This window comes from Hibiscus syriacus, unplaced genomic scaffold, assembly GCF_006381635.1.
Source record: "Hibiscus syriacus cultivar Baekdansim isolate YM2019G1 unplaced genomic scaffold, ASM638163v2 tig00110332_pilon, whole genome shotgun sequence".
NCBI lineage: Eukaryota > Viridiplantae > Streptophyta > Magnoliopsida > Malvales > Malvaceae > Hibiscus > Hibiscus syriacus.
The window spans coordinates 8,109,172-8,218,935 of record NW_024062688.1 but is presented as its reverse complement, the minus strand read 5'-3'; the positions used below and the strand labels follow the sequence as shown (position 1 = coordinate 8,218,935).

The 109,764-nt window shown below is 34.9% G+C and overlaps 7 protein-coding genes and 1 pseudogene across 15 annotated transcripts; 5 read left to right on the top strand and 3 right to left on the bottom strand.

Annotated features, from left to right (window-relative positions):
- The first annotated feature begins 1,297 nt into the window (after window positions 1-1,297).
- On the top strand, window positions 1,298-19,499 carry LOC120119693 (ABC transporter C family member 2-like). Of its 2 annotated transcripts, XM_039139501.1 has the most exons (28): window positions 1,298-1,380; window positions 1,970-2,386; window positions 3,147-3,325; window positions 3,471-3,510; window positions 3,698-3,854; window positions 4,312-4,426; window positions 4,512-4,592; window positions 4,950-4,974; window positions 5,599-5,655; window positions 6,215-6,280; window positions 6,368-6,442; window positions 7,030-7,137; window positions 7,593-7,727; window positions 7,905-8,011; window positions 8,111-8,204; window positions 8,979-9,146; window positions 9,393-9,533; window positions 9,877-10,077; window positions 10,354-10,452; window positions 10,554-10,706; window positions 12,324-12,706; window positions 14,032-14,212; window positions 14,427-14,750; window positions 14,964-15,720; window positions 16,030-16,151; window positions 18,392-18,637; window positions 18,777-19,203; window positions 19,307-19,404. In XM_039139501.1, the coding sequence occupies exons 2-28, from the start codon at window positions 2,054-2,056 to the stop codon at window positions 19,402-19,404; spliced, it is 4,872 nt and encodes a 1,623-aa protein (XP_038995432.1). In that variant the 5' UTR covers window positions 1,298-1,380; window positions 1,970-2,053. The 2 variants fall into 2 exon arrangements, with proteins under 2 accessions (XP_038995432.1, XP_038995433.1); XM_039139502.1 differs by lacking the exon at window positions 1,298-1,380 and having other exon boundaries at window positions 2,054-2,386; window positions 19,307-19,499.
- A 1,876-nt stretch (window positions 19,500-21,375) lies between these two features.
- LOC120119692 (cation-chloride cotransporter 1-like) lies at window positions 21,376-42,617 on the top strand. Of its 2 annotated transcripts, XM_039139500.1 has the most exons (14): window positions 21,376-21,691; window positions 21,774-21,923; window positions 22,088-22,166; window positions 22,729-22,820; window positions 23,845-23,959; window positions 24,168-24,268; window positions 24,425-24,486; window positions 24,643-24,867; window positions 25,116-25,230; window positions 25,875-26,069; window positions 26,196-26,596; window positions 26,730-26,891; window positions 27,023-28,153; window positions 42,549-42,617. In XM_039139500.1, exons 1-13 carry the CDS (start codon window positions 21,534-21,536, stop codon window positions 28,111-28,113), a joined length of 2,946 nt encoding a protein of 981 aa, XP_038995431.1. In that variant the 5' UTR covers window positions 21,376-21,533; the 3' UTR covers window positions 28,114-28,153; window positions 42,549-42,617. The 2 variants fall into 2 exon arrangements, with proteins under 2 accessions (XP_038995431.1, XP_038995430.1); XM_039139499.1 differs by lacking the exon at window positions 42,549-42,617 and having other exon boundaries at window positions 27,023-28,402.
- A 3,361-nt stretch (window positions 42,618-45,978) lies between these two features.
- On the bottom strand, window positions 45,979-48,120 carry LOC120120086 (KH domain-containing protein At1g09660/At1g09670-like). Its single transcript, XM_039139827.1, has 5 exons — window positions 47,857-48,120; window positions 47,526-47,660; window positions 47,347-47,451; window positions 46,517-46,660; window positions 45,979-46,435 (listed from the first exon to the last, which is right to left on the bottom strand). Exons 1-5 carry the CDS (start codon window positions 48,118-48,120, stop codon window positions 46,289-46,291), a joined length of 795 nt encoding a protein of 264 aa, XP_038995758.1. The 3' UTR covers window positions 45,979-46,288.
- A 1,591-nt stretch (window positions 48,121-49,711) lies between these two features.
- On the top strand, window positions 49,712-55,633 carry LOC120120085 (annotated as a pseudogene).
- A 678-nt stretch (window positions 55,634-56,311) lies between these two features.
- LOC120119691 (ATP phosphoribosyltransferase 2, chloroplastic-like) lies at window positions 56,312-61,200 on the top strand. Of its 2 annotated transcripts, XR_005515856.1 has the most exons (12): window positions 56,312-56,625; window positions 56,886-56,945; window positions 57,046-57,159; window positions 57,499-57,564; window positions 57,650-57,757; window positions 57,897-57,980; window positions 58,268-58,369; window positions 58,503-58,616; window positions 58,707-58,787; window positions 58,931-59,050; window positions 60,074-60,329; window positions 61,188-61,200. XR_005515856.1 is itself a non-coding variant. In XM_039139498.1 (11 exons), exons 1-11 carry the CDS (start codon window positions 56,380-56,382, stop codon window positions 60,167-60,169), a joined length of 1,191 nt encoding a protein of 396 aa, XP_038995429.1. In that variant the 5' UTR covers window positions 56,312-56,379; the 3' UTR covers window positions 60,170-60,381. The 2 variants fall into 2 exon arrangements, 1 of the variants encoding a protein (XP_038995429.1); XM_039139498.1 differs by lacking the exon at window positions 61,188-61,200 and having other exon boundaries at window positions 60,074-60,381.
- LOC120119690 lies at window positions 61,158-68,259 on the bottom strand. Of its 3 annotated transcripts, none has more exons than XM_039139496.1 (10): window positions 66,888-68,259; window positions 66,841-66,857; window positions 65,062-66,699; window positions 64,898-64,978; window positions 64,069-64,221; window positions 63,796-63,959; window positions 63,023-63,170; window positions 62,777-62,899; window positions 61,810-61,897; window positions 61,158-61,494 (listed from the first exon to the last, which is right to left on the bottom strand). In XM_039139496.1, exons 1-10 carry the CDS (start codon window positions 68,128-68,130, stop codon window positions 61,292-61,294), a joined length of 3,858 nt encoding a protein of 1,285 aa, XP_038995427.1. In that variant the 5' UTR covers window positions 68,131-68,259; the 3' UTR covers window positions 61,158-61,291. The 3 variants fall into 3 exon arrangements, with proteins under 3 accessions (XP_038995427.1, XP_038995428.1, XP_038995426.1); XM_039139497.1 differs by having other exon boundaries at window positions 66,841-67,807; window positions 67,850-68,259; XM_039139495.1 differs by having other exon boundaries at window positions 66,841-68,259.
- A 14,459-nt stretch (window positions 68,260-82,718) lies between these two features.
- LOC120119688 (protein CHROMATIN REMODELING 4-like) lies at window positions 82,719-97,886 on the top strand. 4 transcript variants are annotated; one of them, XM_039139492.1, is made up of 12 exons: window positions 82,719-83,252; window positions 83,435-83,515; window positions 84,330-84,663; window positions 85,294-85,395; window positions 85,513-86,352; window positions 89,297-89,398; window positions 89,489-92,236; window positions 93,042-93,199; window positions 93,904-94,018; window positions 94,228-94,310; window positions 94,727-95,357; window positions 95,455-97,886. In XM_039139492.1, the coding sequence occupies exons 3-12, from the start codon at window positions 84,454-84,456 to the stop codon at window positions 97,504-97,506; spliced, it is 7,041 nt and encodes a 2,346-aa protein (XP_038995423.1). In that variant the 5' UTR covers window positions 82,719-83,252; window positions 83,435-83,515; window positions 84,330-84,453; the 3' UTR covers window positions 97,507-97,886. The 4 variants fall into 4 exon arrangements, with proteins under 4 accessions (XP_038995423.1, XP_038995424.1, XP_038995422.1 ...); XM_039139494.1 differs by lacking the exon at window positions 83,435-83,515 and having other exon boundaries at window positions 82,741-83,252; window positions 84,354-84,663; window positions 89,489-89,519; window positions 89,598-92,236; window positions 94,225-94,310; XM_039139493.1 differs by lacking the exon at window positions 83,435-83,515 and having other exon boundaries at window positions 82,719-82,940; window positions 84,354-84,663.
- A 7,929-nt stretch (window positions 97,887-105,815) lies between these two features.
- On the bottom strand, window positions 105,816-106,382 carry LOC120120084 (VQ motif-containing protein 22-like). Its single transcript, XM_039139826.1, has one exon. The coding sequence runs from the start codon at window positions 106,380-106,382 to the stop codon at window positions 105,816-105,818; it is 567 nt and encodes a 188-aa protein (XP_038995757.1).
- Window positions 106,383-109,764: the final 3,382 nt, after the last annotated feature.

Genomic DNA, 109,764 nt, shown 5'->3' with positions numbered 1-109,764 from the left:
ACTTAGCCATTAATTATATACATTGTTTTGATATTTTTAACGATGTTATGCACCAAAGGCTTCGAAACCAATTTTAAAATTCTGAATTTGAACTTTGAGTTTATGATGACATACATTTGATAAAAAAATAAGATTGAAATTAATATTATTAACTTTATAAATCTAGGATTCAAGTAGATGTGTTTACCGGATATAAACATTGTTAATTAATTAAGAAAAATCGTTAAAATCGAATTTATAAATACTCTAAAATGACTCTAAATTCATTCCTAATCACCACAAAGTCATTATGCATATTAAATAAGCATGTTCACCTTATCATTCAAGTTTTGAACTCATAAAAACACCATAAACCACTAACATAAAATTATAATAACGGTGATCATACACATTTGATCGATTGATCAAATTATTTATCTTTATTTCTTTAGGCCGTGACTTCTAAACTTAATAAAAATATTTTTATTATTTTTCATAAAATCTCTCATTCTCCTCCCCTCTAAATAAAATTAAAATTAGATCTAAAATTTATTAAACGAGCTATTATCATAATTGTCCACCGTAAATACACTAAAATTCAGATCATTATAGAATGAGATTTGATTTAACTTAAAAGTAGGACCGCTTTGTTTCAAACTAAAACTAGTTAAATATTAGCTTACAAATTAAGCAGCTTGCATACTTGGTAGTTGGCATGGCTCATGTTTAAATCTTATAATTTAACTATTTATTTTATTTAATTAATATAGTTTTTAAATTTAATTTTTTAATATTCAACTAGAAATTTATTAATTAGAATAAATCTAAAGTTAATATAATTTAATTATAATAAAATTTCCTGTAATAAATAATTTTACACAATATATTTTAATGAAAGATGGACATATAATTATACGTTCAAAGTAAAATTATAAAATTATAAAAAAATAAATTTATAAAATTTTAAAGAATAAGAATAATTTATTAATATAAAATATAAAAAGATTTTAAAAAATTTAAGAAAGACAAATGTCTTTACCAATCCTCTTCCCATCTTATCCCTAATTTTAACCTTCTTAAATGATGACAACTTTAATGATTACAAAGTTATTTTGGAGGGAAATAAATTTTGTGTGTGGGGGGGGGGGGAATACTTCACCTTTTAATTTTATAATAGAATAAAATAAACGTCGTAAGCGCTGACGCGATAAATGAGTTCTCTTTTTTCCAACATTTGGATTAAAAAAATAGTTTTTATTTAAATATAACAGGAGATAATGACTTATTTAGCAGCGACGTTGTTGTTTTCTCCTTCCAAAGTTGATAGTGAATCCAATTCTCTTATTTTCTCCTCTCAGTTGCCATTGAAAAAGTGAGCGAGAAAAAGAAATAGCAAAAGGGGTATGTGCTTCGGAATCTTTCCGTAAAACTTGTAAGATATTTTTTGTTGGAAACCAATTTTTTTTTTGTTCGCTTTAGAAAATACTACCTGACAATATTGACTTATTAATGCTTTTCTTAGACTCTCTATCTATTTCTATGTCAATCTTGCTTTTCGATCCAACAATCTTGCGTTCTTTTTTTCGCCCTGGAACCTTGAATCAAAGGTATAATTCTCACACGCTTCATTTTTTTTAAATAAATAAATAAATTGGTTTGGGTTCGTTTTATTTCTTTCATTTCTTGTTGATTTTTGTGTGTGTTTTGGTCGCCCTTTTCACTGCTTTGAGTTTTATGTCGAAATACCTTTTTAAGTCTTTTCCTGCTACAGAAAGGAACTAGATTTATTTCAACTTGTTGCTGGGCGCTTGTTTTTTGTTTGGACGCTGATAAAAAAAAACACTGCAAAAGGCGGATGGCTTATGTTTGATTGTCAACGCCATTGAAGTTTAGCAATGAGCAAATAAAAAGGATGAACAATGTTCTTCGCGCTTTGTGTTTTGGTTTTGCTTATTGATTTGGCGCTAAATTTGCTTTAATTCGTTTGCAGGCAAGCGATGAGTAATATATAAGTGGGTGGATGTTTTTGTGCTTTCAAGTGAAGAGAATTGTGTAAAGCAGCAACAAGAAAGTAATGGCTTTTGAGCCATTGGTTTGGTTCTGTAGACCTGTGGCTGATGGGGTATGGAAAAGGGCTGTGTCTAATGCCTTTGGTGCATACACACCCTGTGCAACTGATTCTCTGGTTATCACCCTATCTCATATGGCGTTATTGGGTCTTTGTGTTTATCGAATATGGCTCATCAGGAGAGATCTCAAAGCTCAGCGCTTCTGTCTGAGATCCAAATATTATAATTATATGCTTGGTCTGCTGGCTCTTTATGCTACTGCTGAGCCTCTGTTCAGGTTGATCATCGGGATTTCATTTCTAAATTTGGACGGACAGCCTGGTCTTGCTCCATTTGAGGTAGGATTTCACCCTATATTGCCTGATAATCTCCTTATTTGTTTTTGTAGGCTTTTCTGCTAATTTGGATTTGTTAATATTTTGTTGTACTTTACCCTTTGGATGACTAGTTTGAATTTAATCTGAATTAGCTTCTAGTTTTATCCAAAATTTGGTTATATATTTGTGTAAATGCTTTTGTTCCTATTTGAGGATGGAGTGAAATGACAGCCATTGAGTTGCATTTCATTAGCCTGCAATATTTTGTCCATTAAGGGAGGAAATTCCAGAAAGTAGGGTTGCAAATATGATGCGAGATATTCTTTACAGCCTTACTGGAACCAGCATTAAACACATTGATGGCAGTTTCTTGTACTTTATATTTTATTGTATAGTTTCTTCCAAGCTGGCTGCTCTATCTCACTATCAGTTTTTCCTGGTTGGAGATATTTTCAGTAGTTGAATACTTGTGGTGGATTATGATGTTTCCTATGCTTGAGTGCTGCTTTGTGGCAACTGGAATTGCTATGTTATATGTTATGTATATACATGCTGGAAGATGCATGTGCCATGGTCAACATTTTTCATTGACTATTTACATGAATCTTTCCAGATCCTAGTGCCATTCTTTATTTTTCTTAAGTTAGGTTGCAATTTTATGAGCCTGCAATCACAATTAGTTTAAGAAGGATCTGTCAATCTCTCTGTTATGGTATTTAATTTAGTCCTTTTGGCTAATGTTAATCATATCTGAAGCCTTTTGTTTTAATTCTTTGTGCAGATTGCTTCTTTGATTGTGGAAGCTCTCACATGGTGTTCTATTTTTGTCATGATTGTTGTGGAAACTAAAGTCTATATTTGTGAATTTCGATGGTTTGTCAGATTTGGCCTCCTTTATACTTTGATAGGGGATGCAGTGATGCTCAATCTCATTCTTTCTGTAAGGGAGTTCTACAACAGGTATGTTTCTCTTGGTTGGTAAAGTTGCCTTCGTTTTGAAAATGGAACTATTCGTTATCTTTAACCTCCTTACTATGTTAAAATTTGCATATTTGATGAACAAACACAGTTTGTGACGGTTCATATTTCTGTTATACTTGTGCAGCTCCATGCTGTATCTATACTCAAGTGAGGTCCTATGTCAGGTGTGTTATCTTGCCTTTTTCTTTTTCTATCTCAAAAGGCTATTGTTAGGCCAATGATGAGTTTGCCTCAAAAGACTGAGTACATTCATGACATGGCCAGTGTTGTAATTAATACATTGCATAAAGTTTACACTTACCTTTCCCTTTCTGATTGCACACTAAAAGATAGGTTTCTTTTCTTGTATAGGTTTTATTTGGGATACTCTTACTGGTGTATGTTCCTGATTTGGATCCATACCCTGGTTATACCCCAATGCGGGCCGAACTTGTGGATGATGCTGGATATGAAGAACTTCCCGGAGGAGAGGAAATATGTCCTGAGAGGCATGTTAATATATTTTCCAGTATGTATATCTTTCTGTACTTATCTTTGATACCCAGTAGAGTCATGAATTAACAATATATGTTGACTAAGATGTAGATCCTTATTCTAAAGAGAACGACAATATTCTAACTCCTTATATTTTTTATGCCTAGTATGTTGCCGTGGTTGGTCCAGATATAACATTTCAGCTGGTATTGCACAGTCATCATGAGTAATTTTAGCTTTTGATTTGCAATAATTTTACATATTTTATTGCAATGGAATATTATATTCTCATTGCTTTCTAACTATGAATTTACCCCAATGGAATAATGGATATAAGGATTAAAATTTAACCATGTGTTTCCTTTCTGTTTCTTCTTAGCCCTAATCTTGTCATGATGCAAATGTTAACCATAGATATCTCTTGTGGGTCAGAATAAATATGTACTTGGGATTCACTTTTGATTCTCTTGTATTCATTTCCCTTTTGCTAGAAATATTTTTTTCGTGGATGAGCCCCCTTATGGAGCAAGGCTATAAAAGGCCTATCACAGAGAAGGAAGTCTGGAAGTTAGATACTTGGGATCGAACTGAAACACTAAACAACAAGTATGTGCGGGTATTTTAATTATATTTTGGTTCTTGAAATTTTCTGCATTGCGATGATGTATGATATCCGTGTCTGACTTTGTAGGTTTCAGAAATGCTGGGCTGAGGAATCAAGAAGGCCTAAACCATGGCTCTTAAGAGCATTGAATAGCAGCCTTGGAGGAAGGTAGTGAAATATAGCCTTAGTTATGCCTCTTTTCATATTTGGCTGTATGACTAAAGATAGTTTGCGCCTTTCTTTTTCATATTATTGCATTAGTTATTTGAAGGGATAAACAAAATAAGTAACCAGATAAATGACAATGAAAATGATGGTCCCATTGTTTCTAGTGGAGGTTGACTTGTATTGTATAAGGAGACACTCAAATCTAAAAGGTAGTGACAATCTTGAGCTCTAGCCCTTTAGCATGTATTTGGATGAGAATGGTATTCTTCTAGTGAAATAGTTAATGCTAGATATAGCTCATGAAAAGTTAATCACTATCTTCATCTTTATCTAATTCATCCCCTTCTTGGTCTTTAGGTTTTGGTGGGGAGGCTTCTGGAAGGTAATAACCTATGTTCCTGAAAAATTCTGATGCCTTTTATTTATGGAAATTTTACTATCAAGTTATAATTTTTTTTTAATTTTTTCTGAGAATTTTAAATTACATCTGGAAAGAGTTGGCTTTGGTCCTTCAAGCTTCTGCATGTACATTTACATCAAAGAGGCTTGTCTATTTTGAAAGCCATATCATTTTGTTTCATAGCATCCTTAAAATGTAATCTAAAATGTTTTATCTTAGAATAATGGAAAAGAATCTGATCAGATTTCCTCATTTCACATTTTCCACCTTTCTACCATGAGGCTGGGCCCAATAGTCATGTACTCCACTGTAATTTGATGTAGTGACCTGCAGGCTGTGTTAACCGAAGTCCTACCTATCAGGAGGATTCTCGCTCAAAGAGTTTGCATAGGAAAATAATGTCTGTTAATTATAGAACTTTTGGCGGCTTTGGAAAGTTTTTTTTTCTCCAGTAGTTTAGAGTTTAGACTGGTCACCTTTTTTTAAACGTCTTCATTTTCTTATCTATGAAAGGTTTCTCAATTGATAAATTGCTATTTTCTGGTGCAATTGATCTACCTCGAATATTTGTCCCTTAAACTTGCTGACTGTTCTTTAAATATGCAGATTTTTAACGATCTTTCACAATTTGTGGGGCCGCTCATATTGAACCGCCTGTTAGAGGTTTGCTCCTTGTTTCTATTCTAAAATATTTGTTTGCGATTGAGTTCTTTTTTAGTGTATGGAATTGCTCAAGTTCTCATTCATTTAATAGTGAAAACTCTCCTTAGCCTCTATTGCCAAATGTTTAAAAGAAAAATCGGTGTAATATCTTATGTCTTTTACTGGGTTTCTGAATTGATCTAATGTTGGGCAGTACTGTTATATTTATATTATGTTCTCAATGGTAGTATTCTTTCTAAGTACATTAAAATTTTTACTAACTTATGATGGAGACCATGTTCAGGCACAAAGGCAAAATGAAACCTTTCACTAAAATATCTTTGGTTTTGTTGTTATTGGTGAAGTAACATGTGAAGTACATATCTGCAGTTGACTCATGCATGTCAAGTTTAGTTATAAGAACTTTGCACAATGGTCCTGTATCTTTGTAGTTATCTACTTTCGTTATTGTGTTTTTACTTTATCAGGTCCTGTATCTTTGTAGTTATCTACTTTCGTTATTGTGTTTTTACTTTATCACCAAGTTTTGTCACTTATTTCTTAAATTAACTTCCTGCAGTCCATGCAACGAGGTGATCCAGCTTGGATCGGTTACATCTATGCTTTCTCAATTTTTGTTGGAGTGGTATAAATTTAATCCTTTGAATGGAGGTTTTAGTTTCTTTCTTAATGAAAATGTGCATATAATTTGATTGTTGAAAACTTGATCCAGGCCCTTGGGGTGTTATGTGAAGCTCAATATTTTCAGAATGTCATGCGTGTTGGATTTCGGCTGAGATCTACTTTGGTAAACTTGTTTTTTTTTAATCTGGAAACAATTTATTTCATTCAGTTTTGCTGTTTTTCTGGAGTATTGACAAGCTTATTTTTTTTCTGTTCTTTTATTTTCTTCATCTGTTGAAGGCTGGCTGAGAGCGTGAGAGTGCCTTTTATCTCATTAACAATGACGTTACATACTCAAAACTTTTAATTTTTCATTATCTAGTTTATTTTGGCTTGGTGTTAGCTTCCTACATTTGAAGTTTGTCTTTTCTGGAAGAACTGTTTCTCTGGAAGAATAATGGTTTCACATTCTCAGTACTTGTCTGAATGCATGTTAAGTTATTGATTAGTTGACATCACTAGTTATAGATCATTTGGCTTAAATTATTTGTTACAAGTGTAAATATTTCTGAGGCTTGAACTGCATATTACTTGGTGTAATTGTAAGCTCCGAGCACTTCTACCTCTAGCTTTTTATTTAACTATCATTTTTTTGTAACAACTAGACGACTCATATTTATTAGAGGCTTGTATGGATTTTTTTATTCTATTTGCATAATTGTTTCTTTGCTTCACCATTTCCTGATTATACTCTTTTTTCTTCTTCTGAAGATTGCTGCCGTGTTCCGTAAATCTCTTAGGCTTACTCATGAGGGGCGTAAAAAGTTTGCTTCTGGGAAAATAACCAACTTGATGACAACAGATGCTGAAGCACTTCAGGCATGACCATTTAATACTTTATCTTAATTTGTGTGTAACATTTTTTATGGCTAGTATTGCTGAAACTAATTTGGGTTTCTATGGTGTTGAATGGGACTCTATACAGTCCACTGTTTCTATTTTGGTGTAAGAAATGTCGTATCTTCTTTTATTTATTTATTATTTTTATGGGGTGGGGGCAAGGGGTTTTGCCTCTGCTCTTAACCTGAATAATGTCCTTGAAGATGGTAGTAAATGTTCAAGTGTTTAATCTTCTAAGCATGTTGTATAACTAGTTTTCCCTGTTTTAAGTTTATATCATGACTTTGGATCGTGAAGTTCACAATGAATTTCCTTTAAAGCATGTTGTTATTTTTGGAGGAGAAACAACCAAACTCTGCTTCTTAAAACAAACCAGTGCATTTTACAAAATTTCAGCTCTTTCTAACGAAATATTTATCTTATTCTTTTTGCAGCAAATATGTCAATCACTCCACACTTTGTGGTCAGCTCCATTTCGTATTATTTTTGCAATGGTCTTTCTTTATCAGCAATTAGGTGTTGCTTCACTTCTTGGAGCATTAATGCTAGTCCTTCTGTTTCCCGTGCAAGTATGTGATTTTGCTCTGTTTTTTCCCATATTCTTTCTTTAAGATGAATAGCGGATACTACACTTCTAATTCCTTGAATAAAGAGAATTATGTGGTGTTAAACTTATAGAGCACACATTTCATTTTATTGTCTTTGTTTTCTTTATTGTCTTACATTATTTGACATTTTGCAAACAGACAGTAGTTATAAGCAGAATGCAAAAGTTGTCAAAGGAAGGTTTGCAACGTACAGATAAGAGAATAGGCCTCATGAATGAAATATTGGCTGCAATGGACACTGTAAAGTATGATTTGTTTCTAGAAAACTGTTTATTTTTCATTGTCTTTCTAGAGCTTTTGAGTACTTTTTGTTACGATTTTGAATTTATGCTGTAATGTCTCAGATGTTATGCTTGGGAGAACAGTTTCCAGTCTAAAGTCCAAAGTGTCCGGGATGATGAGTTGTCATGGTTCCGCAAAGCATCCCTGCTTGGAGCGGTAGTCCCCTGATCTATGCTTTTTTGTTCTCTTTATTTCTGTTTATGCATGTCTTAATTTTGTCATGACAAAAAAAAATACCAGCTCAATTTTTTTTTGTAAAATTTGAAAGAAAAATATGTTAAATTGCTAATTCAGCTACCATAGTCTGTATCTCTGTTGCATGCAACACCAAGCACCCATCTTAAAAGTAACATCACCTGTAGAATTTTAGTGAATGAAAATTTCATTTGCTTTTTTATTCAGCAAAACACAACCTTTAAATAGGTTGCGTGTTACATAAACTAGAATCTTTTTAAACTAATAGGTTTTTTATTTCCTAAGACTCATATCTATAAGGACTCTTTATCTCCAAGGAAAGAGAGTCCTAATTATAATAAATCTGATCCTAAAATCTAGAATCCTTAAACTACTAGGTTCTTTGAAATGAAATGGATGTTAATCTCCACATGCTTGGTTTTTCATGATGTCTTGGATATTTAGCAATACTTATGGTAGATAGGCTGGCACTATCATTTTCTAATCCTAAGAAAAAAATTATTCCAGAACCTTTTGATTATTCAAGAGAGTTACAGGATACAAACTAGATTGTTTTTGCTTCTACTTTTGTGAGTAAGTTCTGCATCCAGAATGCTTTTCATGGGTAATCAATTTGATTGATTTTGATTTTTGATCTAGTTGTAGACATTGATATGGATATAGCCATATAGGTGTTTCTGGTAGGTTCATTTCAACAGATATTTTTATTCTTTTTATTCTATCTCTTGTTTGCAGTGTAATGGCTTTATACTGAATAGCATTCCAGTTGTGGTGACTGTGATTTCATTTGGCATGTTTACTTTGCTTGGAGGTGATTTGACACCTGCTAGGGCATTCACATCTCTCTCTCTCTTTGCTGTGCTTCGGTTCCCCTTATTCATGCTTCCCAATATTATTACTCAGGTGATCTTCTTTTCCTCTTTCAGGTATTTGGGCTAGACCATTTTATAAGGTGGCATTTTAACTGGCATTTTGGGTAGTAGATTCTAGATAGGTCATATGATTGTGTTTCTCTGCCCTTTGAAGGGCTTATTTTCTGTTTGGATCTGTTACTTTACATGAGTGGTATATTCCTATGGTACATAGAAAGGTGGAATGTACTAAAACTTGTAGTGTGTTTTTTTGGATTCTAATGCTGTGGTTTGACAGGTAGTAAATGCAAATGTATCACTAAAACGTCTGGAGGAGCTTTTCTTGACCGAAGAGAGAGTTCTTTTGCCAAATCCTCCTCTTGATCCTGAACTACCAGCAATCCAAATAAAAGATGGGTTTTTTTCATGGGATTCAAAGGTCTAATCTTTAAAATTGACACTTTTAACTTTTTCATTTTTAGTCTGTAATTTACATGAATGTATATTGCACATATGTTTAAGTTGACCTATATAATTGTTTCTTATTCTGTAATTTTAATAAGGATAATCACATCAAGCAACATAAATTCATGACTCTTAATATGATTGTTAAAAATATCTTTTTACCTGTTGATTTCTTCTTCTTAGATGAAATGAACCCTTGATTCTGTGTGAACTATCCTGAAGAGGCAAAAGCTTTATACTTTTATGTCATTCTGGGACCAAAAAATGCTCTCTTTCTTTTGTCTTTTACAATATAAAATTCCTGGTTATTGTTTCAGGCAGAGAGGCCCACATTGTCTAATATTAATTTAGATATCCCAGTTGGTAGCCTGGTTGCAGTAGTTGGTAGTACTGGTGAAGGGAAGACTTCGCTTGTATCCGCAATGCTGGGGGAGCTTGCTCCAACGTCTGATGCTAGTGTTGTTATCAGAGGAACAGTCGCTTATGTTCCTCAAGTTTCATGGATTTTCAATGCAACTGTAAGTTTTGTCTTGCTTATCTTGTTTTTATGTTTGCTTGTGCTTTTTGATATGTAGTCTGATTTGTTTAGTTACTGGCAATCAGTTTTGACACTAGTTATTTTTTTTTCTTTTCGAGATAAGGAATATTAGTATATTTATCTCCTTGAAGATGATTAAGATGGCTTGTCTTGTGATCTTCAATTTACTAGCTTAATAAGCTGAAAAGTCTATACCCTTCAAACAAGTTTAATTGTTTTCATATTAGTTATTGATCTTAGGAGTTTATACTTGCAGGTACGCGGTAACATATTGTTTGGATCTTCTTTTGATTCAGCAAGATATGAGAAGGCAATAGATGTTACTTCATTGCAGCATGACCTTGAGTTATTGCCTGTAAGCATTTCACAAAGTTGTAACATGATGTTGTGAATAGGCTGAAATCTCTCATCTATGCAACACTTTTTGATCTCATGGTTTGTCTATATTTATGTTAGGGTGGTGATCTAACTGAGATTGGTGAAAGAGGTGTTAATATTAGTGGGGGGCAGAAGCAAAGGGTTTCCATGGCTAGGGCTGTATATTCTAATTCCGATGTGTACATTTTTGATGACCCCTTGAGTGCTCTGGATGCACACGTGGCTCGGCAGGTAAATGTTTCGGTATAGCAGTTAGTTGTTTTTTATTAACTCCTTAGTTTTCCCTTCCGTTTTTGCTGAGCAGAATTATGTTTTATCAACGTGTAAAGAAAACTGGTCTTTATTGATCTTAAATGGGATATTTCCCCTGATAGAGCACAATACAGTGTTACAATGGCATTCTTGATGCGTGCCTAGGCGCAAGGCGATAATTTGTTTCTTTTGTCTGCTTGCTTGTGGGTTACATCTGAGCCACACAAAACAGTCCTTAACATCAGAAAGTGTACCAAGAGTCCGAAAGAGAAATAATAAAAGGGAAAAAAGGAAAAGGAGGAGTTATTTTCTTCAGATCTTCAACTCTAGAGTTGAAGCTAAGCCTTTCCATTGATCAAACATACCCACCACATGAAATTAGAACATGGAGGAAGCAAACATACCCAAATTAGGACAGAACATACCCAACATATGAAAGTAGAACAGAACCAAGATGGTGACCAAGGATTGGAAAATTAATACAAGGTTTTTTGGTTTTTAGAGGCTGATAGTTTGTTTTTTTTCTTAATGTGATTTTATAGAAGATGAAACACTATCTTGGGGGGCTTACATCACCATTAAAAACTAAAATAAGGAAGATAAGGCTTTTAATATAAAGCTTACAAAACCTCTTATCTTAGGTACAATTATTTTTCTTTTTACATTATATTTCCCTAACATAAGGAATTTTGTTTATATGGATCTATTATTATATTTTTAATTAAATAATTAATTATTTATTGTGCAAGTTTATTAAATATTTTTTTTTAAATTAATTTAATATGGAGATGATATGGAGGAAACAAATTTAGCATGGGAAAATGATTACATATGATGTCATATATCCTTTTGAGATTATTATATAGCTAGCTTTGTCTATTTACAATGTATATGCTTCCTAATAAAATGCGATGTTATATGTTTTTTGATTGGAAAGTTAAAGGTAATTAATGTAATGGAGAACTTTTGTTGAACTATTATATGATTTAATGGTCTATTTTATTAAGTTGTATATGCAGATTAGTAAAATAAATTTTTAATTTCAAAAAGTGCACATCACTTCAATAAGGTGCACGCCTGCGCCTTGCGCATAGGCTCTAAGACCCCTATCGCTTTAGTGCACCTTGCACCATTTTTTTACATTGGCATAATAGTCAAAGAATCCATGTGGTTTTGTTCCTTGTTATTGCATGTTTTAACTTTTTTAGCCTTGGCCCCTGCTTTTAGTTTTTTACATTTTGAAACTTTTAAAAATCAAGAACTAAACCTTATCCCAATACCGATGACATGTACTTAACATATTTTCGCACCTAATAGGACACGTAATGCTATTCTTATTAAACTAGGCAAAGTCACGCCTGGCGCATACATGCTCATTTAAAATCTGATCTATGTATATGATCTTCAAAACTTAATTTTGAAGAGTTAGCGTTCCTTAATTTTATCTATATTTTTTAATTTTAATTTATTTCATATCCTACCTGTTATTCCTTTAAAATTTATCCCTCTTGTTTTATCTTCAGAAGTTTGATAATGTTAGTATGCTTTCTGTTTTGATGTGGTAATGATCTGATTTCTGCTACCGATAATTTTCAGGTTTTTGATAAATGCGTAAAGGGAGAATTGAGAGGCAAAACAAGAGTTCTCGTAACGAACCAGCTTCACTTCCTTTCACAGGTTGATAGAATTATTCTGGTTCATGAAGGAATGGTGAAAGAGGAAGGAACTTTTGAGTACCTCAGTAATAATGGTTTGCTGTTCCAAAAGCTAATGGAGAATGCAGGAAAAATGGAAGAGTATGCAGAGGAAAATGAAAACAGTGATGTAGTTGACCAGGACGACTCTAAACCTGTTGTTAATGGAGTAGCAAATGACATGCCCAAAAGTGCAAGCCAAGCAAATAAAAAAGAAGGCAAATCTGTTCTCATTAAGCAGGAAGAACGGGAAACAGGAGTTGTTAGCTGGAATGTTTTAGTGAGGTAGGATATTAAATATTTTAATTTTTACTTCTTTTCCCCACATTGCATTATTACATTTATATACAGCTATTACCATATCTTTAGATTCGCCAAATTCTGTGATAACTAGCTACTCAAGTCTACTTAAATTGATAGATAGATGTTTGAACCAAAAAAGAGGACCGGTAGTTGTAAGCTAACTAGAAAAACTTAGTTTTCTTCGAACAGCATCTTTGCCATTATTCAATATGTAGAATTCTTGTAACCTTCTCAATCGCTAATTTTGACACCATTTTTATGCTTAGGAGGAAGGTGACATATTCTCATATCTTAATGCAACTAACTTAAAAGTTTCATCCGGTCTTTCTCACTGCAGCACACTTAAAAAATTTCCTGTCTTTTACTGATAGATTTGCTAATGAGGATTCACTGAGTAGATTATGGTTTGCTTATGTTAACTAAATGTGGTTTAGTAAGTGGCAAACAATCCATTGTGTGTGATTAGGAAGGGAGGAAAGGAATTAGGAATCTCTGCTGCGATGTATTCTTTTTTTGATAGAAAGGGCCTCATTAAAATCCTCCTTCAATCCCTCCATGTTATGAGAGTAACATGAAGGAACAACGAAGGAGGAAAGGAGAGCCAAGAAAACTTTTATTCACAAGAACCAGATTACAAGATTGAACAAACTCCTACACTTCCAACAGAAGAACATAAAACTTAACACAAAACATCCAACAAAACAGGGAGGAACAATTCCTGTTAAACAACACCACAATAACCAAAATCACCCTATCCCATCTTTAGCAAGTTTATCAGCTTCCCAGTTTGCCGCCCTTGAAATATGCCTAAAAATAATATCCTTTCCAATCAAAAGCGAAACTATATCCTTCACCAAGGATAGATGCAAAGGAGGGGTTAAACCCGGATTCTGAATCCACTTCAGAATTTCTAATTTTGTGGGATGATTTTATGACTAACTCTTTGATTTGGAGATTCATTCCTAGGGCAGTGATGTGGTCAGTATGGAAGTGTAGAAATGAGATTATCTTTCAGAAAAGAAAGCTGGATTTGGTCAGATTATCTTTCATTGTTAGATTTAGAGTGGCTTCCTGGTTTAGTGCTCATTTCAAGGATGTGGGTATTCATCTAGATTCTCTAGTAGGTGATTTGAAAATTGCTGATTCGATTGGTAGATCAGGAAAGGTTTGCTCTCAACCTGCTTGCTGGGTTCCTCCACCGGAGGGGTTTCTAAAGTTAAATGCTGCGATGTATTCTTAATTATTTTTTTCCACTTTTGTTTAAAAAGGAAAAAGAATCTCAATGATTTATCACTATTTTTGTCCAGGTACAAGAATGCATTGGGAGGTTTTTGGGTGGTAATGGTGCTCTTTATGTGTTACATCTTAACAGAAGTCTTACGAGTTTCAAGCAGCACATGGCTGAGTTCTTGGACAGATCAAAGTACAACAAAAACACATGGACCGGGTTATTACAATTTGGTCTATTCAATTCTATCGCTTGGTCAGGTATGGGTTTATTTGATTCATATCGACTTTACGTTTCGATGCATAAGTTCTTCTTACACATCTCTGACATTTTATTTATTTAGTTTTACTCTCAGGAAGAGTTACCATTCCAATAAATAATAGTGTTCTGCTTTCTTAAAAATTAGTAATGCCTTGCAGGGACTAGTTTTACTTGTCATATTTTATCTTCATTTTCTTCCTCATCTGGTTTCAGGTCTCGGTGACATTGGTTAATTCGTATTGGTTAATCATATCGAGTCTTTATGCAGCCAGAAGGTTGCATGATGCCATGCTTAATTCCATTCTTAGAGCTCCAATGACCTTCTTCCACACCAACCCACTTGGTCGAATTATTAACAGATTTGCAAAGGATTTAGGTGACATTGATCGAAATGTTGCTCCATTCGTCAATATGTTTTTGGGTCAAGTCTCGCAGCTCCTTTCTACTTTTGTCTTGATAGGCATTGTGAGCACTATGTCTTTGTGGTCCATAATGCCACTCTTGGTTCTGTTTTATGCAGCTTATTTATACTACCAGGTAAACGAACTTTGACCTCATCTTCTATTTTTCTGATTTATTGTGTTCTTTTTTCTAACCCTGAAATCTATAAATTCTCGTCATCTAGAAAGTGCCTAACTTTTTCCAGTTCTTATTTTTAGAAGTCAGTAAATTTAGCATATGGAGGTCTCTGCAGCTGGATATTCCTGTTTGTATGTTTCTCACATGATCGTTTTTTTTTAAATTCCACAGAGTACAGCGCGTGAAGTGAAGCGCTTAGATTCTATAACTAGATCACCTGTATATGCACAATTTGGAGAAGCATTGAACGGTCTGTCAACTATTCGTGCATATAAAGCTTATGATCGCATGGCTGACATAAATGGAAAATCCATGGACAATAATATCAGATTCACTCTTGTTAACATGAGTTCAAATCGTTGGCTTGCAATCCGTTTGGAAACTTTGGGAGGACTCATGATTTGGTTTACGGCAACCTTTGCTGTCATGCAAAATGGAAGGGCAGTGAACCAGCAGGAATATGCATCTACTATGGGTCTACTTTTGAGTTATGCACTAAACATTACAAGTTTATTGACCGCAGTACTCAGGCTTGCCAGTTTGGCTGAAAATAGTTTAAATTCAGTCGAGCGTGTTGGTACATATATAGAGTTGCCTTCAGAAGCCCCACTTATTATTGAGAGTAACCGCCCCCCTCCTGCATGGCCTTCATCTGGTTCTATAAAGTTTGAGGATGTTGTTCTTCGTTACAGACCTGATCTTCCTCCTGTCCTGCATGGGTTGTCTTTTACAATTTCTCCTAGTGATAAGGTAGGCATTGTTGGAAGGACAGGGGCTGGAAAATCGAGCATGCTAAATGCATTGTTTAGAATTGTAGAGCTGGAAAGAGGGAGGATCTTGATTGATGGTTGTGATATTGCTAAGTTCGGACTGATGGACCTACGTAAAGTACTTGGCATTATACCACAATCACCAGTTCTTTTCTCAGGTACACCACATCAGCAATCTAGATTATAATTTACATATTAGCTTAGGTGAATTTTTTTCCGGGCATCTACCATGATTTGACGTAAGATCTTTTTATCTATTGTAGTAGCTTTATTATAAGTTTTCTTTCCCCTAATATCTACTAACTTATATTGTCGAGATAATCGTGACATATACCACATCTGTACGCTTACATTTCTTCTTCTTACTTGATGGTTCTTTGGTTTTCTGCTTCTTATTTCATATTTCGTATTGTTTTTCCGATTAAAGTATACAATATTTATGATCTTTTTGTTTTTATTTGGGATAGGAACTGTGAGATTTAATCTTGATCCGTTCAATGAACACAATGATGCTGACCTATGGGAGGCTTTAGAGAGAGCACACCTGAAAGATGTCATTCGGAGGAATTCCCTTGGTCTATATGCTGAGGTATTTATGATTCCCCCTGTAACACCCTCAACTCATATCCGACCCGGATACGAGTCCAGGATGTCACATTGGCTAAACAAAACAATACTAAAAAAAACCCGATAAAACATTTGAACTTATTTTATTAAAATACCATAATATACATATATTAATACAAGTTTATCAAAACACTCAGATCATACACAACTTAACCCTTTAGTTACATGCCAACATCCATTTCCATAACAAAATGACCTACTGATTAAGTTGCTTCTGATCTGATAGTTGCAGGAATAATGTTGTCCAGCTGCTTAACCTCGATCGTCTACTTTATCGGATCCTACGTGTGAAACACTTACACGTTAAGTCATCGACTTAGTGAGACAATATAATAATATCAATAAATATAAAGGAATTGTTAAAATGAGATGGGTTGCAATGATAAGATGTATGTAAACAACACAATAACTAGAATCATGTTTCTTACACATATACTTATTAAATTCACATTTATAAGTTCATCTTATTAAATTCATTAGCCCATGGTACCATATTGAGAACCTAAGGTATGTGAGTATTGTGAGGTTGTGCACTATGTTGTCACCACAGCTCGTATAATTGCACCGAAGTGTCACGTAGAATTGCATCGGAGTGCCGCGTAGAATTGTACTATAGTGCCATATAATAATGTCCATAATGATCGTATATCATTCCTTAAGAATCATATACATATACTAGGGATCAAGTATGTGTCTCACAAGACTTTACACATGTTTCAAAGAATATATATATATCCCGAAGGACCGCGTAGACCCTTTACCCTTGGCATGCTAACTATACCTATAGTTCTCATCTACATAACATGGGCTTTCACAATTCACATAATTTGTATCACGTAGACATTATTTTCATACCTTTATCACATAGCTCATACACTTTTTTCTTGCATATTCATGTCACATAATACATATAGTATGAATTCATGTCATGTATCATAATATGAAATGCGATCATGTATTAAAATATTAAATCTAGACTTATCACAAATCTAGAACTAAATAGAATACATATTCATGTTATGCATATGCATTCACTTAGATTTCTTTGTCTTTCCCTCTATCAATCCTACTTGTCGATTGTTCCAGAACTCGTTTAAGCTCGATATCTACATAGTAATTCATTGATACTTATCAATATATTAATTAATACATTCTAAACTATCATTTTTTAGGCTAAAAGAAAAGTCATTTTCATCTTTTAATGGAGGTATGCATCGATGCACTACACTATGCATCGATGCATAAATCCTATTCGATGTTTGTATTTAATGGGGTGCATCAATGCACTCCTTATGCATCGATGCATCGATGACATTCGATGTTTTCTTTTAAATTTTAGCATGAAAATATCTTCTTAGTGTACTTAACACTTTATATTTCCCTTTCTTTTTATATCCTTAACTTGCATACTCTTACTTAAACTAATTATTATCAATTCCATACTTTTAAAACTTAAAAAATCCAATTCTCCATGTAGAGTTTAAGAATCTAACACAAATTCCAACATGTTCTAATTTGAATTCTAACACTTCATACCTCTTAGTTAGTTTTATGACAAGTCAAATCCCACATCTAATTCTTATTAGGAACTCTAATCCAAGATTTCACTTTTCTATTTCCTTTCTTTGATTTTTCATATTCTCCTCATCTTATGGTTTTAAGATAATCTAAGCTTTCCTTAAGCTTAGTTATCAACTAAGGATCAATAAGCAACCTTAAATTCATCAAGAATTTGGTCACAAGAAAACTCACCTTTAGCTTGGCTTCACGGCAGAGAAGGAGAAGGAAGAAGAAAGAAATATCCAGAACCTTGTTTCTCTCATTAGCTTTCCACGTGGTTTATTAAATATCCTTAAGAAACATTTAATTATTTCCTTGTCAAAAGACTCATTTGCCCCTTTAGTTCCCCATGCTTTGCTAATTGATCCTACACCAAATATTTCAATCAATTCCTTCAACTTTCAATTTATCAACTTTGATCACTAAATTTTAAAACTTCACAATTTAATCACTAACCCCGGTATGGGGATGTTACACCCCCCCTTCCCCAATGGAGTTTGTTTTGTCAATTTCGTAAACAATTTCATCCAATGCTTGGAAAAGAGAAATGATCAGTTGGTCATCTTTTGAAGCGTCCTAGGATGCTGAATTCAGTATAGTTCTTCAATGATAATTATTGCTGTTATCATGTGCTTTGTCCAGGTTTCAGAGGCTGGGGAAAACTTTAGTGTCGGGCAGAGGCAATTGCTAAGTCTTGCACGTGCATTATTGAGGAGATCAAAGATACTTGTTCTTGATGAAGCAACTGCAGCTGTCGATGTCAGAACCGATGCCCTTATTCAGAAAACTATTCGGGAAGAATTCAAATCATGTACCATGCTTATCATTGCTCACAGGCTCAATACAATCATAGACTGTGATCGTATTCTTCTGCTTGATTCTGGCAGGGTATGTACACAATTCTCGTGCTTGATTTACTCTTATTGCAAGCTTAGCTATGAAAAGTGTAATTTATTCATCATTAGTATACCCTAATGCTTCCGCTTTGCATTTGGTTGATGCATCGATGCTCTTATTTTGATACCAGGTGCTGGAATATGATTCACCGGAGGAACTATTGTCAAATGAAGGCAGTGCTTTCTCTAAGATGGTTCAAAGTACTGGGGCTGCTAATGCCCAATACTTGCGGAGTCTAGCACTCGGAGGGGAAGGAGAGGAAAGGTTGGGCAGAGAAGAGAACAAGCAGTTGGATACACAGAGAAAATGGCTGGCATCTTCTCGTTGGGCTGCTGCTGCCCAGTTTGCACTTGCTGTTAGCCTCACTTCATCGCAGAATGACCTTACTCGCTTGGAAATCGAAGATGAAGATAGTATCCTCAAGAAAACAAGGGATGCTGTCATAACTCTGCAGGGAGTTCTGGAAGGGAAGCATGATAAAACAATCGAAGAGTCGCTAGATCAGCATCAAATATCTAAAGATGGATGGTGGTCAACCCTTTACAAAATGGTAGAAGGTACAAAAACAAATATTCCATCTATTGCTTTACAATGACCATCGTAAGTTGTTTTGGTTTGTTCCTTGAACCATCTTACAAGTTTCTGCTTTTCTTCTTACAGGTCTTGCTATAATGAGCAGATTGGCAAGGAGCAGGCACCATCAATCAGATTACGGTTTCGACAATAGATCTATTGACTGGGATCACATTGATACGTAGAGTTCAATTTGGATTCATAACTGGATATTGCTTCTCAAAGTTGTCCAAAGTTTTCATAAAGGATTGTTAACCCTACTTGTAACTTTTGAGCTTGCGCACAAAGTTTCCAACCCCATAAAAAGAATTCAGTTTTTCTTTTCCCAGATGTTCAGAGTTCATATCATCTCTTTATTAATAGTGTAAACTGCATCCGTGATCACATAATTGTTGATGGATTCTTTTTTTAACTATTGATATTTCAGTTTTATCAATTAGACTATTTAACTATTAACGTATTGTTAATTAAGTTATCACGAATTGACATAATACTAAAATAATATAATTACATACCTAGTTCTCATTATTTATATATTTTGTTAATTTAATTTATGTGTTACCATTTGATTTGAGGGTATTTTCTTAATTCTAATTTATTCAGTCTAATAAGTTTTTCATTCAATTAGGTAGTCAAAATTGAAAGATTAATGATAAAAATAGTTAAGTAAAGTCTGATTGATAAAACTAAAAGATCAATAGTCAAAATATAATTTGTCCAAATTTAAGTGGTCATGTATGTAATTTACCCTTGCTAATAAACTCAATCAGTTTCCTTGAAAAATATACAAACTCCATTGTTTGCTCAATCTAGATCTCTAAAGGTTTTTTCGTTCAAATTTTTTTATGTTATTACAAAAAAAATTAACAATTTAAAATTTTTAATACAAACTTCGAGCCAAAATTATTTATATTTAAAATAAATTTTAAATTTATCTAAAATCACAAAAAAAAAATTAACAATTTAAAATTTTTAATACCAAACTTCATTACGAGCCATTGTTGGTCACCCCTACTGCTAGCATTGCCATCGATCAATCACCCAACCATCGTTGTGGTCATTGTTCGTCAAATCCAAAAATCAATCTTTACACTCAAGCCTGCAACTAGTTGCGTCGAACTTCTTCATCGATGCTAATAATTTGTCAAACTATAATTTCATATGAGTTTCTTAAATTCTCAAACAATACTTGAAGTTAATTTTAAGTGTTTAAATATTTTTTTCGCTTAAAGTAAATGTTTAATGTTTTCGATATTACTCTTTAAGTGCATACATCGTCATGCTCACTAATTTTTTTTATTTGACATGTGTCATGTTTATAAATTTTAAAATTTTTTATTTAAAAAAAACTAAACTTTTTCTGAAATTATAAAAAACCCTTCAAAATATAAAAAATTCTTAATTTCATCTCATTTCCATTGTCGGCCGCTGCCAACCGACTGATACTCCAACGATGAGCGATCACACGAACATTCACTAATCGAACCCTCATGTTTCACACAATGATTACAGTAAAAAATGGACAATTACATAGGTGACGACTCTGATTAGATGATTCCAACAAAAGATCATAATTCATTCTACTGTATATTGAAATCTGATGAGAAGTGGCTAATAGTAAAGGAAAATGATTAAGGAACATCAAAGAAAATCGATGTAGGTAAAAGAGTTTAAAGCTAGGGTTTTGATAGCTTTGGGGATTTTTAGATTTAATAAAATTTTGATTTTTTTTAAATAAATTATACTTTTAAGATTTTTATTTTAAAATTAAAATTTTAAAATTATGCAAATATGACACGCATTAAATAACAATAGAATTTAACTATTGTAGTAGACCAAACATTAAAAGAATAACATGTAAATGTTAAATATATACTCTATGAACGATTTTTTTTTAAATACCTTAAATTAAAAAATATATATATATATAATTAAACCGTAAGAATTTTGAACAAAAAAACGTGGGTGGCGGGGGGGGGGGGGAACATGAACGATTACGGTAAGAATTGACGTAGAAAACATGAAGAATTGAAGGCATAAATATTTTAGCTCGACTTTAAAAGACTTGAAAAATGAAGTTTCGTCTTCATTTCCAGTCATAGTTTGTTTCTTCAGCCACATTTAAATAATTTTTTCATAGAAAAAGTAAAAACGCCTCCATCCCCATCCCCTTAACACAAATATAATCACAGATCTGCTGCTGCAGCAGCATTGCTCCTAGTTTATATCTTTTCATAGTTGCCCATTTCACTTTTGGATCTCTCAATAAAACGAATTAGATCTACAATATACACTCCCAAATTGAAATCCAAAAATGGACAACGGAGATCTAGAAGGTGGCGGCGGAGACTTGCCCTTTCATGGAAAAGGCGGCCGCAGATATAGCCCGGTGGGACCTCACGATCGCGCGGTTCTCGAGATGTCCTCCATGGATCCTGGATCTTCCTCCTCCGACCCCAAATCTTCTGTCAAGTAATTCCCCCTTCTCTTTCTCTTTTCCCGAGAGTGTTTTTCCTTCTTTAATCATATTCGATAATCATCTATATATTGACAGGAAAAATAATGTAGGAACGCTAGGGAACTTGGATTCAGATGGAATTGAAGGTTCGAATCCGGAAAATGGTGGAGCCAATGGTCTCTACCGTGAAAATAAATTGGAATTGTTTGGTTTTGAATCTCTTGTGAGTATTCTTGGTCTCAAAAGGTAGGTTTTCATTAGTGCTTGCTTTCTCATTTTTCGCTCAATGATTGGATGATGCTTGCTTCATTACTAATGGATAATTTTCGATTGCTGGAGAAGTTTACAATTTACATTACACCCGAATTTTTGAACTTATGATTATTGTCTGTTTTTGACTTGTTTTCCAGTATGACAGGAGAGCAAATTCCTGCAGTCTCCAGCCCTAGAGATGGTGGAGATGTTTCCATTACCAGCGGTCAACCAAAGGTAAGCGCTCCTTTTGCTTTACCATGATTGATTACGGTTATACTGCTCTTCTTTTTTGGCATTGTGTTTCATCAACTTCAATGTTGTTTTGTTGAGTGAAAGAATATAAGCTATAAGACATGGATAAAATAAGGGATATATTGAAAAATATGGTTTAGTATGCTATTACCCTGTTATTAGTTTTTGAGTTTTTCTGATTCATAGTATGATGAAAGAACGATAAGGTACTAATTTAATATCCTTCCTGCTAGGCATATATGTGAATCTTGTCCAAATTCAAAATATAGTTAATGGAGTATTTAAAAAATTCATTTATGTAGGATGTTGAAGCTAGGAACTGGTGCCCACGTTTAATTTCCTTGAATTTCTGTCAATTATGTTTGTCTCAGTTGAAATGCTAGCAATTATTGATAAATTTTGTCTATGTGCAACAGCTTTATGAAATACTATGCAACGTATCAGATTATTTTTTGTTTCCTTGTCCTCTTTCTTAACTAAACATAAGAAACTGTACTTTTCATCCTACTCATGCTGTTCCATGTTCTGTGCATATATCATGCAGCCTTCTGATGTGAAAATGGGTACAATGATGGGGGTCTTTGTCCCATGCCTGCAAAGTATTTTGGGTATTATCTACTATATCCGTTTTTCTTGGTAAGTCTTATCTCTTTCGATGTTTATTTTTTGATTTCTGCACCTATTATTATGTCTTATCATGTATGTTTGTCATGGGCTAGAACCCTCATATTGCCTCAGGAACAAGGCACAAAAGAGAAAAAGAAAGAACTAGCCTAAGTAATGTAAAGCACAATTTTGTTTATGTGCAAATCTTTTTATTGTGTGTTTGTATGTACATATATATGTGTATACACTTATAGTAAACTTTATGTATATAAACCTTAAGAGGTACACTAAACTCAAAAGTATGGTCTAGTTTATCTACAAAACATTCTATTTTTTATTGGTCAATATGCATGATTTCCTTATTGCAGGGGCGGAGTTATACAATTTATTTTGAGGTGTCAAATTTAAAAAAAAATATTTTGAGGTGTTAACAAATTTATTTTGGGGTGTCAAATTTAAAAAAAAAATATTTTAAAGTGTTAATTTGTAAATTTCAAAAATATGACACCCTCACATGTAGCTGGCTCTGCCAGTGCCTTATGGCCCGTGTCTTTTTTTGAATACTCAAATATTGAGAAGTATAGAGTTTGATACTATCCTTTTCTTACTAAGATATTAAAAAGAACTTGATTAGGCGGGCTTTTTCCATTCCTATTGCCTTAAAAAAGGCCCACCAGACGTGCCTGTTCAAATGGGCCTCATCCAAAAGGATATGGAGCACTTTTATTCTCTAATGCTAAGACACAAGGTGCAGGCATGCCAAAATGCACACCTTGACAACACTGATGCGCAAAACTGTATGTACTAAAGTAAATTGAATGCATGCTTTGTTTCGAATAGATGGTGCTGGTTTAAAATTTTAAGCTGAGCTTCTTTTGCAAGAAAATGAATTTCACAAAACATTGTCGTGTTATTTTTTATTAATGCTGTAAGAAAAGTGTTTCAGTAGAGGAAAAAAGTATATTCTTATTTTATGCCCTTGAACTGGAACAATAAAGTAAAATAGTTAGATTTGATCATTTTTGTTGCTAAGGTTCATTTATGTGAATTGCAGGATTGTTGGCATGGGCGGCATTGGCGAGTCACTTCTGCTGGTATCACTTTGTGGTCTGTGTACTTTCTTGACAGGAATATCATTGAGTGCTATTGCAACCAATGGTGCTATGAAGGTATACATTCTTTATAATTATATATATCCTTGACAGTCATTTTAAGTTCTCATGCGACTCATATTTAAGAGATTGTGATGTCTTAAGCCAATAATCTACTATGGAGTTGGATTCTATTGTTGAATGTTGTGTTGCCTTGTTTTTGGAGATTTCTTTCACTATATAATTGGGTGGTGAATTTAGTGATTTTCTTGTTTATTACTGCTAGGGTGGTGGTCCATATTATCTCATTGGTCGTGCCCTTGGTCCTGAGGTTGGAGTTAGCATTGGATTATGTTTCTTTCTTGGCAATGCAGTTGCGGGAGCTCTGTGAGTGTATCTTCTTGTCCTTTTCTTTTTTATGACTATTTTCTGCATAGCTCACAGTGAATTCTGGTACCTTGATAGCATAATGTGTTATGTATTTAACAACAGCCAACTCATGCTAATACTAGTATCTTCTTGTGCTTCTGGTTTTGGTTATAGTTATGTTTTGGGAGCTGTAGAAACCTTTCTAAAAGCTCTTCCTTCTGCTGGAATTTTTACCGGTATGGATTGATTACTATCAACAGCACAATTGCTGGTAACTTTGTTCTTTACCACACACAGTGGTTCTTGGTAGCAATTGTCATGATATAGATTTAAATCCGTTGAAAAGAATTTTGTACCAATTCATTTCTAATATTCTCTTGCTTGTAATGTAGAGACCACTACAAAGGTCAATGGCACGGTGTCGGAACCTATACAAATTATAAGTACACATGACTTGCAAATTTATGGGATTGTTGTGACTATTATACTTTGCTTTATTGTGTTTGGTGGGGTGAAAATGATCAACACGGTTGCCCCTGCTTTCCTTATACCCGTTTTATTCTCAATATTTTGCATATTCATCGGGATTTTTACGGCAAGAAAGGATGATCCTGCATGTAAGTGTTTTCTCTCTCTCTCCCTCCTCCCTCTTTCCCTCTCATTTTGCCACAGAAAACTTGTAAAGTTGGTACGGTATGTCTGAACATAACAGTGTCATATTGGTTGTTGCAAGTCATATGCCATTGCTCAGAATCAATCTGAATTTTCTCCTTTGTTGCATGTGCATGTTTTCCTTGTCATTTTCTGTCCTTTACCTTGATTTATGTGGATATGTGAAACATTTTGCTTTTGATGTTTGATACAGCTGGAGTTACGGGCTTGACTTTAGAAAGCTTTAAAGATAACTGGAGTTCAGATTATCAGAATACAAACAATGCTGGTATCCCTGATGCTGAAGGAGATGTGCACTGGAACTTCCAGTAAGAATCTCTAAGGCTCCTAGCATTGTAATTATTATAGTTTAAAGTGCTTGCATTATGATAGTTCATGATCAAAGGCTGAGATTCTACATCTGGAGGACTATTTTTAGACAAACTTTCACCAATGAGTACACTTTCGCCTATTTGTATTGGAACTTGTATGATATTGGAGGTCTGGAGGAAAACAATGATCCTAAGCTTAATTGATAGCCAGACCCCTGATGCTGAAGGAGATGTGCACTGGAACTTCCAGTAAGAATCTCTAAGGCTCCTAGCATTGTAATTATTATAGTTTAAAGTGCTTGCATTATGATAGTTCATGATCAAAGGCTGAGATTCTACATCTGGAGGACTATTTTTAGACAAACTTTCACCAATGAGTACACTTTCGCCTATTTGTATTGGAACTTGTATGATATTGGAGGTCTGGAGGAAAACAATGATCCTAAGCTTAATTGATAGCCAGACTGCTGGTCCAAAATATCTCTCCCTCCACCTTTCTAACTATCAAAAGAAAAGAAATGTTGTTCCCCTACTATTTAGTGTTGATCTTCATTAACCAAGATTTATCTGAAGCCTGATGTGATGGATTTATTTTTTTTCTTTCATGGAATTTCTAACTCCTTATTTGTATGTTTCTTCAGTGCTTTGGTCGGTCTCTTTTTTCCAGCTGTAACAGGAATCATGGCTGGTTCAAATCGATCTGCCTCACTTAAAGACACCCAGCGTTCTATCCCGATTGGCACGTTGGCTGCCACACTTGCCACTACTGGTCTATATTTAGTTTCTGTCTTACTTTTTGGAGCTGTTGCCACCAGAGACAAGCTTTTGACTGACAGGTATCATATTTTCTAATCTCACACAAATTCTCCTTTGACTCTGCTGGTAATGTTTCCCATGTGCATTCTTTTATTTATGATTTAAGGTTTAGGAATTATTGTAATGCTAAACCACTTTTGATGCAGGCTACTTACGGCTACAGTTGCTTGGCCTTTTCCGGCTATCATTCATATTGGAATTATTCTTTCAACTTTAGGTGCAGCACTTCAAAGCTTGACTGGTGCCCCTCGCCTCCTTGCAGCAATAAGCAACGATGATATTCTTCCTGTTCTCAATTACTTCAAAGTTGGAGACGGGAGTGAGCCTTATTTGGCTACCCTCTTTACTGCCTTTATCTGTATGGGTTGTGTGATTATTGGGAATTTGGATCTTATCACACCAACTGTAACCATGTTTTTCCTTCTGTGCTACTCTGGCGTGAACTTGTCCTGTTTCCTTCTGGACCTTCTAGATGCTCCTAGTTGGCGTCCTCGATGGAAATTTCACCACTGGAGCTTCTCTCTCCTTGGAGCATCACTTTGTATTGGTATCCTTCATTGTGTGCAAGCAATCTAGTTTTCTGACATTTTGTGCGCTGTATAGATGAAATCCCCCCTGTATATTAGCATGTTTTATTTTGCATGGGAAACTGAGGCTCACAACTGTTCTCTTTCCTGCAGTGATTATGTTCTTGATCTCATGGTCATTCACTGTAGTGTCTCTGGCCCTTGCCAGCCTCATATATTATTATGTGAGCATTAAAGGAAAAGCTGGGGACTGGGGAGATGGTTTCAAAAGTGCTTATTTTCAACTAGCCCTTCGCAGTCTTAGATCTCTGGGAGGTACATCGTATAATCTGTGTATCTTTAGCAATTGCATTTCTGCGTCTATATTCATGCTCTACTAGTATTTTATACATATTGACACAAGTATTGCCTCTTCTGTTCCTGTTGACCTATCATTTTGTTTGCAGCTAACCAAGTTCATCCAAAGAATTGGTATCCCATTCCTCTTGTATTCTGCCGGCCTTGGGGTATGCTGCCGGAGAATGTACCTTGTCATCCAAAACTTGCCGACTTTGCCAACTGCATGAAGAAGAAAGGCCGTGGAATGTCCATATTTATCAATATACTAGATGGGGACTATCATGACCGTGCTGAAGATGCCAAGGCTGCCTGCAAGCAACTTGATACCTACATTAATTACAAGAACTGTGAAGGTGTTGCAGAAATAGTTGTGGCGCCTAATATGACCGAAGGCTTCCGTGGAATTGTGCAGACCATGGGTCTCGGCAACCTTAAGCCCAATATTGTAGTGATGCGATATCCAGAAATATGGCGTCGTGAGAACCTACAAGAAATCCCATCCATATTTGTTGGTATAATCAATGACTGTATTGTTGCAAACAAGGCAGTTGTCATTGTCAAGGGCCTTGACGAATGGCCCAATGAGTATCAAAGGCAATATGGTACCATTGATTTGTATTGGATTGTGAGAGATGGCGGTCTCATGCTTCTTCTGTCACAACTTCTTCTTACAAAAGAGAGCTTCGAGAGTTGTAAGATTCAGGTCTTCTGCATCGCGGAAGAGGATACAGATGCAGAGTGCCTCAAGGCTGATGTGAAGAAGTTCCTATACGATCTTCGGATGCAGGCTGAAGTGATTGTTATCACGATCAAGTCATGGGATGTGCAACTGGAGGGTGGATCTCAACCAGATGAGTCAATGGAGGCACTTACTGCCGCTCAGCAACGGGTGTCTGATTACTTGGCAGAGATAAAGGCAACAGCAAAGAAAGAAGGGACACCATTGATGGCTGATGGAAAGCCTGTAATTGTGAATGAGCAACAAGTAGAGAAGTTTCTTTATACAACATTGAAGTTGAATTCAACGATATTAAAGTATTCTAGAATGGCTGCAGTTGTGCTCGTAAGCTTACCGCCACCTCCAATCAGCCACCCAGCTTACTGCTACATGGAATACATGGATTTGTTGGTCGATAATGTGCCCAGACTTTTGATGGTAAGAGGGTATCGTAGAGATGTTGTAACTTTATTCACATAGTTTCTGGTGTAGATGCTCGTTTTGTCCGAGCTTATAGCAGGTTAGACAATTCGAATCAAGCCCAACATGATATTTAATCCAACACGTGCTCAGTTGGATTAGGCCACTAAGACAGGCAGTTTTGAGCAGGAAAAGAGGGAACAGTTTGTAGAGAGTGGGGGGTATTTTGAGTTATCAAAAAACTGTAAATGGAGGGGGAGGTCAGTTTTTTTTAACTACTGGAAACCATCAGAAAGGGGATACTTCACGGGGACAGAACCAAAAAAAGAAAAGGGGGAGAGAACAAATAAAACAGGGAGGAAAGGATTGTAATTTTTTTTTCGCAACTATTGGAGAGCAATAGAATACGGTATCCCAGTTTTTATTTGATTCACCATTTTTGATGAACAACACATCATTATCGTAAAAAATAAAAATAAAACACCAACAAGAGCAATCAACAGAAAAAGAGACAGCAACCAATCGAAAACAGTGAAATCAAAGGATCTTCTTCCCCTTCATTTTTTCATACAGAGCTACAACAGATTTCTTTTTCGTTTTCCCTTAAGCAAGGTAAGTATTAAAACTCGTTTTTGTATATGAGGTATTTCTTTATATATAAAAAATCAGTGGAAATTTCTTGAGATATTCGATTTATTTTAAGTTCTAGTGCATGGTTATGTGAGTGTTTTGAAATATAAGTAAAATAAGGGAGGAAGTAGGGTCGATTTGGGTTAGCTTTTACCTCTATAGTTGTCGTGAGTGTTGGATTAGGAGGGCTCGAGCTTCATCGAGGGTTGCGAAAGCGTGGTGGTCTGCCGAGCATCGACGAGCTGTGGGATCTTGGTGTACATCCACCGTTCGTGAAGGGAGATAATCATAGAAGAGAGCAAGATGGCCATGGCAGCCGTTCGGTCGAATGGAAGAGAAGTAGAGAGGAAAGAAAGAGGAAAAACGGCCGAGGGTTAGGTTTAGTATGAGTTTAGGATTAGGTTTAGTTTAAAGTAGGTTTTATGTTAGGTTATTAGGGCTAATTACTTTAAGGTCACTGCGTATGCCGTTGATTTCCATTTTGGTCCTGAAGCCGAGTATTGTTTGCTTCGTAATTTGGTCTTTAACTTTTATGCACATTTGATTTTAGTCCTAAATGCTAGGGTATTTATTTTCTCTTGTTTGCATATTCGGTCTTCTAGTTTTGCATGTTCTATTTTAGTCCATTTTGTGTGTTTAATTGAATTTTGCAATGATTGTGATTCTGGCTCATTACTTTAAAAAGTTTCTATTTTGACCCCATTATTTATTCAAGTTAATATCTTGTATTTTTACGTTTGGTATGTAATTATGTGAATATTTTTATTTTCGTCCATAGATTTAAATTTTAAATACTTTAGTCATAATTTAGACTTTTTAAATTAATTCTTTAAATTTAAATTTATTTTAATATAGTCCATTCTTAGATTTGTTTTTAAGTTAGTTGTTTATATCTACTTTGCATGTTATGCGAATGATTTATGGTGACCCACATGCCATCATTCTTTTTATGATTTGTATGATAGCCTCACCTGCATAACTCAACATATTCATAATCGAATTAAGGGTAATACACTTTTAATTTAAAATTGTTTTAAGTGGGCAGTCATAACTGATTTGAGGTCCGCTTTTAATTATTTTAAAATAAAAGTGTATCCCGAAAGTGAAACAAAAAAAAATTGATTCATCACCTAAAATTTGGGAACGAGAGAAAAAGAAATGTTCGTTTATTTAAATATATCGAGAAAAGGTTGTTATATCTTTAAGATCTGGTCTCGATATTTGTAAATAATCGAACATTCTTTATCTTTCTAAAACGACTTGGTAATTTTAATTTAATTATTTTGAGTATTTTTGAATATTATAAAATTCACATTTTTGTTGTTTTACGGGATCAAAAATTAAATTAAATTCGAATTTATAAAGTTCATTGCAAAGACGTTAATTAATCGGCTAGGTACCGATTTAGGGCGTTGTGGGGGTGTTAATCCTTCCCCGCACGTAACCGACTCCCAAACTCGGATTTTGGTAACGCAGACCTCAATTTGTTGTTTTAATTAAAATTAATTTTTATTTAAAATAACAAGCATTTTTGGGTGCCCAATCACACCCTAATCAAAGATTGGTGGCGACTCTTTGAACTGTATTTTTTTTCGATCATAAAGGAAATCCAAAATTTTTCGAAACGAGAGGTTTTCAAATCACATTTGTTTTTAAATTAAAAATCAATTGAAAGAGGTAAATTAAAAATTAATATGGCTTTTAAAATCTCACCTTCTTTCACCTTTAAGAAAAAAATCGTTTCGACAGCTTGGCGACTCCGCTGGGGACATTTTTTTAGAGAGTCAAGCCGATAGTCGAGTAATTAATTGTCTTTGCAATTGAAAATTTCAAATTCGTTTTAATTTGATTTTTGATCCATTGTTTGGTTTTTAATAATTTTTGTTTGTTTGTATTTTGGTTTTTTAATTTAATTCGATTAACAATTAAATAGTTGTACTGATCTGTTTGCTAATGGTTTCAGAATAATTGTGTTTTGGGATTTGATTTTCAGTGTTTTTATTGTTTGTTTTTCGCTTTTCCTCACACACTGCACAGTTGCATTTTCATGACATGAGCTAAAACCCCGCTCCGTCCTAATTAAGTAGGAGTGAGAGACTATGCCCTCGTGTGGTTTTCACCTCCGCATGGGATAGTGGATCGCTCCTGGAGCTCATGCCTTATGGTCCTCGTGATGGTAATCACCTCCGCATGGACATAAGGAGGTGTGTTCCCTCGAAATTGAACTCGATCCCCTAAAGCCTATGATGGGCCAGGATTGAGGGTTCGGCAGCCTAAGGGGGCACCGGCAAGGACAATTCGAGAACCTATTACTTTAGAACCGAACCCATCATATAGTGAATATAGAGCCCGAACTTAGGTTGAGCCAAACCCGAGCCTTAAGAATCCCGTGAGGAGGGTACACAAGGAAAAGCTTTTTTGAGTCATTTATTTTCGTTTTTTCGAATAAATGCATGCGAATTAGATATCATGCGGTTAGGTTTATTTTTCGAACATGCATGCGAATTAGATATCATGCGGTTAGGTTTATTTTTCGAACATGTATGCGAATTAGATATCATGCGGTTAGGTTTATTTTTCGAACATGTATGCGAATTAGAGATCATGCAGTTAGGTTTTTGTGAATAACGAGGCATGGGGTAGATATCATGTTGGGTAGGATCTGATAAAGCATGATTGGTTAGTCAGCATATGTGGGTAGGATTTTTGAACAAATTATTATCCTGAATTAATTGCTTCATGTTTACTAACCGATCTTTTGTTGTTTTTGCCTTGTTTCTTTTCTGTTTTGCATTGCATTATCCATTACATGGTGTTGATTTGGGATCGATGTCCATATAGAAGGCCAGTAATATGGAACGAATGGTTCAGAAAGAGGTTGAGGATAATGTAGATGTTCTGAGGTGGTCGGAACAGTCCCAATTGACCAATGGAGACAGCGTAATGCCTGGATATGTGTCGGAGTTATTTGGTTACACTCACATCAACGTACGTCAGAATGATCTGAGTGAGCTAAGAGAGATATGGGGAAGATGGGAAGCAGTCGATAAAGAGATGTTTTATCAGTTGTACGGTGATATTCCCTATCTTCTGGATGTTCCTATTGACCGAAATCTGTTTAGAGCATTGGCGCAGTTCTGGAATCCAGCTTATAGTTGTTTCACATTTGGTAGAGTAGACTTGACACCAACAACAGAGGAGTATCAAGCTTTGGTCCGTTGTCCGAGGTCCCAAATGGATAGAATATATACCAAGCTGCCAGTCACTCCTTCATTTAAGAAGAAATTGCTATTGATGACCGGAATGAGTGAAGATTGGGTAGTCAGAAACATTAAGAAGAAAGGAGACAGCGAGTGCATTTCTTGGGCTGCTCTGAAAGAAGTAATTGCTCATCATCCTGATAAGAGAAAGAAGTTGGACTTGTTTGCTTTAGGGATTTATGGGCTCGTTATTTTTCCAAAAGTGTTAGGATATGTAGACGTATCAGTCGTTGACTTGTTTGAAAGATTAGACAAGCGTGTGGATCCAATTCCAGCTATTCTAGCTGAGACGTTCCGGTCTTTGAGTTCTTGTAGGCGCGAGGGAGAAGGACGCTTTATAGGATGTGCGCCTTTGCTGCTAGTGTGGATTCTGAATCATTTTAAACATGTTGAAAGAGCACCAGGACGAGTGTTTCTAGAGGGGTTTTCGCCTTTGAAAGATTTTCTTTCTAAAGAGTGGCCTGGGGGTTTTACTGAAGAAAAATGGATGGTCATCTTCAAGGATATCAGAGATGGAGATATTTTGTGGCGAGCTTCGTGGAATACCTCTTCGGATATACTTTACCAATGTGGAGAGCGAGATTTGGTTCCTTTGTCAGGTATATGGGGTTCTGTTGGGTATGCACCGCTACTAGTTTCCAGACAGTATGGATCGAGGCAGTTCATTCCAGCCACGTGGGACTTGTTAGGATCGGATTTTGCATTCAAAGGAGATCAGTATAAGGGTAAAGTTAAAGGGGTTACTGAGTCCTGGAAGCAAACTCGTCGTATGAATCTGTTCAATTATGATCTCGAGTTATCTCAAGAGTACGAGCAGTGGAGAAGCGGTCGAGTAAATGACAATATCCCGATGGTGAATCCTGAAAATATTCAGCCGGTGGAAGAACAGTTGAGAGTGGTGCCATCTCCATTAGAGTTAGCTAAGCGCGATTTCGAAGCAGAACGAAGACAATGGAGAATGACTTTACAGAAGCTAGAAGATGAAGTGTATCAAAAGGGATTGGAGATTGACATTCAGAAGAGTAGAGCAGATCGAATTGAAAAAGTAGAGAGGCAACTTCGGCTGGATTTTGACGATCTTCGGTCAACTTATTTGTGATATGTTTCAACTTTGTAATTGAACATCGTTCTAATATAAAGAGTTGTTCTAAGGAGTCGTTCCAGGATCAACACCCTGCATTTTGCATATGCATTTTTAATGCATTTAATTTTTGCATTGCATTTTATTCATTCATAATCATATATTTTATATTCATTAATAAATATCAGCGATAACAAAATGACTCTGTGACAGAGTAATACTGGAAAATCCCAAGTATATCTACAGAACCAGGAAGAAAGTTATAGAAGACAAACTTGCCCAAATTGAGAAGACTCAGTTGGATTTACAAGATAATATCAAGAAAATGCAAGAAGATATGATGAATGCCCAAAAGGAGATGTTTGCCATGTTTGCGAGTATGTTGGAATGAAGAAATCCAGAACATGGGAAAAGCCCTATGCCAGAAGGTGTAACTGAAGACCCACTTCATCATCCAGGGTTAACCCCAGAACAATCTCAGAATGTTCAAGTGACCCCTGTTCATGTCGGGAAGGTGCACATTAATCCAGTCGGTGCTTCTGTTAACGTACAGCCTGGATCTAGTTCGTATCAGGAAGAACATCAATATCATCAAGTTCCGGACCTTGATGAAGAAGCCAAGAAGGACCAAAACAATCTGTTGGAAGAGAAATGGAAGCAGTTAGAAAGAGAGGTCAGAGCCATGAAGGAAGATACCAGTGTCTATGGATTCGACGCAAAGGAGTTAAGTCTAGTTCCTGATCTGGTCTTGCCTCCAAAGTTTAAAGTTCCTGACTTTGAGAAGTTTGATGGTACTAGGTTTCCCTCTGCGCATATCACAATGTTTTGTAGGAAGATGACCGGATACATAGGGGACGATCAATTGTTGATACACTGCTTTCAGGAAAGCTTAACTGGCTTGGCAATCCGATGGTATAACCAGCTGATTAGAGCTAATATTAAATCGTGGAAAGACTTGGCTAAGTCCTTTCTTGAGCAATACAAACATGTGAAGGATGTTAGGCCCAACAGGATGATGTTGCAAGGAATGGAAAAGAAGTCTAACGAAAGTTTTAGACAATATGCTCAAAGATGGAGAGATGTAGCAGTGCAAGTCCACCCGCCATTGGAAGAGGAGGAAACAAATATGCTTTTTGTCAACACCTTAAAGGCTCCTTTTTTCTCGCATCTTATCGGTAATCCTTATCGAAATTTTGCTGACGTAGTTACGGCGGGAGAAATGATTGAAATGGCTGTTAAGAGTGGGAAGCTCGAAGGAGGAGAGTCTAGTAAGAGACCACCAACGAGGAAAAAGGAAAACGAAGTCAGTAATGTGAGGCAGTACGATTCTAATAACATCACTGTTTCCCGTCCTCAAGGAGCAGGGTCGTCAACACAAAATGATAATAGACAATGGGCAAGGGACCAGAGGAGAGAGAGGCCTCAATTTGACCCCATCCCGATGACTTATAAGGAATTGTTTCAGATTTTGTATGATCGGCATGTGGTTTCACCATATCACGTGACACCAATGCAACCTCCTTTTCCAAAATGGTATGATGCTAGTGCTCAGTGTGAGTACCATGCAGGGAACCCTGGGCATTCCATTGAGAATTGTACTGCTTTTAAGAAGGTTGTCCAAGCTTTGAGAACGAGGAATGTCATCAACTTTGGTGACAGTGAGCAGCCAAATATAGCTCAGAATCCGTTGCCAAGCCATGCAGGGGCAAGAGTTAATGCGATTACTGAAGAGAAAGGAAAGAGAATTGTAAGGAATATTGGTGAGGTGGTATCACCCATGAGTTGGGTGTGGTGCCAGATGGTCAAGGTAGGATTGTTGAAACCCAGTTTGATGGGTGAACAGTTTAACAGTGGAGAGGTGTGTCAGTATCATAACAGTGAAGGACACAGTATTCAGCAATGTCCTGACTTCCTATCTTTGGTACAAGACATGATGGACCGTAAAGAAATTGAGTTCTTTAGAGAGATTGCTGAAAAAGAGGAAGCGGAAGTTTGCGCTTCAGAAGGATCGTCTAAAGGGGTATACAATGCCAGTTGTCCCCTAATTATTACTCCCAAAAATCGAATTGCTGAGAAGGTAGCCCCGAAAGTGGTTATTACACCTCCATCTCCATTCCCATATCGGGATAATAAAACAAGTGCCTTGGAGATATGATTGCCAGATGGGAGATGTAACAAAAGAGAATGAGGAAGTAGATGAGGTGGGACGCTTTACTAGAAGTGGTAGGTGTTATTCTCTTAATCCACCTAAAGAGTCTGAGAAGAAGGTTGCAGTTGATAAAGGGAAAAAAGTGGATGTGCAGATAGAAGAGGATAAGCCTGTTATTAATGAACCAGTAACCGAGAGTGAAGCGGTAGAATTTTTGAAGTTTCTGAAACACAGTGAATACAGTGTTGTGGAACAGTTACACAAGTTGCCTGCCCGTATTTCTGTTTTATCATTACTTTTGAGTTCAGAGGCCCATAGGAATGCTCTGTTAAAGGTTTTGAACCAGACTTTTGTTCCGAAAGAGTTGCCCATTGAAAAATTGGATCGGTTAGTTTCCAATATACAAGCTGATAATTTTTTATCTTTTTCTGAGGATGAGATCCCTTCTGGGATGATTGGTAGTCAGAAGGCTTTGCACATTACAGTTAAATGTAAAGGGCATGTGTTGTCCCGGGTCTTGGTTGATAATGGTTCAGCTTTGAATGTGATGCCCTTAGTGACTCTGAAGAAACTTCCATTAGATAATACACTTATGAGAACCTGCCAAAGTGTGGTTCGAGCTTTCGATGGGACTAAAAGAGAAGTGTTGGGCAAGATTGATGTTCCTCTGAATATTGGTCCAGCAACTTATGAAGTAGAATTTCTCGTAATGGACATTATGCCTACGTACAATTGTTTGTTGGGAAGGCCTTGGATTCATAAGGCCGGTGCAGTTCCGTCCACATTACACCAGAGACTGAAATTTGTGATTGATGGAAGGTTGGTATGTATTCATGCTGAAGAGGACATTATTGCTTCTGTTTCTACTACTGCTCCGTATATTGAAGTTGATGAGCAATCCGTCGAGTGTTCTTTCAGATCGTTGGAGTTTGTCAATGCTACGTTTGTGGCCGAAGGCAAGAAGATACCAATGCCTCGATTGTCAAACACTACCAAGATGGGGCTTAAATTGACTCTTGGAAGAGGAGCAAAAGTTGGAAAGGGTTTAGGCCGACAGTTGCAAGGACCGGTGAATCCCATATGCCCTATTACTAAAAGATCGATTTGGTTTAGGATATCAGCCACTTCGAGGGATAATGAGGGGAATTAAGAAGGGCCAAGAATCAGAAAGGCCAGATTGGCTGGTGAAGACCTTAGCTGGGAACCCATGACCTTCCCGCCGTTGAGTAGCATTTTCATGTCTGGGGGGCATATGTTTCAAGGGAATTCAAGGAACACTGAGACGATGTTGAGAATGCCTTGGGAGATTTAGGCATTAATGTATAACTGATGATGATCCGAGGAAATGAAGCTATGGGCATTTATCCTGCACAACCGGCTTCGTGTTGAACAATTGGACCGCGGAAGAATTGCCTGTAGTTTACAAATCTGTTACAGAGTAATGCACTGACTTTCTCCCTGTTGTTCATACCCTGGGCAATAGGTGATTTTATGTAAAGGGTTAAGCTGTTTGTTTTTTCTTGCTTTCAATAAAAGATGCATTTTGTTAGTTCCAAATGGCAAACATTTTCCCATTTCATTCATTCATTCTTTTTGTATTATATGTATGTATTTATTTCTTTCTATTTATTTATATGGGAAAGATCCTCCCATATGTATATATGTTATATATCTTCTCTTTCATTATTTTTTTCAGGAGCTCAGATATCATAATATGAATGCTAATGACTCTGACCCGGAGATTGATTTCGAAAGCCTATATGTCAAGGGGAGTCGAGGATTGTGATGATGATGAAGGATGTGAACTACCTTCTGAATTGCTGAAAATGGTGGAGAATGAAGATAAGCAGATTCTACCTCATAAAGAGTCTACTGAGATTTGAATTTGGGACAGATGAGGATAAGGGAAGTAAGATTGGTACCACTCTGTCAGTTGGAGGTCAACATGATTTGATAGAATTGCTTCAAGAATACAAGAATGTGTTTGCTTTGGTCATACGAAATATGCCGGGTTTAGATACAGAGTTTGTTCACAAACTGCCAATAAAGCCTGAATGTAAACTGGTACAACAAAAACTGAGAAGAATGAGACCTAAGATGCACTCAAGATTAAAGAGGAAGTGAAAAACAATTTGATGACGGGTTTCTTAAGTGGCCAAATACCTGAATGGGTAGCTAATATTGTCCCAGTACCAAAGAAGGATGGGAAAGTTCGAATGTGTGTTGACTACAGGGATCTCAACCGAGCTAGTCCAAAAGATAATTTTCCTTTGCCACATAGACACCTATGGATAATACTGCTGGAAATTCTTTGTTCTCTTTTATGGATGGTTTCTCTAGCTATAATCAATTAAGATGAACCCTGAATATGGAAAAAACGACATTTGTTACCATGGGGGAACGTTTTGCTATAAAGTAATGCCGTTTGGACTCAAGAATGCAGGGCAACATATCAAAGGGCCATGGTGACGTTTTTCACGACATGATGCATAAAGAGATATAAGTTATGTCGATGATATGATAGTCAAGCCAAGACAGAGGAAGAACATATTGTGAATTTGAGAAAGCTTTTTAAAAGACTAAGATGCCAACTAAAACTCAACCCAAATAAATGTACTTTTGGGTGACATCTGGAAAATTGTTGGGTTTCGTAGTAAGCCAAAAAGGAATTGAAATAGACCCAGATAAGTAAAGGCTATTCAAGACTTGCCAGCCCCACGAACACAAAAAGAAGTCAGAGGATTTTTGGGGAGATTGAATTATATAGCTCGGTTTATTTCACAGCTGACGGAAAAGTGTGATCCCATATTCCGCCTTCTTCGCAAGAATAACTCAGGGGAATGGAGTGAAGAATGTCAAAGAGCTTTTGAAACAGTGAAGAGATATTTGTCGAGCACTCCATTTAGCGCCAACCCATCTCAGGCAAACCCTTGATTCTTTATTTGTCAGTTTATGAAATTCAATGGGATGCGTGCTGGGGCAACGTGACCAAACTGAAGAAAGAAAGGGCTATTTATTATCTCAGCAAGAAGTTCACTGAATGTGAGACAAGATACTCACCCATTGAAAAGTTGTGTTGCGCTTTAGTATGGGCTCCCGAAGGCTTAGGCAATATATGTTGTATCATACTACTTGGCTTATATCCAGCTTGATCCCTTGAAATATCTAATGGGTGTGCCTGCATTATCTGGAAGATTAGCTCATTGGCAGATCTTATTGTCCGAATTTGACATCCAGTACGTAAACCAGACGGCAATTAACGGAAGTGCTATAGCGGAATTCATTGCAAGTTTCGGAAGAATGAGTCGTTGAGCTTTGATTTCCCAGATGAAGATTAATGGCTATTTCGGTAGAAGAAGCAGTTGCATCCACTAGTAATATTGGAAGTTGAACTTCGATGGTGCTTCAAATGCCATGGGACATGGAATCGGGGCAATTTTGGTCTCACCAGAGGGAGAGCATTATCCTTTCACCAGTCGGCTTAATTTTGATTGTACTAACAATATGGCTGAGTATAAAGCTTGTGTTCTGGGTCTTAGAGCTGCTGTTGAACGCAAAGTAAAAATGCTCAAGGTGTATGGAGATTCAGCTTTGGTAATATACCAGCTCAGAGGAGAACGGGAGACAAAAGATCCCAAGCTTGTAGAATACCGTAAGTTGGTTATGGAGTGTTTGAAATTGAAGAACTTTCAATTACCTCCCCAGAGAAGAGAATCAAATGGCAGATGCCTTAGCCACACTGGCAGCGGCATTTAAGATGAGCGAGCATTCAAATATGATGCCCATTGAAATGAAGGCTTATGAGTATCCAGCCCATTGTTTTAATATTGAAGAAGAAGAAGATGGAAACCCTTGGTATTATGATATCTTTCAATATATAAGGTATCAGAGTTATCCAGAACAGGCTACTGAGAATGATAAGAGAACCATTAGAAGAATGGCATCAGGTATGTGCTTGATGTGAGACCCTATACAAGAAAAGTCTGGATCAGGTCTTGTTAAATGTGTGGATGCGAAAGCCAAATTGATTCTTGAAGAAGTGCATGGGAATATGTGTACCCATGCTAATGGGCATGTTATGGCTAGGCAGATTATGAGATTTGGGTATTATTGGTCAACTATAGAAACAGACTGTATCAATTATGCCCGAAAATGTCACAAATGTCAGATTTATGGAGATAGGATACATACTCCTCCTCATCCGTTGCACGTAATGACAGCGCCGTGGCCATTCTCAATGTGGGGCATGGATATTATTGGACAAATTTCACCCAAAGCTTCAAATGGTCATCGTTTCATTCTGGTAGCCATAGATTACTTCACCAAGTGGGTAGAAGCGGCTTCTTACGCAAATGTTACCCAGTCTACAATATGCAAATTCTTGAAGAAGGAGATCATTTGTAGATATGGTTTTCCCGAGAGGATTATCTCTGATAATGCGTTGAATTTAAATAATAAGATGATGGACTCGGTCTGTAAACAGTTTAAAATAAAGCATCATAATTCCACCACTTATCGCCCAAAGATGAATGGGGCAGTAGAGGCGGCCAATAAGAACATCAAAAGGCTCATAGAGAAAATGACTGAGACCTATAAGGATTGGCATGAGAAGTTGCCCTTTGCTCTGTTTTGCTTATCGAACTTCAGTACGGACTTCAACTGGGGCAACTCCGTTTTCTTGGTTTATGGGATGGAAGCTGTCTTACCTATGAGGTGGAAATTCCCTCACTTCGGATTTTGTCAGAGGTAAAGCTTGATGAGGCAGAATGGGTCTAAGCTAGGTATGACCAGTTGAATTTGATTGAAGAAAAGAGATTGAAAGCTATTTTTCATGGTCAGATGTACCAAAAACGTATGATACGGGCACATGGTAAGAAGTTCGCCTTCGAGAATTCCATGAGGGGATTTGGTGCTTAAAAGGATTTGCCTATTCAGAAAGATTACAGAGGAAAATGGATGCCCAATTGGGAAGGACCTTATGTTGTCAAGAAGGCCTTTTCTGGGGGAGCTCTAGTCCTAACTGAAATGGACGGATCATAATTACCATATCTAGTGAATTCCGACGCTGTTAAGAGATATTTTGCTTGAAGAAGAAATAAAAGAGAAAAATGAGAAAAAACAAAAATGATGGAAAAAACAAAAAGAAAGAAAAAGAAGAAAAGGGAAAAGGGAAAAGGGAAAAGGGAAAAGGGAAGAAAAAATGAAAAATGAAAAAAGAGAAAAATGAAAAAAGAGAAATAAAAGGAGGGTTCAAGATGAAAACCCGAAAAGGGCGTCTTGGAACCAAAGGAGGTCTCAAGTTGAAAACCCGCAAAGGGCGACTTGAGTTGAATTTGAAATTCAAAATTCGCGCATGGTGGAGGTTCTGAATCAATTTTGGAAGTGGAAAGAGCTCCTAATATGGATGGTAACAATGACTGTTGGTGATCAAGGATGAGACTAAAGATTAATGAGTCTCGATGAAAACAACCAGGAGAAAAATTGAATGCATATGAGATTCGATACTAGTTTAGGGCATCCAATGATGAGATTTGGGAGTTTAGAAGTAGCTTCATACTCTTAAGCATCATAATTTTGGAGATCCTTCTGACAGAAGCTACACTCGAGATATTCTAACGGCGTGCCAGTTCAAAAGCATTTGCATTATTGATATTTGAAGACACCTACTCTTTTGTTCTTTTACTGTTTCCAGTTAAAAGTTTGCCATTTAGTTGCCTAAAATTCTCTGTATTTATATAAATAAAGAGATTTATTTTCTTGTCCGTTTCCCTTTTGTAAGTATCTTATTTTGAAAGGTTAAAACATATAGCTTAACTTGAAGTACATGAGATCATTTAGTATTATTGTGCAAAAGGTTTTGGAGAATGCAGGTATTCTGAAGTTGGCAATGGTTTAAACATTTGAGCTTGTGTGGTTACGGGAAAATGAAATCTTGAAGTTCGTAGAAAATTTCAGCCATTAAAAGATGACCCTAAGAGATTGTTGTTTGTCGAGAAGTTGGTCAGGGATACTGGCGGATTTCAAGAAAAGAAAGAGTCAAGGTTCTGTTAAGGCGAGAGATATGAAATTGAGATTGTCAACTGGGGTGAACTGATCAAACGTTCTGTGCCCAAGATGAAGCCGAGTTCCATCGAGATCAAAAGGAGATAGAGTTCCTTCAAAGAAGAAAACGCATTGAATTGCATAATTGCATACATTTTAGGCATGAGTAGGATCATGGCATTCATAATCGCATGATGGCTTAAATATCTACAGGTTTCCCAGGGATAGTTGAAGATTGAAGATATGAAAGCATCGAGATGAAGATAACTGGTCTTGAGATTTTGACAAGAATGATGTTTATACGAAAATTGAGTCAAAGCAGATTCAAATATTCAATGGCTCCAGACAAGTTTTCACGATGGAGATGGATTTTCAAAAAATTTATCAACTTCTAAATTTTTTAGTATAATATTTTTCAAATATACATTCATGATGAATAATGTTTGATTTTCAGGTTTGACCTTTGAAGCAAATCATCTATAAGCCTTCACGAAAGAGTAGTGAAGCAAATTCGTTTGTTGAAGATTGAGTCCTATACTCTCTGAAAGAATAGGGAGCGGACAAGTTCGTTGAAGATTGAGTCCTATACTCTCTGAATGAATAGGGAGCGGACAAGTTCGTTGAAGATTGAGTCCTATACTCTCTAAATGAATAGGGAGCGGACAAGTTCGTTGAAGATTGAGTCCTATACTCTCTGAAGAAATAGGGAGCGGACAAGTTCGTTGAAGATTGTTCGAGTTCTATACTCTCTGAAGGAATAGAGAGCGGACCCGTTTTATGAAGATTGCTCGAGTCCTATACTCTCTGAAGGAATAGGGAGCGGACAAGTTCGTTGAAGATTGAGTCCTATACTCTCTGAATGAATAGGGAGCGTACAAGTTTGTTGAAGATTGTTCGAGTTCTATACTCTCTGAAGGAATAGAGAGCGGACCCGTTTCATGAAGATTGTTCGAGTTCTATACTCTCTGAAGGAATAGAGAGCGGACACGTTTGTTGAAGATTGTTCGAGTTCTATACTCTCTGAAGGAATAGAGAGCGGACCCGTTTTATGAAGATTGTTCGAGTTCTATACTCCCTGAATGAATAGGGAGCAGACACGTTTGCTGAAGATTGTTCGAGTCTTATACTCCCTGAACGAATAGGGAGAAAACTCGTTATTCGAAGATTTTTCAAGTCTTGCTTATCCTGAAGTAGCAGAGAAGCGGATTAATCTTTTGAAGTTCTAATGGTCGGACAAACTTGATCATCTATTGATCTTTGCTCTATTCTCGTTGCACGACAATGAGCAAAGAGGGGCAGCTGTAGATGCTCATTTTGTCCGAGCATATAGCAGGTTAGACAATTCGAATCAAGCCCAACATGATATTTAATCCAACACGTGCTCAGTTGGATTAGGCCACTAAGACAGGCAGTTTTGAGCAGGAAAAGAGAGGGAACGGTTTGTAGAGAGTGGGGGGTATTTTGAGTTATCAAAAAACTGTAAATGGAGGGGGAGGTCAGTTTTTTTAACTACTGGAAACCATCAGAAAGGGGATACTTCACGGGGACAGAACCAAAAAAAGAAAAAGGGGAGAGAACAAATAAAACAGGGAGGAAAGGATTGTAATTTTTTTTCGCAACTATTGGAGAGCAATAGAATACGGTATCCCAGTTTTTATTTGATTCACCATTTCTGATGAACAACACATCATTATCGTAAAAAATAAAAATAAAACACCAACAAGAGCAATCAACAGAAAAAGAGACAGCAACCAATCGAAAACAGTGAAATCAAAGGATCTTCTTCCCCTTCATTTTTTCATACAGAGCTACAACATATTTCTTTTTCGTTTTCCCTTAAGCAAGGTAAGTATTAAAACTCGTTTTTGTATATGAGGTATTTCTTTATATATAAAAAACCAGTGGAAATTTCTTGAGATATTCGATTTATTTTAAGTTCTAGTGCATGGTTATGTGAGTGTTTTGAAATATAAGTAAAATAAGGGAGGAAGTAGGGTCGATTTGGGTTAGCTTTTACCTCTATAGTTGTCGTGAGTGTTGGATTAGGAGGGCTCGGGCTTCATCGAGGGTTGCGAAAGCGTGGTGGTCTGCCGAGCATCGACGAGCTGTGGGATCTTGGTGTACATCCACCGTTTGTGAAGGGAGATAATCATAGAAGAGAGCAAGATGGCCATGGCAGCCGTTCGGTCGAATGGAAGAGAAGTAGAGAGGAAAGAAATAGGAAAAACGGCTGAGGGTTAGGTTTAGTATGAGTTTAGGATTAGGTTTAGTTTAAAGTAGGTTTTATGTTAGGTTATTAGGGCTAATTACTTTAAGGTCACTGCGTATGCCGTTGATTTCCATTTTGGTCCTGAAGCCGAGTATTGTTTGCTTCGTAATTTGGTCTTTAACTTTTATGCACATTTGATTTTAGTCCTAAATGCTAGGGTATTTATTTTCTCTTGTTTGCATATTCGGTCTTCTAGTTTTGCATGTTCTATTTTAGTCCATTTTGTGTGTTTAATTGAATTTTGCAATGATTGTGATTCTGGCTCATTACTTTAAAAAGTTTCTATTTTGACCCCATTATTTATTCAAGTTAATATCTTGTATTTTTACGTTTGGTATGTAATTATGTGAATATTTTTATTTTCGTCCATAGATTTAAATTTTAAATACTTTAGTCATAATTTAGACTTTTTAAATTAATTCTTTAAATTTAAATTTATTTTAATATAGTCCATTCTTAGATTTGTTTTTAAGTTAGTTGTTTATATCTACTTTGCATGTTATGCGAATGATTTATGGTGACCCACATGCCATCATTCTTTGTATGATTTGTATGATAGTCTCACCTGCATAACTCGACATACTCATAATCGAATTAAGGGTAATACACTTTTAATTTAAAATTGTTTTAAGTGGGCAGTCATAACTGATTTGAGGTCCGCTTTTAATGATTTTAAAATAAAAGTGTATCCCGAAAGTGAAACCAAAAAAAATTGATTCATCACCTAAAATTTGGGAACGAGAGAAAAAGAAATGTTCGTTTATTTAAATATATCGAGAAAAGGTTGTTATATCTTTAAGATCTGGTCTCGATATTTGTAAATAATCGAACATTCTTTATCTTTCTAAAACGACTTGGTAATTTTAATTTAATTATTTTGAGTATTTTTGAATATTATAAAATTCACTTTTTTGTTGTATTACGGGATCAAAAATTAAATTAAATTCGAATTTATAAAGTTCATTGCAAAGACGTTAATTAATCGGCTAGGTACCGATTTAGGGCATTGTGGGGGTGCTAATCCTTCCCCGCACGTAACCGACTCCCGAACTCGGATTTTGGTAACGCAGACCTTAATTTGTTGTTTTAATTAAAATTAATTTTTATTTAAAATAACAAGCATTTTTGGGTGCCCAATCACACCCTAATCAAAGATTGGTGGCGACTCTTTGAACTGTATTTTTTTTCTATCGTAAAGGAAATCCAAAATTTTTCGAAACGAGAGGTTTTCAAATCACATTTGTTTTTAAATTAAAAATCAATTGAAAGAGGTAAATTAAAAATTAATATGGCTTTTAAAATCTCACCTTCTTTCACCTTTAAGAAAAAAATCGTTTCGACATCTGGTTTTGATTATTGAATCAACACTGTAATTGTGTTACTGTGCATAATAGGCGTTGCCCTTTTATTTCATGTTGTCAAAGTGTTACATTCATTCTTTTTCGGCCTTTGTGGCCAATGGCATTTTTTTTTGTACTTGTTTTTTTCTTTAAAACATTTTGTGAAAAGTATCGAGTTTAGTGGAAAATATGGTAGTTCTGTCAAGCGGCAGGGAAATTTAAAGTTAGTATGTGGTGGGTTTTAATTGAAAATATTATTATGTCTACCCTAAAAAGTTGTACAATAAACTTACATATTAGCATCAATTCCATGGATATGATCGAGCAATGTATTGATTTCATGGAAATTGATGCCAATATTGCAAAATGGTTGTGTCTAAGACTTGGGTCATTTAAACTGAGCTTTGTTTGCAGGGGACATATTTAGCATTGTTTCTTTCTAATTAGACGGAAACAGACCCCATGTTGACATTGGACTAAGGCAACCAAGTCATCTAAATAAAAACCGAGGAAAAAGAAATGGCGTCGATTACGTGTCACTCTTGTTTTATTCTTTTAAAGGAGGACTAGCAAGACTATCTAGCGCACACTTAATACAGTTGTGTTTTTCTGTGCATAATTTCTGTAAATGAATTGGTGCGAGGACTAGAAGCATAAGTGAATTTGGTGCGAGAGCCATGCCATTGAATCGATAAATCAAGTTGGCATAGGTGTTTTAACAGTCTTCTTAACGCTTGTTTTTAGTTTTTACTCTGATGGTTTCATTTTGCCTATTATTTGTACGCTTCATTTAATAATTTTATTTAATGATTTCATTGATAAAAGAGAATATTCTACTTAGAAGATCTAGGTTTGCAGGGTGTGCACGAGGTCTTCTTAATGCTTGTTTTTTTCTTATTAAGGAGGCAATTCTCATTTATTCATGTTTATTATATTAAAAATCAATCTATGCAAAAGATTCACCAGTTTGGATTGCATGTTCCACTGTACCTTGCAATCATGCAGCCATGAATTCCTGAAATAACCATTCTTTAAGGCACCATAACCGTTTGTTTGATGAATAGAAGCATAACCAGTAAATTTAAACCATTCAAGTCACACAGGTAGAGGCACGTAAAATGATCGAGATCATACTTACTATTAAGACAAAAGACAATACAATGATTGTATCTTATAACGAAGGGATCATGCATACGTAGAAATATGCATGAAATATTGTAAGATTGTCAGTACAAAGAATGTTGGAGCACATCAGAAGCAAAAAAAAAACGTGGCTAAAAATAATTAGGGGGAATGTTATTTTAACTAATGAAGTAGAGACATCAAACCTTATGGGGAAATGAATGATACATGGAAGAACAGGGATCATTGGAGATTGCCCAAAACTCAGTTTGACTTACATCTTCCTAACTCAGCCTCCCTAAGTTATGGTGGTCATGATTTCAATTGATCATATATCCATGGTCATCTTCCCGTCTTCGCCCGCTTCATTCCTGTACTGTTAAAGGGTGACATACTAGGGCTCATGCTCGGACTCTCTTCCCTTAAGGTACCATTCAGCAAAACCAACTCCCTAAGCTGCTGTTTCTTACAGCCATCTAAGGATTCATCCTGAAAATGGTGGAATGGAGGGATTAGAGAACAGAAATGGAAGGGTAATATAAAATATCAAAAATTGCTTTTTGTTCATTCCACAGGCTTCAGAAGGTTTTCTAGTATTGCAACCGCATACTCCAAACGAGCATTTACCATGTCCTCGGGAAATTCAACCTCCACCAGCACATGCAGTGGCTCATTAAGATGTTCGTATCCGGGTTTATCCTTCAGCTTCTCCTCCTATAGAAAAGTCAGCAGCCAGTTGTGACTTGAGAGAAATTAACACAAGCAAAGCAGAAAAGCAAGGGTAAACTTTTTCTATATTTAAGCTGAAAATGTCAGAACTTGCTTATGCATCATTCTATTTAACAAGTTAGTTTATTTGGTAAAGGTGGGCCATTGCATTGATTGCTAACGATAGTTACTAGCACAAAAATGTAAAAGATTGAGGTTCCATTTGTTTGATGCTTTTACTTTTTGCTTTTGTTGTAATATAAAAGTCAAGCTTGGAATATATGAACTAAAAATGAGTGATAAACAGCAAAAGGCCCTAATGGAGTTCAAATAAACATGATACCAATATTGGTTGCAAAGTACATCAAATGCAATCGGAGATGCAAATTACCAGAAAATGTGACACTAGATAAGCAATTTTCACATCGCCTACAATTTAAAATTCCAGCATAACATTGATTAAGAGGAAAAAAATTGGGAAAAAATAGGTTATCATTCTCCTAAGCCTAGCTTGACAACCAGCCACATTCCAGCATTCAAGAGAAAGTAGATAAATACTTCCATAGTTCCATTATAATAAGAATCTGTACAAATGGTTGACCAAGGAGTGGCTCAAGACTCAACTACACAGTTATACCAAAATTACGTGTCGGAAAAAAAATTAAAATGATTGACTATACCTTTGCAGAATCCTTTACAGAACCCTTGCCTCTTATGTACACCCTACACTCTGTCATGGCTTCAACTCTCTTTAGGGAGTTTCCTCGTGGTCCTAAGATTCGGCCAACAAAGTTATACTGCAAGAACTGACTCAGAACTATTATCTTAAAAAAGAAGAAAATGAAAACTCAAAAATTTGAAGATAACTTACATTTGGATATTTATCCACAGGTACATCAAGTCTAACAACTCTCTTTACAATTGGTGTTGAAGGGGCTCTTGGCAAACCAGGCCAACCCATTGATGCAGCTTGAACTGGAGCAACTCGTTGCATGTGCCCATTTTCCTAAAACAAGATAAACACATTAAAGGAATTTCCTCTTCCTTTCATTTAACATTAATGAGAAGCACAATATTAAGCCTAAGAATAAATTACATTGGGGGACAACAGGGATATTGAAATTTCTTAAACTGATAAGTAACTGCAAAGTTTGCTACAATAGTAATTTTAAAAACAATTTGGCATGCTTAAACAGTATTACCTCTGTTTGCATTACAGACCATCCCTCCAAATCCATCTGTCTCCCACTGGGGTGCTGACCCAATGCCCTGAAAGGACTATCATGCTCAAGTCTCTCATGATCCACAAAACTAGGAGTAAGTCCCCAGACCCTTCCGATCTCTGCAGTTAAATAAGAAAAAATAAAACACTTGTATGTTGTCAAAACTACCTCAGTGACAAAAGTGGACATTTGGGGTTTGTTTGTGGCATAGGCTACGTGTTTGGTAGAACTCTCTGAAGGCATGCTCTCCGGTAGTCCGGTATGCTTATTTTAATTTTTAAAAGCACATAGATAGAACCATCTAGTCTAAGAACACTTCAGCCTTTAATAATTTAACATCGCATGTTGCCAGTTTAAAGTTATAAAGGTCGACTTCAGCTAGGTGAGCAGCTAGGTGGGTCCTATGGAATGCACCTTCCAAGGTTGTTAGAAAATTCTGATAAGGCGGGATGCACCTTCTAGTGGTATCATCGGTATCAGACAGTTTTCAGCTAAGGCGCTTCCCACCAACTGTATTTTACCCTCTGATCCTCCTAAAGTGCGTTTCACTGAACGTGTCTCATTCTCTTAGGTGTTAGATCAAACAATATTTAAGAAACGAAGACTGACAGATAATATTTTATTTATAGAGTGCTTTTTTTGAAAAAAAAATCCTGTAAAAAGACACAGAAATAAATTATCATATCATTCTATCCTTATGAGAATGTGAAACTAAAATGAATAATATTTATTAAAATTTAATGAGAAGTGAGATAAAACTCTTTCAATTATAATTATTTCCTAAGATTTAAATTTAAGATATTATCTCAATAATATCTAATTTTCTATTGTTTGATACAAAATGTATTATTTTGTGACCAATAATTACAATTAAAAGATATTGACTTTGAATTTTAAGTTGGTGTAATATACTAGTTATAAAATTAATGTCAATGATGTCACTAGACCAATATGTAAGGAGAGAAGAAACACATAAAACTTTATGCTTGGTAAAAGTTTTCAAAAAAATGTAGTTTTAAAAAATATTTTATAATTTTAAAAATAAATTATATACTTTTATTTTTTAAATTATTAGTTACAAATGTTAAATGTTATAATAAAATTATAATTAAGAATAAACGAGATAATAATGTCATTTTTTATCAATCAAATATTTAGTATCTATTTTACAACTCTAAAACAAAATTCAATACCTAAAAACTTTACATGTAAAGTATAGGACCTGAACCTGATTAATAGGGTATTTTTTTTTTTGAGTTTTTTAATTATTATAAAATATAAAATAATTCTCAATTATAAGATACTATTTTGTTGAGTCTCCGATAATTAAAAATTATAAAATAATCACTCGACTATTCATATGTTTCAAATTCGTCATTTTTCGTTAAAAAATTAACGATCGTCTAAGTTAGACGATAATATGCTCATTGTGATATGATAAAGATCTGACCTTAGAACTATTTGAGTTGTATTTTGTAGATTGAAGCTTTGTTTACATTATGTCATCGAGTCAGTGTTTGAAAGTAACAACAGTGTCAATATAAAATTAAAATATAATTTTATTATATTTCAGTCAGTATGTTAACGTCTAATTTAGACAATCGTTAATTTTTTAACAAAAAGATACGAGTGTAGAACATATAAATAATCACATAATTATTTTATAATATTTAATAGTTTGATTACTCCACAAATTAACATTTTATTATAAAAATTCTTTTAATAATTTTTAATAATTGAAAAATTCAACAAAAATAATATAATATACATGTGTATTTTATCCAAAAATTAAATTATCGTATAACTCGTGTTCACTGGTGCCCCCGCGATGACAATGGATTTCGAAACGTTGGCGGCAAAGCCCTCCGTCGCCTCGCCTTACGATCATCTCTCCCAAGCGCTTGCTTTAATTCCCATCTCACATTATTTCTTTGTCGCTCTCTTTATTTCCATCGCATTTCTATAGAGTTTTCTGGAGATTCATTTTCTTCACCATTTACGCACTCTTTTCAGAGGCGACCCTGTTACTTTGACGTACAACTCTTGCTCCCACCTATGCCAATCACTCGTTTCCAACTGTACGATTCTTCGCGGGAGGTAAATATAATACTAATCATTTCTTTCTATATTTAAACATTTCCATCAGTACGTTAAAGAATCGAATTTAAAACTTTCGTTCCTAGTTTGTTTTTCCTATGTAATTTGTGAAATGATGGAACAGGTACTCCGCCGCTCCATGGCTTTCTAGTCCTCATCTTCAGACAACTTTCTTGAGTCTTTTCGGAAAGGCTCCTTCAGTTACTTATAGACGGTTAGTTCATTTCCTTTACGATTTTTGTTTGGATTAACATACAAAGTGTTTATTATTCTTAGACAATTGTTCATTGCTTTGGATGGTGGAACGATTGCTCTGGACTGGCCAACTTATTCTGATGGTCAGTATTTTTTTTCTTCGTAGTGGCGTGATTTTATTTTGTTTATTTTAGATTTGTGATATGGCCTAATTTTCGATATTATGTATTACAGTCGCGGAGGGTAGCTCCCGCGTGATTGATGATTCAGCTGCTATTAAACGTGATAAAACTCCGATCGTGATTGTGATTCCTGGTTTAACCAGCGATTCTTCTTCTCCTGCAAGTTCAAATCATTCTTTTTTCTTTACAGGTTTATCTCATTTGTTTCCTTTGAAGTACTTAAGAAGTTTGGCTGTGGACAGTATGCGAAGCATCTTGCATTCAACTTGGCAAGAAGCAGTTGGAATGTTGTAAGCAACAATCGTGGGCTGGGAGGTGTATCACTCACAGTGAGTTTGTTGTGGGACTATTTTTTGCTTAGATTCTTCTATTCATCTAGCTCTTATGAGAAATTAACATCTTCACATTTGCGAACTCCAGTAGCTCACATGGTTCATTTCTTTTGTAACATTTATTTTCAGTCTGATTGCTTTTATAACGCTGGATGGACAGAGGAACTGCGGAAAATCATTAACCATATTCATTGTGAATATCCTGAAGCTCCTTTATTTGCCGTTGGAACTAGCATTGGCGCCAATATTTTGCTAAATTAATTTTTCCAGGGCTTTGATTTTTATGTTAATGGCCACCATAAAAATTTTTAAGTCTTGGAACTTGAATGTCATTGTCAAAAGTTTCCTTGGAAGTGATAATGCTTTTAATCATCATTTCGCTAACTGCTCCAGCTTTGAGCATCTATGCAATTAAGCAGAATTGATATAAACTTTTACGTTAATGTTTACCTTTTTGTTGGTGTGCTCCAGCAGGTTCAATAAAAGAAATGTCAATTATGATCTTGAGTTGAATTTTGATTCCCTGTTTGGAGGATGAGTCAGTTAATCCATTTGATCAGTAACGTTGTAGTTATCCCTTTTGATGCTCTCTAGATAGCAGTGAACAATATTTTTTTTTCCTGTAAAAACAATTGTGGTTAAGAAGATCCATCCTGTTCATAGGAATGTCTGTCCTGTTTGACAAATTGTTTTACATGTTGGCGAATTCTAATATATTTTTATTTCCACATATCGGGTTGTTATGTATATTGTTTCCAAGGCCAAATTTATGTTTCCTCCTCACTAAGATCGAGTTTCACTTTCAGGTTAAATATCTTGGAGAGGATGGGACTAACACTCTTCTTTACGGGGCTGCAGCTATATGCTCCCCTTGGGACCTCTTGGTTAGTATATCTCTGTCTATCATACCAAAAAATTTCTTACCTCCCTTTGATCAGCAATTTTCAGTTTTAGAGGGTTGAATCTAAGCTATACTTTTCTTTCTCCTTTTACCCCTCCCCATTTCTCTTTGTTAGATTCGATCACACGAATGACAAGACATACTTTTCCTTACATTGGAGGGGTAAAGAGGATAATCGAGAACTAATAATAATAAGAAAACTTGGCTCTTGATAGGATCCCTGTGTTGGGTTAATTGCTCCTTAAAGCCCCATTTGATAAACAGGGAAAGTTATCCGCTATTTGATTAATTTGGTGCCACATGACCTAACCTTTAACTGCTGCATCATCTTAAATGTCAACAGTTCTTATTGCAGATATAAAGGTAGAACCTTTTACTGCTGCCACTATTATGAAGTTTATCAAGGATGGCTGAAGTGGCGGCAGTATGATCACTTTCTGATTAAACATCTGTTACAAATGGTATGTTTTAAATTGATTCTTTGCAGATATGTGACAGATTCATCAACCGTAGATCCGTGCAGAAGATATGTGACAGAGTCCTAACACTTGGCCTGCAAGGTTATGCACAATTTTATGTCTGCATTACTTCATTTGCAGTATCAGTTTACCTGCTTTAGAGTTTGTCTTTACATGATTATACTTTATGCTTTCATATAGGCATCAGTCTATCTTGTCCCGTCTTGCAGATTGTGAACGCATTAAAAAGGTACTAAATTTTGTTCATCTATAAATAAAAAGCAACCTAGCCGATCACATAACTGAAGCCTTTTAGAGGGATAATACTAATAATCTCTTGCACTAAATGAAGAAATTCCTCATCTAGCATTTTCTTTTCGTTAGTCCTAACAGTGTTTGATTATTTTTCCCTTTTCCTAATGAAAGGTCTCCTAATTGTTCTCTTTATTCTGTTCTCACAGTCAAGTTCTGTAAGGGACTTTGATAACCATGCTACCCGTGTTCTTGGAAAGTTTGAGGTAAAATATTATTATTTCATCTTCTTTCCACACTTCCAATTACTAATTAAGGGTCAGCTTGCGTTCTAGACTGTGGATACATTTTATAGGCGGTCAAGCAGCATTAATTATGTAGAACATGTGTCGGTACCTCTCCTCTGCATCAGTGCCTTAGATGATCCTGTGTGTACCAGCGAAGCTATTCCATGGGACGAATGTAGGTAGGAATTCACCTTTGATGCTATACCTCTCTATAAAAGCCTTTTCCCATTTCACTGGGGAACTTAGTCAAATAAACAGTTTATCTATTTCCTGGGGAGTCAAATAACAAGCTATTTGATTCCTTGTTGTAATTGTAGATTTATACGTACTAAATTGTACTTCCACTATAATATCCTATTTATTTAAGCATCACATATTAGGTTGAATGAGCTCTTTACGGCCGTGATGGATTGAAGGAGAGCAGGTGGGGCGACTGTCCCTTAAATTTTTGAATTCTATATATTTTATATATTTTCTTTGTATCTTCTATTGATATTCTATTTTCGTCTTTTAAAATTTTATAAGTTCACCCCTAACATAAAATCCTGCATCAATTCCTACTTTATAGGTTACATAAATGTGGATGTGGAGAGCAGATTTTGTTTTTCGTGATATAAGTGCCTGACTAGTATCAGGTGACAACATTAGACTTTATGGCCCTCATAAACTAACCTTTCATTTGATTTATTACTCTTTTAAGCTAACCTAACATTTCATTTGATTTATTCATCTTTTAAGCTAACCTAACCTTTCATTTGATTTATTTCTATCTTTTAAGCTAACCTTTCATTTGATTTATTTCTATGGCCAATGAAAATATTATCCTAGCTATTACGCAACATGGAGGACATCTGGCTTTCTATGAGGGGATAACAGCATCAAGCTTATGGTAATTTATCTTTTTTCTCCAAGGATACTAATAATTGGCATTTCCCACAATATATAAACATATATATTCTTATATAGAGATTACCATAATCTTATAGAGGCTTCATTCAACCGTTAAGCGTGTTGATTCACTCATAGAGGCTTCATTCAACAGTTATTACCATAATCTCATCCTAATGCCCTTAACCTAGAATTACCCCTCCTATACTAGTTTGTACTCTGAAGCTCCCATGTAGTGTAGAGATTACTAATCACAAGGATCCCAACATAAGACTTTGATCACTTTGGCGGATTATTATTTATTTTTTAAAAAAAAAACTGTTCATGGTTACATTGTGTGCCTAATGAGACATGTTATATGTTCTTGCATATTTTTGTCTTTTTTTTATATTTTTCTTCAGATACTTGCAGCTGTGTGTGATTATCTAGCGAGTTGTAATATAAAGGTCATTTGGTGCCGGTTGTCTTATTCGTGTCGTTGCAGGTGGGTAAGAGCTGTTGATGAGTTATTTGGTGTTCTAAGCACAAACCCATATGTAAAAGGAACACGGAAGGTAATAGCTTCAATATTTTCGTTTTATAGGTGTAATCTCAGAAAAAGAGAGAATAGTTTCTCTTGTATTATTCACATTTATATAAGTATATATACAAGTGTAGAGACTCAATATTAGGTAACATAGTATTCTTCTATTCTAATTAATCTTTTAACATCTAAGATTTAAGCCTATAAATTAATAACACTTTTATTCAAGCTGCAACATATATATTAATCATGTCTAACTTGTTACATAGATAATCAATCCAGATCCCGTTAAGAGTTTTGAGAGTATCACCTAATTGACCTCTAGATTTCACATAACTTGTATTCAAATTATGTTGGATCTAAAATGACGATCAATTTTAACATGCTTTGTTTATTCGTGAAAGATAAAACTAGAAACGATATGAAGTGTAATTTATAGTCAGACCATAGTTTTGAAGGAACTAAAATCTTAATTCCTACTTCACTTCATTAAGGAGCTGATCTATCCATACGACTGGATGTGATAAACTCATATTAAAGGTACAATTAAAGTTGCTAACAAAAATTATATTAAAAGATGATTGTGATATACTCAAAACAGATAACAAAGAAAATGATAGTGTACGATAAGTGGGTTTAGACTCAATAACACTAGATGTTGATCCATCGGCTAAAGTAATTGGAGTGGTAGACTTACGAGGTTGAAAGTTAGAAAATAAATTGAAATTCCATGTCATGTGATATTAACAGATTGTGTTTTCTTAGATTGCAACTTCCTACAATCAAATTTGACGTGTACTGATTTAAGAAAATAGTGACATACAAGTTCTCCTTGCTTTTGTCCATGAACTCTAGTATTTTTATCAGAGTTGTTAGATCCCAATCACATACCTTAATTTTGTCATTACTCTTATAATGTGGTCTTCCTAAGTCAGATATGGTAGCGCCACTAAGGAAAACACAAGGAGATTATGTAGACATGACAAACAATGAATTTTCAGTGTGGAGAACCCTTTGAAAAACATCTTCTAGACTAGAAAGGATTTGAGATTTGGCAGTCTCAAATTTCAGGCGGAGCCATGGAAGACTGGTTATAAAGCAATAGCTGATCAGGGTTTCATCTTTTTCATCACAATTCCATCTATAATGAGTTGCTTTGTCATTAGGTTCTGTAAGAGCAACTGGATCCTTGTGTATGATTTTGTTAAATAATTCTACTGAAAACGCTTAAAAATTATATTTACATATGTGGAAAGAGGTTTGTATTTTTCAGAAATTGATTCGACATTTACGTTTTATTCACAGCGGTCACTGCAGTGTTCAACTGATCAAGGGCTTCATATGAGTGTTATGGGAGATGGATCGGTGACAACAATGGCCAATGAAGCAGAAGCCTTGTCGTCGTCAAATGAGCATGCCACTCACAATAACAAGGATGAAGAAACAAATTCAGAGGAGGGTAAGCAAGGAAATCAATCTTCTAATGCCACTGTGCAAGGACTTATCGACATGCTTTCCCGGCGAAGGAGGCAATCGATGTGGTTGCTAGCACAGATTGACATCATAACAATTGGTCCGTTGGTGGGATCTCTTATTCTTTCAGTTCTCAAGAGAAGATTCAAAACACTGTTTAGAAAATAGTCTTTGAATTGCATGAGAGTTTTCTCAACTAGTAGGCATATTTGTTACCTTTTAAGAAATATTGGTACCCATTCATCCATCTGCCAAATATTTTTTTAAGAAATATAAAATCATATCATTAATATAAAATTAAAATTAAAAATTAAAATTATATGAAAACTTGAAATTTCCAGAGGATGTGATTATCCTCAACACCTCTCGATTTATCTGTTTTGGTTTTCTAATTATTTTTTTAAAAATCATATAAAATGTTACGTTTTGATTATATTTTATTCATCTATTATAAAAAAAACAATGATAATATTAATGTATTGTCTTAACATAATATCACATTATCATTGAAATATTATGGAATCAATTTTATTTATTTTTAACGACAAATGTATAAAACAAAATAAAAGTATAACGATTAAATATAATTTTAAAAAAGAATAGGTGAATCACCAATGAAAAAGAATAAGTGGGTGTCTACATAGTTTACTCGAATCTATCAGTATATGCTCACCCGTACTTTTACCGTAGCTGAGTTGTGATTGGCGAAGTGCATCGAACAGAATATCTCTGGCCGCATCCAATCATACCCTCCCTCTACAGTTGATCATTTGAGACCACCAACAATAAGGTATCTGAAAAGCATCTTCCTTCATTGCGGCGGCTGGTTTCTTTGTGGCACGAATCGTCATTGTTTCTTCAAATAATTCCAGAATCCGACAGTTAGGGTTTTTATTTTGGCCATCTATCGTAAGATGCTTCTCTTTCAGCCTTATTTCCAGCAATGCGCCACCGCATTTACACGCGCCTTCTCAATATCCTTTCCTCACTCATTCTACGTATCGGTTTCTAAACGTAGCTTCATCTCTTGTTGCTCCTCGCAGCTACAAACGGCTTTCGTTAACGGAACACTCGATAGTAAAATAGCTGAAAGGGATAAAATTCGTATCGGCTTGCCTAGCAAAGGTCGCATGGCTGCTGACACACTCGATCTACTCAAGGTACTGCTTCCTTCACCAGAAAATAAAGTTTTACTTATCATTTTCCTTTTTCGTTAATAGTTTAGAAAGTCGATATAATCTTATTAGATGCAAAAGCTAATAATGTCAGTGAGAAATTTAGATGTTGTAACTTTTGTAAGTACTAAAATTTGTACATAATTTCAATCATTATGTTTGAATGTGTGTTACTCTTTAATCACATTTTTGAACTTTTTTTGTTTGAAATTAATGTTCCGAATCCTTTCAATCTTCTGCAAAAGGATTGTCAATTGTCAGTTAAGCAAGTCAATCCGAGGCAGTATGTTGCGCAAATACCTCAGGTCTGTGTCATCTTTCTATCTCACAGTCTGCATGCTACTTGGCATTTGTATCTCATTTATGTATAGTAAATATTCAATGCTTAATGTGTTCTTCTCCCAGCTTTCCAATGTAGAAGTCTGGTTTCAGCGGCCCAAAGACATTGTCCGCAAATTGCTATCAATGGATTTAGATCTGTGTATCGTGGGGCTTGATACTGTCAGTGAATATGGACAAGTAAGTTTTGATGTATAGGATACTGTTTGATTGCGGCCATCCTTTGTAGTGTTTTGCAATTGTGAAAATGTCGCTAGTAATTGAATTATCCAACTCAGTGCAGTGATTAGATTATGTAATATGTAAATTCCTGCCTTTCAATGTCATATTTAAAGTTAGATCTATCGTTTACATATTATTGTTTTAGTTGTGAAAATGTCACCATTACCAGTAATTGAGTTTGGTTGTAGTGTGGTTTATTCTAATACTGCATTTATCCTTATCTTCCTATAAGCAAAAAGAGTTGCTCTCAGAAAAAAGAGTGCAGATTAAAGTCTTATTGTTTCAATAATTTATCAGGGTAATGAAGATCTTATCATTGTCCATGATGCCCTTGACTACGGTGACTGTCGTTTATCCCTTGCAGTAAGTGTTCTTTTTTAAAAACTACATATTGAGCTGGACCTTTCTGATATCCCTGGCAGTGATGGTTTATATTTTGGTTTTTCAGATTCCCAAGTATGGGATCTTTGAGAATATCGATTCACTGAGGAAACTAGCTGAGATGCCCCAGTGGACCATTGAGAAACCTTTAAGAGTTGCAACTGGCTTCACTTATGTATGACATGCACTTCACTGATTTTTTTATAAAAAAAAAATTATATGCTTTCCAGACTTTCCTTCTCATACAATCTATTGAAGTAGCTTATTGACAGAATGTTCCTATTTGAATTTAATTTCCTTGTCTTTTTGCACAGCTTGGTCCTAAATTTATGAAAGAAAATGGACTGTGGCATGTGACATTTTCAACTGCTGATGGAGCCTTAGAGGCAGCACCTGCTGTAAGAATTAAGTCCTCCCAAGTACATGCAATTTAGGTTTTTTTTAAAGTTTTTTCTTATTATGTAATAGTTTAAATGTACCTTCCAATGTTCTACCTATCTTTTGTGTCTTTTCAGTCTTTCACCCGGTTGATATATGATTGGACAAAATGTTGTTTTCTTATTGAAGTTAGTGACTTTAAAAGGGAGCGCTAGTAATTCTAGATAAGGACAAAGCAATCTGGAAAAGTAATCCTTTTTGTTTGTATGATATTTATAGAAATCATTTCTCTTTGTTTTTAATATAGATGGGAATAGCTGATACAATTTTGGACCTTGTGAGTAGTGGGACAACACTGAAGGAGAACAACTTGAAAGAAATTGAAGGTGGAGTTGTATTGGAAAGCCAGGTAACAAGATCTTTGTCTTTTCTTGTTCATGCAAAGTTCAAGCGAGTCATCTTATAGTCTATAAAGCATGCAATTTGAAAAGGATTTGATTTTAGCATTTGTTGCCTGATCTCAAGAGGCCATTTGACATCAGGCTGTCCTGGTTGCAAGCCGAAAGGAATTAATCCAGCGGAAAGGTGCACTGGACTCGACACATGAGATTCTTGAAAGATTTGAGGCTCATTTGAGGGCTCTCGGTCAGTTCACGGTGCGCAAATTAATTCATGATTCCAGTCTTGTGGATTTCTTTCCTTCTCTTCCCAGTATTCTTCCTGTTTATATGTTTTTATTATGGCAGGTAACTGCAAATATGAGGGGTGGTAGTGCAGAGGAAGTGGCTGAGCGAGTATTGAGCCAACCATCTTTAGTTGGATTGCAGGTGAAGTTTGAAAGGACGTTGCTCTCAACATTCATTTTTGGAATGAACTTGAAGTCATTGCAAATTTTAACTTGAAATAATAGAAGGTTTTCTTAATGCTACTGCTAAATCTAAGAAGGCTCTAAACACTATTAATATTTGCAGGGCCCACAGTATGTCCAGTGTTTTGTAAGCGTGATGGAAAAGTAGCTGCTGACTATTATGCCATAGTGATATGTGTACCAAAGAAAGCTCTATACAAGTCCGTGCAACAGTTGAGAGCGGTAAGTCATGATGAATGATGATAAAGTTAACCTAAATGCTACGGACCCTGGCTCAAGTGCTTGTTCTATTTGGAACACTACTTTATCTGTAATCCGATTTGCATATGAACTTAAATCCAAGTCTAGATCTATACTCTAATTAGAACACTTCATCTTGTGTTTTGGGAAATGCTAAAATAAAACCTCAAATTAAGCTAACTTAAGGCAAAGGTAAAACTGTAGTAATTACGCAAAAGATCACAAAATATCAGCTAATACTTTTTTGTAAATTGTAAACTTTTGTTTAATTACAATAAATATTAGGAGGCTGTATTATTTTTACGTAATTTGATAATTATTTATTAAATTTGACAATTACACAAATTATTACAAAAGTTATACTGATTTATGTAATTTGATCATCTTTTATGTAATTGGTTGTAACCTAGCCTCATTTTAATGTTTCCATTGTTTTTTTCTTTGCTAATAAAAGAATTTCCCACCTATTGATGGCCATAATCAATGCTCAATGCTTAGGTATTGATACCAAGATGAGCTACTGTGATTTTCAGCCTAAAATTGAGAATTTGACTAGGGTATCATACCCTAGGGATGAGTATCAATACCTAATGCTAGATTATTATTTGGCCCGAAATTGGTTTGGTGCTCTTGTATGTAATCTGGAATAAGCATGTTTAACCTGAAAGTATGCTTGGATGATATTACGTCTATAATGAAGTTTATCATGTCATGTATATGGTGATGTTCAATCGAATCGGCTCACTTTGATTATCAATGTGGCGCTTCGGATTCGGCTAGGATTCCTGGGCCAAGTTTAGTGTGTCACAATTAGCTTTCAAGGAGTTAGGCACATAATTTGGTCCCAAAATAAAGAAAAGGAACTTCGTATTTATTTAATAAGTGATCAGTTTTTAGGTGCCCGTTCTGTTACGATATATGTGTAGATATAACAGCCTCCCCTGCCCTAGAAGGACCAAACTGATGCTCATCTTGGTCACTGAATTTGAATATTGTGTGGTTCAGATCGGAGGCAGTGGGGTGCTAATATCGTCATTGACCTACATTTTTGATGAAGAGACCCCAAGATGGAGAGAACTTCTCTCAAAGCTTGGCATGTAGTCCATTGGGATTGATGCATGGGTGGTTTACTTGCATTTCACTTAAAAAGCTGAATAACTTTTAAAACCGCAAGGTATCAAGGGGGTTCAAGAATTAGTTTTGGAGAGAGATGGGACCTCCTAAGTTTTTTCATGGCGGTATTGTTTCTCGACGGCGGTGTGTTTTTACTGTCCCATGTGTCTTTTACCTGCATTTCTTTTTCCTCGTTGTAACCGTACACGAGAACTTAAAATTGTTTGCAACTTTTGTAGTTTGTCTCTTGTTGAAATGCAGTAACGTGATGGATGTAGACTGTTGGCTTCCATTTTATCTAGATTTTTCATTTTTCTTAAAAAATTCCTATTTGACACTTGCAATTGAAAATATGAGGACCTTTGTGTAAATTATCAATATATTTCTCATATATTCAAGGCATAATAATTCATGCTTAAACAACAAATTTTCAAGTTATCAACACTAACTTATTGCATATGAATTACAAAGACTCGTGGAAAATCAAAATTGCCTCGAGTTAACATCACCAAAAGACAAATGTTTATATCTCAAGTATCGAAACTTTAGGAGTACTGAAACTTCTAAACTCACTATTCGGAAACTATTGAAACATGCATCAAGAGTGTCAATAGTAAGGATTCCGACTCTCTAACATACCTAATTCTGATATCTAAAACTTATTTGAAATACGAATCAAATAACCTCAGTGGTAAAAGAATTGTTTCTTGAGGTCTCAAATTTGAGCACCATGAATGTTAGGGACCTGACCGCTCAATATCAAATTATTAAGAATTATCTTTGAACAAATATTTTTTTGTATTGTGTTGTGCATTGAATACATGTTTATATACGTATAAAAAACACAATAATAATAGAACATTTGTATTGAACTTTAGTTACAAGCAAGCACCAAAACCAAGTTTGTATTCCGCATCGCTATCCACAGCGAGGCGAATAATAATAGCTTTACATATAAACATATCTATATATATTCTTCCAAACACAATAATATCCTCTCTCTCAGTCTCCCCTCCCCCTTGCTCTTCATATAAAACAATACACAAGCGTTTTTAGAGTATATAAAATAAAACAGACTTATCATAATCATTGATGGGCGCATCAGAAATTTTACTTGGATGCTTGGTTCTGCGGAGGATGACCCTGTGGTTTTGTCTGGCTTGCTGATGACATGATGCGTAAGCGTCTAGCAATCTCAGTGAATGAAGGTCGAACCACGGGATCCGGAGCCCAACACTGCTCCATTAGTAACTTCCATTCAGGGTCACAGTTGCTTGGTACAGGTGGCCTCAGTGTGTTGCTCACAATGCCTCCTGCACGGAGATGAGGTAAACAAACCACAGGCTACCCATGTCAATATATTCAATCCACCATGAATAAAAGGCGGAAACATTCTCGATATTATAGATTATTACATAGACCAACTCCAGAAAAAGTAAATGGATGTAAAGTATCAATGTGACGTACTAAATTTAGCAGAAGAAATTTAATGAAAACAGTATAAAAATCAAGTCAGCAAATACAAAATGATGGTAAGGTCGGCAGAACTTAATACGGGAAAAGAAATGAGACGTCTGACAAAGTAAAAGCACATGTAGAAAGAAAAAACTTCAACTAAGATTTCACACCTATTATTGCTCCATAATGCATATTGGCATAAGGTTCCTCCCCAGTAAGAATCTCCCATAGAACAATGCCAAATGAGAACACATCGACCTGCAAATGACAAAATCCAGGTAAATTTGCATAAACACCATTTGATCCTTGCTTAACGAGTCAGGGAGGTGGACTTTTTAGGAAGAAACCTAGATTTGAACCATGGACCTATTGTGTACATTTTATACAAATAAATTGCACAAAAAAATCTTAAAAGATTGAAATTGACAAAATAAGGAGGGGAGGTATTAGGTCTGAAAAATGTGCACAACCAACAGATCCCAGCATCTCATTTCTTTATAACTGACAAGCAGAAAACTACAATTTAATCCAGCAAGTATCGCTGTATTCTAGATGATGAAGAGTATAACCCACTTCTTAAAAGTCATTAAAAAGAAATGACTGATTTTCGTCGCTTCTATTCAAGGGAGGGATAATGTTCGACTGATTGTTGAAAGCGACAGTAAGGTAGCAGTGGACTGGATTAACATTGTTGATTCTTATCCAGTTGTGTATGCTGTTATTGTTAAGGATATTGTTGATAATCTTAGGGTTTGTGGGGGGATTGTTAGATGGGTTGCTAGGTCAGCTAATTCGGATGCTGATGCCTTAGCAAGGGCTGGTATAGGCTGAATTTTATGTGTTTTGTACTGATCAAGTGGGTTTCGTATTCTTGATCAGAAGGGAGTTATGACTATTTGTAAGGGTTTATGGGATTTTATCTAGGTTGTAATCCTACTTTATTTTAATAAAGTTCTAAGGCGCTCTTATAAAAAAAAAGTCATTAAAAATAATATGAGAAACAGAATCATTGCGAGGCAAGCACTTTGATGAAGCATAATAAATTTTGATGCCAGCATGTACAGGATTGCAGTAAAATCAGATATGAACCAAGATCTAAACAAACTTTATCTAAGTGCTGAAACAAAATCATCTTACCTTTTCAGAAACCTTACTACTACTGCCATTCAACAGCTCTGGGGCCATCCATGGAAGAGTTCCCCTCACACCGCCAGTAACCAAGGTATTCCTTTTTATCTTTGACAACCCGAAGTCCCCAACCTGCCACACATCATCTTTTGTAACTTAGGTTTCACTTAGACATCAGTATCTGCCTATCAAAAAAATAAGAGATGCATAATGTAAAGTTTACAAGTTTATACATGAAAACATCATGTAAATTACCTTGCAAATTGGCCGCACAGGGTCTTTCAAGTTGACAAGTAAGTTGTCACATTTTAAATCAAAATGCACAATATTCTTTGAATGTAAATATTCCATCCCAAATGCTGCATCCATGGCAATAATGACCCGCTTACGACGATCAAGTAGCCTACACAATTACAAAACTTACAAAGAAAACAAAATATATAATGGAAATTTCTAGAGCGATGAAAGTAACAGTGTTGCACGAACTCAAGCACTGGTTTCGGACTTGAGTATGTGTCTAGATGTCCAACTTGCCAATTCAGTTAAACTCGAGACACAGGGATACAGCACAAAAGGATCCGAAAGGACACGGGTACGGAAATTCGTTTTATATGTACTTAAATATAATATGTTTATATAATAAATCAGTATTTTATATATAAATTATTATTTTTTGTTTATTATTTGAATTGGATTTAATTAACAATATTTTGGGCTTGGAACCCAAATTAAGAGGTTTTACCATTCTACTTTTTCCACTGTACTTTTTTTTCTTTATATTTTTTATATTGCTTTCCCCCTCAAAAACCAAAATTTCAATCTATTCTAATCTCTCCCTTTCCTTTATCTTCTCCCGCTGCTGCTGCTTTTTTCTGTTCTTCTCACCCAGTCACCCAGAGTCCGACAAATCTGATCCATATCCCATACCCTTATCCTTGTCGTGTCGACACAGGTACAGCTCCCAATTAGGTGAGTCTGAGCAACAGAGGAAAATAGCACATTCTAGTAACTATATTTAAAAACATTACCTGTCTTTGCTAAGCAAGACATGTCTAAGAGAGCCATTCACCATAAACTCTGTGACAGTGGCTAGTGTTCCTCCAGGTCCATCCTGCACCACCCCATAAAAAGCCACCACATTGGGGTGGTGAAGCTTAGAAAGGATGTCAGCTTCACGCCAGAACTCGACAGTCTGAAAAATATTCAAGACAGATTATTATTAATGGTATGAGACGAAGTGAAAAAAGTATCGATCTCCGATAATGAATCAGAAAATGCCAAGAAATAACAAGAAAACTAACCAATCTCTCTTGCTCAGAAGAACGACCAGTGAAACAGATTTTTTTTATCCGCTTGATGGCAACATCTGTTCCTCTCCATTTTCCATGATATACAGTACCAAATGTACCTGAACCCAACTCCCTTAGCTCTTCCAGATCTTCATTTTTAATGATCTGCCATGGAATTTAATGAAATTAGCCTCCATGGAGTTAGAAACAGTGGCCAAAATAGTTGAATAATATTAAGACTAGAGGCCCAAAATGCAGAACAATTCAACCAAGAAGCATGATGAATAACATTTTTCTCCCATTTTTGCAATCAATTAACCAGCATAAATTTTTTTTTGATAGGAATTGAAGGCCTCGTTAAAAACCTCCTTCATGATTAAAGGAGCTTATAGAGAAGCTCCTTAATCAGCGGGAGGAGGAAAAGAATTAACCAGCATAAATTGATATGAGGAGGATATAAAAACAGATATAATCCACAACTGCCGTCCGAGGTGACGTAATTGGCAGCATGCTGGCTAAGGTAAGGAAACAAAAACCTTTTTGAGAAAATGAAACACCTACAATCAGTGTTTAACATCTAGAAAATAATCATTAGCAGCTGCATTGGTGCCATTGGTAATGAGGTTCTACAAAATGGTAGGAATGGCTTGGTTGTGGATGGATACAAGAACTACTGGCTGAACAGAAGCTTTCTGTTTTAAGACTTAAACATAAACATACATGCAAATAATCTGGCTAAGCTTTCTTAAAGTTGGAAAATTTAGAAAACATAAAAGCAAATTTAAAATTAACCAGCTCTTTCAGTACTAGGACATAAGATAATATAGAATGCAAGATATACCTGCAATGTGCTTATATCAATCTCTCCACAGCAATTATCCACAGGAGGTACACCAGTCTTCCGAATATCCAATTTCCCATCCTTGGAAAAAAAAAATCAGAAAACAGGGACAAAAGCAAGAATTATCTTCAGATGCTATAAATCAAATAAATAGGCACTAGTACCTCAAACTCAGATTCAGGTACTTGAAGGTTTTGCCCAACTCGTCCACTTTCATCACCCTTGAGTGGAGACTTACTGTATTCTGAGCTAATGTCACCAAAATTGATGTCTGGCTTACTTTGAGCCAAGGCAACATCACCAGTAGATTTCAAAGGTGGATAGCTATAATCAACTAGAGCCCCACCTTCAATATTTGCAAGTGGAGACAAGAAACCCAGATGGTCCTGATCCATGAGGGAAACATCCTTTCTAATAAACTCATCTTGAGCCAAATTACGGAAGTATGACCAATGCTTAGGTTCATGATTCTCCATGTTTAAGCTCAGTTCGGTTCCATCACCAGGGAATGGACTGATACCATAGAGGTTCTGGGACATTCTTACTTTTGAGAATATATCAGACAGAAGGTCACGGGGAAACCGGTCGTTAATATCAATAAGTATGTCCCCATGCTCAGAGGCACTTACAGAAGGAGTAGGCCGTACATTGGAAGTTGCTCTAATTGGGTTCTCTGCCAACACCAAAGGTTGGTTATGCCCCTGAGAATGATTTCCTGTATTCTTGTTTTCACCCTTCTCCATTTGCTCAAAATCAGACGGACTGAAAGATGGATCTTCAAGGTGCTTAACAGAAGTTCTTTGACTTGCTGTGGAATGATTTAACCCAGCTGCTTCTTCATCAGCAGTGGTCTTAACTGAGACTTGTTTTAATTCAGATTTCTCCTTAGTTGACTCAGGTACCTCCTCAGAAAAATTAGATATGATTTTATCAGCAAAACCTTTGTACCTTTCAAATTCAGCAAGCCCATCCATAACAGTTCGAGGATTTTTAGATCCTGGATTTGCAGATGTGACAGATTGATGATCAGCTTGAGGAGACAAATTCCCATCATGAATCATGTCAACTGCTTCTCTAATTATTTGGGAAGAATCAGAATGTGCTTGAGTCATGAGAAACTGAGACCCAAAAGAATCATCAGACTTAGATAAACGGTTCATTTCAGCCTGCTCCCTGGGGATTCTCTCTGAATGAAACACTCGCTGAGGCATCACAGATCCCTCAAGGCATACAAAGTCATTTGGATCAGCCTCAGAACCACTAGCACCAGATGTAAAAGGCCCACTAGATGGGTGAAAGTGGTCATCTTCAACATTCTTTCTCCCTTCACTTAAAACTTCAGGGGCCACTAAATTCTGCACAGCTTCCTGGGTCTTTTTCAAATTTTTTGCAGGCAACAAAGATGAGCCAATGTCAGGAACTGAAATGGTAACAGATGCTTCCACACTAGAAATACGGTTTGCAACAGAACTTCCATATGCATTTGAAGGGACACTGTAATCTTTCTCTGACATCCGAACTTTTTCAGTTTCACTGATCTTAGGAAGGGATGCATCTCTTTTCATTTTTGGCTCTTTCATTGGTGGAACTTTGTCCAGAGACCGCACCTTTTCAGATTCAGTTGTTTTTGGGGCAGAACTATCTCTTTTTAGTTTCACCTCTTTAATAGATGCTTCCAGATCTTGCACTTGAAAGCCCATATCAGCTAAAGCTACCTGGGGGTTGACATGCCCATGGACCGGCACTGAAACTAAATTTTCTCCAGGCATCACATGGTTAGAGGGTTGAGAACCATAACCATACTGCAATGGAGGAGACAAAGGAACATTACTCTTCCCATCTATCTGGGGAGTGGAAGACAACTGCCGGCTAGCTTCTCCATAATGCATTTTTTGCTCTAGATATGGATATGAACTAGATTCATAAGCACTAGATGAACTCACCAAAACTGGTTGAGAAGACTGGAGGGTTGGTGAAGGTACATGAGAAGTTTGGACAGCAGATGAAGGTGCATGAGAAGATTGGACCATTGATGAAACTGCATTAGAAGATTGGACTTTTGATGCAGGCACATTAGAAGATTGGACCGTTGATGCAGGTGCATTAGAAGACTGGACTGTTGATGCAGGTGCAATAGCTGTCAAAGAAGCAGAACTAGAAGCAGAACTAGAAGCAGCTGCTTCAGCCACAGTCCGGCTAGCCTCCCTTACAACATTCAAACCAAGTAATTCATCCAAATTGTTCTCAGAAGCACTTGCTGCAATTGAGTTTTTTCTAGATCCTAGATCCATGCCATTCACAGCAACAACATACTGCACCTCAGAATCATCCTCTACACTCCCCAAGCCATATTGAGAATCCTCCAAATCACTACTAGAGAAAAGGAATATCCTGGGTTTCTGCAGTCCTCCATCTTCTAGCACATTACATTCCTCCATCATGTTCTGCAGATCATCATCACAAGATACAGAGACCAATGCATCAAGATCCTCCCCAGGCAACTGATATTTTATCATATGGGCTTCGTTATAAATTGCTAACATTTTTTGAACAAACTCTTGAAAGGAAATATCCCTGCTTAATCGAATCATACGTGTTTCCCCCCCAACATATCTAAGTTTCTTATCATGGGGACGTGGTAAAATTTTACCACCAAAGCTGCAGAGGAACTTCACCTTAGTTGATGAGCTGAGTGAAGCATTTCTGGATGCATAACCTTGATGTCCCTGACTAATGTCATTTCTTGAAGAGGATTGAGAAATTGATCGCATGGAATCATAATAGTTCTTGTCTTCATGCACAGAAGGGGCCTTTCTCTCAAGCTCCTGGGGACGGGGTTTTTCTACTGTGTTAAGCATAGAGACATCATAGCCACTTTCCGAACCTGTATGAGAAATTCCCATAATGCTTTTTAGATCCATATAAAGTGGTCCACTGTTGGGATCACCATAAGCATTCTGAACAAAATGTTGCCTGGGATTTACCCTTTCCCGCATAAATTCCAGAGCAAACTCCTCACCTGTTTGAATAGAGTAATTCAAAACTGGTCTAGCTCCTGCCGACATATTATAATCAGGAGGTCGGATGTTAGTATTTATATTACTAGATGGATCATGAAAAAATCTCTGGTTTGCAGCCTCAAGAGTTTCATTTCCAACTTCAATATTATTGTATCGAATTTGTCCATGATTCTTCTGTTGATCCATTATGCCTTTTCCTAGATTTCTCTCCATTTGGATAAAACTTTCAAGGAAAAAAAAACAAGGCCATATGCCATGATTATCACACGTAATGCAATATCAGCACATGCATTCTGCCATAGCCAACAGCAAAGTTAGCATTCCAAAGACCTTTACTTGAACCTGGAAGATTGAATGGGCATTCACCATTAGTTATTGAGAGAAAAGAACACAACTCAATTCAATCTTTAGAAAATTGACAGCTTATATCAATTCCACCATTTTATATTGAGAAATAGAACTCTACTCTATTACAATTACAAAAGGCAATTTTTTATGATGAAACTGTCTACGCTGACAAATACCTGTCCATTAAAAGAATGAAACTAAGTTGTTTAAAAGATAGTAGCCACACAAGAAAGATCAATCAGCCATTGCATTATTATATTGATGGGCATAAACGAAATTAAACCCAAACCACTACACATAAAATGCACCATAGTTTTGAAGATAAATGAACCTAGGCTAATTTTTTGGGGGAGAGAGTAATTCTAGTACTTAAATCATACAATAAACTTAGCATCAATACCCTATATTTAATTGGCAACCAAGAGTATTTTTGAAGTTTTTTTCCTTTGGATTCTCAGTTTTAACAGCTTTAAATAGAGCAATTACTGCAATTAGAAAACAGAATGGAAGCCGTAATACACATTTCAACCGAATCATACATGGGGCTTCGGGGAAAAGGTTACACAAAAGAAAGTGAAGCTACAAAGCAGTATTTATAATGCATCTTACGCAAATCTAGAACCTAACATGAATTCTAAATAGCACTAGCGCTCCAAACCCAATATAAGCATGCAAAGGAAACGATGCGTGTCCCAAAAAAAGAGCTTACATCAATCCACAAAGCGTGATCCCAAACAAGGCAGATCCAGTTTGAAAACTGAGTTACTTAAATCAGTGATAAAACAACTTAACTACTTATTTACGAGGTTGAAACGGTAACTTCGAACTTAAACAGTAATAAGAGAAGTGCTTTGAGGATGCACAACTAATCGAACACAAAAAAGACTGAATTATTTTTCTTTTTTTAAAATATCGAGCTCAATATATAATCTCCAATCACTCCACTGATCAGAACACTGTAAAGAGATAAGCATCAAAACCTGTAAAAAGAAACTAGGTAAACGTTAAACATGGGTACAAAATAAAACACAAAATTCATCACAAAAACGAAGTTCAAAATAGAATCGGAACGAAACCCATAAACAGATTGAGCGTAAAAATCATCACTAGAACCTCAGACTAATTCATTTTCTGTTATCTAAAAATATGTAGTATATATACGTACCTGAAGAAGAGGAAGGAGAAGAAGATTATTGACTTTATCTCTCCAAAATTCTCTTAATTTTCTCCGTCGAAAATAGTGAGATTAGAGGGCCGCCTGTCTCCCTCTATCATTTGCTTTGCTTCCTCTTTTAATTTCCAAAATGTTTCTTTTATTTTTATGGTAAAGTATAGTAATGGTCACTGAACATTTCTAAAGCTTGCATTTAGATCCTATAACTTTTAAAACTTGTAATACAGTCCTCCAACATTTATTCCGTTTGCAATATGGTCCCTAACTTAAACCACCGTTAGAAATTAGGGTAAATTATATAAAAGGTTATTGAACTTTTCAGACACTTGAATTTAGGTCCCCCAACTTTTAAAACTTACAAAATAGTCCTCAATTTCATTCTAAACCCAATTTCCAAAGTAATTCAATTTCATATATTTTTAAAGCAATAAATGATGGGAAAATATTATATTTGTTTACAATAAAAAATATTATATTTGATAAATTGTTTGATAGATTTAATATATTTTTTAAATATTAGTTGATACAATATTTTAAAAGAATAAATTTAAGATTTATATATTTTTAAACTAAATTTAACAATTATATTTTTCATATTTATAATTCATGATTATATATATAATCTTAAGTTGAGTATTTCTAATATAATTAATAATTTTAATTTCTTATTAAAAATAAAATATTCAAAAAATATAAATGATTCATACATTAATATATGAATATATTTTTTTATTTATACATCTAAATATAAATATACATTTATATAAATATATTTTTATTCGTATATTGAAATATTTTGATTAAAATATAAACATATTTTAAATACTAGTTTATACAAGAAAAATAAAATATATCAAAAATATAAATGATTCATACATTTAAATATAAATTGAATCATTTATATTTTCTATACATCTATATTTAATAAGAAAATAAAATTATTGGGGGACTGTTTTGCAAGTTTTAAAAGTTGGAGACCTAAATTCAAGTGCCTGAAAAGTTCAATGACCGTTTATATAATTTACCCTAATTTTCTAAGTGATTTAAGTTGGGGACCATATTACAAACAGAATAAATGTTGGGGGACTGTATTGTAAGTTTTAAAAGTTGAAGGACCTAAATACAAGCTTCAGAAATGTTCAGTGACCATTACTATACTTTATCCTTATTTTTATTATTGACGGCTAAATTTTGCCTGTTTACGACTTTTTTTACACGGCAGGCAATCCTTTATTTAAGAGTAAACTACAAGTTTAGTATTTTAATTATTATTTTATTTTATTTTGATTACTAAATTATTATATTTTATAAAATCATACTTAATATTATGTTTTGGTTTCATTTTTACACTCATTGTTAAAAATTAACAAATTATTGATGTGATATTTTTCAATAATGATTACCTTATTTTTAACAATGGGTGACTAAAATGAAATCAATGTATAATATTAGATATACTTTTGAAATAAAAATAATTGAGTGACTAAAACAAAATAAAAGTGATAATTAGAGAATTAAATGTATGACTACTCTTTATTTAATAATGTAAAATATGTATTTAACTATTTATATATTATCACATTTATATTTGGTTACTAAACTATTTTTAAATCATATTTAACATTATATTTTTGCTTCATTTTGATTATTCATCATTAAAAAATAAATAGAAATACTGATATGATATTTTTTTTGACATAATATTACCTTATGGTGACATGTTGATTTCATTAGTTTTTTAACATATGGTGATTAAAATGTAACGTTAAGTGTGCTTTTAAAAAGAATATAATTGAATGACTAAAATATAAACTAAGTAATAGGTGGTGACCAAATAAGGTAGTTTAAGCTTATTTAATTTACCATATAAACGTCCGCATTTTGGTACACGACGCGCGAGGGTGACAACGTAGACAGCACGAAGCAGTTGTTGTGCGTGTTGCGGAGTTGATGCACTTGAAATTGATGAGTGATGTGCGAAGAATTTTTTCTACTAATTTTACTACTTAATATAATTTTTTTTGAAATAAAATTTTGCCATAAATCAGTTGATGAAATAGTGGCTTTTCATCCTAAAAAGATAAAAAAGAAATAGCGGCTTTTCAAGCATTGGTTTATGGGCTAGTTTTCCGTTGGCTGAAATCCAGTGGGCTACCACACCACATGTTCGGATTTTACGGTCCATAACGAATTCATCATGTCAAGGTGATGTGTTTTATAAGATATAATTTTTTATATTTCAGGTATAATATTTTAATATTTTCTATAAAACTCGTCTCTCGATGTGATAAGTTTTATTAAAAAAATATTTTTCAGATTATTATACGAATTTAATGTTGGAAGGGAAAAAATACACATAAATTCATCACGTCGAGGTGACTAATTCTGTTAGATTTTTTTCCTCTTCAAAATGTGGTAGATTATGTTGAAAATAACAATAAACTATGAAGATTATACTACATTTTTAAAAATGTACATTAGGGAGAAAAAACTACAAACTTAATACAATAACATAAAGACGTAAATAGATTACGTAGAGTTCGATGATCTCGACCTTGCTCGTCCCATTGAGGATTTTGCTTCCAACTCGAATATTCCACCAACTCAATCAAATGGTTAATAAATAAACATAGATGATGGAGACCATAAGTATGATTCCAATTCGTGCATACAACAACAATAACAAAATTGGGGGATTGAATAACTTAATCTTTCTTTTCACGAGTCTACTGATTACGAAGATTAAAACTTCTTAATCAATACTACTATGTCAATAATTTTATTTAATGTTTATGGTATTCGTAAGGTTAGTCATATTTACATCCTTATGTTAATGTATTAAGTTTGTAATTATTTTCTTTCTAATGTGTATTTTTGAAAGTCTAATACAATGTATTAAGTTATTACTACTTTTTAAAAAAAATATATATAATAGAACTCATCACTTTAATGTGTATTTTTTTCTTTCCAACATTAAATTCGTATAATAATATGAAAAAATATTAATTTTTTAATAGAACTTGTCACCTTGAGGTGTCGAGTTTTACAGAAAATATTAAAATATTGGGTTTAAAATATAAAAATTATATTTCATGGAATTCTTCATCTCGACGTGACGAATTCGTTATAGATTGTAGAAAGTATCATAAATCCCGAATTAATTTTTGAAGTATCCTATTGACCAACTAATTATGGCAGGTGACCTATTCGACCAAAAAAAAACCCACATGTTCATATAATCATATTACACAAATGTCGCGTTTGGTTTTTGCATCAAGCTAACAAAAAAGAGGGTCTAAAATATAATTTGTTAACGTAATATTAAAGATGACAAAAATCAGTTATAATAAAAAATATTATCCAAAGCGTATTTTTTTTAGGATGGAAAAAATAATATTTTAGATTTGAATGAAAATATTATATTTTTTATAATATATTTTGTTGTAATTAAAATTAGGGTAAATTATGTTAATGGTCACTAATGCTTGAGTAAATATTCATTTTTACCACTGATGTTTAAAAAGTCACAAATTGATCATTAATATTATCATTTGTTACAAAATTGTCACTTATTATTGTCAGAGGTTAACAATTGTTACTGCACTAACAGAATGATAATGTGGTTAAACCAATTGAACATATTTAACCGACTGTTTGACTCTTCTTCTTCAAAATAGCTAGTCCTTTTGAAAAGCAACCCCACAGCCATTCCACTCGACCAAGATCTGGTGTTTAGTTTACCTAAATCAGATGAGCTGGCATCCACAATTGGAAGAAGCTTTTTCATCTCATTCTTCGAGAGACCAAGCTCTTTGCACTTCAATAATCCCTCACGGGCCTTCATCCTGTTGAAATAAAAGAAATTCAGCCAAAGCCATTTAATTGATAAATATACAAACAACAAGGAAAACATCTTATATAAAATTTCAAAAACCAGAATATATAATCATTTTTATTTTTAGCTTTAATCACACAAAACAAAAACTTAGCGAAATGATGATGCATGTAGCACTCAAGCTCTGAATCATAGAGAAAAACTCAAATCAACATGCATTGTTCACTTTATATATCAGATCTACTATAAAGAGGAGCAAAGGACCACGTGTAACCAACAATAAAACATTGACAAATACAGAACTAAGATTGAAATAACTTTATTAAGTTGCGTCAGTTACGGTAAGGGAGTGGAAGAACTTAAGAGATTATTCAAACCTCAATGTCTCAGATGTCATCCCTCAACCTTGCATCTCTTCAATTACCGGTGGTTCCATGTTGTTTGTAAGTATTGAGTTAGTGGAGAAAGAATAAACATGAACGGGATAATATATTTACCAGGGCCATGTAGCTCTTAAACCTTCCATTGCCAAGATCAGCATAATAGGAGTTTGGAAGTTGGTCAGACTTTAACTATCCCTTATATACAACAGTCCTGCACAAGCCAGATACAGGTTTAAATATTTTTGACATACAGAACAGCATGAAAACTTCTTATGACGAACCCAGATTTCTTCGAGAGACCAAGACCCAGTTCGGAAGTTGGGATTATTGAAATGCAAAGAGCTTGGTCTCTCGAAGAATGAGATGAAAAAGCTTCTTCCAATTGTGGATGCCAGCTCATCTGATTTAGGTAAACTTCTTTAAAATAACCGTTAGAGGAGGAGGAGGAGAATAAGAAGAAGAAGAGAAGAAGAAGAAGAAGAAGAAGAAGAAGAAGAAAAATAGTCAAATGGTGAGTCAAACATACTGATTCAGTTGGTTTAACTTGTTACGTCGACATTTTGTTTGTGCAATAACGATTGTTAATGGTTGTTAATATCGACTGATCATTTTATAACAAACGATATCATTAGTGATCGATTTGTGACTTTTCAAATATCAGTGATAAGAACAAACACTTACCCAAACATCATTGACTATTTGCGTAGTTTATCCTTAAAATTATTACAAGTTATATACTTTTTTTTATTATAAACCACAAAATCATGTAATGTAACATTTTTCAAATATAATTGAAAATATTGTTGTCGCACAACAAAACATATTTTCAACAAACTCAACTATTCCACGACTTTTAAGAATATATTATATATTTTACCCAAGTTATAATTTTTTTTACAAGTTACTATTAATTTTCACTTAGGTTTATCTAATAAAACAATATATTATAACAATGTTGTATATTTTAGCAAATAGTACACATACATCATATCTAATGTATTTTAAAAAGCATGAATTAAGTGATTTTGGTGGTAAAAAAATTATTTTTATTTTTTGAGGTTTCAAGTTTGAGGATCATAAATGTCAGAGGTGTGAGCGTTCAATATTAAATGATTGAGAGTTATTTTTTTAACATATATTACTTTATACTTACCATAAATTAATAAAGAAAACAATGTATTTTAAAATTTGATATATAAACCAAATTTAACCAAATTTTGGTGTATTTCAAAACAATATCCCAGCATCCTATAAAACAATCTCTGCAATATAAACTCTAAAAATTGCATACATGTTAGAATAAATTATATATTTCTAAAATAATTTTCTCTCATAAGTCTAAAGATTAAAACATACTTTATATTTAGATAATCAAATATTTTATCACAAATAAACCTACTTTCATAAAATTTATTGTTTAAAATAAATATTTACTTTTTAAATAAACTTGATTATCAAATATTTTTAATTACTAAAATTACAATAAAATTTAAGTTAACTATTAATTAAAATTTAATCAATATTTAATGTCTTGTTAATTTCTTAAAATCAAAATAAAATAAGACTCGACACACTCACCAAATATTCATTACTCAATGTTATTCAAATTATGTTGGGTGATATCAACACTAAGTCAAGGCATAAAAAAGTTTACTATAAGTTTACAAATATATTACGTCTTCACCATTGAATAAGGATCGAATGTAAAGATCAAGGTTATTTATTTAGGTTGTAATGAAACTTAGATAAATATATGACAAAAATGAATTTGAAGCTTATTAATCAAAGGACTTCAGACTTTTCTTATCTAAAAATTGTCTTTATTAGTTTTATTTCTCTATTTTTTTCTTAATCGACATTAGTTTTTTTTTTTTGTGATCGATGACGACATTAATTTTGATGTTGATATTCAACTATTGATATTTATTGTTTTCTTTGCTTTATTATAGTGTATTCTACTACCTTAATTCTGTCTTTATGATACATTTTTCTTTGTTTTCATGACATTTTTTTGTCGTTTGATCGTTATTTTTGTTTATTCTTTATTAGGATTGGATTTGACATCGTCACGACTGATCAAGATAATGTTTTATATGTTATCATGCTAATTTTCCCTACTTGGTACCCTCATATTGAATTTGGATACATGATTTGTGTTCGTAGATAATATTTTCACGTCGCTCAATTTTGATTTACGTTTTGTCGGTGTACTTTTAATAATTTTATCCCCTTTTGTGGTTTATTTGCCGATGTGGTCAGATATGTTCGTATCTACCTTTTATTCGAGTTTATTTGATTAGTTTTTTTAACATTTTCCTTATACAGTCTTTATAATATTAAGTGGCTAATTTGCTCGTGTCTAGGAAAATACATTTATTATATGTTTAGTTTACAATTGTAGTTGTAAACATTTATTGTAATTTAAACATTTTTTATTTTAAATAAAATTAGTGACTTTTTCAAACAAAAAAGTTTATTTATTATTCTAATTCAGGCTATAATGAAGTTTCAAACGAGAAACAGTTATATTATTTGAGAAATTTGTTTCTTTTCTCTTTCTCTTTTATTTTTATTTTTTATCACTAGTGAGAAAATATGACAAGTTTTTCTTTTATTTTTTTATCGCCTTTTCCCTTTTTAAACTCGAGTTTATTTCATTTTCAAATAAAGATAGTGATATAGATTTTTTTATCTGGGTTCAAACATACAAAATCAATAAAGAATCAGGTGAATTGGCTTGTAAATATAGTTAATTTTCAAAGAAAATGATAGAGCTCAATGTTAAGATATAGTTATAGCTCTATCAAGAAATTAAGCAAGATAACAAAAGAAGAAAAGGAAAACTTTTAAGATCATTTTTATTGTAAATCAAAAGCTGCAAATACTAAAAACCAAAAGAGAATTATATACTAAGCTGACTAACAGCCCTAACTGTTTCTTTAGCCAACTTGATACGCAACATAAGCAACCACATAAGCAAGCATATAACAAACTCTTAATAGATGCCTAACAAACTCATGCACAACAACTCTAACAGACTCATGCACAACAACTCTAACAGACTCATGCACAATAAGCAATGTAACAGCTCAGCAAACACTGTATTTCATACTTCAACATTCACCATGCTTGGTAGATATTGAAAACTCACCACCAAAGCAACCAGAAACTTCATTCATCAACATTCACCCTGCTTAACAAACCTTCAAAGCAACCATAAACTTCTTTCATCAACATCCTCACTCACACTCGCACTGCATAACTCAGAAGCTAATGACTTATCTTTTAGTTGAACAATTAGCAGTCGTAATCTATGCTTTAGAAATAAAAGAGCAGACAGTGGTTTTGTGAAAATATCTGCAACTTGCTCAATTATTGGAACTTCATGAACCTGCAGTCGTCTAGCAGCAACCATCTCTCGGAAAAAAAACAAATCCAGTTCCATATGCTTAAATTTTGAATGCAGTACTGGATTGGCACATACAACCACATCACTTGAATTATCACACCATAGCGTAGGTGTACCATGAAGAACAACATGCAGCTCAGAAAGTAGAGATTGAAGCCATCTCATGTATACTGCAGCACAAGCAACACTTCGATATTCAGCCTCAGCAATAGATCTAGCAACAACTTGTTATTTGCGAGAACTCCACAATACTAAGTTGCCAGAAAAATAAACACAATAACCAAAAGTATATCGCCTATCATCCACATCCGATCCCCAGTTAGCATCAGCAAAACCAGTCAACGTTAACTTGGATGAGGGTGAAAAGCGTAAACCAAAATCAATTGTACCCTGCAAATAACGCATAATTCGCTTAACAGCTTGAAAGTGAGTATCAAGAGGAGCCTGCATGATCTGACACACTCGATTGACTGCAAAGGCAATATCATGACGAGAAATGACAACATATTGCAATGCACCAACAATGTTTCTATAATAAACTGCATTTTCAAAATGAGTTCATTCCTTACTCGACAGTTTACAATTCGACACCATTGGTGTTGAAAGACTCCTGGCACCAGCAAAACCACTGCGTTGCAACAAATCTGTGATGTATTTGCGTTGGCTCAACACAATGTCACCTGCCTCATAACAAACCTTCACTCCCAAAAAATAGCTCAGAGTGCCAAGATCCTTCAAAGAAAACTTCTTATTCAATTTGTTAATGACAGTATGCACTTCATCAGATTTGTTTCCAGTGATAATTATATCATCAACATAAACCAACAAGTAAATAACACTAGTGTCTGTTTTATAAACATAAAGAGATGAATCAGATTTTGTTAAGGCAAACCCTTCAGACTCCAAATACATACGCAGACGCTCGAACCAAGCTCTAGGAGCCTGTTTAAGTCCATAAATTGCCTTGTGGAGTCTACAAATAGTTTTTCATTCCCTAACTCATATCCTGGTGGTTGAAGCATATACACTTCCTCAGTAAGAATTCCATTTAAGAAGGCGCTATTAATATCAACTTGCCTTAACATCCAACCATGAGTCAAGGCCAGAGAAAGAACAACACGAATCGTAGAAGGCTTAACAACTGGGTTGAATACTTCATGAAAGTCTACACCTGGCTGTTGAAGAAAGCCTTTTGCAACAAGGCATGTTTTATAGCGTGCAACAGAGCCATCAACATTTTTCTTTACTTTAAACAACCACTTGCATGCTACTGCACGCCTATTTGCAGGAAGAGAAACAAGTGACCAAGTCTTATTCTGGATTAAGGCATCATATTCTTTTTGTGCAGCAGCCTTCCAATGAGGAGACATAAAAACTTCCTTTATATTACGAGGCTCTTTATCAAAACATGCAATTTGAAAGAGTTTTGGTTTCCAAATCCCACTTTTACTTCTAGTCACTATAGGATGAACATTAAGTGTTACATCACTAGGAACATGAGTTGTATCCAGTGAAACAGTTGGCTTAGGTAACTCTTCACGTGAATCAGATCCACTATCAACTGTAGACAATTCAGCAGCACATGGTTCACTACCAGTAGTAGGTAATTCAACAGTGTTATCGATCAAATGGTTAGACTGGTATTTGTCAACCCTTGACCAGTTACACCATTAGGAGTTGATAAAGCTTCCTGTTCAACAAAACCACAGGTAGCACGTTCAGAATTATTGCCGTTGTCAACTGATAACTTTTGTTGTGAAACAATAAGCACAAGCAATACTCCATTAAAAACACCATTAGCAGTATTAGACTTTTCAACCTTGCATGCACTATAAGGAAAAATTGTCTCATAAAAACATAAAGAGAGATAAAAATTCGACCACTTTCATCCAAGCACTTATAACCCTTGTGAGATGAACTATATCCGAGGAACACACATTGCTGAGAACGAAATTCCAGCATGTGTTTATTGAAAGGTCTCAGAAACGGGAAGCAGGCACAACCAAAGATTCTCAAATCAGAATAGTCAGGCAACACTTGATAAAGTTTCTCAAAATGAGATTTACCATCTAAAACATCAGTTGGTAACCGATTTATCAGATAAACAGCTGTTGTAAAGGCATGACTTCAAAATTTTAGTGGCAAATGTGCTTGAGCCAACAAACTCAATCCCATTTCAACCACATGTCTATGTTTTCTCTCAGCATTCCTATTTTGTTATGAAGTACTCGTACATGAAAGTCGATATTGAATGCCATGATCACAAAACCATACATACAAAGCCTGATATTCACCTTCATCATCACTTTGCACAGCTTTAATTTTATGTCCAAACTGAACTTCAACCATTTTATAGAAATGAATGAAACATTGTGCAACTTCTGACTTACGCTTAAGAAAATAAAGCCATGTATATCTACTATATACACCAATAAACGACACACAATAAACATAACCATCAGAAGAGATGAAAAGAGTTGGTCCCCATACATCAGAGACAATTAACTGATAAAGGAGTTGTATTCAGTCAGCGAATTACATAAAGGCAGCTTATGTGCTTTGCCTTGTAAACAAGCAGTACAAACTTGTGACAAACTACTAGCATCAGAAAACACATGACATGATTTCATAACTGCCTTTACTGTCTTAATGGAAGCATGACCTAAACGTTTATGCCACAGATCCAAAAGAGCTTGTGATCTGGACACATTATTGACAAGACACCGAGGCTCTTTCTCTATATTAGGCAACAACTGATATAACCCTTCATTTGTGAGCTTCCCTCGCAACAGAATTGACTGAGTCTGCACATCCTTCACAAAGCATTCAAATGGATGAAATTCAAGAAATACATTTTTATCACGTGTAAACATAGATACATACAATAACTTATTCTTAATAGCTGGAACATGAAGCATATTTTGCAATATCAATGGTTTAAAACTAGGCTGCAAACAACCTTACCAATATGAGCAATTGAAACTCCCTTACCATTGCCCATGAGAAGAGTATTATTACCTGTATAGGTAGATCCTAAGTCAAAAACTGACAAATCATTCGAGACATGGTGAGTAGCACCAATATCTGGGTACCAAATTGCATTCGTAGCAGTCGACTGACTTGATACATTCGAAGAGGCAGCAGGTAATATAGAAACAAATGCTGTTGATGACACATTTTGAAGAGAATTGCTAAACCGAGTATCAACATACAAAGAAGTAAATGATGCATATGGTAAACTATGATAAAATGGTGCTGACATTCCTGAAGTACCAGTATACACAGTGGATGGATACATAAAACCAACTGGATAAAGAGATGGCATATAATGTGTATAAGCTTGTATTCGAGGTGAAAACGAATTAGAAGAAAGGTTATTAGCATTCATACTCAAAGATTTATTCACAACATCATTATGTAGAGACTCAACATTAGTAACACTAGTGGAGTCCCTATCAAACCGATGATAACATTTTTGAACAATATGTCCAAACTTACCACAAAGCTGACACTGAGGTCGATTTGAGCCATTAAATCGTCCTCGACCTCTCCCACGATAGCCATTGCCTTGCTGCCCTCTTGCCTGAGAAGATTGTTTTTTAGTTATCTCTTCATCAGTGGAAACCTTAACTGGCACATCACCAACACGAGTATTATTCGAATGAACCACCATGTTGGCTGAAAGACCATCACTAAGAAACATCTTCTGTCGAGCTTCACAGTCAATAAGCATTTCAGTCAAAGCATCTAAGGACAAAGTATCACGAGAAACAATAGCAGTAATGGATTCAAACTCCATAGACAACCCAACAAGTACAACACTCACCTGCTCCTGCTCAGCAACAACACACCCTGTTGCATTTAACATATCACAAACATATTTTATCTTTTCCAAATATTCACTTACAGATAATCTAGCTTTCCTTTGTGAGTGCAAACTATGTCGAAGTGCAGAGATCTTAGCACTAGATTTGGCACCAAACAGTCGTGCGATGACATTCCAAATAGTAAGGGAAGACATCAACCCTGTGAGATGAGGTAAAACATCCACACTAATTGTTGTTAACAACCAAGAGGCTAGTAACTTATCTTGCTGCCTATACACAACAAACGTTGGATTTTTCTCAACTTGACCAGAATCATTTGTAATTCACTCACTCGGAACAACACTATCAGAAGAAATATATTTCATTAAGCCATAATCATCTAGTATAAGAGCTACTTGATGCTTCCAAAGTAAATATGTATTTTCAGCCAGTTTGACTATATCATGTTTGGGAATATGCTGAACAAAAGAGAGAATATAAGGAAAACTCGAGGAATTCCCAGGAGAATTCATCGGAGAGACTACCTGTGGATCAACCATAACTACCACCATAACAATAGAAAGTCAGAAGTAACACACCTCAGCAGACGCATTATTCGCGAGTAGTCGATCAAACCAGTAGCGGAGAATTACACAGCGAAAAGCAAACCTCCAGGTAACAGCGACTGATACCATGTTAAGATAGAGCTATAGCTCTATCATGAAATTAAGTAAGAGAACAAAAGAAGAAAAGGAAAACTTTTAAGATCATTTTTATTGTAAATCAAAAGTTGCAAATACTAAAAACCAAAAGAGAATTATATACTAAGCTGACTAACAACCCTAACTATTTCTTTAGCTAACTTGATACGCAACATAAGCAACCACATAAGCAAGCATATAACAAACTCTTAATAGCTGCCTAACAAACTCATGCGCATCAACTCTAACAGACTCATGCACAACAAGAAATGTAACAGCTCAACAAAAATTGCATTTCATACTTCAACACTCAAAAGTGGTCCCCCATTGGTCGTTATTAAGGTTGGCTTTTTCACTTGAGGTTCAATCCTTAAGTATCCATATTATTTCAATATATTTGAGTTGTATGGTGTGATGAATAATAATATAAGTTCTAGAAACAAACAATCAAATACGAAATATGAATGGTGTATATTTTATTCCAACATTAATTCATAGCATTCGATAAAATATTTTATTACCTCAATAGTTAAAAGAATCGTTATTTTTTAGAGATCATATGTTTAAGTTGTAATTACCTTAATTGTCAAATGATATAGATTATTTAAAATAAATATTATTTTATAATTATTTAAAAAAACTTATTGAATAGGAATGAAGGAGAGGGTAGGGTTTTAGTTTTGATTGTTATAACGTTTTAATTATTAAAATAATAAGAGTATATTATAGGTTTGATAAGTTAAACTGCTTGCATAACTTAAACGTACCAAATCGATGAATGGAATCATCTTTAGAAAAGAATTATCATGATCGTACTTGTAAAAGCCATCACCTGAATTTTAAAATTAAGAAAGCGTAGAACACCGAGTAATAAAGAAGAACGGAGAAATGTCGAAATGAAACAAAAAAAAGCAGAGCAAGAACCGAGGAGAATGAGATTAAAAGAAAAAGAGAAGATAAAAAGGTTGGCAAATGAAAGAAAGAGGCGGTGAATATAATACACAATACGAGGGTTCCATAAATCCAACTATCCAAGTGGAAGCAAAGTGGAAGCAATGGATGGCGGCGATTACGAGGATTCGAGAGCGAAAGTAAAGCAAGTTTCTTTCGTGTGCTGTGGGAGAAGAGAAGGAAATTTATAAATGCGAACGAATGTACAAAAAACAAAGAAAAAAAGACAAACAAAATAGGAAATGGCGTCTGGTGAAGCCACGTGGCGTATAATCAGTGGTTAGGTAGGAGAGAGGAGGGAGAGGAGAGGAGGAGGAGGAATGGCTGCTTTCCCTATCCACTATTCTCTCTCTCATGCGCTGCCATGTCAGAGTGGTAACCCCGAACGTCCCCTATTAACCCGGCGAATCCGTATCGTATGCTTTCTTCTCCTCCCTCTAGAAAGCCTCAATCCTTCTCTTTGCAACTTCTCTCTTTGTAATTTTTGAGTTCGGTTTATTCTTGTTATTTGTCAATTCTCTCTATTTTATTTCGTTTTTTCCCTCGTGTTTTCGCATTTTCTCTCTCTTTCTCGTATCTCTCTATTTGCTCCATTTTCTCTGCTTTGCTATACCCTAATACCCCTTTATCTCTCATCCTCTATCTGTCTATATTCACTACATCTATCAATCTGTTACTCTTGATATTGTTCCACTTGGTTTTGATTCTTTGATCCACGAGGGATGTCGGTAAGCTTATTTTCCTATCTGGGTATTGCTTGTTTTCCTTTTTTTTGGCTTGGGTTTTTCTAATTTAGGTGCTTTGAGTTTTCTGATCTGTCTATTCTGATGTTTTCTTGCATTTTCCGTGTCGCTTTTCATGTTGGGAGGTGTGTGTTTATGATTTGATTGAAATTTGGTAGTTTTTGCAGTCATTTGGGAATTGGGGTTCTGTGAGCGAGTTTGTTAATGAAGGCGAGTTTGTTCAAATGGTATTTTTTTTTAACTCCAATGTAAGTTGAATGTTTATTGTATACATTGAATTTTTGAAACATAGTGTTATTTTGCTTTGTGTTTCATGAAATCGTTTGGTTTCCATGTTTTATTTCATTCATAGACCAGAATAGGTAATAGGTCCTAGCTGTTACATTTCCCAAGCTGTTTTGATTTATCCTTAAGATTTAGGCTTGCATTTGTTCCTGTTGCTCGTTCAATTGAATGTTTAGGAATGTGTCATACCACCGTCATTGCTGTTTTTTTAATTTTAATTCTTCATTCTTTTCATCCCAGAGATGATGCCTGGATTAATTATGCTACTCCTATCATGTTATCTGGTTCCATTGTTGCCACCGCTCTATATATAATATAGATTTTGACTTTGGTTTTAATTATGTTCACCTTTTTAGCTGAAACCTTAGTGTCTTTCTTTTGGCATATACATGGATTAATTCTTGGGTTTTGGTTTAATGAACTTTTTGATGTTGGTACTTCAACTTTGACATTTTAGAAACAAACAGCTGAAAATAAGGTCGGCTTTGATGTTGCTAAGTAGGATTAGCAGCCGGTGAAGTTCGTTGAAAATTAGAAATAACTAATCTGAAGTCAATTTTGTTTGAGACGTTTAGAAATATGAACAATTGAGGAATTCAATATCATGGGTTTATGTTTTGATGAATTCAATATGATTTCCCTCCCATCTTTCTTTTTTTAATAAATAAAGTTTTCTTTCTTAACGTGCATGCTTCACCCTTCTTTGGTGTAATAAAACCATTGTTTCTTCGTAGCTGTTTTTCTGTCTTGTAACAAGTTATATTGCCGAACATGTAGGAATTTCACCTTGATTCTTTGAAGGAGCTAAGATTGCATATTGGAAGCTTCATTGCTGTGTCTGTGACTTGACATGATTTCTGCTGCTAACAGCCACAATGTTAATACTCATGATTAAAAAAGGATGAAAGATACCAGTTCATTGAATACTAAAATGATTAACCGAAATTGGGTCTTGAAGCGCAAACGAAGAAGGCTTCCATGTGGTCCATCCCTAGCCATTGGTAAAGAAGAAGACTTAGCATCAGAATCTCCAAGGAGTTCTTTAGCTAAACGTAGGCTGAAAGGAGAAAATAGCTCCAATCAGCTATCCAAAAAGAAGGGAAATGATGGGGTATGCCATTTTTGTTATTGTCCCTTCATTTAGTTGTTTCCCTCTTTGCAATGTGGTTCTTATCTTATCTTATTTTGATTTGTTTGTTCGTGGTGGATGCTGATAAACTCTCTCCTTAGTTCTTTTCTGGAAAATGTTCTTGGCGATATGTTCGATTTTTACTCAAATTTTGATTGATCAAGTGTTATGAATTTAGCTAGATGTTTATTGAGTATCAGAATCAACATGCCAGCAATTTGAGTTATACATGCTGTTCAATATAATTTTTCACTCAAGAGAAAACGGGCTCAGAACACATTTTTTTCCCGTTGCAATATGGTTAGTGCACTTCTTGTATGCATCAATTCATGTGATCTTGAGTACTTGTGGGTTCTGACGATGATTATGGATTGTGTTTTCAAGAACGTTTCATTGTTTTACATGTCTCCCTCACCTTGCTTTGCTTGAGAAATGTGTATACAATTTTGCTGTTAGACAATCATTATACTGTGTGTATCATACAGCAGAATTGTGTGAGGAACAAAATCCAGTGGAATGTACATCCATTTGCAATGTCATGTCTTGACTGTGTTTTTAGGCATATTTAAACTGTTTCTGACAACTGTTCTTGGCAACTTTTATTGTCCCCAGTACTACTATGAATGTGTTATTTGTGATCTTGGTGGCAACTTGTTGTGTTGTGATAATTGTCCCAGGACTTATCATCTACAATGCCTTGATCCACCTCTTAAGGTATGACATTGCAGCTAACTTTAAATGATCCTTTTTGTTTTATGGCTACGTTAGCTATTATTTTTTACTCATTTTGTTTCTTCTCTTTTCTTTCTTCTATTGTATTCATGATTGCAGCGCATCCCAATGGGGAAGTGGAAATGCCCAAAGTGCTGTAAGACAGATCCACTCAAGCCCATTACCCATCTGGATTCAATTTCCAAACGAGCAAGATCAAAAACTATCAAGACAAAAGCTCAATCTGGAATAAAGTCAGCTGCTACTGAAAAAGTGTCCCGAATTTTTGGAACGTCCATTATTGCAAAGAAAAGATCCTCCTCCAGTAAAGGAAAATCTGATGCAGCTCATATAGAAGTAGCTTTTAACCCAAGTCTTACAGCCCTTGGTGGTACTAATGAAGGTGGTTCATCTTGTGTGAATGTTGATGATGGAAATAAGCCTGTTGCATCTCCAACAGGTACATCTGCTGAAAGGAAGTTAACTCTTGTAGCTAGTGGCTCATCATGTGTGAATATAGAAGATAGAGTGAAGCCTGCTGCACCTCCAGCAGGTTCATCTGTTGAACGAAAGTTAATTCCTGTAGCTGGTGAGGTTTTATCTCGTTCCAAAAGCACAAATTCAGAGCAAAATGATGAAGCACCTGGACCGAAACATGAATTGTCTTGTGATAATGAGTCTTCCAAAAACAAACTTGTTCTTGCAACTGGTATCACCACAAGGAAAGATAGAAAAAGAAAGCAGAAAGTCGGTAATGAGGTAAGTCAAAAGAAGCATAAGAGAGAAAAGGGTAACCGTGCTGTTAGTATTTCCAAAAAGAAGGGTTCCAAAGCGAATAATATTGGTTCTGGAACTAGTAAAACTCATCAGAAGCGAAAATTTGTTAGCCATGGGATTTCTGCATCTTTGTCAAAGGATGATGATGGGAGCAAGAATTTAGATTCTCAGAATAAAGATGAGGTATGTTATAATCTTCTAGGTTCACCCCAAACACTGGGTGGTTGGAGTGATGTGGGTTAGAAGAAAAACAACAATAATCAAAATAAATAAGGCTGAACAAACGAGTAGGAAAGATGTAACTCAAGAAAATACTTAGGGTTAAGAGAAATCTCTAGTCCTTTCTATTAATTTAAAGAAAAACAACAAGATAATTATTTTGGCTGTAAAGCCTATAACTTATTTATATAGGCTTTCTTTCTTGCACTCAAAGTTTTAATCCTACCCCTAGATTTAAACCCTGGAGATAATTAATAATCCTAACCCTAGTTTTAACCAAAAATATATCTTATAATCCCAGTCGTCTATCTATATGTCTACTAATTTATTAATAAGAAAAATAATAAAATAACCTAAAAGTAAAAACTCCTGCATCATTCTCCTCAGTTTGGAACATCTTGACTCTGACGAGAAGGCTTTCACCACTTAAGTATAAATTACTCGGTCAGCTCTTTGTATGCTCTTTTTCATGTAATCAAAATAAGCCCAGAAAAATAAAGCTGAAAGTCATTGAGTGTTTCATGTTGCATTCCTGAATCAAGAACAAATCTCCTCCATGCGTGTAGACATACCAAGTAACCTTTATTTTCCTTTTCTGCACCAACATAAGGGTCTTTGAAGCATAATCAGAAGTATACAAGTCCAAGTGTCCAATCAACACATAACTATTGTCTCAGAACAAAAAACGAACTAGGCCTAGATGCTTAAACAAGTAATTGTTGTTTGGATGCCAAGGAAAAGAGTCCTAAGATATTATTAACAAAAAATCCTTATTCATACATTTTCATGAATTTCATCCTCTAGCAATTGGCTTGACATCATTTAAATTTGGGTATCCAAATATTCTAGCACAACTTGCCTCTTTAGGGAACTCTGGAACCTTCATATTTTCTTGCTTTTTCTTGAGTTTCGCATTGAATTCTCTCTTGGCAGAATTTTGATTTGATTATAGAAATTGAATCAACTCCTTTTTTTCTCGTAGATCATCACTCACTGTTGTGTCCCTTGAGATATTGTAGAGATTTCTGACTTGCTTCCATTCCTTTCCTTCTTCTGAGACTTTGGTTGTCATCACGCTTTGAAAAACCAAAAATTCTCTTTGAACCAGATACACATCAACTTCTTCATTTTCGTTAGGATATTCTTTTTTTTTTTTTTTTGATAGAATATAGGCCTCATTAAAAACCCCCTTCCTATCCTACATGTTACATAAGTAACATGAAGGACAAAGGAAGGAGGAAAAGAGCGCCTCTGAATTGTATTAATCTTGAACATAACATACAACCAATCCATAACCATGGTCTGCTTATAACATAAGACTTAACAATCATAGACACAAACTGCAGCAAAAAAAACAAGCCCCTTAAAAAACAGAACACCCCAGCTTAATAACTATAACTCATAACCACTGATCATCCTATACCAGCTTTTGCCAACTCATCCGCTTCCCAGTTAGCAGCTCTCACATATGCACATTGTCATGAAAAACGACTTCACCATGAATACCATCCATGTTTAATTCAAGGGCATCAACTAACAGCTCCATTCCACCTTGTACAACAGGGTTTATGGGTTCAGCATCATGAAAGGGGATTTCTTCATCACCTTAAGACTACCTTTCGGTATGTGAAACTGGTTGAGGGAACCTTTCAGAATCTCCATTTGGGTTCCCCCTCGTTGCTGTTGCAGCCAAGCGTAAACTACATGAGGCAATTCTTCGGTCAAACGTCATACCACAACCAATTCTGTTTCTTGATACTGATTTCCTTCTCCTCGAGCTTTAACACCTCCAACTACGGTTTGACAACAAAGTTTACTCTAAACTCTAGATCTGATGAGGCTCTAATTACCAATATTGATGTGGATAAGAAGAAAAACAACGGTAATCAAAAGAAATAAGGCTGAACAAACGAGTAGGAAAGAAGATGGAACTCAAGAAAAAACTTAGGTTAAGGGAAACCTCTAGTTTCTTTCTATTAATTCAAAGAAAAATAATAAGAAATAATTATTTTGGTCTTAAACCCAACAACTTATTCATATAGCCTTGATTTCTTGCGAGTGAAGTTTTAATCCTATCTCTAGATTTAAACCCTAAAGATAAATATTGATCCTAACCCTAGATTTAACCCAAAATATATTTTATAATCCTACCCGTCTATCTATACGACTACTCATTAATTAATAAGACAAAAATAATAAAATAACATAAAAGTAAAAGCTCCTGCATTGTGGAGGTTTTTTTTTATTATTTTCTTTCATTTGCTTAGTTGAGATTTGGAGTGAATGTTATAGAGGATGATAGTGGTTATATGTTTTCTATAATGAGTCATTATAGATATTTTTTACTGTCCTCTAGAAGTTTTTGTACTTAAATAGATTCTTCTTTCTGAAAAGTAATATCACATATGTGATTGGTAGAAAATGTTGGTCTAGAGTAGAGTTCTCAGAAGTATAATTGGGAAGAGATAATAGCTGGATAGTTATGTCTTCTTAACTAAACATGTTCTGCATATTTTAACTAGAATGTCTAGTTGACGTTTTCTATTTATTTTAAGTTGGTGTTCAAGCTTTTGGTTTACATCAGGTTGATAAATGTCCTTAAATCCTGCTGTCTGCTAATTATTTCCCTATTGATGCATAAATTTACAGCTCCAGCTTTGATGGTCTTCTTTCTTTGGCACTTGCATAAATTTATGTCTCTGTTTATGTTGGACATTGAAGTGTGACTTCCTAAAGTTAATGTCATGAGTATATGATACAAACATTAACTCACTAGTTTATGATTTCTTACAAAATAAAATGGCTGTCTTCATATGTCAATATTTCTCATTGCTGATGATCACATCATTGTGACTACTCTTGATATTCTTTCTGCTGATTGTTTAAATCTTGCTAATTTCTTGAGAAGAAGCTTCCCGAGGGTGCAACACACCAGCCTGTTGAATTGGATAAAGGGACTCCGAATGTCCTTCTGATATCTGAAGACAGTGTTCCTGCTGAACCTCTGCAGGTTAGTTCACTTATCTGTATTGGTTAAAGACTTGCTTTTTTGGCTAATCAGTTGCCTTTTTCCCAAATTTCACACTTTTCTGCTTCCCAGGTTGATCGAGTTCTAGGATGTCGGGTTCAAGGTGATAATACTAGTATTTTGCATCATGCATCTGCAGAACTTTCAGAAGATGTGCTCTCTGATGACTTTGTAATTGCAGTAAATCGAAGAAGACTTTCAGAGAATTCTTTTTGTGATATGGATTCAGATATTGTAACTGCTGAAAATCTTACTGATGGTTGTCCCAAGACTCTGAAAAGTTCTGATAAAGAAGAAAGCACAAAAAATGATGTCAGGGTGGATAAAATGAATGTGTATAGAAGGTCTGTCACTAAGAAATGCAAGGGAGGGGATTCTGTGGACTTATTGAGGAAAGACACCAAGGATTCAGATGGTGCAATCATAAATGGTAAGGATCAGGATGAATTTGCAGTAACTGCAGAAGATCCAGGAAAAATAAATGAAAAAATGGTAGTAGAAGAGTTCAATCCTGATGTTAATGTGAAAAGTCATGATACAACTGAAGCTCCAAAAGTTTGTGAAACGCCTACAAAAGCAAAAGAGATGGGTGTAGGAAAGGAAATTAGTAGCAGTGTTGAAAATAAAATCCAAGAACCAGCTGTGACCGAATCTGCATGTTCTAAAGAGGAGATAATATCTTATGAATTTTTAGTTAAATGGGTGGGGATGTCCCATATCCATAACAGTTGGATTTCTGAATCCCAGCTGAAATGTCTAGCAAAGAGGAAACTAGACAATTACAAGGCCAAGTATGGAACAACTGTGATAAATATCTGCGAGGAAAAGTGGAAGAAGCCTCTGCGAGTTATTTCTGTCCGTGTTTCAAATAATGTCCAGGAAGCTTTTGTGAAATGGACTGGTCTTCCATATGATGAATGCACTTGGGAAAGGTTAGATGAAACTGTTCTTCAACAATCTTCTCATCTGATTGATCAGTTTTATCAGTTTGAACGCCAAACATGGGAAGTAGATGCCACTAAGGATGATGCTTGGGCAAAGGGGGAACAGCAGCGTGATATTGTTACTTTGGCTGAGCAACCTAAAGAATTGAAGGGAGGCTCACTATTTCCGCATCAGCTTGAAGCACTCAATTGGTTGCGTAGATGTTGGCATAAATCCAAAAATGTTATACTTGCTGATGAAATGGGGCTTGGAAAAACTGTCTCTGCTATCGCCTATATTTCGTCACTTTATTTTGAGTTTAAAGCTACTCTGCCATGTTTAGTGCTGGTTCCACTTTCTACTATGCCTAACTGGCTTGCTGAGTTCTCATTATGGGCCCCCGATTTAAATGTTGTGGAGTATCATGGTTGTGCCAAAGCAAGAGCCATCATTCGCCAGTATGAATGGCATGCTAGTGATCCAAATGAATCTAGTAGGAAAACAGCTTCTTACAAATTTAATGTTCTTTTAACTACATATGAAATGACTCTTGTGGACTCCTCTCATTTGCGTGGTGTTCCTTGGGAAGTTCTTGTGGTTGATGAGGGTCATCGTTTGAAAAATTCAGAAAGTAAGCTGTTTAGCTTGCTCAACACATTCTCTTTCCAACATCGTGTTCTATTGACTGGAACCCCACTCCAGAATAACATCGGCGAGATGTATAACTTGCTTAATTTCTTGCAGCCAGCTTCCTTCCCTTCTTTATACTCATTTGAGGAGAAATTTAATGATCTTACAACTGCAGAAAAGGTGGATGAACTGAAGAAACTTGTTGCTCCTCATATGCTTCGAAGGCTTAAAAGGGATGCCATGCAAAATATTCCTCCTAAAACTGAACGAATGGTGCCTGTTGAGCTGTCATCCATTCAAGCTGAATACTACCGTGCAATGCTAACTAAAAACTACCAGATATTACGGAATATCGGGAAAGGGGTTGCACAACAGTCGATGTTAAACATTGTGATGCAACTGAGAAAGGTTTGTAATCATCCATATCTCATACCAGGTACTGAGCCTGAGTCTGGATCACTAGAGTTTCTTCATGAAATGCGTATAAAAGCTTCAGCCAAGTTGACTCTGTTGCATTCCATGCTTAAAGTCTTATACAGAGAAGGCCATAGAGTTCTTATTTTTTCACAAATGACTAAGCTTCTTGATATCCTTGAGGATTATTTAACCATAGAATTTGGCCCTAAAACATATGAGAGAGTTGATGGCTCTGTTTCAGTTGCTGATCGTCAAACAGCGATATCAACGTTCAACCAAGATAAAAGTCGATTTGTTTTCTTGCTATCGACACGTTCTTGTGGTCTTGGTATCAATTTGGCAACAGCTGACACAGTTATAATTTATGATTCTGATTTTAACCCACATGCTGACATCCAAGCTATGAATCGGGCACATCGAATTGGACAATCAAACAGACTTTTGGTATACAGGCTTGTAGTTCGTGCCAGTGTAGAAGAGCGGATTTTGCAACTTGCTAAGAAGAAGCTAATGCTTGATCAGCTGTTTGTCAACAAGTCTGGATCCCAAAAGGAAGTGGAAGATATTCTGCGATGGGGAACAGAAGAACTCTTCATTGATTCTTCTACTGGGAAAGATTTAGGTGAAGGTAATAACAATGAAGAAGATGCCCTAATGGATACAGAACATAAGCACCGGAAGAGGGTTGGTAGTCTTGGAGATGTGTACCAAGACAAATGTACAGATGGCAGCAACAAGATTGCGTGGGATGAAAATGCAATTTTGAAATTGCTTGATCGTTCAGACCTTCAGTCTGAAACAACTGATGTTGAGGGGGATTTGGAAAATGATATGCTTGGCTCAATAAAGGTGAGGTATTGTACTCATGTATGTTGAAGTGTCTGGTTTTGTGTTAATACTTGATACATTCATTGGCTGACGAATGCAATGATGTGTTGTACATTTTTTTCTCTGCATGAGAATGATATAAATCGATGCATATGTTTAAATAAAATTTGGAATTACTGTTTTATTGTTTCTATATTTTCTGTTTGCAATAAAATTGTCTATTTAATTGATGTCCCCCCCCCCCCCAAAGTTGAGCTTAAAATGTATGATTTAGTTGGTCAAAGTAGGAGCTTCTGGGTATACCCCTTAATTGTTGCGAGCTGTTCCAGTTTAGCAAGCCTAAAGCTTCCTGGTAGCTTTAGGTTATTATACGGATTTTTTGCAGGTTATAATTTTTTTTATGCATACAATCTTGAATGTTATTGTCAACTATTAGAACATGCTGTTGAGGTTTATTGAATCTGTTTATCCTTTAAATTTTGTTGCCAAGAGAATTCATGCTTATGTGAGAATCTCATTTTATTGTTAAAATTGATAGTTTTTTCAATGTCTTATTATCTCATTATGCATTTCAATGTCTTATTATCTCATTATGCATCTTTATTTGGCCACCATTTGAGGGGTCTTAAAAGTAGCTTCTGATTGGACTTTATTTTCCTTGGGAAATTCTTATAATTCCTAATACTTTCTTTTGAGTTGTTTGGTCTTATTTGTGGTTGTGATAGACTTACCTAATTTTATCATTTGCACTTATTCTAATTTCAAGGAAAGCAGTAAAATCTTGTTGTTTCTTTTATTGAACATTTCCTCATTTCTTCATGTGCAGTCGGTGGAATGGAATGATGAAACAACAGAGGAACCAGGGGGAGGTGAATCACCTCCAGCTGTTGCTGGTGATATTTCTGAGCAGACTTTGGAGAAGAAAGAAGAAAATATGTTAAATGGTACTGAAGAAAATGAGTGGGACAAACTTTTGCGTGTGAGGTGAAGAAATCCCCCCCCCCCCAAACCAATAATTTATTTTCTATAAAAAAAACTGTTGAACTAAATGTTCCTTACATTTAAATGCACAGGAAAATCTAAGTTCGCACATGAAAACTCAGTAGAATAGTTGAGAATATGATTAAAATCATGTACAGCATACAATCATGGAATGAGTTCAACGGCTAGGAATTTGTGTTTGTTGAACTTATGAGGACCTCCAGGCATTCCACTAGGATGATAAACTTATGTTTGGTGCGAGAATAAAAACGCTTACACCTTTTAAATTTATTGAATTCATTTCTTTGGAGAACAACCAATGCAGTTAACATTGATCTGTAAAAATCTTAAATGATAAGTTGAGGCATTCCAGACATTTAGCCATCTAATTAGCATACATTATGTGTACTTTTCAATAAATTTCTTTCAGATGGTATATCCGAAAGTATCTTGTGTAGTTTAAACCTGTTGGTGCATAAAGATTAATTTATATTACACTTTTGTTATAGGAATAAAAGTTTAACAAAACCTAGTTGAAATGATTCATATATTATATGCAATTGAACTTTTTTGGGAGACAAATACTGTTGAACTTCTGTTAAAGAACTGAAGTGTAATGTCACCAAAAACTTGATTTTTCACTTTGGCCGTAGCTTTTTTTTTTTGTTATGGACTTGTATAAACTTTCTTTGATTTACTGTGTACAGGTGGGAGAAATATCAAAGTGAGGAGGAAGCAGCCCTTGGTAGAGGGAAGCGGCAAAGGAAAGCTGTCTCCTATAGAGAAGCTTATACTCCCCATCTCAATGAAACCATGACCGAGGTACATCACTTCGCTTTCTGCATTAGAATGCATGTGAAACTGGCTATCTTTTATCCTTGATATGTAGAACTTTTCAAAATATACGGAGACCCTTGCTTTATTCCGCATTCACGTGCTTGCTTAGTAACCTGTAACTTGAAAGTAGCCTACATTAGTTCTTGTACTGGTTATTCAAGGTGTTTGCACCTTGTTGTTTTGTTGAAAAGCAGAGTGGTGGTGACGAAGAAAAGGAACCAGATGCTGAGCCAGAGCGGGATTATACACCAGCTGGACGGGTCCTTAAAGCAAAGTAGTAAGTTCTAATTCCTTCTGAGAATTGCACTTTCTGAATTTTCTATTGAGATGCCATTAAAATGGTTTTTTGAAATGACTTCACTAGCAATAATTTGAATGCATGTTAGCTGACAGATTGTTAAATGGGGTAAGTGAATCCGTATGATACATTGGAGTTAAACTGTTGTCCATTAGTAGAAAAGTATACTTGCTCCAATTACATGAACTCTTTGAATAATTTTGCATTCATTTCCACCCAATCTTTTACTTTCACAAATACAATTTGGTTTACTTTTCTCAAGTAGATTAGTAGGATAGATTCTTAATTGTTCAATATCATGGGTTAACTAAGAGGGAGGTTTTTAATGAGGCCTATTATTCCTATCAAAAAAAATATCATGAGTGCATTAATTTACTCTATATCCGTTTTGACAGTACTAAACTCCGTGCTCGACAAAAAGAACGGCTTGCTAGGAGAAATACAATTGAAGAAGCTCATCTCAGTGAGGGATTTCCTGGACTTGAGTCGGTAGCTCAGTTTCCTTCAGTGAATGAAAGAGATGGGGATCATGTTACTAAGTCAGACCAACAACCAGATAAAGAGAGGTGTTTGGTAATTGATTTGGAGGATGAGAAACTTGGTCAATCATCAGATGAACCAAAGAGGAAAGATGATTCAATTTTAAGGCTTGGGAGGTTTTCTAAACATAAAAGAAGCGGACAATTGGATCTTTCTGTTAATCTTCTACATCAGTCTTCTCCCGAAGAAATCCTTCCAAATATCAATCATCAAGGCATAAATTATAGCAACTCTCTACCAACAAATAACTTGTTGCCAGTTCTTGGGCTTTGTGCCCCTAATGCTAGTCAGCTAGACTCGTTTCATCAAAGCTTCTCAAGATCAAACGGTTGGAAAAGCAGGGCACAAACTGGACCAGAGTTTCCATTCAGTTTAGCTCCAACTACTGGACCTTCAACTGAGAAAGAAGCAAAAGGTCAAGAGACTACCATGGACAAATTTAAATTGCAAAATGCATTACCAGATAGTTGGCTCCCATTTAATCTGGTAACTCTCTTTCTCAGCATTTTGTTTTCTTTAGTTTTCAAATACAAAACCTTCCAGTCCATGTTAATATATAGTGACAAGAATTGTTTCCTTGCAGTATCCTCCTGCTGCTTCACAAGGAAAAGTTTTTGATCGGTTAGAAAGTTCTGGTGCTAGTTCTTCTGATTTTCAGGAAAAGATGTCGCTGCCTAATATTCCTTTTGATGAGAAATTGCTGCCCCGGTTCTCCCTTCCTACCAAAAGCATGATGACATCAAATCCTGACCTATTACCTAGCTTATCTTTAGGCAGTAGGCTTGATGCTGTGAATGAATCAGTGCAAGACCTTCCAACAATGCCATTGCTACCCAATTTGAAATTTCCTCCACAAGATGTGCCAAGGTATAATCAACAAGAGAGGGACATGCCTCCAACATTGGGATTGGGTCAGTTGCCATCCATTTCTTCTTTTCCTGAAAACCATAGGAGGGTGCTTGAAAATATCATGATGAGAACTGGATCTGGATCCAGGAACTTGTATAAAAAGAAATCAAAAGTAGAGGGCTGGTCAGAAGATGAACTTGATTTTCTCTGGATTGGTGTTCGTAGACATGGACGAGGTAGTTGGGATGCCATGCTTAGAGACCCCAGGCTGAAATTTTCCAAGTATAAAACTTCAGAAGATTTGGCAACTAGATGGGAGGAGGAACAACTCAAAATTTTGGATGGGCCGGCTTTTCCAGTTCCGAAATTCCCCAAGCTAACAAAAGCAACCAAACCTTCTACCTTGTTTCCAAGCATTCCTGATGGAATGATGACGCGGGCATTGCAGGGTAGTAGGATTGTTGCACCATCAAAATTTCAAGCGCCCCTGACTGACATGAAATTTGGTTTCAGTGATATAGCTTCCGGCCTGCCTCACTTTGAGCTATCAGATCAGCTTGGTTTGCAAAATGATAATCTTCCTCCTATTCCAACATGGAATCCTGACAAATCTCGAGCAAACTTTTCTGGAGATTCAGTTGCTGGGCCCTCTGACAGGCCAGGGCCGTCCGCAAATTTATCTGTTGAGAAACCTTTGTTTCTCAACTCTTTTGGAGCCAGCAACTTGGCCTCAAGTTTGAATTGCACCAGTAGCTTTGATTTACAGAGGAAGGAAGATGAATATGGTACAATGAAGTATAGGAAATTGCCTACTGTTCTTGATAGATCACTAAATTTGTTACACGATTCCCACAATAATGGTGGAAGCGGTGAATTTGCTAGCTCTGGGTTTCTCCCTGATCCAAATAAAGGGCTGAATCTTTCCTATTCAAAGGGAAAGGTAGTTGGAAACTGTTCTTCCAAGAACAAGTTACCTCACTGGCTTCGTGAAGTTGTTAGCGTTCCTGCCAAACCTCCAGATTCTGATCTACCACCTACTGTCTCGGCAATAGCTGAGTCAGTTCGTGTTCTGTATGTAGAAGGTAAGCCAAACATTCCCCCAATTGTGGCACCTGGGCCCCCTCCTCCTCAACCGAAGGATCCGAGACACAGTCAAAAGAAGAAAAAGAAAAGGAAGTTGCACACGTTTAGGCTGGTCCTACCGGATTCAGCTGGAAGTAGTAGGCTCTCTCCACCATGCTCAATTCCATTGACACCACCATTTCATTTGCTTCCACAATCAATAACTGGAACTGCAGGGCCTCCTTTGATTGCATCTGATATCAGCAGGCCTCCTCTTAACTTAAGCATGATGAATCCATCATCTTCATCGGCGTATCTAATTCCACCAAAGAAATCAAGCATGGGATTATCCCCCTCCCCTGAAGTGCTTCAGCTGGTAGCATCTTGTGTTGCTCCAGGGCCACACTTGTCATTAACTTCTGGCACTACTAGTTCTAGCTTACTTGATGGCAAACTTCCATTACCTATGCTTGGTACCGAAGTTGGAGATCCAGATTCACAAGGTGTATCTGAAAAAGGGAAGGCTAAACTGAGCCCACACATTGGTGATCAGGATCAATCTCCAGAGCCGGAGGAGAAACAAGATGAGCCTGATTGTGGGGATTCTAGCAAGACTAAGTCTGATCATTCTCGGCCTGAACAGCCTAATGTAGAGGAAATATCATCAGAAGGCACCGTGTCAGATCATCCTGTGAGTGACCATGATGCTGGTATACACGAGTAAACAATGAAAAACAAATATTCTTGATGTGCTCGAATTTTTGTAGGCGTGATGCAGTGAGTGATTAGCTAGCATATATAGGAATCATTTAGGACATCTCTAGCGTAAAGTTTGTGTAAGAGGAATGAAGTATATAGTGTTTCCGGCCCGTCATGGCTTTTGTGCCTTGGCTCCATTTTGCGTGCTCATGACTATTTGCGGCTGCCAACAATGGAGATTTTCATCTGCACAATGAGCTTCGTTGAGCCGATCTAACTGGGTGACAACACATTATTTCTATTTGGTTTGTAACTGCATCGGGGAAATGAAAACTCTCGTAGAAATACGAGTGAAAGACATCACACATCTTTTATTAAAGGTAATATGCCATTTTTTTATTAGTATGAGTGATTATCAGATAGTACATGTTCTGAATTTTTATAGTCAATTGATAATAAATACAAACAAACACTTTATAGACATAGTTGCGCGAACTTAAAACCTCTAAAGAAAATAACATTCTTCTGTACTACTAAAATCGTTCAATGGATTATGTTTTAGATTAAAGTTTATATTAATTAAGTATTTTGAAATTGAGTTAAAAATGATATTTCTTCATTTAGTTCATTTAATAAAAATGTTTTTCTTAATATAATCATACTTGTAGTATTGTACTCACATGCCCATTCTACCTGACTTGTTTGCATATTGACTATTGCATTTGCATGTTGCTGACACTTTACAAGTTCGAATTGTGTAAATGTCTCTAATTTTTAAATTGTTTATATTGTTTCACTTATAATTTATTTAATTATTATTGTGTGACGAAATGTTATTCGACTTCAAATTTTTATTATTTTAATATTTGAATGAAACTATTTATATTGGAATGATACATCCTGATTGAATAGAAGTGCTATATATTTTATGCAAGAACCATCTATAAAATCAAACTTATTCTTAACAATTATAGCTATGTGCATGGATCTAGTCCAAATGCTATAATTTTTAAACCTCGAAAGCTAATGCAAAGTAAAAAAAGTCTCTTACATGTTGGAAGGATGAAAATATAAAGGAAGCTTAAAGTTAACAATAAGATTTTGAAGATTCACCATATGGATTAAAATCAATAAAAAATAATATATCTAAGAAAATAAGATGAATAGGAGAAAATGCAACAAATCAGAAAAGAAAAAATTAAATACAAAATGATATATATATATATATATTAGGATCCATTTACACCAAATGCAAAACTAATAGTTTTACACTTTTTCAGGATCCTTAGATGAGGATAAATCAAATGATGTGATTAACTCTTTGTGTTTTTTTCTAGTGAATATCTTTTTATTTTTTATTGTTTAACTCAACCCTTGAGATTAACTCCTAGTGTTTTGATACCATATCAACGATGATTCAAGCCAATATATAAAAATAAAAGTGAAAATGATAAAAAAAAAATGAAATACGAGTACTTTGGAAAATATAAAGTATAGTCACCAAGTTTTAGTCACTTTTTTAAAGAAAAATTTGAGATAATTACAAGATAACATTTGCTTAAATATTTTCTTAATTTATTGATAACGTGTACATAGGGATGGGCATGGCTCGGGTCGGGTTTTTGGTCCACCCGACCCGACCCGAGAACAATGAATCCTCCACCCGAGATTCGACCCGACCCGCATGAAACAAGATTTCACCCGACCCGAACCCGACTTGATATATAACTTAAAAATATTATTTTTATTCAATAAAAACAATGACTTAATTGATAAAAAAATAATATATAAAGGGATATTATTGTAATTATACCTAAATATAGAAGGTAAAATTATATAAATTTTTCGGGTCAGGTCGGGTATTTATCACCCTAAACTCGACCCGACCCGACCCAAACATCACATTTTAAAAACCCGAACCCGATTTTTTTTAAAAAACCCGATCCAATCGGGTCAGAACCCATCGAGTTCGGTTCTATGCCCATCCCTACATGTACACACATTAAAAGATTTAAAAAAAATATTTCTTCTTACATTAAAACTATTCAATGATTCTCAAGTGCTTTTAAATAAGTACAGTTATTCCCTTTCCCATGTCAAGTGTTTTCCCGTACTAAAGTTACACCCTCACTCGTCAATGATTGCATTGAAAATGCACATAAAATTAATTGTTTTGAACTGGTGTCTCATTTACGAGACAAAGTATCCAATCAGAAAATTTACTATAGTTAAAAATGATCATAAAATTGGACATGCATATTACTGTGTGATAGGGTTAATAAACTACTGATTCTCTTAACTCTGATGATGGAAATGTAAAATGTATATCAATTTTCAAGCATGAAGAAATATTAATTTATTAATCTGTGTAATTTCTTGGAAGGTTTACACGTTCAATTCCGAAACTAGTGGTTTAAATCGTTTTAACCATCGCTAACAAAAGGGAAATAGACCGCACAAAATATATCTTCTGCATTGATGAGAAGAAATAGTTAACAACAGATATAGACAATTTTTTTTATTTAAATGGAGAATTATAATCGGTGGTTAAATTAGGGAGTGTAACGGGTCAGGTTAGGGTCGAATTTTTAGTCAACCTAATTCGACTCAAAAATATATATTATCTATCCGAATTCGGTTTGACCCGAAAATTATATATCCTCTATCTCTCTTAGATCTGACCCGAATTTTAGAGTTTAAATCCGACCCGATCCGATATAAAACAATGATTTTATAAAAATAAATATTTTTTAAAGAAATTACATTATTATTCTCAGATTGGATCGGATTGGAATTTTTTAACCCTCCACCTGAATCCGACCCGATATGACTCACCCCTTAAAAATCTGACCCAAGCTGGCCCAAATTCATTTTTTTTTAAAAAATCAACCTGATCGGATCAAATCAGGTCGAAACCCATCAATTTCGAGTTAAATTGTCATCCTTAGGTCAATTGATAATTCACCACTATAAAGATCTTCAGTCTTCATAAGGAAGAAGAGAATGAAATGATGAGTATAATTTGAAGATTTTCTCTTAGTCTCGGTTGAGAAGTTTTATGGTAATTTTTAATATTATATTTTTTAGTCTCGGTTGAGAAATTTCATAACAACCTTTAATGTTATTGTTAGGTATAAAATCATAATGATTATTTGAACGTTAATAGGCATAATAAATATAGCCAAACTAACAATTAACTTTGGTTATGGCTAGAAGCACTTAAGACCTAATATCCATAAATATTTTCCCAAAATTTTAATTGCAGAAAAATTATCCAAAGATGTTGACGTTTGAAAAATATTTTACGGAAAAGCCAAAAGGTACAGCACTGTGATTACGACAATTCTTAAACACTAACGATGAAGACGAACACAATTCAGATTCGGTACGTAGTTACTTTTATTGACTAAATCTCTTACTACTACAAGCAATAAACACAGTAATTTAATACAATGGGTGAATACATAGTAAGATGATAAAGGAATTGATAATAAAGCTAAAGCTCAAACTTCATGCCAGGAAAAGCACATCATCCATCACAAACCCTTGTGCAAACAAATCATCATCCAACTTAATTCTGTCAAAAGAAACTTCGCCTTCTTCTTCTTCATTTGACAGTTGCTGCTGGTACTGGTAATGGCACTCATATTGTCGTTGTTCATGCCTGGTGTCAACAAACGGCTGCGATAGTATCGGACCGTCATCCGAAGTAGTCCTGTAATTATAGCGGTGATCGTTCTTAGCCTTCGCATGTGCGAAATTTATATTGACAGGGCCTCTAGTGCTATCGGCGAACGAAATGGAGCTGCTACGACGACGGCAGCCGGTGAATTGTTGCACCAACGATTGAAAGTTTTTGGCATCGGCATTGAGGAGCGTGATGGGCGTTTTTTTAGAAGCTCTGGACCGTCTCCGAATAGGCTTCGATATAAAGCCCTTGGGGGCCAAGTGGCTGTCACCGGCGACAACAGGGGTTAACTTGTTTGCGGTGAGAGCGACCGCAGGCACATCGAACGTTTGTTGATTCAGTTGCATCCATTCAGAGGAAGAACCAGATAGGATCTCACTCATGGTTCCAAGGGCTTCTTTGCTAGTTCATAGTTATTAATTTGAAGTTATGTTTAGTTATATAGTATGAATATAGAGTGAGTTGGTGAGCAATGCATCATCAACATGGAGCTGGTCAAAGTAAGACATGTCAATTCGTGACTATTCTTAATGGATGAGAGCAGGATGGACCCTACGAGAGTGGTGAAACGATCCTCCTAAAAATTTTAAATTTATATATATATATATATATTTATTAATAATTTTTTTTTTATTTTTGAAATTTTATAATTTATCGTTCTCCAAAATTTTATAAATTCATCGCTCTAACATAAAATTTTAGTTACTTCTCAGAATGAGAGTAGGTGACTTGCTGCCTAAGGTTCTTTAATGTTTTATGTTATTTCGTGGAAGCAGCAGCAGTACATGTCAATGAGATCATCGCGTACAGATCAATCTCTCACCTCGTGTTCTGGTCAGAAAATTGTTATGAAAATAAGAAATCAACTTCATTTCACTACTTGCTTCTTACACAATCTTTATAAACGTTTTGACTCAGAAACATGTTCAATTTTACTCCCCATTTCATCATGGGAAAGTCTATCGTGCTGGCACCTTATTATACGGTTAAAAAAATATTATCGGTTTTGTTATTATTTTTTTAATAAAATTAGTAAAAAATTATCTAAAACATTATTATTTCTGTCGGTTTTATTATTATTGGGCTTTTTTATCAGTTTTGTTAACATATCCGATAAAACGCTACCGATTTTGTTATTTTTCTAGCGGTTTTGTTATTATTGGGCACTTTACCGAAAATGTTAAAAAACATTAATGTTTTAGGTAGAAATAATAATGTTTTAGGTAATTTTTTATCGATTTTTAAAAAAAAATAATAACAAAACCTTTAATCATAGTTTATGTTGAATATTTTTTATCATTAATTTTTAAAGATAAATTATTTATAATTTAACATAAATTACAGACTACGATCTAAGTAAGTCCTTTAATTTAACATAAATTACATCAATTCTTCACCAACCACACGTTATATATGTTTGAACTCTCCTAAGTAATTAATTACAATCTATAATCCTCATGGATTATCAATATAAATAAAAAATATTTAAATTATACGAAAATTTAAAATTTTATGAGAATGATTGTATTTGTTAATCCTTTGAGTCCTTATGTTGAATGAAGTTTGAGATGTATTATCTTCCTCATATAGATATAGAGTTTTTTTTTTAAAAAAATATTAGAATCTTATTAAGAGTAAGACCACTTAAATTATTTTATTTAATAAATTTATAATCCTTTATTTCAATAAAAAAGTATGATCGCATCATAGACATTAAATTTATGTTTGTTAAAGAAAGAATTAAGAATGGACAATTGTTTATAAAGCTATTGGTTAAGACTCTAAGATCACAAATTTATCACTCAAGTGTTAATATAACTTTGTAATTTTAAGCAGTAGATGAATATTTACTAAACAGTATGCTTTTTTCTTAATAAAAAATCTTGAAGAAAATTGATCATGACCAAACACCTCCTTTATTTATATTTATATTTATTATTTAGTTATTTACCTTCAAAAAATATATATTTATATATATTGTACATGAGAACTTCAAATTTGATAACCCTCATGATACATATAATTAAGAAATATAAAATTAAATTAATTTTTTAGCGTTGTAATTAAAAAATCCATTTGGTAGCAGCATGCGTGCATGGATAGGAGGAGTACAGTGCCGTCAAAAACCAGAATTAACGATTCCTTAGCTCCAAGTTTGAACAGATCCACCCTTTATTTTATTCACCTCGGGATTTAATTAGGATTAGGGTGCCACTGACTCAGTCATATGGAAATGTTCGCTTTTGCCTTGTTTCAAATATAGATTTAAGACGTTTCATATAATTTTTTTTTTTTCCACTATTTTCATATTTATTTTACTGTCGACGTGTGAAATTTGAAATATTTTTTTATAATCATATTAAAATACAATATATTTTATTAGTATATTCAACTATTCCTCATTGTCGATGGAAAAATTTGTGATTGTATATTAATCTATCCTTTTTTGATTTGATTTGGATGAAAGTCACGGTCAATAATTTTAGTGAACCGAAAAAAAATGATGTACGCCGTACGGTGCTCAAAGAGAGATCGAGAGAGATTTTTTCTCTACCAGGGATAGACGTAGAATGTTTTTATGTTTGGAGGGATGAACTTGACCTTATAAAAGTTTTCAGTGGTGAATTTGAATTTATAAAATTCAAGTGGTAAAAACATATTTAAAATATATATATATATAGAAAAAATCTAAAATATATAAAAAAAAAATTAAATTTTCAGCAGCACTGCTTTCACCGGTCCCACCTCCTTGGTCTATCCCTGTCTCCAGTCATATATGATATGTATATATTGGCTCATAATATTGATATTAAGTTTAGGGCCAAAATCATTATTTGTATACTGACATAACGTGTAAATATTTTGATCAGAATAAATTCGATTCTCAACGATTACCTCTTATATGCAAAGAAGGTTACAAGGAGATACAACTTTGATAAATTGACATTTTTATTCCTTTCACATATGGTTTGACTATTATCAGTATACATAAACCCTAATTAAGCTGATAAACGGCAATGGAAATGGGAGTGGCATATATCTTATCTGTACATTATCCTCAAAAGGAAATGAAATGGAAAATGAAGTGAAAGGGCGTTTGAGTGGAATTGATCATTAGCCAGTCGACCCAAGGTTCAGACTAAAACAAAAACAATACAATTGACCACTAATATAGTAACTTATATGTATTCCATCCCAACACACAACACCAAGTGGAGAAGCGTGAGGTGGAAAGTGGACTGCTTTGTACGTATTTGGTTCACTGTTTTCTATTGCTTTAATTCGTATGTTGACTAGCCGCACTTTCAAACCAACAACATTAAATTAAACTACGGCCACTTCATTTGACTATGTACCTCAACGGCTCAACCTACGGTTCTATAAAAAAAACTCTATAAAGTAGATAACGTAATTAATTTAGGGTTTATAATTTATGATTTTAAGTTAGGGTAGATATAGAATGATGTAATTAGACAACATTGATGGTTAAATCGATGCAAAAAAAAGATAGGGGTAAAAGTGATAAATTGAGTATACTACAAAGACAAATGTAACTCTTAAGCCATGTTCTTTCTTACGAATAAATGTGACCTTCTAAATCGAAAGAAATATAATACTTATATATAATGAATCTAGAATGTGATTAATATTAATCGTGATTAAATGAATAAAATAACGTGAATAATTGATCTAGTAAGTTAGTGTGATGGCCTAAGATATGTTATATATTTGGACTAAGTGTGATAAATCTAAATAAGAGATCAAAGGTTAAAAGTAATGACTACAAATTCGTAATTGGCTAGTATGTTTGAAATATGATAGAATAGATGTGTAGCACTTAACTTTGTCAGCTCAACATTCGGATTTCTTTGTTTGCATGTTACAGATCTCGAGGATTATGATAAGATAATAATATCATCGAAGGATCCTCAATGAGAGCTCCAAAATATAGTGATGAGGATTGAAGTAGACACGTAGAAGTTATAAATTTTATTTAAGTTCGTTGTAAATAATGTATTTATGTATTTTAATTTTTAAATAAAAGAGTTTCACTTTTGTAATTTCATATTTTTTATACCTTGTATATTTTATTTTAAAATTTTTAAATAAATTATACTTTATGATATTATGAACTGTGGATCACTTCATGATATTGGTAAATCAGACGGGTCGTATTTTTAATTTTATCGGTAATCGAATGTATATAATTTTCATAGCTGCAGTAGAAATCTAATTGCGCCACATTTTTTTTTCATCAGAATAAATGACACGCTATTTTCATATTATTGCGCCACAGTTTGGGTAATTATTATTTAAAGTTGGATTTTGGAAGTTGGGCCTCTCAATTGACATCAAGCTTTTGCATGTTGCTACCTTCCACCTACCATACTCACTTAAAGAAACTAAGCCCAACTTGTACGCATCCACCTTTTATTTGGGTAGATGAAACCGTGGACGGGAAAGTCTTGTCCGCCATTACTTTAACTCGAATGCATTACCATATGCATTGAATAAGGGTAGATAAAACCGTTGACGGGAAAGATATACAACTGTAGCACATGAACAAAGACATGTTTTTCATATTCCTAATCGAATTCAGACACACAAACACTGAAACTAAGTGATTTATGAATCAACATCCATCCTTACAAGAAGTAATTTCCATCATTTACATATCCATTGGAGTAAAGGACGTCCCCATTAAAAGCCTGTAAAGAAATATCATCCAACTCAAATTCGTCCAGGATCCGATCTGCGTTAGCTCTACTGCTAGAGTAGCTAAACAAGGCATCAACATTCCCAAACGATTGCTGCTGTTGCTGAGATGAGTTCTCTCGATGACTTTGTCGATAATAATAGTGGTTGCCAGCGGCTGGCATTACGGAAGTTGCAGTGCCGCTTATATTATGTTCCTTACCGAGAGCGAAATTCAAGTTAATCGGGCCTCTCCTGTTGGCTGAAAGGTGCGTTGCGGGGCAACCTGTAAACTGTTGCACCAGGGCTCGAAAATTGCTGGCGTTGGCATTGAGAAGGGTGGTCGGTTTTCTCTTTGAAACTCTAGGCCGCCGCCTTATCGGCTTCGAGGAAGAGACGGTACTTGCGGTTATTGCAGTGGCATCGGAGAATCCCGTAGACGGTGCCGACACTTCATCGGCACTCGTATGCTCGTAGAATTGCATCCATCCAGTGGAGGTTCCCCCAGAGGTGTTCATTGAGTAATATTGGTTGCTTTTTTGTTGTGCTTTGATTATAGAAAGGAAACAACCTTAGCTTCGACATGGTTAAATAGTGATAATCTGTGGTCAAAGTAGGATTAAATGGCTTGAGCGCAAAGCATATGATCTTCCTGGAAACCTCGTGTGTGTGTGTGTGAGTGTTAATATCAAGTGTCATCATCATATCACATGCGTTTTGGTTTAACTTAGACATTTTGCCTTTGGGTGGGTCTTTGCTTCTTGGTCAACCTATTCCTTGAAAACAACAAATGAGTTTAAATGTAGGATTTTTGTTGATCTCCGCTGATGTTCTGCTTTTCTTCTGCATTAAGTTGCATATATGCTGTTAGTAGAAGGGTAAACGAACAGAGTTTGATAAACTGATGTTCTTCTTTTCTTCTGCATTAAGTTGCATATATGCTGTTGGTAGAATTTCTTTCACGTGAAAGAAAGGGCTTAGTCGATGCTTACTTTTCTTTTAGGATTTCTTTTATAAACCATAAAAATAAAATTTACACTATTTTAAACGAATATTGATACAGCTCTAAAAAAATATCGTATATTTAATTTTAATAATACATTTAAAAAAATTAATCATGGATAACATTCACACATTTTAATTGCAGACATAGTTGCATAGGTTCTGTGAAGAGGAAACAATGGGGAAGTTTCACAATGTGAAAAGGACTATTACTATAATCTTTGATTTTGACTAAGATGATAATTGGTCACGTGGAACTAATAACAAAATTGACCCTTTCTTATGAGTCTTTCACAGCTCCAGTCAACCAATCAGGCAGTGATTTCGGTCCTCAAAAATAAAAATCATCTTTATAATCTCTCTTTAAGATTAAACATGAACCAAGTCAAATTTAGAGTCTGTTTGTTTAGCTGTAATTGGTTTTCCAGAAAATGAATTACTGGAATTTGAATTACTGGAATTTGAATTACTGGAAAATGAATTACTGGAATTTGAATTCTGGAAAATGAATTACATTTCTGTAAAATGAATTACATTTTTGGAAAATGAATTACATTTCTGGAAAACATATGGAAAACGTTTTATGATGTTTGGAAGATGTTATTTAAACATTTTTTCGGTATATTTTAGTAAAATAAAATTTTATAAATTATATAAATTATTTATTAAAGTAATAGTACTATATTATATTTTAAAAATATTAATTAGTATATTTTAATATCTTTACTAAAATATTATTGAAATATATAAATAATATTATTCATTATTAAATATATAAAAAAAATTATTATATATTATTAAAATAAAAATATAATATCTTATATTATTATAATATAATTGATTATTTTATATAATATTAAAAATATAATATTATATTATTATAAATATTAATAAATATATTTTAAATATTTTAATAATTAATATTTTGATGAAAATGATATTAAAATATTTTTATTAATATTAAATTCATAAAATAAAATTATTTTGAGTATTTTTGCTTTGAAGTGAAAAGTTCGGAAAATGACTTACGGAAAATGAATCCGTAAGTCATTTTACAGAAAACACAAAGGAAATTCTGTTACTAGGAAAATGAATTACATTCCGGAAAACGAATTACGTGAAACAAACACCGGAAAACGTTTTCCGGAAAACGAATTACGTGAAACAAACACGAGAAAACATTTTCCGGAAAACGAATTACGTGAAACAAACACGGGAATTCGGGGAAAACCAATTCCGTAATTCCAATTACGAGAAACAAACAGACCCACCCCAAATTATAATTAATAATTAAATTATATTTTATTGTTAATTCTAGTGGTTAAAGATTTCTAGGTAATTAAGTTTATTTAATGAAGTAAATATTTATTTTTAGGTATTAAAGATTAATTCTTGGTTGTAATTTTTTAGATTTATGTTGCAGATATAATTTTGTAGAGAAGTTAAAAAAGTATTTTGAGATATACTAGGTTTTGATATCTATATCGAATTTTTTGATACATGCTATACTATATATTTATATTCATCGTTTTCTCTATATTTATAATGAATTATTATTCATATCATCTATGAAAATAGACAAAACCGAACCACTTTAAATTTTATTTCTTGTGCATGTCTTATTTTATATTGATATTGGTCTAATTATTTTTCTACTTACAAATACCTACCATGAGCATATTTTATTTTATGTTGATATTGGTTTAGTTATTTTTCCGCTTACAAATTCCTAACATGATAATATCTTAAGTTTCAATTTTTTTTGAGCTTGAATCAATTTTTTATTTTTGATTTCAAATTCGAATTAAACTTGATAATCTTAAACTCACGTATTTTTGAATCTTAAACTCACGTAATTATGAATAGAGTCAAACTCAACTTTGAAAAGCCGATGTGGAACAATCATTCCAGAAAGATGGAAGCATTGTTGCTATGGTGGGTGATGGGATCAATGATTCTCCTGCTCTAGCGGCTGCAGATGTTGGTATGGCAATTGGTGCAGGGACTGATTTTTTCATGGAAGCCGCAGACTATGTTTTGATGAGAAATAACTTGGAAGATGTGATCACGGCCATCGATATCTCAAGGAAAAAATTTAGCCGTATTAGGTTGAACTATGTTCTTGCAATGACCTACAATATGGTTGCAATTCCGATTGCGGCTGGAATTACCTATGCTCTAACATCATGAATGCCCACCTGCCCATAAAAAATATATATTTTGTTCAATATACAGTCTGCACAGACTCTCGTCATGCTATCTAATTACTGGTATGAACAGATTAGATGAGTTCTCAACTTACATCCAACCAATACAGATGCAAAAGTCAAAACCGATGCAATATCGATCATTGAGAAGGGAGTATTTAAGAAAAAAGCCCATAAAAATCAATGCAATGCATATGTATCTCTGAGAAATTAACCTCTCTAGCAACAGCCTGAGCTGTCCTCCAATTATCCCCAGTAACCACGACAGATATGAATTGAAACTAGTCAGGCTGTTAGAAATTACCTCTGCAGAAGCCACCAGCGTAAGGAATTGTCCACGTTCCATCTCTGAGAAAACTTTTGCAGTTGTGACCTTAGCTTTGGCCTGGGTTAAAGTTCCAGTCTTGTCAAATATAACATATTTGACTTTCTGAGCACTTTCCAGCACATCTCCTCCCTTTATCAACACACCATTATTGGGCATTGGCTGCAACCCCTGTAGCAACCATGACAGCGGTTGGAGTAGCCAAGCCAAGAGCAGAAGGACATGACCACTGATATCGAAAACATAAGGGCGAAAACAAAGTAATTTCCATTTTCTGATAGCCACTGCTCTGGATAGGCTCCAGCAACTCCACCAACATACCTGAAATCAATCAACAAAAGTACCCAACTTTAGATGGAGGTCACA

Bases quoted from the DNA above. Each gene is read 5' to 3' on its own strand.
- LOC120119693 (XM_039139502.1), top strand. From the start codon at position 2,054: ATGGCTTTTGAGCCATTGGTTTGGTTCTGTAGACCTGTGGCTGATGGG. The intron at 4,975-5,598 runs GTAATAACCTAT...TTAAATATGCAG, and splicing joins GGTGGGGAGGCTTCTGGAAG to ATTTTTAACGATCTTTCACA. The intron at 10,453-10,553 runs GTAAGCATTTCA...TATTTATGTTAG, and splicing joins ATGACCTTGAGTTATTGCCT to GGTGGTGATCTAACTGAGAT.
- LOC120119692 (XM_039139500.1), top strand. From the start codon at position 21,534: ATGGACAACGGAGATCTAGAAGGTGGCGGCGGAGACTTGCCCTTTCAT. The intron at 23,960-24,167 runs GTATACATTCTT...TATTACTGCTAG, and splicing joins CAACCAATGGTGCTATGAAG to GGTGGTGGTCCATATTATCT. The intron at 26,597-26,729 runs GTATCCTTCATT...TCTTTCCTGCAG, and splicing joins TGGAGCATCACTTTGTATTG to TGATTATGTTCTTGATCTCA.
- LOC120120086 (XM_039139827.1), bottom strand. From the start codon at position 48,120: ATGCCTTCAGAGAGTTCTACCAAACACGTAGCCTATGCCACAAACAAA. The intron at 47,452-47,525 runs GTAAGTTATCTT...CAGTTCTTGCAG, and splicing joins CTGTGGATAAATATCCAAAT to TATAACTTTGTTGGCCGAAT. The intron at 46,436-46,516 runs GAATGAACAAAA...CACCATTTTCAG, and splicing joins AAAACCTTCTGAAGCCTGTG to GATGAATCCTTAGATGGCTG.
- LOC120119691 (XM_039139498.1), top strand. From the start codon at position 56,380: ATGCTTCTCTTTCAGCCTTATTTCCAGCAATGCGCCACCGCATTTACA. The intron at 56,946-57,045 runs GTCTGTGTCATC...TTCTTCTCCCAG, and splicing joins ATGTTGCGCAAATACCTCAG to CTTTCCAATGTAGAAGTCTG. The intron at 58,788-58,930 runs GTGAAGTTTGAA...TTAATATTTGCA, and splicing joins CATCTTTAGTTGGATTGCAG to GGGCCCACAGTATGTCCAGT.
- LOC120119690 (XM_039139495.1), bottom strand. From the start codon at position 68,130: ATGGAGAGAAATCTAGGAAAAGGCATAATGGATCAACAGAAGAATCAT. The intron at 63,960-64,068 runs GTTAGTTTTCTT...AATATTTTTCAG, and splicing joins CTTCTGAGCAAGAGAGATTG to ACTGTCGAGTTCTGGCGTGA. The intron at 61,898-62,776 runs GTAAGATGATTT...TGTCATTTGCAG, and splicing joins GTAGTAAGGTTTCTGAAAAG to GTCGATGTGTTCTCATTTGG.
- LOC120119688 (XM_039139493.1), top strand. From the start codon at position 84,454: ATGAAAGATACCAGTTCATTGAATACTAAAATGATTAACCGAAATTGG. The intron at 84,664-85,293 runs GTATGCCATTTT...TATTGTCCCCAG, and splicing joins AAAAGAAGGGAAATGATGGG to TACTACTATGAATGTGTTAT. The intron at 94,019-94,227 runs GTACATCACTTC...GTTGAAAAGCAG, and splicing joins TCAATGAAACCATGACCGAG to AGTGGTGGTGACGAAGAAAA.
- LOC120120084 (XM_039139826.1), bottom strand. From the start codon at position 106,382: ATGAACACCTCTGGGGGAACCTCCACTGGATGGATGCAATTCTACGAG.